The 127458-nt window shown below is 47.4% G+C and overlaps 1 protein-coding gene across 2 annotated transcripts; it reads left to right on the top strand.

The window, feature by feature from the left end:
- The first annotated feature begins 10010 nt into the window (after positions 1–10010).
- SH3PXD2B (SH3 and PX domains 2B) lies at positions 10011–126642 on the top strand. Of its 2 annotated transcripts, XM_074960574.1 has the most exons (14): positions 10011–10367; positions 30499–30579; positions 67271–67346; positions 82256–82332; positions 87470–87561; positions 101488–101513; positions 110870–111004; positions 112682–112786; positions 113627–113710; positions 115289–115406; positions 117348–117574; positions 118361–118410; positions 119073–119198; positions 121473–126642. In XM_074960574.1, the coding sequence occupies exons 1-14, from the start codon at positions 10296–10298 to the stop codon at positions 123003–123005; spliced, it is 2802 nt and encodes a 933-aa protein (XP_074816675.1). In that variant the 5' UTR covers positions 10011–10295; the 3' UTR covers positions 123006–126642. The 2 variants fall into 2 exon arrangements, with proteins under 2 accessions (XP_074816675.1, XP_074816676.1); XM_074960575.1 differs by lacking the exon at positions 113627–113710.
- The last annotated feature ends 816 nt before the right edge of the window (positions 126643–127458 follow it).

Below are 127458 nucleotides of genomic sequence, written 5' to 3'. Positions count from 1 at the left end.
ATCTCTGCAGGGAAGCTAGACCTCTCTTCTAGATCTCAGCTTCAAGCTGTAGCTCTTCTAAAGTGCTTGCTGATGTTATCTAAAGGTAGTTAAAGAGTGACACTGTTTGGCAGAGCAAGGAACTGCACTTTCAATGGGACTTGTATTCTGCCTTGAACTCGTCAGTAATAGTAATAGTGCTGTGACACCTTTAGTTTTGAGGAGCTCAAAATCCTTTACAAACATTTGTGAATTGGCCATGCCAACTTCTGATGCTGCATATGGTTACATATGAGACCCAGAGGTTAAGTGACTAATGTCCAGTTCTGTGTCATGAACCCCTAGACATGGTTTCATCTTTTGCTGGGGTGGACTCTGGCTTTGGGAACATCATAAGATTGTGATACAGTACTTCTTTCTTTACTGTGTTTATTCAAGAGGGCTGTCTGTGGCTTCTACATTACTTACTTCTCTAGTCTGCTCTGTCTAAATGTTTCTGTCTGTAACAGGTCATAGGGCCTGTTTAAACTTCATTTTTTAATAAATGTTGCTATAAATTCAAATTATAAACCAGTTTATATTATCCCCTTGGTGCCTGAAGTCTAGCATCAAGTGGGAGGAGGGGCTCTCGGCTGAGACTGTATAGTTTTATAATGGGAACGTGATGTGCTCCAGGACAATAGAGTAGGTGGTGGAAATAGAAAGCAAAGCGACTTTGAAGAACTGCCTGTGCGTTGATGTCTGCGTAAGAGTTGGATGTAATGGACCCCAGTGGAATAACAAAGAGATCAGACACCTCTGAGTACATGCATTTAATCTCTGCCCAGGAGAGGCCTAAGGATGGAAAGGCAGGATTTACAGCTCTGCTATCTTGGTCTGTAGGATGGGAACTCAGGCAGGGGTTATAGGAAGTGGGGAAGGAGGGGTAGCTCTGCTGCCAGAAACAGCACTGCTGCTTTTCTAATTGGCCTGGGAAGCAACGCTCCTCTCCTCAGTGGGTGCAGTCAGAACCCCCCTTCTTGTTTCAATCTACTCTAGTCACTGGGCTAGAAAGGAACCCCAAAACAAATGTGACTGAGAGCTGATTGGGTGATGGAATGCCAAGATTGAATAAACAGTGTTGCACTCTTGTCGTCTTGGCTTTAGAGACTGGAATCTGCAGCCCTTCAGCCAACATGACCGCTCATGTTGTTTTACACCTGCAACGCCATGCTGAGAAAAATGTAATTGCAAATAGACTCCCTGGCTTCCCACTTCCATACAATATAGCTACTGCCAGCGGGCAAATGCTCCAGTAATGACGTGACAAGCACCAGAGAAGAAGAATCTAGCAAACTATCTTACTTTTAGCTGCACCTCCCCACCAGGGCTGACAGTCTCCTGTACATTGCTCAGAAATCATTTTTCCTAATCGGCTTTCAGATTATGCTAGTGTAGAATGGATGATCCTATAAGATTTTCCTCGCTTAAACGGTACCTCCTGTACAAAAACCTGGGTCAGATTTAAACATCAGGATAAATGTATTTTTATGAAAATGTTGAAAGAGATCTAGTGAATTTTTAAAAATATCCTTACCTACCTCCCTCCAAACACCAAATTAAAAACTAAGCTGTTGCCTGTACAAAAAAATTATACAGAGTAACATCTGTGTCTTCTCTCAAGTTCCTACCAGGCTTGAGGTGTTGTATAGTATTGGCCCTACAGGGACAAGGTGTCTGAATCTTGTACCTACCATTTACACAATTTCTGCTTCTCCTTCAGCCATTCTTCAAGGATATCCTAAGACAAATGGTGCTGTAGACATTTGCTTCTGGAATAACCTGCATCTCCCTTCTGAATACTAGAGGCTAGTGCATTTAAAGGATCCCATTTACAACTACTACATTGTTAACCACTTAAATTCCTTGAAGACCAACTAGTTGGTGTTCAGGTCAAGTCAAATCTGTGGAGTCTACTTGTTTTTCCTTTCCTGTACTTTCCGGTAGTAGCATGAAACATGTCCCTGCCTCTTATTATTTTCCCCTGGGCGTTGCTGTTCAGTGACATGAGACCTTCCCTCCGCTCTCTGCGGGTGGTGGAAGCAGCTCCTTTTTCATGCCAATGACAAACCCCCTGTAGTTGCACCCATAAGAAATCTAGTAGAGCTCATCTGGTAAGTCGGTCCCACGTTCTTTGCAGGGGGCGACTCGCACTTCCTCCATATGCCCATTAGGGGGTACCTGCATTAAAACATTGGGCACGACAGCCCCAGAGTGCAGCTCTAAGGCTCATCTTTGCATGGGAAAATATAAAACTGGAGCTGGCCAATTTAGATGGATGTTTTTCCTGTTTCTTGACCATATTAAGAAAAATCACCCATACCTGCCTCTGCTTGCTTTGAGCCTCTGTGTTGCTTCTCACAGCCCGTAGGGAATTCCTGATGGTTCCCTTCTCCATTACTGGTGTCACACCCTTGGGATTGCCATTGACTTCCCATCTGGTAGAGGACTGAACATCAGAGCCATAGAGCATGCTACTCCAGGGCCGCTCCCCTTGTGACATCATACCTGTGCGAAGTGGGTGCAACCTGGTACCATTCTGACCTGGCACTGTTACACCCACTAGGGCAAAAATGATAACCCAAGAGTCAAAGCAGTAGAAGATCAGTCCTCTTGGCTTTGGACTTGACCCTGCCTGTCCTGGTGACTTAAGTCAGAGTGACAGGTGCTCAGCACTCAGGTCAAACTACTAGGGTGTGGCTGTTGGGCAGGAATCTGTTGGGATCCAGCCGTTAGTATGCTGTAAGCATTGTTCTACCACACGCTTGCTCCAAAACATGACCACTTGAAGTGGCACTGTGGTTGTGTTTGTAGATTTGGCTCTTATCTTTGGTGGGATGTGGGGGAAAGAACTGCCTTGGGATTGCTTTTAGTAAGGGAGAACCGGGGACACTTAAACATGCTTAAAACCTACCTGTAACTCTGCAATCCCTACAACAGTGGATGGATGGAAAAGTACCTGGTGTCCTGCCAGCCAGACCGAACAGTGTTCCACTACAGTTTAGAACTGAATCTGGAGTACTGCCTTCTCCTTCCAGTCCATCATTGATACCTGAAGAATGAGTAGGATGTGATTTTTAACAGTTAGGGCCTACTACAGTAAAGGGCATGACTCATTTGCTATCTTCCTGTTGGATTAAATAGTTTACCAAGAATCTTTCATCTTATTCCAAATTGCTGAACTCTTCTTCACAGGAAGAACGGGTGGAGGTTGGGGAGATCTTGACTTTTCAGACCTAGGGGTCTAGAGGCTTTTTTGTGTGGTGCTCATGTCGGACTTAAGAAACTACAGCCTTACTTTAAACATGAGAGATGTGATCATCTGCTCCTAAATGTTGACTGTGAGACTCTTCCTTATCCAGTGGCAGTCCTGATACTGAGTGCTTCCTATTGATCTCTAGCAGTCTCTTGGCCTCCTGCCAGCTTTCATGTCCCTGAAGTAGCACGCTGGAGTGGGTTTATGATGGCATGCAGAGATATACACAGGAGTTTATTTTAACAAGCCCCTATGTGGATAAACATTTATCTTAATTAATAAAAGAATAAACAGAAATAGCTGCCTGTGTGTGCTTTGGGGAAAGTTCACCAATGGAAGAGCATCACGGGTGGGTGCATGCAGATATTTGTGTGCATATAAGAAAGGGCCGCGGAATACGGTAAGGCAAAAGAACACAGCTCCATGATTCCCTTAGCTGGTACCTTCCAACTGCTATTGCAGCAAGGAGGGGTACTGGGCCAAATAGCTTATTCAAATTTTCTCCTTTGCTTTTAATAGTTCAATATTAGGCATCTTTATGCGGGGAGTGTATGGAATCCAAGAAGGGTGGTGTCTGCCCAGATGTGAAAGAGGCTTTTGTTCCTTCCTCTGAAGGGGGAAGTTGAAAAGAACAGCCACAGTACACTTCCCCCCCCACCCCCAGTCTTTTCCTAAACAAAACTCCTTTTGTGAACTCTGATCCACTTCAAGCTGACAAACGAGGTCTCCCACAGCCAGTGTCGTTGTCATTTAGGCCTTCTCTGCTTTTCCTAATGCTCTGCCTCTCAGATTCCCCTCATACACTGCCTCTCCTCAGCAAGGAGATTGGATGAGATTAATTTAATGGGGGTGGTTTAGTATTGAGTAGGTTAGCCATTAGCGAAGGCTGAGATTCTGCATAGAGTGGGCAGGGGAGTGAATCTGCTCCATAAGCAACTGGTGTTAGGCCACTTGGACACAGAGAGAGAGAGAGAGTGTGTAAACTTCCATAGCCACAAATTCCATGTCATTACAAGAGGGAGAACTCTGATCCAGCTGCCCCCAAAAACCCTCCCTAGCTCTGGGGCTGAAGTGCCATCCTGGAACAGGGATTCATAGCCTCTCACAGCTGCTGCCACTAGAGGGCAACAGGAACACACAGTTGAGCAGGACTGATGCTCCTCTCTGGAATGCTAAACCTCCAAGCTAGACTGGTAGGCCTTTGTGTCCAGAGAAACGAGGTCTGAGGGGCCCTTGGGGAGCATTTTGGTGGTATTGGATATGTGAAGTATTCTGTTTAGACTCCAACTTTATGCAGGGCGGCAGGGGGTTTAAAACTGACCTCCCCCCCCCCCCCTTCATAAGTATGGTTTCATTAACAATAAGTGGTGCAGCAGTTAGAGTTGCAGGAAATAAAATTGTATGACGTGCTGGAAGGTCAGTGTTACATGCTGAGGCTCTACAATTTCTCTGGCTGCCACCTTGGTTTGAGCCTGCAATCCTCAGCCCCCTGGGACCTCATCAGTCTAGAATCCACCTGCCTCTGTTACCTTAGTCTTGGCAACTCTTAGGCATTTCCACTCACCATCTGCCCAATCTCCCAGTACCTGTGCTATCGAGCCACTCATGGGAAAGTCAGCCACACTCGTAGGCCTCCGAGACAGAGAAGCAGCAAAGCTCAACTGCTGCTCACAGATGCTAGGTAGGAACAACTACTAAGGGAAAGGGGCAAGTATTCCCTTTGGATGTCTTTCATCTCTTTCTGCAGTTACCTTCCTCCCCTTGGCTAAGGCACATGCCTGCTGCCTCTCGGGGGCAGAGTGTGGGGAGGCTGAGCCCAGCAGAGGGGTAACGGAGAATTGGTAATCTGTCCGGTCCTTTAAGAAACAGCACTCTCCTCCAGAGCCAGTGTAGCAGAATTAACAGTGTAAAAGGAGCCCTGTTTGAGGAGCTGCCAAGGAGCGAGATGTGGTGTTTGTCAGGAAATTCAATTCATTTGGAAGCTAATGATGTGCCAGGTCTTGGGTAACTTTATAATGTAATTAAGATGCCCTGTGGCTAAGAGTAGATTGGTTACCTCACCTACTGGGGAGCTGCCTCAGACACAGGCTGTGGGTGGCACTGAGAAAATGGTGCAAATTCCTTCCTGGGCCCTGGAGAGTCCTGGGCGGGCAACAGGCCTTTGATGCTCACATAGTGCAGTCAAACGGGTACATTGGGCCACCTCAGAGGTGCATTGCCAGGAACTGGCTGTGGTTGGCTGCGCTCCCATCTCTGAGATGCAGCCAGTTTCATGGACAATGCTGGGGTAATCTCTATGTGCAGGGGGATTTCAAGGATGATGTTTATTTCCATCAGAGAGGGAAAGGCTATTCCAGTTCAGCAAGTACCATGCTGTGCTGCTTTTAGTTTCTTCCGGTTGCACGTTGAAGGAGAGAAAACAGCCCTTTCTGTGAGTGCAGACTTGGTTTCTGAATTCTCATCTTTGTGTGGCTGGAGTAATAAAGCTGGATTTTGGTTTGTTTGGAAGGTAACTGTAGGGTAGAGGATTAGATTACACCCAGGCAATATATTGTAGGGAGCAATACAGTATCTGAAGGATGAGGTGGGTTGGACAATATGGGACCTAGGTGCCTTTCCCCCCTCCCTTCCCCCCCCCATCTATAATGTGTCTGCTTCTCTGGTATGTTTTATTTATTGCTGATGGCCTTTGCAAAGGTGAAAAGGAATAATGCACACAAATCAAAGGTGCAAGCCTCTTAACATGGCCTTCATTCCCCACAGCTGGTATCATTCCTTCAGCGCACACAGCATTTCCTATAACCTGTTCCCAGGGAATTCATTTCTGATGTATATTATTATGGTAATAAAAGTGATAGCAGGGGTTCGGGTGGGAGAAAGGTCAAGCTGGGTCTATGAGGAAAGATGAAAGTGATGCCTCTGGGGACAGTGGAATGGCCACACCAAGCAGAATGGGGCCAGAAAGAGGAGAGCGGTAGAATAAGGAGCACATCGGAGCACTCAGCAGCAAAGCACAAAATGGAGGAAGCCCGAGAACATTGCTATTGTGACAGGCACAAGAAAACACCCCAAAGTCTAATTTATATCTATCTATCTAGCAGTGCTGCTTCCTTTAAAAAAAAAATGCAAAAAGAAAACTGCTCCTGCGGCAGTAGGACTCCTTACCTGTGCAGTCTTTGCAGGTTTGTGGCCGAAGGCTGGAAACTGTCAGAAACAGTGCTTAGACAGGGTCTGCTGATGAAAGCTGAATCAAAGCCAGCCTTTCGACTCACAGCCGTGGCGCCAATTAGGGAGGGCAAAGTTTTTGCACTTGCTTAAAGGTCCATAGGCTGCCGAGCCAGGTGGACTGGGGCGCAATCACTTTTAAGCAGTGGTCCTTTAGTAAAGTATAGCTGCTGCCAGAACGTTGCTTCAGCGGCATGGTTGCAATGCCACTGAAACTTGACCCAGCCATCCTGCCGCACAGCGAGTGCCCAAATGGGGAGTCGCAGAGAACCTGACGCCTGACAGCACTGGCTTTTGCACTGTGTGGGTAAGAGAGAGGGGAGACTCCCTGGCTGAGGGAGCCCTGGGGTCCTGCAGGAGGTGAGATAAGAGGGGACCAGAACAGTTCGGGGGGGGGAGATACTGGAATTTGCCCCTCCCACTCCAAGAAATATCTGAATTGGCACATCTGTCTCCATGCCCACCATTTGGGGTCAGGACCCAAGGTCCTACCTCTTTCACTTGCAAAAATAGCCTTTAAAATTGCCAATTGATCATGGAAATTGAATATTTGTACCACTTTTCCTAAAGCTGATGGCCTCCCCCTCTACCTCCAGCTGTCCAGGGCTGGCCTTAGGAGTCAGTAAAATCTGGGACGAAAGTCCTTTAGTATTCTTGGGGAGGGTGTGACCCTAGATCCATCACTTTGTGGTGATCTTACTGCCTCCACCCACAGCCATTACCTCCCTTCTACTTTTCTCCTGCTTCTGAGAGGGCTGCTTTTCTGTGCAGCCAGCAAGACCTCTGCCCCTGAGGAGGGGAAGCTCGCTAAGGTGGGAGGAACCTCTATTACAGAGGTTCTCCAGCTGTGGTCTGTGGAGCACTTCCTGGGAGCTTGTGAAAAGGTAGTTGGTCGCATGCTACTGGCTCCTTCTCCATCTTTCCAAATACTAATTTGCATGAACAGACAGCTAAAAAATATATTACATACTTTTGTAATGCTGATCTCCTGTAGAAACAGGAGATTGTCCTGTGGGCACCTCTCTGGTAGGATGAGTCATCTTGTAGAAAAGTTTGCAATCCTTGATCCGTTGGATTAAATGTGGCGCGGAAAGCAAGGGCTTCCTCCAGTTCAGATCTGGCTCTGCGCCCCAGTTCGTCTGGGGCCTTTGGCAAGTCACTTAGGACCAGATTTGTAAATGTATTATAAACCCATGGGAAGTTAGGTGCTTAAATACCTTTAAAAACTGACTCCTTGCCTCAGTTTTCAAGAGTCTGTAATTTGGGGTGTATCTAAGCGTGTGGAGTTGTTTTCAAAAGCAACCTGAACCCAATACTCCCCATGCCTGCAACCCATCTCCAACTACCTTCCTGCCCAAAGGGTCAGCACGGTGGCAGACTGTGTGCCTCCTCCTGTCATCCACCCTTGCCTTGTTGTGCTGTGTGTGCTATGGAGTAAGAAGTGCTGCAACTTGTCAACACACGCACTCCAGACAACACTCAGTGTGTACAAGGTGGTGCTGGCTGGCAGGGGTGGGGCATATAACCACCACTGTACCAACCCCCCGGGCAGATGGAGGTAATCAGAGAGGTCCTGAGCTGAGAGGGGCGCGGACAAATCGCTGGGGGAATAGAGCACAGGGTGGGGCAAGCACATGGAGCATGAACGAGGTAGTGTATGGAGGGGGGGGCACAGGGGGAAGGAAGGGACAGCACCACCGTCAGCTCTTGTGATTTTAATGTGAGTCTCATATTTGTCCTTGAAGCCCCAGCTTCCAGGAGATTGTGGGAGAATCTCAGCTTTTGTTGTTAAAGTACATTACTAGTTTTCATGGTTATGAAGAAAGAAAATAGGATCCCCTCTGCCTCCGCCCCCCCCCCGGCTCAAATAGCAACAAGCATGAAAAATACCCCCAGAACACGTGTGTTGTTAAAAATCTGGTGATTTGGTAAGCCAATCCTGTGATTTTTTTTAGGGGCCTGATGAGCAAATTTGGAGGGCAATATGGGTCCAGAGACACAGAGTGGCGTGGGTGGGGTGGAAGAAGACACTGCCCCCTCCCCCCACGCGCGCCTCCAGAGTCATGCACAGAGACACACTATAAATGCAGGGCAGTGTGCAAATAGGGGGCTTTCAGGGCTGGAGGAATGAGCGGTAGAGCCAGCTCCTTATTCTTCCATCCCTGCCCCTCGCTCTCCCTGCCCCCCCCCAAAAAAAAATCAGAACCGGGTTGGGTGGTTGCACTAATGCTTCTGAGCAGATCAAGCCGATGCAACCCCCCCGGCCGGGCAGGTCTAAGCAGTCACGCCTCGCCGCTGCCCTCTCCGGGCCATGCTGGGATCCGCACCTCCCACCCGCGTGCACGGCCGGACCGTGTCACTCAGCAGCGGGGCTGGGGCGTGCGGCGCAGAGACGAGTCGCCGTGGCAGGGAGAGCCGGGCTGTGCGGGCTGAGCACAAAGGCTGCCTTTGGAAGACGCGCAGGGCGCGGAGGCCGCCTTCCTCTCCCCCGGGGAGCGCCGCTTGTCTCCCGAGCAGCCTCCTTTGCACTCCCGAATGGGGAGGGGAAGTTGCCCTTCCCGTGAGGTGAAGGCGTTTTGCTGTTGAACTCTTGGTTGCTTTTAGCTGCTGCCGTACGGCTCCCTTTGTCCCTTCCTAAAAAGAAGCTGGGGCCAAATGAGGAGACCGATGGGGCTAAAATGATGATGGGGTGGGGAATCTACTGTTCAGAGCAAAAGTTGACTATCCCCACCAGAATTCAGTCTCCCAGAGTCCTTTCCCCCATCCTCTGGAGCAGTGGTTTTGGGGGTCCGGGAAAGGTGGGGGTTACCACCGAATAGTGGTTTTCAACCTGTGAGCCGTGGGCCCCTGGGGGGCCCACACAGCCTGTGTCTGAGATTTCCAAAGGGCTTCGCATTTCCATTTGAAAATTTTTAGGGGTCTGCAAATGAAAAAAAGGTTGAAAACCACTGCTCTGGTGCTCCCCAGAATGCCGCCTCGGGGCAATGACGGGGACACCAAAACCAGTCCGAGCTGGAGCAGCAGACAGGGAAAGGCAAAGGCAGCAGCAGGAGACAGTGCCAGAAACTCTGGTGGCCTCAGTAGTTCCTGTAACTGGAAGAAGAACAGGAGGACTTGTCGCACTTTAGAGACTAACCAATTTATTTGAGCATAAGCTTTCCTGAGCTACAGCTCACTTCATCGGATGCTTATGCTCAAATAAATTTGTTAGTCTGTAAGGTGCCACAAGTCCTCCTGTTCTTTTTGGGAATACAGACTAACACGGCTGCTACTCTGAAACCTGTAACTGGAAAGGTGTGGTCCCCCCACCTCACCCCTGCCCTGCCAGCTGCGGAGGCTAGCGCTGCGAGCTGGCACTGTGTGAGCCTTAGTTCTGCTCATAGCCCTTTAAGAGCCCCGGGAGCTGGGCTGGGTCTGAGCACATAACTCACTGCCCGTGCCTGGGCGGGATAGGCTGCTCCGGCAGGGGTGGGCTGGAAGAAGGAGTCCTCCATCTGCAAACTCTGGAGAGAGGGGCCCGGAGGGAGGAAGAGAGGAGAGGTGGCAGAGGCTTTGCTATCGCTATCGCTATCCCAGCTGAGCGTCTCTCTGATCGTGGAGTAGAGCATTTCTTTTTCACCCCTCCTTCCTCTCTATGCTTGCTCCCTAGTCCAAGGCCTGGAAGCTGTATGTGTGGCGGGAGCTGTGCTGCACCAAGCCCCAGTCTCTTGCTCTTCCCTCTCTTTTCTTTGTAGCCCGGAGGATTATTTGTACACTTCCCTTTGCTTTTGGGGGCCGGATTGCAAAGGACAGAGCCATGCCCAGGAGGAGCATCTTGGAGGTGAAGGTGCTGGACGTGCAGAAAAGGCGAACCCCCAACAAACACTATGTGAGTGTCTAACCCTCCCCCCAGTCCCGCCCCCCAGATCTGGGGATGGAGCACCCGGTCCCAAAACCATCCCCAGGTCTTTTGGGAAAGGCGTGGGAGCACTTTAAGGTTTCTGATTTTCTGTAATTATTTCCAAATAGACCAAAACTAGCCCTCCCTGGTGCTGCTGGGCTGGGAGCCTGCCAACCCTTTCCTTGTGGGACTCGGTAAAGTCCTGAAAGAAAATGCTGGTTACAGTGATAGCTTCTCTAGCAAAGGGGATCTTCTTAGGATCCGGGTAGCTTTTTCAAGTTTTACTGTGTGTAATTAACCACCCTCTTCCTCCACGTTAACTTAACAGGGACTTCATTGCAATTGCAATATTCTGTTAATTGCATTTACAATTTCTTAGTATTACTAGTTAGTTACTTAGAAAAGAGTTTATTCTTTAGTAGGGAGCTGCTATCTCCTGGGCTGGTGGAGTGCATGAGGGTCCCCCGCGCTCTCCATTTGTGTTGCCTTAACTAAACAAAGGCAGGGCACTGTGTGTCTTTCACACAGTACTAGTTGTAGGGCCAGTATTCCCTTTGGACCTTCTTTGGTTGGGAGGAGAAGGGTTACATATTGCTCACCACAGGGACCTCCTCTCTGGAGAAGTTTGACTCCTTGGTTCCCGAAGCACTGACCCAGCGTGGGAGGCAGAGATTCTTGGTACAGAATTGTAGTAGTCATTTTTTTAAAAGTTTGTTTTAGATTATAGTTGCTGGAGCAAAGTCCCTGGCTAGCAAGCGGATTTTGTGATCCCTTAAAGGAAAGTGATGGCTGTTCAGACAATTCTGCTATCTCAGCTCTGGCCTAAATTGTCCTGCTTTACACAGGAGGCAGCACTGTACTGCTCTGTGCATATATGAAGCTAACATTAAAAAAGGCATGTTGGATTTCTATAGCCTGAGAAGGGCAAAGGCAGGGAGTCTTTTCGTATTCACACGTCCCATACCCAGTGCGTACATTGCTGGCTGTTTGAATCCTAGTCTTGATGTATCATGACCAGCTCACAGCAACACCGAACTGTCAGGTTCTGCCTGGGAGAGCAAGCCTATTGGGAGCACTTGCAGTCCGACTCCTGCCTTATGTCATTACCATTGAAGCAAGATATGTCTATGAATGGACCTCTTGCTCTCTCCTCTCTGATATTCCACCTACCTAGTGGCAAAGGCCTGTTGTTGCTATTTATTTAGCTCAGCAAATGTGCATAATACTTTACAGACCATGTCAAAATAAGTCCTTTGCCCAAGGAGGTTGTAATCCAGCCCCAGTAGGGTGTCCAGGCCAATGGCTAATAATGCACAGGGGATGCAGTGGCTGAAGAAGCCTGCATGAGAAGGCTAGAAAAAGAGAGAGGCAGGTGGCATGCAGGAAGCTGGTGGCTGTTGCAAGTGTGAGGGGCAGCACACAAGAAAGCGAGGAGAAGAACAAGGAGTGATGAGGACTGTAGGATAACATGGGAGCAGAGGTGCAGACAGAACAGTGGTTTTCTGGCTCCTTGTGGGTTGTGAAATGGAAGTCTGCAGTGCTGGATTTGGCAGGGTGCAGATATGAACTGCTTTTGGGGAGCCATTTTGTTGTACTTATAGAATGTGGGGGTTTGTTCCACTTTTAATAGCCGTGAGTCCTACAGTCTGCATGGCCTGTTTGTTTCTTCCATGCATAATGCCCAGTTGATAATATCAGTCAGGGAGTTGCTCCAGTGCCGATTTTCAGTATATTCCTGCTAAACTGGGAGCTCTTTGGGGACAGGGATCATCTCTGTCTTTGTGTCTTGTACAGTGTTGTACATGTCTGCACTTAACTAATGATTGGGAATAAATTCCCCAGCGTGATATATTATTGGTGTGGAAGAGACTTTTCATCTTCCTCTAATGTATCTGGCCTTAACCACTTCTGGAGCTGAGATGCTGCTGGATTTAGTCCAGTGTAGTGTGGGAAATCTACGCAGTGCACAGTGTATAATAGAACCCCAGGCACGCCCCTAGCAGACAAAGCTATGGTTAATGTTGGGAACTTGCACTCCCGGTGTTTGTGATTTGCAACCCAGTTCCTCTCATAGTGAAAGGATGATAATGCTGGAAAGGTACCTGACAGGTTTGGTGTAATAGAACCCCAGAAAGTGCCATTAGTACATTGTTTTCTAGTGGGTAGATGGACTGGTGCTGGTAACATGGCCTTTAAAATCCACCAGTTGCAGAGTTCTGAGTTGCTGTGCCCCAGCCTATTTTGAAACTGGGACAGACCTGTTTTCTAGATAACAATCAAGGAGCTCAATTAAACCTGTTTGCACTGCCTGTCTCCGCCCACGTGTGTCTGTGAAGTGAAGCTAGAGGGTTCTGTCCTGGATTCACTGTGAGCTGCCCATGTTCTATAAACTACAGATCAAGGGACCTCCCAATACCTTGTGGACACTTTATGAAAAAACCCTGAAATATAACTAACAAAATTTAAAGCTGGCTTCTCCCCTTGGCATAACCGTAACATGGGACAGTCCAGTGACGCACACACTGTTAATTCTGCACCACATAAGGCACCTCCTGTATGGTCTAGGCTATGACGTTAGGAATTTGAGTGACACGCTCCTTCCATTAATGTGCATTTTAATAATGACTGAGCTGTGACACCCCGGAGTTCTTAGAAGAAATGCTACCTTTTAAAAATGGCAGAGTCCAATACGTCTGTTAGTCTATAACAGGGGTCGGCAACCTGTCAGAAGTGGTGTGCCGAGTCTTCATTTATTCACCTTAATTTAAGGTTTTGCGGGCCAGTAATACATTTTAACATTTTTTAGAAGGGGTCTCTCTCTATAAGTCTATATATTATATAACTAAATTGTTGTATGTAAACAAGTGTTTTCAAAATGTTTAAGAAGCTTCATTTAAAATTAAGTTAAAATGCTGATCTTATGCCGCCGGCCCGCTCAGCCCGCTGCCAGCCTGGGGTTCTGTTCACCTAGGCTGGCAGCGGGCTGAGCGGGGTCCCGGCTGCAAGCCCCAGACAGCAAGGAGCCGGCAGCCAGAACCCCAGACCGGCAGCGGGCTGAGCGGAGCTGGTGGCTGGGACCCCAGACCGGCAGTGGGCTGAGTGGCTCAGCCCGCTGCCACTCAGCCCGCTGCTGGTCTGGGGTTCCGTCCGCTGGCTTCTGCAACCAGGGTCCCGGCTGCCGGCCCCGCTCAGCCCACTGCTGGTCTGGGATCCCGGCCCTGCCCACATAGAGTGGGTACCTGCCTTCTCCCTGGTTCTAGCCCATTCTCTTCCTCTCTCTCTGCACTGAGCTGAGGGTGGGAGTGCACTGAGCACAGGGCTGGGGGGTGAAGGAGCAGGTTGGGGTGTAGGGTCTGGCCAGGAGCTAGAATGAGAGAGGGGGCTCAGGGTTGGGGCAGGAGGTTTGGGTGTGGAGTGCTACCTGGGCAGCTCCCATTTGGTGCAAGGGGTGAAGGTGGGAGTGTGTGTGTGTGCAGGAGCTCCCGTTTGGTGCTCAGGGTGGGCGTGGGAATGTGGAGGATGCAAGAGTCAGGGCATGGGGTGTGGGGGGGCTGGGTATGTGTAGGGGGGGTGGAGTCAGGGCTAGGGTCGTGGGGGGGTTCAGGGGTCAGGGCAGAGGGCTGGGTATGTGTGAGGGGGTGCAGGGGTTAGGGCAGGAGGCTGGGGGTTTGGGCTAGGGTCGTGGGGTTGCTCCCAGCCCCCTACCCAGAGCAGCTCATGGCAGGGGGCTGGAGGTGATATGCCCTGGTTCCACTCCCCTTCCCCAAGGCCCCATCCCCACCTCTTCTCCACTTCTCCCCCTCCCTTGCATTGGCCATCAGCTGATCGGTGGCAGGGAGGGAGCGGAGGAGTTGCAGGAACCCAGCCCGCTGGGGGAGGAGGGTGGGCGGGGGGACCTTGCCTGCCCTGCAGCAGCAACTGGCAGAACCAACCTTCTTCACCCTGCACCCGTGGGGGCGCAGAGAAGGGTGGGCCGGGGCGGGCAGGATTTTTAATGGCATGCTGCTGCCTGCTGGGGTCCCGGCTGCCGGGACCCGGCAGGCAGCAGCATGCCATTAAAAATCGGCTCGCATGCCGTCTTTGGCACACGTGCCATAGGTTGCTGACCCCTGGTCTATAAGGTGCCACAGGACTCTTTGCTGCTATTACAGATCCAGACTAACACGGCTACCCCTCTGATACCTTTTTAAAAGGTACCTCTCTGGGTTACTCTTGCCTACAGTTTGCTAGCGAAGCTACCATGTGGCAGTGAGCAAACAGCAAGGGAAAACCAGAAGTCTGGTAACATAGCAATAACTAAGCAGACCCAAGCTTTCTTCCCCTGCCCCCGAGGATGCAGACACAAACCTTGCTTTGCTTTTCCTCCTCCAGCCCCCAAACTCACAACTCTTTCCCCCTCTACTTTGTGTTGACCATGCTTGCTCATCTTACTTAGATGATGCATTATCGTTCCTGGAAAATGTATATGTGAGGCAACTTAGCTTCCTACGGTTTCTGTATTTTGTACTGGGAGACTAGGTAACTATTGAACTGTTCTCAGTTTCTGTAGGTGTGTGGAGGATACCTGCAAGAGTGTCTAATTCCTCATTCTTCTAGGCCTCTTTACCTGGGGTTGGGAATTCTCCAGGTCTTTGAGTCCCTGTTTCTCCTCCAGGCTTCTTGTGTGATTGCCACCAGTCCTTCCAACCAAGGAGTACTGGACAGGGGTCCTTTTGGAACTCATCCATTCTGTTCTTTAATCAGCCAGAGAGGTCATTTTGCTGCCTGCTGTATACCTCCACAAAGAGAAAGTCCCAGGGGATCAGATGGAATCAGGAGCATTGGTAACATTCATTGTCTTCTAGCAGAGAAAAATCTTTCGTGAATTCTTGGGGGTGGGAATGGAGATGGGGACATTTTAGTGGGATTCTGGTTGGCTTTGTGGTATGGACAATTCCCATCACTACTCGACGTGTGCAGTTTGGAGGATAAAACCCTTAATGTGGTGGAACATCCTGCCCTGAAACTTTCTGGCTTGTGAGGAGAATGTGGATGGAAGGTGTGTTCTTTAACTGGTCACTGGTGATTGACTGTGTGCTGCTCATGCACTCATTGCTTCCTGGGAGGTTCCCCTCTTTGAACCCCCCAAGTCTCAACATCCTGTCTTATTCCTCCACAATAGTTCTCCTCGGATGGAGTTAAGAAACAGTGCAAGCCAAGGAGGCTCAAAGCTGGATCAATGCCTAGGAAGTGTCTAGAATCTTCCGGAAAGCAGAGCCTCACAGAGCTGTGTTGGTGCTGGAGTGAATGAGAAGAGTGCTGTCCCTATCTGAAGAGATCAGTAGGAACCAGGCAGATTCACCAAGCCAGTTAATTATATAGAATCATCCCCCCTCCTTTGCTGGAAAAAATAGGTTTTGAACGCAGCTGAGTCATCTTGCTTTTGACTGTATCTGCTGGCAAATGGCAAATCAGAGCCAGCCACAAAGTATACATACTAAACCTTTGCTTCCAGGCATCTCACTTCTGAGCATAAACCTGCTCTTTTCCGTCCCCTAAGGGCAGCCACTTAGCATCATATATGAGTGTGGAGGAACTCTCTTTCCCCCATTCCCAGTCCTGTGACCTGACCTGTAAATGACCCATGACATTTATATCCCCACTTAGATCAAAGACTTTACTTAGCTTGGACAAAGGGTCAATTGTATTACCTGCACCCAGACCACTCTGAGAAACTGGGGATATTAGTTTCCCCCAATAAAGTTGGGTCAAGAGAGGACTCAGCTGGTCTTACTCCCCAGCTTTTGAGGTCTGGAAAGACCTATTTTCTTCAGGTTCCTATGTGGTATCTGAGCACAGTAGAAGGTGCAATGCTGTGCAGCCAGAGACAAAAGCTTCTACGTCCTCAGCTCTGTTTCCCATTTGGCAGAAATACGGTGCCTTCTGTTTTGAAGGTGTCTCCCTTTTTGAAGAGTGAGTCTGTGGTGTCTCATCAGTGGGAGTGAAATAATACCATGCGGCTCTGCTGGCATATGCGCCAACTGTGTGTGTGTGTTACGCATCCCTCTGCCGCTGTCTTAACCATATATGCTAGAGCTGTTCTCTCTTTCCTGGAAATTTTGCAACCCTCCTTCTGCTGTTAGAAGTGACACACACAATAGTTTCCAGGGAGAAGGTCTCAGCGTCCCTTGTGGAGCCTTTATATTTCCATCCACTTCTAATCCCTCCTGACCCCACGTTTCATCTGGCTGCTGCCTTTCTGGCAAGGAGGAACATTCATGAGTCACTTCAGAGGCCATCTCAGGGTTAGAAAGATCATTGTTGAGTGATATCAGGCACTTCTGAACCTCCTTCCCAAGTGGCTGAGGATAGGATAGCTGACATCACACTTTTTAGCCTAACATTTTTGAATAGTTAAGTGTAGGCTTTAACACATGCTAAAATCTGGGAACTTCACTAGCCTGTAACTCTGCCAGTTGAGCATATGTGTGGACATGGCCTTTAATTAGTCTGTTCAGACATGCTAGCTAATGTGTGTGGACATCACACCTTTAAATCCTAGTCTAGACAAGGCCTGAAAGCACCTGGGCACTGCAAATGATTCAGAACGAGCCCAGCTGCACTCAAAAGGGCTCAGTCATGGCTAAAACTGAAGTGGTCCAATCCTGCTTACATTACACATGTGTGAAGTGGTGTGCCCCTTGATGGGCCCACTCGTGAGCAAGCCTAGTAAGATTTGGCCCAAGAGCCAATTGTGGGAGGTGCCTTCCTCTTTCCTGCTCCCCTCGCTGTGGTAAACCCTGGGATCCTGGAAGGCTTTCTCTTCTTCAGTGTTACTGAGCTGGGGATTCCTCACAGCACATAGATCTCCCACTTCTATCAAACTAGCCCTGTTCCCACTAGCAGATAGGCTATGGGGAACGGGAGGAATGTTGGAATCGTAAGGCCCTGTCTATATGCACAACACTACAGCGGCACAGCTGTACCGATACAGTTGTGTTGCTGCAGCATGTCTGGTGAAGACACTCTTTGCTGATGGGAGAACGCTCTTCCATTGGCAAAATGAAGCTGCTGCCGCTCAGAGGTGGTTATGTCGGCAGGAGAAGCTCTTCCGCTGACAGACCGCTGTGCACATGTTGGTGTAACTTACATTGCTCGGGGGAGTGGTTTTTTGACATAAGTTATGCCAACATAGGCTGTAGTGTAGACATAGCCTTACTTCCTGCTCCACGGATGTGAGCCCTGAACTTGCTTTGCCAGCTGCAATACAGTATTGTGATGCTGGCATGGCAACTTCTCTTTGGCCTGGCCCTCACTGGGTGGGGGGGGGGGGGGATCGATCTAAGTTATGCAACTTCAGCTATGTGAATAACGTAGCTGAAGTCGATGTACTTAGACCTACTTACCGCGGTGTCTTCACTGTGGTGAGTCAACTGCTGCTGCTCCCCCGTCGACTCCGCCTGCGCCTCTCGCGGTGGTGGAGTACAGGAGTCCACGGGAGAGCACTTGGGGGTCGATTTATTGCGTCTAGACTAGACACGATAAATCAACCCCCGCTGGATCAATCACTGCCCACCGATTCTGTCGGGTAGTATAGACGTACCCTTAGCCAGACATCCCTATGTGTTGATATATAATCAGACCATTCAGTTTGCTGAGCATTCTTCATAATTTGTCTGGAAATGGAGGGGAAGTAGCAAAAAAATGATCATTTTGCAGAGATTCTTGAGGTTAACTTTTCTCCAGGATGAAGGGGCTGGTCTCACTCCTCAGGCTGGATTGCCTGGACTTTACAGCTCTCTAGCCCAAATTCTAAGTGACACCATTTCATTCATGCAGTGGGACAGTAACCCTGCAGTGACCCTTCCATTCCAACAGTGTTGTAAGAGACTCCAGCTCTGTTTCAGGACTCTGCCATTGTGGGATATTGCCAGTGAGTGTGTCCTAAGGCTATGTTGCAAATCGTAAGAGGCAAAGTCCAAGAGCACAGTTTAAAAATAATCGTTACAAGCAGCAGAATGGCAGATTGTCATTCTGCTCTGCTCTGCCAAGTCTTGGGTTCTGATAAATGAATGGTTTTTTTTTTTTAATCTGTAGTTTGCTAGTTGAAATAGACTAAATTTTCCTTTAAAGGATATTGCCCAGTTTCTTTTTATAGTTCTATTGTTTGCAATACCCTCCTAGAAGCCTAAAAGTAAACTTTCCCTGCCAAATCTAGTTTTCATCTGTTAAGCAAACAGAGAGATTTTCATTTTAAGGCAGCTGCAGTTAACATGTTTTGTGATATTGGTGAATAATTTATGTCATCACCTCATTGCTTCTTTCACTTGTACAATCCCATTCTCCTCAATTCTGTTAGAACTCCTCTCAGGTTATAGTTTTTAAATAGTAAACTGCTGCTGCAGAGCACAAAACAAAACTCTGTGTATTCTACAGAAATGGTGAGGGGGTTTTTTGTTTTCCTTAGATTTCAATGTAGCATAATGATATTTTGGGTTGTGTGTGCATGGGAAGAATCCCACAAAACTAGTGTCCGGATTAGGTGTATTGTTGCAAATTACACATGCACTGTGTATGTGCGCGTGCACACGCACAAGTTACCTTGAGTATTGCTGCAAGCTGGATAAATGCCCATGCAGATGTCTGATTTGCATATATAGTTACCCAGATACTTTTAAAAAGTACTGGATTGGCATGGAAAACACATGCACAAATTTGCCTGAAAGTCTGGCCCTTGATGTTTACAATTCATAGGAGTTTTCCCCATGTTGACCTAAAAATGATTTTTAAGGTAAATTATGTTTGGGTCTAAAGCCCAGACTCTTTAAAGCTTAGAAGGTATCTTTTCTGCAAGGCAGTCATAGAGCTTCTATCATATACAGTGAACCAGCTACTAGTAGCTTCATTTGCCAAATAAAATGTGCATAACACTAATCTGAAACCAGATCTAGAATCACTAAAGAAGAAGTGACTTCCTTGAACCAAGGGACTGCTGATCTAAAGAACCACAATAACTTATCAGTTGCTCAAATGTCCTGAACAGAAGATGCCACCTGCAGAAACTGAAGTGGCAGCCTGGAGACTTTGTGCCCCTTGAGCTTTGAAATAAAGAGTTTGTGGTTCAAACTTAGTCAGTTGGATAGCATCCATAGTCACCATGTATAGTTGGATTATTTTTGAACCATATTGGCTGCGTAGCTTTAAAAGGGCATTGGAAGTCCTAGAATCCTCGAGAGAATGACCACATTTACTTGGGGTATGGCTGGAATGTCCTATGAGGAAAGATTTAAGGAGGTGGGTATGCTTAGTCTGGGGAAATATGTGGTTGAACAATGACTTATTGGTAAGGAATCCATCCAGGGGTCACACAGAAAACTAGGATTTTCATTATAGAATAAAAACCGGGAAAGCAGAGGGTTCGATCCTCCATGTTAGGAAAAACTTCTTCACTCAAGGGGTTACTGCTGGCAGGCAGGCTGATCCTGGTAAAGGGCAAGGGGTGGCTCAAAGGTCCTTTCCATCACAACTTCCTAGAAGGTCCCTTAGCAACTTCCTGTGTTGCCTTCAGCTGTGGTGTCATTGCAAAATGTGACATTTCTTTTCAATTGTCTGTGATGCTGCTCTTTTCCTGTTAGTCATGGTCTCAAGGCAAAACATTTGAAACCATTGGAGCACCGGCTTCCCCCAAAGTTCACAGCGGTTTGGACCCGTCTTTACTCTCTGTCCTAGTCTGTCGTGTGGTGTTAAATAGCTGCTGTGTCCCACTACAAATGATCTCTCCATGTCCTTAGCTGCTTTCCCCCTAGGGACTGAGGCTTAATTAATGTTTGTGAAGCACTTTTGGGTCCTGAAAAACACCATAGAAATGCAAAATGCTACTAGTTTTGTTTCTCTGTCTGTATGTCTTAACACTGACTACCTAAAATACCCTAGCACAACAAAACTGTAAAGGACCAAATTCTGCCTGTGGTTACATAGGGTATGTATACACTGCAATCAGGAGATTTAATTGCAGCACATGTAGGAATACTTGGGCTAGCTTTGATTAAGCTAGCTCGCTAAATATAGCCATGTAACCGCAGCAGCACTGGGCTAGTTCCCCAGGTATCTGTACTCGGGTGGCTAGTTTGTGCTGCTGCTTGAGCTGTCACTGCCACATTGCTATTTTTAGCAAGCCAGCTCAGTCAGAGACCTACCCTTTGGAAGTTAATGGGAAAGCTCTGTGCTTGGGTCTAAAAACAGAAGTAGTCAGTAGTTTTCATGTTAAATTGCAGTTACAAAATTCTTTGAAAGAGATAAGGACATTAGATATTTGAATCAGGGGTCCTGCACAGCCTTTCTTTTGAGAGGGGAGCTCTCTTTCATCCGTTCCATGTAGCACTGGGAAATGGGGAAACAAGAGAACCCATATGTTTGACCTTCCGTGTGACTCGTAGCAAACAAACGAGTGCATGTGTCTTGGGACTGAGGAATCTTTGCCTAAAGGGTGAGGGAAGCCCAGGAAGTGGGGTCTCTGATCACAGTACGGGTGCATATGCTTTTCAGACCAGCTGTTCCTTTTCCTTTCACTCAGATAATGCCTCGCCCCATCTGATTTATAAAGCAGCAAAATGTGGAGATCTGGTACCCCTTGGGAGTTGGAACAGGGGTGAATCCAAGCAATTAAAAGTGTTTGATATATATAGTCCAGCAGACTCCGGGGCAAGTGGGCAATTAGATTGCTTTCCCTTGTTGGCATGCTGGGGTACTACTCTATCCATCCTCATCTCACTGTCTCCTCCTACTTCTTACCGTGCCCATCTTCATCCCATGGTCTCCTGACTTCTCCCTACCCCACTATCCTGCAGCATTAACGCTGCTGTTTCTATCTCTATCTGTCTAAATTAAACATGAACATGGAGGATCAAGATGCCCTGCAGTTGTTGCTGGAAAGTATTCCTCTCTTTCCCCCGCTCCCCACCGGTGCTGTCTTTGCTGCCTGAACCAGAACGTCTGTGCTTCTCGCTTGCTTGGCTCGTGAAACAGGCTGTGCAGGCGCAAGGGAATAACAAAACTTTCAAAGCCAGCCAAGCATGCCAGTAAATGGAGCTGTCAGATTGTCTCCCTTCTCCTGGCCTGACACTGGCCCAGAGAGGCATCTGATGGGCTTCTCAACTGTCCTGCAGCATGAAAGCTAGAGAGATCTCCACTTTCCCCTCCACAGCCCTGCACTCCTGCTGTGGAAAAGGGCTCGGAGACCAGTGGACAGGGGCCAAAAGCAAGCAGCACACAGCCAAGAATTTTCTTTGTTTCCAGTCACCTCCCGTCTCTTTCTTTTCCTCTTATAATTTTCCTGCTCCTTCATCTTTTCTGTTAACCCCTGCTCTGTTTTGGTCAGTTCTCTCAGCTGGTTTGGTTCCCCTGCCCCTTTGGATTATTTCTCCCCACTGCTTTCTAGGAGTGCAGAACAAGTCAACATTCCCAGAGATAAGAGTAGCATTGTCTCCCTGGTGTTTGGGGTGGGGGTGAGGTGGAGGGGCTGATCCCTTTTCCGTCTGCTGGAGAAAGAGATTGTGGAAAAATCTACAGAGAGGTTTATTGTACGTAGTGTCTCTCTGGACATAGGACCACACAGGCTCAAACCCATTTGAAATCACTCTGCAGACAGCTTCTCTCTGATGGAGGTTGTTATATCTGGCTTTGTGTTAGTAGCCGTGCTGAGTGTCTGTGGACTGACACTCTTACCAGTGAAGGGTCAGCAGCACCAAACTTCCTAGGAGCCCAACCCAGGAAATTATATCCCAGGTGTCAACAACATTTTCCTGTTTTGTGATGTAAATGACTACTATGCCTCTTGAGTGGCATGGGATCAATTTGGAGGGACTCTACATTTGGCGGCCAGTACTACAACACTGACAAATCTGCGGCCACCTATGACTTCACAGTGTGCCTCACAGTACAGAGCATGGCCACTCAGAATTTCACAGCAGCTGCAGGGAGAGAACATTCTTCTCCCTGCTTGAAACACACAGGCCCCTACCACTTGAACTCAGGAAGAATCTCCATTAGCAGCATAAGGGCTATGACTCACAGCTGAGCAGCACTGGTTCTGTGCAGTAGAGGGCAAAAGCCTACTTAAACACTGTCCAGTTTGTTCATTACAGCATGGAAGCACTACATTATAAGAGTCTTGACGGGGGAGGAAGGAAATAGTCACAAGAAACCTCTACTAAGGGCTTTTCTTTACTGCAACGGGTAGCTTAAGTTAGTGCACTTAAGTTACTCCACTCCAGCTAGCTACTGTGAGAGCAACCACACTGGAGAAACTACATTGGAGCTACTTGGTGATTGGATTAGCAGCTGATGAGTTGTAACTCAAGCTGCTGCGTCCCTACTGCATTACTTGCTCCAGCTCAGCACCACCCCAGCTTCAAACCCCATGGGCCAGCTAGCTCCAACTAGAGATTGTTTGTGTGTGGATGGGAATCAGGTTAGGGACAAAACTAGAGTTCTACCATCCGCTAACAATGCAGTGAAGATATGCCCTAAACCTCTCTAACAGATGAGGGAGGAAATACAGTGCTTTGCATTTGGATCTGGCTGTAGGAGTTTGGGGGCGTGAGGCGAGATGTGAGATTATTCTGGTACCGTGTGTGGTGCTCAGGGCCAAGTGATCTCTGGTTTCTGGTGCTGATGGGATTACTCTGGGATGCACACATGAGGTAGTGAACACTGTCTCCTATAGATGGAGCTGCAGGTCATTGGTGTAGAGTGCTAGTCACTTGGACACTGGAATATCTCAGTGATGGGCACAGTATAAGAGATGGAGTAGATTGCATATTTCTGCTGGGTCATTCTCAACAAGTGTCTTCTCCATTAGTAACTGCGTGTGGCTCTAATAAAAGGTGAAGTATCTTTGCCTCTCTCTGAAGAAACCGAGGATTGTGCCCAAATGGGAGCATAGATGAGGGACACCTAGTTAACTCGTCGGCATCTTGACATGAGCCAGACGATCACATCCAGCATGCATAGAGCAGATCTTAATCCTGCGTTTCTATATAGGGACATAGTGAAGACTCCATCCAAGTAGGCTGGTCCTGTTCCCCTCTGTAGTATGAGTTTAGGAACATTAGAACTTCCTAAGATGCAGCTACCCCGAGGCTATGTTTTGGCCCACCGTGGCACAGGTGAGTTTTACAAGTTGAGGATGTGGGCTTTATGGAAAGCAGGACTCAACCTGAATCCTGTAGGGAACCATGTCTGTAGCTACCTGACTCTTGGGCACTGTCTAAGAAAGGTACCTCTAAGGGAGAATTCTTGTTACTGGTGCTGTATGTTCTATGTGACTTCTGTCTTTTGGCTCAATGCTTGAGGGATAAAGCCTGATACGTGGTGTATGTGCTTTATATCCCCTTTTCAGGCTTAGGTGAGGACACCAGCAGAGACTCCTAGAGTCAAATGTAATACGTAGTAACCCCAGTGAATGAGTGGTGTGGTGTTTTGAGGAGGGACTTGGGAATCAAGATTCCTTGGCTCTATTTTTCATTCAGTCACTGACTCATTGAATGACCTTAAGCAAGTCACTTAAACTGCCTGCCTCCGTTTATAAATTGGGGAAGGGTGCCTCAGGCAAAATGTGAGACTTAATGTTTGTAAAGTGCTTTGTGGTCTTCAACCACTTCAGGAGTTCAAGGAATATTAATTATCAAATGTGTAGTTTCTGGCGATGCAAAGATCCAGCTCCAGCTGTCTCTAAAATAATAATCCGAGTTTCAGACAATGCTCCCTGGACATTTAATTTCTTTGGGGGTGGGGTGGGGTGGGGTGGGGTGGGAATCTGGGCTGAACATGCCATGAAGAGACAAAATTTGAACTGAATTCCTGATCAAATGCTAAACCCCCCCATTCTCAGAGATGTGCTGGACTTTGGGATTGCTTGGCTGCTTCTGATCTTTTCCTTTGGGATTTTCATAGTTCCATCCATTCTGCTTTTCTGGTGATTCTGTGGCATTTGGAGTCAGCTGATGAAATTCTCAGTTATATATGTGATGCTACTTCTGGTGGGTACCATTGCCAGCAGACCTAGCTAAGGTTTTCCTCATCCTTGCTGTATGCTCCCATTGTGTGTGTGTGTGTGTGTGTGTGGGGGGGGTTATGGATCTCCTTCTGGGCTGGAGGAAGGTATTTGATTCACTGTAACTTGCCAGCATGTTTCCCCTCCAGTTATCAGAGTCATTTCTAACATCATAATTGACTGGCAGCTTTCATTTCTGTTACGGTTGGCCAAATGCCCTTTGCATCTCTCTAGCAACTTGTCATTTTTGGCAGTTCCCTTCTTTATTTTTTTTGGTCCCACTTTCCACTGGCAGGCTCTCATTTTGAGCTCCACCTGGAGGAATACAGAGGGGTGGAAGGGATTGTGTGTGACATGCAGGAGGTCATATGAGAGAGCCTCTATAGGGAACAATCCTGCACTGGTCAATAGGATGCACAAGATGACCTAATAGGTCTTTGTCCATCTCTCGCTTCTTTGATCAGTTGGAGTAGGCTTGATATATGCAGAAATGTCTGTTAGCTGGAAATACTGCCTGCCTCTCACCAGTCTTGTTCACTAACTTTTAAGAAGTTGGTACACCTAACTCTGTGCTCAGTGGGAGGTTTGGGGGAGCCAAGTCACAGGTGTGATTGTCAGAGGGACCAGAATCTCATGTTTCTCTCACTCCATTTTGTGTAAAGGATTATTTAGCGTTCAGCACACAAAGGAATGAGCAAGTGGAAGGTCTGATTAGTTAGGCAAGAGTCTAGCTGAGCTCTGTTCTGTAAGGCTCGCATTGCAACTTCTGAACCCTTCGCAGCCCAGCAAAATCAACATGGAACTGGAGGGAAGACCTACTCCCCGTCTTTGGAATGGGTAGTATATCTGAAAAGACAGTCCATGCTGCCTCTACTTTAGAATGGATCTGAGGCCATGAACTATCTTGAGCCTAGAGGTCTCTTCTCTTTATTCATATATGGTGTGTGAGGTGGGCATGATGCTGTGCACCCACACCATCTGTTCCTCGTCAGGGCAAGGTCCCTGCCAGGAGTTGTGTTTTTACAGATCTCAGGAGCACAGCCTAGAAGTTCCTTTGCTGTCTTATGGGTCTTGGGGTCCAATTAAGCTGTGGTGTCAGAGGGCACAACTCTCAAAGTCCTGCTTGCTTATGCCAACCCTAGATTTTTGTGCCTGAGCATCAGACTTAATTGAAGTTTAACACAGCTGATGTATACAGCAGCCTGGATGGGAGGGTGGCGCTGGCACTTTCTAGAGATACTGGGTTGGGAGTGAGGAAGAATAAGGAATCCTTTTCTAAGAAAGAGGAGCTGTCAGTTCCTAGGTTTCACAGCATCAGCTAGTTTCTCTCTCCTGTGCACACCCTGCTGTTGACCTGGGAAGGCCTGTAAATATTTAGACCACTGGGACTGTTAGTCTTGGCTGCTGGCCATCGCACGTGATGGTGTTGCAGCCCCCTTCTGGCTTCTTCGCTGTTTGCTCTAGTCTCCCCACCCCTCTAGGAAATGAGCAAGTTGGAATTGAGCTTTGACTTTCCCCCCTCCTCTCTGCTGCTTAGCCCAGCTGTGCTTGTCACTCTGGGATGGAGCACTTTGGGTGGGTGCAGAGAAATAGGGGAGAGCTGGTTGCAGTGCCAGTAGGACCGCTCCTTGAGGAGCCTCTGTTCCCATTGGAAAAGGGGTGATGCTAGTTTTGGTATCCTGTTTTCAGAGGATCATAGAAATTGTGTCTGGAGAAGATCTATTAAGTAATTCTGTCCACCTCCGAACACCAACAAGCCAGGACAGGGCTGTTCCACTGAACATTTTCCACTGAGTTGAGTTGTCCGCTTCCCTCTCCTCTGTTCCTCACATGGCGCTGTTCAGACTGGGCTTAGGGTGGCTTCACTGTGGATGAGATTGAATCCACTCAGGCTTCTCCTTACGGGAGCTGGGCCAGTGAATTCTGTGGACCCAGAACTTGCACCCTCTGTCCAGCACCAGCCACCTCCCATTACAAAAAGCTCTTCCAGTTGGATGATGTACACTGGTGGGAGGTGCCACACCAACACCGTTTTGCCCTAAACTGTGGGTTTTCGAGTGAGATATTTTTCAAAGGTATTTTGGCACTTGGTGGGGTTTTTCAGAAGTGCTTAAGCAGGGTAGATTCTGAACTGACATTCATTTCAATTGGAGTTTTGCAAATCCTATTAGGTGCCTAAATACCTTTGAAAGTCTGGTCCTTAGTGGCCCCATTACCATAAGGGACAGCTGGTCTGGTTTTCTTGTCCTCTGGGCCAGCAGGGGTTAGTATATATAGATGCTGAGCATAGCCCACGGGAGGCGTATAAGATGGGTTCTGAGGAGAGTAACATGCATTTGTCAGCAACATGGGACCCCTGGCATGAAGGGGAGAATATTCACAAGGGAAGAGCTCTAAAGCCATCTCCCTGCTGGGAAGCTGATGAAACAGCATTTTCCACAGATATTTAGAATTTACTTTTTCTGCAGATTGTTGGTTGAGCTGGGGGCAGGGGGTGCCATGTAGGACTGTCCTGCTGTTAAATGGAATGTGTAAACCAGTTATACAGGTATTCCAGTAAGACTAGCACCTAAACGAAATGAGTGAAGTGGGGGAGTAGGGAAGAATATTCCTGCCCTCTTGATTGCAAAGCCATCAGCGCCCTCACCCACCCAAACCTCTTGGCTCATCTCCCCTCTGAGTTTTAAATTCACTTGGGCTCTAGTAAATAGCTTTGCACAAGCTGATTAACATCCCAGTGTAATAAACTGTTGACTCCAAAATAAAGGCAGGCTAGGAATAAACAATGGAGGAAAAATTGGCTTTTCTCCCTGCCCCACTGGCAGGCTTTCTCCAGGCAGGCAGCCAGCAGTGATATAACCCTGTGAAATGCTATGGAATGGATGTGAGCTGGGATATTAGCAGAGCCGCCAACCTAAATGATGTCATACTGGCTGCCTTGCAGACCCTGGTGGGAAGCTAAGAGCAGCTTGGAAGTGCTCTGGAGGAGGCTTAACGCTTTACTGGCTAGAAAGATGTATGCTGTGTTCTGATTTTGTTCGAGTTGGCTGGCACTGACCAGTGAAAGGTGCTCTCTAGTGGCTGGTGAGCTGGAACTGAGAGTTGTATGGGGAAAGCACTCTTTTCCTTGGTTGTGGGGAGAGACCTGCACAAAGGATTACCGAGGCTTTGTAAACCTAAGTTGACCAATCTGTATCCATGAAGACTTTTATCGCTGTCACAGATGCTGCATTCTAGGGCCACTCGGCGCTTTGTGGTATCACCAGAAGTGGTGCCCATAACACACTACCCAATTCATTACAGTGTATAAAGTGAGGCGGGAAGGAGAAGTAGGTTAAATTTTGGGATGATCATCTGTGTCTTTTCTTAAAAAATGTGCTGGAGTGAAGTCCCATATCCAGAGAATAGGAAGATGATTCCTCACATGGCATCTCCTTTAATCTTGATTTGAAGACATCACCCTTAAGAATACTCAGCTCTTCTCGATCCCCTTTATGATCTCTTGGCTTTAGCTAGTCTTACATTGACAATCCAGTCTGAGATGCTGGATGAATTTTATTCCTAGATTGGATACCATAGTATCCGGACACCCAAGCATATGTGATGGACAAAATAGTTAGGTGTTTCTCTTTCCCCTGGTCTTAGCTTCAGGTTCTAGTAGTGACACTGGATGCTGGTCAGATTGCATTCTGGAGAAATGGATGGCTCTCTGTGGTGAAAAATTTAAAAATGTAATGGATTATATTTTAATTCAGTTATACTTGAGCCATGTTCTTGCCAAAGCATCATCTAAAGTTTTATCGCTTCTGTTAACCTTGGTCTTCCAAAAGTTGTCCTCATCTTTTGTTGGGTGGGCATTTGAATTTCTGGCAGCATAATGTGAGCATATGTTGAAGTGGGGTGGGGAGGGAAAAGTGAACTTGCTTTTGGCCACAGTATCGCAAACTTTGCAATAGCAAGAGCTACGCTGGCACTTTGTCAGGAGCCCAAGGATCATCTTCAATTTTGTGTGAAATATATAAAGTACTAAATAACAAATCATCACCTAATTCCATTATTTGTCTGCCTTCAGCCACAGCAGATGAATCAAAATTGCTTATTTTTGCATTCATTACCAATTAAAAACCCGTGGTTCATCACCAGCACTTTGAATAACCTACAATTACAGGAATTAATTACAGATTGCTTTATAGAACAGGAAGATAACTGACCTAAAACAAGTTAAAGGTAAACCAACCTCAAGGCATTCAGAGCCATTAGAGGAAATGCAGAGCGATCTCTGAACTTGCTGGGATCATAAGAACTCAACAGGCTACAACTCTGTGCTGTGCCACGTATTCTGTACCACTGCACATTCACAGAATTTATGTCCCCCACAGATTTATTTGCTTCCCTGCAGAGAAATGGCTTTCTGATGGGGAAGCAAAGGGAGGCCACAAGAGTGGTCATGCGACCCTCCCCAGCAGTATGTTTTGGGTGCCCAGGGCAGCCGGCAGAGAGGTAAATCACTGTGGGGCAGGAGGCAAGATTGGGGAAGACCCAGCTGGTGGCTCCTACCCTGCGCTGGGCTCAGCTGCTAGTCCCGGCTGGTCTGGGGAGGACAGGACTTCCTTTTCCCTTGCACGGCATCCAGGGCTGGGTCAGACCCACCCCCAGATTTCTCTCCTGGCTGCAGGAAGCTCTGCAAGCTCTCTTTCCCCCCCACCCCACTTCCTGCACCCATTGCTCCTCAGCTGCAGGGAGAGGGATTCCTGTACAGGGAGCTGCCCAACCCCCATGCAACCAGACCCCCTCATGCCCAGACCCTCCTGCCGAGCCTCACCTCCCACCAATGAGCCCCACTCTCCCTGCACCTGGATCACCCCGATGAACCACCCGCACTTGGATACCCACGCTACTGAGCCCCAACCAAGTACATCTGGAGCCCCCACTGAGGCTGCCACACCCAGTCCCCCCCCCCACATCCAGACTCTCCCTCGCCCCCAATCTCTTCACCAGGAACCTCCTGCAGAGTCCCGTTACTGTTGCACCCAGAACCCCCCAACAAGCCCCTGTGCATCTGTATGCCCCACTGAGCTGCCCACACACAGATTGCCCCACACAGAAACCCTCCACATTAAGCCCCTCCACACTTGGATCCTGCCTTGCTGAGCCTGCCTGCCCACACAGAGGGGCAGGGCCCTGGGGTGTTTCTGGGGCAGGCTGGGTCCTTGCGCTGTGTCAGGGTTGGGTGCAGCCTCACCGCCGAGTCTGTGCCCGGGGCTGGGGGAGCTGCACAGTGATCTCCCACCTCTGTGCAGCCAGTGGCCTATGCTCCCCAGTGCTGTGCTCGAGCCTCCACATTTATTTGATAAATAAAATTTTCAGTATTTTGCAGAATTTTAAAATATTGTGTGCAGAATTTTTATTTTTTTTTTTTTGGGCACAGAATGCCCTCAGGAGTAACCATCTAGTGCACTAAGAATATTTCTTAATATAATTTTGGAGCCCATGGGAGCAAGCTTACAGATCAGGAGACTTGGGCTAGTGAGGCTCGGGCTAGTGCACTAAAAATCGCTGTGTAAACAGCACTTTGAAGCTGTGGCTGGAGCTGGAGCTCAGGCTCCAAAGCCTAGGGAGGTGGGTGTAGACACATCCTTCTGACCATGGTTGGGATGCTTGGGTTGATGGTATAGCTACTAACTGTTGACCTGTCTGGTGGTGGTGTGACTTTGTTTTATTTTGTGTTTGATGTTTATGTGATCTTACAGAACTCTCGAAATCTTTTCAGTGACTAATACCCATGTATGCCGCTAGTAAACCATCTGGGTCACAATTATGAACTGAACATTTTGTTCTGTGTGATGTCTTTTTGGATAAATTATTCATTAAGCTCCATTGCAGGAAAGGACTTGAAGCCCATGCCTAACTTTTGACTTCAGTGGGACTAAAGTGTGTGCTTAAGTCCTTTATTAATAGAGATGCTTTACTGCGTTGGGATCTACCAGTGGGACTCTGGAAGCCGCCCTAACTTCCAATATTGTAGGAATGGTGCAGGTTGTTCTATTGATGTCACTCTTATCTAATCTCCTTCTCTGTCCCCCACAGGTGTATATAATCAAAGTCACCTGGTCCAATGGTTCCACAGAAGTCATTTATCGACGGTACAGCAAGTTCTTTGACCTGCAGGTAAGAATCTTGCCATCCCTTGTGTTTTTTGGTTTTGAGGTTCCCATACAAGGACATATTGCTTATTCTGCATTTTTGTATTCCTTTTTTGCATTATACAAAGATTTGTAATGTTTTAATTTAGGAGTCTGATATGTGTCTTGTGTAAATATTACATTTAAAAAAAAAAAAAACCTTGAAAACCAAGCCATTGGCTAGACTCTCTTGTAGCTGAACTGTGCAGAGTTGCTTATACACAGTTTCATCAGTTCATGAAAGTGGCTAAGAAACAGACAGAGGGTTAGGGAGACACTCCTCCTAATTTTATGACAGGTGCCCTGTAGCTTCTGCATGTACGAATATTGTCTTTCTACTCTTTCCCTCATTAGATGTCTGATGTACAGAGATGATAGCTGTTACCTACCAGAAGTCCATCTAATGTTGTTCAGTTTGGGGATATCATTCTTTCGGTGTCTAAACTGCAGTTTGCGCTCTCTAGCCTCTTGTTGCTATTTGGGGAGAGTTAAGGTCACTTGCTGAAATTTATCAGGAATCCAATCCTAAAGGGAGAACATTCTGAAGACTAAGGTTGCTTCTCAGAGCCTTTTCAGGACTCTGCATTGAGACAGCAATTAGTTCCAGCCCTGTTCAGGGTGAACGTTCACACTGGATGAATGGAATGCTCGTGTCTTTGCCTTCTCTACCGCCTTTACGTCCTTCATTGGCCAACTGTGGATGCTAAACACCATTCTTCATAATCTGTGGCTGTCTTCTTGTGACTTGAACTACGAGGTCCCTGTCCATTTTTTTTTTTTTTTTTTTTTGACTGATGCAATGTCTTCTCATAGAAATAGTTTCCATATCCTAAATGGAGGTTTTTGGGGATGTGACCGAATTAACAGAGATTATAGATCGGCTCCAATGTGTTTGCATTGGAACTGGAAGGTGTGATTTCCAGCTTGGGTAGACATACCTGCACTAGCTCTGATTTAGTGCTTTACAAATAGCAGTGTAGCTTAGGCAGCATGAGCGACAGGGCAACTAACCCGTCCTATTGCCCATGCTGCCACAGCTACACAGCTATTTGTAACACTGAGTACATACCTAGACTTTCAGACAGGATTGTACTCGGGGCAGCTCGTCCGTCTGTCCTGTCGCCCCTGTTGCCACAGCTACACTGCTATTTTTAGCACGCTAGCTCAATCAGCATTGGAAATAGGCTTAGTCTGAACTTGGAGCAAGAAAATGATTCTCAAGTGGCAGGTTTTTTTTGTTATAACTTCTGTTTTGATTTTTATTTTATTTATATATACAGTAGAATAAACCGTGTGAAAATGTTGAGAGCCCCCTTTGGAAGTGGAGGAGGGTTGAGATAAGAACAACAGCCATACTGGGTCAGACAAGTTGTCCAACTGTCCCAGTATCCTGTCTTCTGAAGCAAGGCCGGATTAACCAGTAGGCTAATGAGGCTAGCCTTAGGCCCTCCTATTTTTAGGCCCTACTGGTTGGGCAGGGGGCGCGGCCGGGACCGGATGAGGGGGAGCAAGCTTGCTCATGCAGCCTTGCTGGAGTGCTCCTGCCAGCAGGAAAAGCAAAGCAGCCCCCTGTGGCTTGGAAGGAGCTTAGCCGGCAGCCTGCTGCTACCAGTTCCTCCTGTCTGCATCTCCCCGTGCTGCAGGAACACACTGCAGGGTATCCGGTTAACACTGGTGACCAGACACTAAAAATCAGGTTAACACGGGAGCTGGTGCCAGCCGTGGGTGTCGTATGAGCAGGCATTGTCTCCCTACCCAGGACCCCCCCCAACCCCGATTTTTCTGGAGCTCTGCTTAGCTGTCAGGGAGGGAAGAAGCTCCCTCTGTCCCCGTCCTTGGCTGAGGCTGGCAGGCAGCTCCAGGATGCTGCCTCCTGGGTCCCAGTGCCTGTCAGCTTCTATGCGTGCTGGATCCCATTTCTGGACAACTGGTGAGTGCCTGTGTGTGGGGAGGGCAGGGCAAGGGGGTGGCGGTGGGAAGAGGCAGTATCAGAGTGGTAGGGTGGGAAGCTTGCACAGAAGCTGCGCACATTCTATCCTGCTCCAGCCAGAGCTATTGCCCCTCCCATGTATAAGGAACGAATTCCCACACGTTTGTAGGAAAAACAAAACAAAACATCCCATTCTGGATACCAGTACTCTAACTTTTACAGTAGGGATAGCTCAGTGGTTTGAGCACTGGCCTGCTAAACCCAGGGTTGTGAGTTCAATCCTTGAGGGGGCCATTTAGGGATTTGGGGCAAAAATTGGGGATTGGTCCTGCTTTGAGCAGGGGGTTGGACTAGATGACCTCCTGAGGTCCCTTCCAACCCTGATATTCTATGAAACATATCTATGAAACCTTCCATCGAGGGGCTTCAGATTTATGATGCACTGTGTTCAATACTATATTGAACTGTACTAAAAATCAAAGAAATCCAATTTTTTTCTTTGGTGTATTTTTTCTGTACTGGGATGCACTGGCAACCAAGTTCTTTCCTTATGCTCAGCCTAGTTCCGCAGGCCAACACATGTTTGTGCTTTTAAGGGGTTGCAAAAGCACTGGAGGAAGCTCCACACACAATGTTATAGGTTTCTCCATCCCCTCTCCCTCAAGGATTTTAAATCCACTTCTCAGCAGGCTGTGATAGAAAGACTGAATGAATAGGCTAAATGTACGTTCTGTCCATTTGCTGGTTCTCTAACAGTTCAATCCATCATAAAAGTACCTCACGATTTATTTTGAGTTTTATTCCAAAAACTTAAAGCTAAATAAACCTAGAGTTAGTCCTCATTTTCTGCCCCAGCTCAAACTAACTTCTTTCCCAAGTGGAAAATGTTGGGTGAGCATGGAATGTGAGTGATTCGAGAAGGGAATGAGAACACAGGCCTGTTCCTGCTGATAGTTACACCCGTGTAGCCTTATCGACTTCAGGGGGAACAGATTTTTGCACAAGAATAGATTTTGTTCTTCTGCTTTTTCACACTTGATATAAGCAGAATCTCATTCACTGTCCTCCCCTAAACTCTGAGCACTTAAGGGAAAAAAATAAGCAAGGTCTGCTTGATTTACACATGCAAACGAAACAGGAAGCTCTCCCTTCATTCTACACCAGCCTTAAACACCAGACCTGATGTAACAAGGGTGTCACTACAGCAGCCTTGGTTGGACTGTTCTTTTGAAAGAACCTTAATTGTTCTTTTAAGATGCTGATTTTCAATGAAGTCTTTTTTTTTCACTGGGGGCAGAGAACTCAACAGGGAATAGCTCTGTTTTGTCAAGTCCTAGTCACTCAAAAGCTGAAAGGCTTTAGATTAAGTTTGTTTAATGTTTGTACAGTGATTTTGAAGAGCTAACATATACAGAAGTGCTAAATATTATGACTGGGCAACCGTCTAAAGATCTGTGTCATTTCTAGCTGTTACCTTTTTCTTACAGAAAGCTTAAAACAAACAAATGCAAACTGTAGGGGGCTGGTGCACACAGAACACATGCTTAAAAAACCCCATGTCAGAGCTGCTGATCACACATTCTAGAATAGATAATACTTAGCCCTGCCATGAGTGCAGGGGACCACCCTAGATGACCTCTCAAAGTCCCTTCCAGTCCTATGATTCTATTCTATTATTCTAATTGTGGAAGAGCTTGGTGACAGAATGGCCTGATGTGGTGAATCATTGGTGATTAACTACACAAACTGGGTATCATCCCACAAATAATATTTGGGTTCAATTTGAAAACAGTAATTCATTTTTCTCAGCCAGTGCAAAACTGGGAGGCAGCTTTCAGAGCAAGACAGCCTAAAATACAATGCCACTCAATGTAATTTTCTCACTACTACTTCCTCTACTTCAGTCGATTTTGCACAATAAAAGCTGGCTGCCTCCAAGTCTGCAGTTAGAGTGAGATATGGACTCTACACCACATACCCTAGCTTGGGAAAAACACCTGCAGGGCTTGGCTTTGCACTGTGCCATGTGGAGAGATGAGGGTAGAAGCACGAGGTTGACAGAGGTGAGCAGGATGGGGAATGTTGCCGTGCTCATCCACATACAGATGAGTATTCCACTATCTAGGAGGAAGGAGGCCTAAGAGAAGGACCGCATAGCATCAGTATCTGTTTGAAGAATGGAGTGTCATGAGAGTAGAATAAACTTGTTAATTTTACATAAATAATATGTATGTATTGTGACAGGGTCGGGCCAGATGGCTACAGGAGAATGACAGAAGGCAGATATACTAGCCCCAGGTTAAGTAGGGCCCATTTCCCTGGGTAAGGTAAAGGGGAAGGTTCCAGAACAATCGGGAACTTTCCGGAAACAATTAAGGCAGACAGGCTGATTAGAACACCTGCAGCCAATCAAGAAGCTGCTAGAATCAATTGAGGCAGGCTAATCAGGGTACCTGGGTTTAAAAAGGAGCTCACTTCAGTTTGTGGCGTGTGTTCAAGGAGCTGGGAGCAAGAGGCGCAAGAAGCTGAGAGTGAGAAGGCGTACTACGGGAAGACTGAGAAGTACAAGCATTATCAGACATCAGGAGGAAGGTCCTGTGGTGAGAATAAAGAAGGTGTTGGGAGGAGGCCATGGGGAAGTAGCTCAGGGAGTTGTAGCTGTCACGCAGCTGCTACAGGAGCCACTGTAGACGGCTGCACTCCACAGGGCCCTGGGCTGGAACCCGTAGTAGAGGGCAGGCCAGGGTTCCCCCAATCCCTCCATCCCCCCCTCAACTCCCTACTTGATACTGGAGGAGTTGACCTGGACTGTGGGTTCCACCAGAGGGGAAGGTCTCTGGCCTGTTCCCCGATCCACTAGGTGGATCAGCAGAGATTGCGGGGATTGTTCTTCTTCCTTTTCCCCATGCTGGACAGTGATGAGGTTAACTGAACGGCAGATTTGAGCCACGAAAGTGGCCAAACTGAGGGATGCCGTGGACCTCTGAGGCAAGCAAATCCGCCAATAAGCGCAGGACCCACCAAGGCAGAGGAGGAACTTTGTCACAGTATAGAAATGTTTGATGACTTCATAATTTTTTTTTACAATATGTAATTCATACTTCCCTCCCATTAGCCTTAGGCCCCTCATAACTGTAATCTGGCCCTGTTCCAAAGTGGCCAATGCCAGGTACTTCAGAGGGAATGAACAGAACAGGTAATCATCAAGTGATCCATCCCCTGTCATCCACTCCCAGATTCTGGCAGTCAGAGGCTTGGGAAATCCAGAACATGCAATAACATCCCTGACCATCTTGGCTAACAGCCACTGATGAACTTATCTAATTATTTTCTGAACCCCGTTTATAGTTTTGGCCTTCACAACATCCCATGGCACTGAGTTCCATAGGTTAACTGTGCATTGTGTAAAGAACTACTTCCTTTGTTTTTAAACCTGCTGCCTATTAATTTCTTTGGGTCAAGAAAGTGAAGGAGTAAATAACACTTTCTTATTTGCTTTCTCCACACCAGTCACGATTTTATAGACCTCTAACGTATCCCCTCTTAGTCATTGCTTGTCCAAGCTAAGAAGAACCAGTCTGTTTAATCTCTCCTTGTACAGAAGCTGTTCCATGCCCTTAGTCATTTTTGTTTCCCTTCTCTGTACCTTTTCCAATTATAATATATCTTTTTGAGATGGGGTGCTAGAACTGCATACAGTATTCAAGGTGTGGGCATATCATGGATTTATATAGTGGCATTATGATATTTTCTGATTTATGTTCTATTTTTGTAAAGGTTCCTAACTTCTGTTAGCTTTTTTGATTGCCGTTGCACATTGAGTGGATGTTTTCAGAGAACTATCCACAGAGACTCCCAAGATCTTTCTTGAGTGTAACAGCTAATTTAGATCCCATCATTTTGTATGTATAGCTGGGATTATGTTTCCCAATATTAATTACTTTGCATTTATCAACATTGAATTTCATCTGCCATTGAGTTGCCAAGTCACCCAGGTAGTGAGATACCTTTGTAACTCTTCACCTCTGCTTTGGACTTAACTGTCTTGAGTAATTTTGTATGATCTTCAAATTTTGCCACCTCAATGTTTTACCTTTTTTCCAGATCCTTTATGAATATGTTGAATAGCGCTGGTCCCAGTACAGATCCTTGGGGGACATCGCTATTTACCTCTCTCCATTCTGAAAACTGACCATTTATTCCCAACCTTTGTTTCCTGTCTTTTTAATCAGTTATTGATCCATGTGAGGACCTTACCTCTTATCCCATGACTGCTTACTTTGCTTAAGAGCCTTTAGTGAGGGACCTTGTTAAAGGCTTTCTGGACATCTAAGTGTACTATATCTACTTGATCACCCTTGTCCACATGTTGTTTGACCCTCAAAGAATTCTAATAGATTGGTGAGGCATGATCTCCCTTTACAAAGACCATGTTGACTCTTCCCCAGCAAAACACATTCATCTAGATGTTTAACAATTCTGTTCTTTACTCTAGTTTCAAACAGTTTGCCTGGTACTGAAGTTAGGCTTACGGCCTGTAACTGCTGGGATCGTCTTTTTAAAAAATTGGCATCACATTAGCTATCCTCCAATCATCTGGTGCAGAAGCTGATTTCAATGGGTTACATACCACAGTTAGTAGTTCTGCAATTTCATATTCGAGTTCTTTTAGAACTCTTGGGTGAATCCATCTGGTCCTGGTGGTTTATTACTGTTTAATTTATCAGTTTTGTTCCAAAACCTCCTCTACTGACACCTCAGTCTGTTTTATGTATAACTTTGTTTTAGGACCTATCCTCCACATCCAATCTCTTCCTATGCATCTAAGATTTCAACAGGTGGGTCACTCTGTTAATCTGTAATGCTTCTTGGGTGCTTTTGTTGAAACACCTTCTCAATCAGTCATTCTGGGGATGCTATAGCCTCAAGATGGGTAGATGTCGCAGGACATGTTCCTTTAAATAGTCTATCCTGTGTGGATGGGGACAAGGATTGGGTTCCCTAAAGCTTCCTGAAAAAGTGTTCAGATTCCATCCTTAGGATAGTGTGACACTTCATTCATATTCCTGGATTCCTGAGCCTCCTTCCACCCCAAGTGCTACTGCTGTGATATCCCTAGGATATTCCTGTGCCACACTTACCATACAGCTAGGTTATTGCTGGATTGCTTCCAAGAAAATCTCCTCTCAGCTCAGGCACTAGAGCCAAGGATATTCCTTAATCTACCTCTCCATCTCACACTCCCACCTTTTCTGGTGCCCCCATGGTAAAGCCAATTGTAAATTATTCTTACTCCTGAAGGGCAAGAGCAGCTGAGGAGATCAATATGCTGAGGCTGGGCTTTGTCCCATAATTCCTCCCGCTCTGTGCCCAAGTCTGTAAAATGGATTCTGATGCTTGGAATTTATTATTATTTTGAGGGAGGGTGGGAACCAGGGTGTGTGCATGGATTACATTGTTGCTCCTCTTTGCCTCGTTTTGCTCTGAAGGAGATCAGGTCTGAACTTCTGCTCAAAGAGTTATCAGAAGAGGCTTCACTTTTGTGTTCCTTAGAGCTGGGTTATACATAGACTATGGTTTGAGAACTGTTTGTGCCCAGCACACTGCTGCAGCATCTCTGGTGCTACCAAATTCTTCAAAACTGGCTCTTGATAGTCTGGCCTATTGTGTACAGTAGCCATACAAGCTGTCTGGGAGGCAGTGTGCTCTAGTCCATTCAACACACAGAGTTGGGAGCCAGGAAATCCCGAGTTCTGAAACCAGTTTTGCCACTTAACCTCTCTTTCAGCTGCCTCTTCTGTATAATGTGTCTAATGAAGGTCCCCACCCGATAGACTGTGAAGACAGTAGTGCAAGGGAAACAAGAATTAATTAGCTCACTTGGCCAGCACTGTTGAAGCATAAAGTCCATGCAAGTGGTTAGTTAATGACCAAACACCACATGGTGGTGATGTTTTTGCAATGTGAATGAGTCTACCTCTAATTCCTTGAGTAATTTCTCCTCCAGCATTGATTGCTGTGGGGAAGTGGTATAGGTGGCCTCTCCTTATGGTGGATTAACATTGCCATTGCGCTCCACTCTTGGAGGGTGTTTGGCTGCTGAAGACTTTGCAATTATATCACACTGTGTGTGGGGTGGGGAGCCAGGAGAAAAAGAAGTGGAGGAGGTGGGAAATGGCAGCTAGAATGGAATGGGTTACAGGAAACCTACCAAAGCCCTTAATTCTGGGCAAGCAAGAAAGTGTTTTGGGTTTTGTTTTTCGCCAAGAGGTCTGGCTGAGCTTTGAGTCAAAACACAAACTGAGCCGCTGGAGCCGGCTCTGTGCGGATGAGAAGGGAAGACCTCTAAAGTGATCTGTGCAGCTGTAATGACTGCCATAAGACTCACTGGCTTAGCCCCTCCTCGGCTTGTGCATGGAAGCGGAGCAGAGCTAAGCAGTCCCAGCCCCTGCTGACTTGCTCGAGTGCAGTCTAGGGAAGTTCAGCTGTTCTCATGGATCAGTGCCCTAGAATTAAGGACCTCCACCTAAATCACTAGGGATTATCAACATTAAAAGCCAAATGCATTCATAAACTCGTTACAGTGCATCTGCCTAGTGGGGCCCAGTCTGGAGGGAAATCCAAATGGCTAAGCAAGCTCAGAATGGCTAGCTTGCTTCAACTCTGCTTGAAAGCTCTTCCACTTTTCATGCGGAGGTGCCAAGGTCATTTGCGCATTTAAGGGTAGCATGTTTACCTTTTGTGAGGCTGCTGCTGCTGCTCGGATCAAAGGTTTTGTGTTCTTGAGTCTGACTAAGGTACCTTATTCAGAGCCATTATCCTGCAGATGAACAGCAACTGGCTACATCCATCTGAAAGGGAGTGAGAATTGGGATCTCCAGGCATTGAGGGCAACAGAGATGGCACAAAGATTAAAATCCATGAGAAGGCGAGTGGGAGGAAATGGAAGTAACAATCATTTTAACAATGAGGAGTCCTTGTGGCCCCTTGGAGACTAAAAAATTTATTTGGGCATAAGCTTTCGTGGGCTATAACCCATTTCATCAGATGCATGGAGTGAAAAATACAGTAAGCCGGTATAAATATACAGCACATGCAAAGATGGGAGTTGCCTTACCAAGTGGGAGGTCAGTGCTAACAAGGCCAATTCAATTAGGGTGGATGTGGCCCATTCCCAACAGTTGACAAGAAGGGGTGAGTATCAACAGAGGGAAAATTACTTTTTGTAGTGACCCAGCCACTCCCAGGGAGCAGGACCCAGTTGTCACAACAATGGACTGCTGCAGGGGGACCTTATAGGTCTTGTGCTCAGCTCTCTACTCCCCAGTACCCCCATTTCATGGCATTCCCAGCAGAATTAAACAGACAGGTCCTGCAAATGCACAGCCGCTGGTGTACGCAGGGGTTAAACTGTGGGATGCTTGTTTGCGTAACCAAGGAGATATGAAAGTAAATAAACAGGGAACAGCTGTTAGGCAGGAAACAGTGCGCAGGAGCTCAGTCACTTCCTTCATTTCACCCTCTCGTCTTTCATTGATGCTCGAAGACCCAGCTCCCTGCCAAACCCAAGCAGATGTGGCCATCTCCTCAACCCAGGAGTGGGCATGGGGAGAAGCACAGTGTCTTTAGAGTTCTCACTGGGCAATCTGTCACTGCCACCCACCTTCTTTCCCTTTTTCTTATTTGTAAACTGGATGTGAAGTAATGGTGGTGAAGGCTCATGAGTCTTCCCCTGCATTGGGATCGCAACTAGAGCTGTGTGACCTCTTCCGGCTCGGCCCCCCCAATCCGGGGTGAAGAACAGTGCAGTTACAAAAGTATGGGGTGGGGATAAAAGCTGGCCTTTTGGGAAGGGGGTGGGGAAACTGCCTTCCCCACTCACAAATAACTCCTTTTTACTTCTGCTGAATGAAGTGTGGTTTTCATTCCTTCCCTACTACCGTACACACTTTCTGGTGTTCTTATTTTAAATCCATGGTGTTGTGGAAATTGGCTTTAAAGGAGCTGATTGGAAGACACTCTGTTAACACTGTGAAAGACACTGGTTTACGTTTTCTCAGTGGGCCTAAAGTTTCCTGATCCATCCCATAGTAAGAGCTGTGTACATTGTTTTGTAACTTTTTTCCAAATGTTTGGGCAGAAATTTTGTTTGCTGGTTGTCTAGGACAGTTTGAATTTTTTTGATAAAATTTAAGCAAAATAGTTCAGCCATTTCTGAGAATGAGGCCAGGGAAAAATGTTGTTTTTATCCATACTAAAAAACTGGCAACCTTTTCTTCTGTCTCTTCTCCCCCCCCCCCCCCCCCAATTCTTTGAGCAGCAATTTTAAATTTGGGCAGTGGCCTTGCAGTCAGGGGTGTTCCTTTTGCCATCCCCATGAAAATCCACCCAGATGTTGGCCAAGTGATAAAGTCTTTGAAAAAAACCACAGTTTAGGAAATATATGGACAATTGGAAAGAGTCCAGAGGAGAGCAACAAAAATGATAAAAGGTTGGAAAAAAAAAACCTGACCTAATGAGGAAAGATTAAAAAAACTGGGCATATTTAGTCTTGAGAGAAAAAGTGGGGACCTGATAAGTCTTCAGATATGTTAAGGATTGTTGTAAAGAGGATGGTGATCAATTGTTGTCCTACCATTAGCGAAGATGGAGAAGACGTAATGGGCTTTGTCTGCTACAAGATATTAGGAAAAACTTTCTAACTCTGAGGGTAGTTAAGCACTGGAATAGCCTTCCAAGGGAGGTTGTGGAATGGTCTAGGTTTACTTGGTCTTGCCTTAGCGCAGGGGACTGGACTTGATGACTTCTCAAGATCCCTTTCAGCCCTCCATTTCTTTGATTCCTCAGAGATTGCATCCACGCTGGGCTTGCTCTAGCCCAGGGCCAAACAAGACTTTTTTTTTTCCTGCAGTGGCAACTCTGGGCTACTGCAAGTCCAGGAACCTGAACTGAGAGCCAAGCAGCTGTCTTTCCTGTTCTTTCAATGATGACCCTTCTGATGCCCAGGCAACATGGAGGAAGCTGTCTGATTTGAATACAGAGCAAACAAGGACCAGACTGGGGGATTGGGGCTGGGGGGGGGGGGGAAGGGGGAGGAGAGTCAGCGGTTACAAGGGGAAGGAGTGTGGAAGGAGAATTGGTACTACTGGCTGAGCAAAGGGTGAGGGACTGAGATTGGACCAAGAGCCTGGGGAGGGAAATTTGTTCCTCAAAGCTGATAGGGAATATGGGTGGGGTGTAGCAACTGGAGGCCAGTGTTGCGGGAGAGACAGATCAGATAAGGAGGTTGGGGGGAATGAGAAATGTGAGGAGTGGAGACTGAGACAAGGAGTCAGAGATAGGAAAGAGACAGGACTGGGATGAGGACAGGTTGGAGCCGATGGGACTGAGCACATCCTTTGGAGCATGGCATGGAACCCGAGGTTCCCGAGTCTCACCATTCCTCTGCTGTCTGCAGGTATCTGTGAAACCCACTTGTAAATATGTGTCTCAGAGCCCGCTAGTGCTGATCTACACAGGGCATAGCAATATGCTACTGCTATCAGTTATTCCGTTCGCGCAAGTCCCGAGGTCTTTGTGACGAATGTAAAAGTTCAGAATAAGCTGATATGTGAGTGAGGCCTTTAATGAACATTTTAGTCTGTTCTCTGCTCCCATCCCAACACCACCCACTTCCTCATTCCTATAAACAAATTTCCACTGCAGTTGCTTTAGCAGCATGAATTGTTGAGAAACGCTCAATTTTATTTTCCCACCCATGAGTACAACATATCCTGTTCTCTTCTCCTCCCTTTCAGTAGCATGCACGGTAGCAAGGCAGATGATGCTTTGGAGGAGGATGATTGTGATATATCTTTGGGTTACTGACAACTTCAAGGATTGGTGGTTATGTTTGGGTCTCTCCCTCTCTCGAAAAACACAACAGGATGACATGAAAGCTTCCTAAAGAAGCTGGGGAGGCAGAGGTCTCTTGAACTTCTAGTGATCTTATGTGAATTCCTCATGTAGACTGGTTTTCAAAGCCGAGCGCTGAAGTGTTGTGAGTAGGGACGCTTTCCTGAATCAGGGCCCGGATGCCCAGGAGTAATTAGATGGGAATCCGCTCTGAAACTAGAAGGTTCCTGTCACAGGGTAGCTGGATGCTTTCAGGAGAAATGGTGCCTCAGTCCCTGTGTGCCAGCCCGCACGCTGTCTGCTAGGTCCCAGGACAAGTCCTTGCTGGTTATATGGGTAGACCACTCAGTGTAGGGGGTTTTGTTGTTGTGTGTGTTGGTGTTTTGTTTTTTTTTTTTTTTTTTTTTTTTTTTCAGCTTTTCTTATCCGCTTTCTTATCCGCTTCTTCATTAGACACGTAGACCAGTGATCCACGTCTATCATGTATCTATCTAATTAAAACTTAGAATTCCCCCCAGTCTCAAATCTGCCTGTTTTGGCCAGAGGAATGGTTTTGTTAGAATAGGATTGAGGTTCCTATTGTAGCACTTGATGCACCCGATGTGAGCTATTGGGGGCAGAGGGACTCTGTTCCCAGGAAATACAGGCAACAACACAGATGCTTGTAATGGTGCCCGTGGTATTTGGGACACTAATCAAGGTTGGCAGACATGGTGGAAACTTTAACAGGCATGAAGAATGATAACCAGATACCTAAATGGTTGTCTTTTGTATACCAAGGCAGAAGGGTTTATATCTAAATGTGCCCAGGAGGTGTTCCTCCAGCACTGCGTTCTGGAGAAGCTCCAGCCCCCTGCCCCCCCCTTTTTTTTCTTTCCAGTTATCACAACATTTTCATTAAATGTTGAATTACGGAGGACCCAAGGAAAACTTAAAAGATCCTTTTTAAAGAACCCTATTGAAACTGCTGCCTCATAAATCCTGTAGGAGGCAAGTTCACTGGTTTGAAATAGGTATTGGTTTGCGTCTTGTTTCCAAGAAAACCAAGCAACTTTCCCCCTTTTATTATGGATTCATGAGCACAGCCAGGGGTCATAGAGCTTTCATTGTTTTAGTGTAGTTCTATTCCATATAGGGCCTCCCTTCCACCATGAATAGGTGAAATAGCGGGTCAATGTCCTGGCATCCTAGCAGTAAAGCAGCAGAATTTTTTCCGGCATGCAGTTAAACCCCAGGGGCAGGTTATCCCATAACTTCCTGCTGCAGGGCTCTTGATACTTCAGAGGAAGCAACTCGTACTTCTCACTGCCAGAGACAGAGTACAGCACAAGATAGACCTTGGGTCTGATCCAATACATTGGCTCGTATGTATTAAGATCCAGTTCGGAGGGCAAGGGAAGGAAAAGAGTTGAAGTCCAGATTGCGTGCTTGTTGTACAATTAAGTTTGGGGGGGGGGCAAGGGTGGATAAAATTAGAGGATTTAGGCAAATTTTTTAAAAAAAAATCTTTTTGGCTCCAATACTCACTCCCCTTTGTCTGCTTCAAGTGTTTTTCGTGGTTCACCATGTGTCCGTACACTTCAATCTTTTTTTAAGCTCCTAACTGGAAACTTGCAAAGCTGACCCACCTGGAGCTATTTCAGCTTGGAGCAAGTATTGCAGCATGCAGGCCAACAGATTCATATTTAAAAAAGAGGTGGTTGAAGTGATGCCTACGCTTATGAAAGAGTTGGCCAATGGCAGTGGGCCTGCACAAGTCCTCTGTATGGAAAGGCCAGATCAGCCCTCCCAAGAGGACTCTTCAGCTGCATGTAAACATATCAAGGAAAAAAAAATATTACATGTCTGAATGTTCATCTGCAGCATTTCAATGAAAGGCTACATTAAAAGTGGCCCAGAGACGCTCACTGGCACGGGAGGAGAGTTCTCCTTGTCATCCCATCACATTTGTTGGATTCTTGAAACAGTAAAATGACTCCTATTCTGGTGCCAGAAGTTCAAGGCACTAACTGGAGGGAATGATACAGTGGGCAGTGCCCTTCCCCTCCCAGTTCTCCTGTGGCTGTGCTACTTCTCCCTCTCCATTCAATAATACTCCCGGCACCGTTTGTCTGGGAATCTCATAGTACTTTACAAAGGTGGAGTAAATATTATCCCCATTTTCCAGCTGTAGAAACTGAGGAGCATGGGTGTGAAGGGTTGTGTCCAAAGTCGAACAAGTCTCAATCAATCAGAAAAAGAACCCAATTCTTCTCACTCTTGATTTCCTGCTCTAACCACTAGAGCATGCCACCACCACAACTGTTAGAACAGGTGGGGCATGGTGGTGGCAGTTTATCCTGGGCTTTGGCTGAGCATTCTTAGATGCTTTGCATCAGTAGGTCTATCTTGGGGGTGGGAGGGAGGGAAATACATGTCTTCTCACATCTTGAAACTGCTAATAGACTCTTTCAGTAGCATAGTTTGGAAGGAGGAAAATAATTTTATTTCACCAGTTCATTCCCCTCTTCCCCCCCCCCCCCCCCACCGGGTTTATTGACAGTCTGCAATTTAGTTGAATTCGAGTCAGAGTATTGCCATTTGTGCAGTGTATGGCTTAACCCCACCACAAGAATAAATCAGCAGGATATATATCCTGTGAGGTGGCATAGAAGCCAACCAATGATACGACCTGAAGCAAGAGAATCCCAATTACATCATACAGTAAAATCCTGTTACCAAAATACAAGTGAGTCAGCCCCCTTCCTCTTCCTCCTTCTGTGTCTGTGGGTCTCTTGCAAATTCGCAGGCTCAAGCCTTTATATCCAGCAACATAAAATGGTGAACTTCCCAAATGTAAATAGAACATGATGCATTAAATAAGGTCCATATCTGTCTCTGTAAAAGAAACCATTCCTATATTTTTTTTTTGAACTGCAGATCAAAGATCCTTATCAGTTTTATTTTTTTTCTTTCTACTCTATCCCTCCACAAAATGCTCCTAGTCCACTGTATTTCAGTCTAGTTAAAAGCTGGCTGTCTATTTTTTCTCTCCAAATGTCTCCATTTATAGCTTTCCAGCACTGGCAGCTCAGAGAGAGAGCGCATTCTATCAATGTGTTAGCGCCAAGGCAGGTCAGCTGAGTTATAATTGGCTCTGTCTGGCATTCTGACTAGCTGCTGCATTCTCTACCTGCAGCCAAGTGGTGCTCTGAGCGGTGTGAGAATAATGCCTACCTCTGGGAAATATCAGAGAGATTCCTTCTGGAAATAAAGAAGCCCCAGTGAGCGGTATGTGTAGGGGGCAAATAGAGCAACGCTAGAGGGAAATGGCTTTGGGGAAAGCAATGTTTGATCCATGCAGCTGAATGATCACAAACAGCCATTCACACAACCTTCAATTTCTGCCTCTCTCAATTGATCACCAGCTCCTCCTTAGACACACCTGGGAGCTGTACATGTGTGCGCAATCTAATATCTGAGTGAGTGGCTCTGGCATCCTTTGTGGGCTCTGTCTTGCCTCAGTGTGGCCAATGCTATGCTCCCTCTCCCTTTAATATGTGTTACTGGGAGCTGGTACTTTAACTATAATGTGGAGCAAGGCTGGTTTCTGGGACCACATTCCATTCATTCGACAGTCTGAGTCTCCTTTCAACCTCCTCTGTGAAAATCTGGTAGATCAGCAGCAGGAGCTGGTGGTGGGGGTGTCACTATGTTTTGTTTTCTAGCCCTGTGGGTAACATGGTACAAGTTTCAGAGTATCAGCCGTGTTAGTCTGTATTCGCAAAAAGAAAAGGAGTACTTGTGGCACCTTAGAGACTAACCAGTTTATTTGAGCATAAGCTTTCGTGAGCTACAGCTCACTTCATCGCAGTGAGCTGTAGCTTACAAAAGCTTGGTTAGTCTCTAAGGTGCCACAAGTACTCCTTTTCACAGTACAAGTTAAACGTCATTCAGTGGATGTGAAGCTGAGAGGAGCCTGTGTTGGTGAAATGTACATAGGGAGGAGGCTGGAAGATGGGGTAGCTTACAACAATAATTTTGACTCTCCTCTGAGACGGAACCAAGCTCTTTTGCTGGGGATTGGTGTATTTTTTTTCATGTGTCTCATAGCAGCAATTTAGAGGATGAGCTAATGTCCTTCCAGCCCACAGCCACTTTAGTAAAGAAGCTCTAGACGTTCAGCCATGCCATTAGTAGGTGAGTCCGAACAGGATAATCTGGAGTGCACAAACTTGTTTAGTGACCCCTCTCACCTGCTTCATGCTTACGTGGCTCAGATCTTGAGGTTCTGAGCCAATGCCCTGGTCCACTTGACTGACAGGAGCTAGTCACTAGCTGCTGGCAGGGATTTTTATGGGACTTGTGCGGATCTTAGCTGACCAATGACTCTGGTACCAGTTTATGCTGTGGCACAAGCCCTTGCTCTAAAAGGTCTTTAGCTTGGTCAAGAAACATGACCCAGTACAGCAGGCTTACTACCTGGTTTGTATTCAATCAGCTGCAAAAGAGTTAGTGCTCAGTTTTAACAAAATAAATAGGCCCCTATTGAATCATTAGCATAATATTTATATAGCACCATGTCTTAGATACGTCTGAGGCTACTATTACCATAATGTCCGAGCACTTCACAATCTTTAATGCACAACACCCCTGTGAATAGCGGAGTGCTATTATCCCTGTTTTACAGATGGGGAACTGAGGCAAAGAGGCTAAGTGACTTGCTTAAGGTCACACAGGAAGGCTCCTAGAGCAAGGAACTGAACTGGTCTCCCAAGTCCTATAGCTAGTGACTTAACCACTGAACCTGAACCATCCTTCCTGCCATTTTGCGTGGCACCATACTGGCAGGAATAGAGAAGGTCTGATACCCAGATAATATGTTTGTGGGAGCATTACAAATTCCTTAGAATGTCCTGTCCCAAGGAGCCATCTACAGTTAGACCACATGACAAAACAAATTGATGAGATGTATAGTTAATAATTCTAGTCTCATATGTAGCAGGAATGCCCAGTCATTCAGAGCTACTGTCTTAAAGTTAAGGAATTTGTAACAAAATGTAAGTTACGGGGACTACGGGACAAATGCAGGTGAACATAACTGCTACATGTTGATTGGAAGAAAGAGGAAAAAAAACCTCTCATGATTTGGTAGCATCAGTTCTTTTGGAAGCAGTAGTAATGGTAGGAGGAGAAAACTGTCTCACCAGATTATAAACTCTGCATTTGCCAGCTGTCATTTCAAAGAATATTGAACAACGTACAGTAACTCCTCACTTAACGTCATCCCAGTTAACGTTGTTACGTCACTCATCTATTAGATAACATACACCTTTAAAGTTGCGCAGTGTTTGCTTATAACGTTGTTTGGCCCGGTGGCCATGCGGATCAGCAACTCCCTCCTCTCGCCTGCAGCAATCAGGAGACTCTGGGGGGTAAATGGGGGAGCGAGGACGTGGCATGCAGCCTCCCCTTCCCTCCCCCTCCCACCCCCCAAAGCCTCCTCAATGCCCAGAAACGGCTGATTGCTGCAGGCAGGAGGCGTGGAGAGGGAGGGGGATGCTGCACACCTCCTGCCCGCAGCAATCATCTGTTTTGCGGTGTTCAGGAAACTGGGTGGCAGGGAGGAGGAGTGCAGCATGCTCGGGGGGTGGGGCAGAGCAGGGGCAAGAAGGAGTGGGGGTGGAGCCTTGGGGGAATGGGTGGAGTGGGGGCAGGCCTGGAGCAGAGCCAGGGGTTGAGCACCCCCGGCACTTTGGAAAGAACTGCAAGAGGTGCAGCCGGACGATCCACCCTCTGACTCCATCACCTCAACCAACCTTCACAATCATCATTGCTGAGTACAGTATTAAATTGTTTTGTTTAAAACTTATACTGTATATGTATATAATGTCTTTTGTCTGGCGAAAAAAAATTCCCCGGAACCTAACCCCTTTATTTACATTAATACTTATGGGGAAATTGGATTTCCTTAACATCATTTCACTTAATGTTGCGTTTTTCAAGAACATAACTACAGCATTAAGTGAGGAGTTATTGTAAGCAAAATGTGAAGACAGAGATTCCATGGCTCTGGATCACTGTACTAACAATGGATGAGTAGAAGATGTGTATGGAAAAAGACAAAGGAGAGAGTTCATGGCAGGACAATCTCTAACCTGAAGACTCAAATATTTGAAACTCGTATTCATGCTAGGTTTTTTTCCCTCCTAGTAAAAAGATTTCTAGAACCTAATGTGATCGACTGAGATGATGTTAAATGAGGTCTGGAGGGAAGGATTTCTGTAACGTTTAGCTGGTAAATTAAAAGATACATTTCTCTACCCCCCCCCCCCCCCAAAAAAAAAAAAAAAAAGCTTGATGCTACATCAAATCAATGGGTGTCACGAGTGGGAGCAGGAGCAATTTTCTGCTAGATGTTTATTCTCACTCTGATGTATGTAATATTCTTGTTAGGCTAAAGTTTCTCCTCCTTAGCTCAAAAGTGAAAGCCTTTATAAGGAGTCTGTAAAATTAGCAGAGCATTTTTAAAATTTAGTGAGGTGAACATAAAAAATATATACATAGGTCACTTTGGAAGGGAGAGTTTAAAAAATAAAAGGAGGGGTAATATGGCTGGGGGGAAGGGCTGGGTCCTTGCCACGCCCCCCCCCCCCTTTTTTTTTTTTTTTTAAATGTTCAGACATGCCCCAGACTCATCTGTTACTGACACCAAGTGCCTTTGTGCTGCTGGAATGAAAATAGGAATACAAAGTTCTTTCAGACAGCTTGATTCCTCCACTTGTTAGCCGAAGTAGCATGTATGGACGTTTCTGGCATTCATAGACATGTGAACTGACCACTAGTAATCAGGACCCCCCAGAAAACAGAAGACTAGAAGGGATAGGTGGATAAACTTCCATTATGATGCAGTGGACACTGAAGCACATGGGGCCAGCTTGTGCCCCACAGTTAAATCTTTATAGTGCACATACGCAGTTGGGTCAGGTTTCTCTGTCCACTGATTCAGGTAGCCTTCCTGCTCTGCAACACTTTCCTTTTGGGTCTGGCAACTGTGTGAAGAGGCCCACTCACATCCTTGCAGTGCATGCCAGGGTGAGGTGCTAAAATTGTGGGGTGGGGGGGAGTACATATCCACTTCTCAGTAGTCCTGAATTCTGACTCATCTCTCCTTTTCCCTGCCACTCCTTGGATGGTGCCAGGTCACCTAAGGCCTAAGATGACACTATAATCTACCACTTCCAGTGCCAGTTATTAATAATATGTCTCTTAGAGCCTTTCATGAGAGGATCTCGCTCCTGTAAAAACACTACTGAAGCCTCACTGCCCCCTAGTGCAGTAGGTTAGTATTATTCATCTTCCTCCATTCAGATGATGAGGAAAGAAGTGAAATGACTTCCGGCTGGTCACCCAATGGATCTGGTGAAGAATGAAAAACATAACTTCAGTCTCCCAATTCTCTGCGCTGCCCAGGAGACCGTGCTCCTTATTAGCTTCCTTTTGTATTCAACCTGAGATGCACCTGGCTGCTTGTTCCTATCTATAGGATCCAGCATAGATACTTTTTAAAATATGGTTTTTAAGGTCCATGGACGTAATTCTGCCTTGGGGTGGGGCGGCAGCAATCTGGAAGGCCTGCCTTTCTCAGGCTCTGGGCCAGCAGAAGCCAGCTGCGTTGAGCCTGTGTGGTTGCTCTGTCTCCTAGATTAAGGGGAGAGCTTGTTGGGAAGACGGGGGTGTTGGATCTGCCCCTTCCTCAGTGATTCATGCATTCCAGCAGGCTAGCAATAGGCAGAGTGAAGGGGGAGACTAACTACACATAAAGGAGAGGGGAAAATGTGAGGAGGTGCCAAAGAACTGGCACCAGTCTTTTCTCTCTCTGGTCCCATATCCATTCCTTGTTCTCCTGCCAGCTGAGGCCAGATTTGCAACTTCTGTGCTGCTGGAGTGCTAATTTCGTTTGTCAAAGAACCCATTTTGCTGTACTTCCCATAGCTAGTTGGCCAGTGGCTTTACCATGAGAGCATCCACAAATCTAAGAGTAGTAGCATCCTAGTGCACCCTGTGTACTCTGGAAACTAGGACTGCAGCTCAGCTGCTAGAACTGCAAGTGGGAATGTGGGCTTCCATAGCTTAGATGCTCTCTCTGGGGGGAGCCAAGGTTTGGACCTGTCATAATTCCCATTCCTTGAACCAAGGAGCTGCAGATAACCACTGGCTCACTGGTACCATATCTTGTAGTTCAATTCAAAGTGGCACCTCATGGGAGTTGTAATCTGGGTGCTTTGTTCCCCTTCTCCTCTAAAGGGTGGGCTCCATCATCAGACCCATCTTCCATGATGCAGCACTTTCTCCGATCTTGATGAGGGGATCCTAGGCATGCTTTCCCTTGGTGCATCATGGTATATGTAGTCTGTCAGGGAGCCCAGCCCATATAGGAGAATGGTGGGAGCATAAGGCACCTGGACTACAACTTCCATGAGGCACCATGGTACCATTTTGAATTTAAAACAGGTTGGGTTTTGGCTAAAATTTTCTGTGGGATGGAGGGGGGAAAGCTATTTTTGACCAGCTCTAGCTGTGGTGCATTTACTTACAGATGCTGAACATATTGCTATTAAATTCTGGATCTGCCTAAATCTCTTAAGAATCCCTTTCATAGGATTTACATAGCGGCTGATTACAGGCTATGCCCATGCAATCTGGGGTAAACTTTACATAAGGCTAGCCTATACTGTAGTTGTAGTGTGTCTGGTGAAGATGCTCTATGCCAATGGGAAAGAGCTCTCCCGTTGGCTTAAGAAACCCACCTCTGTAAGAGGCCGTAGCTTTTCCCGCTGACATAGTGCTGTCCACACCAGCACTTAGGTTGGTGTAACTTACATCACTCAGGGGGGTGGCTTATTTACACCCCTGAGCGACATAAGTTACACTGACGTAGTGTAGTGTAGACAAGCCCATAGCGTGAAAACCATCAGCAGTTTTACAGTACTGACTAAGTTGTTGGGAAAGAGAAGAATCCTACCACACTGAATGAAATCCCAGAGCACTAACATTTTAAATGACACAAGTACGCAGCCTGCCCTCATGCAGCATATAAGGTCGCCTCCTGTGTTCGACCGCATGCATGGCACAAAGAGAGTGAGTTTGTAAAGCTGCCTGCTGGGAGCTGGCCAGGAAACAGTTTTCCCATCCTGCGAAAATTTTCAAGATGTTGGAAAAAAATGTTTCTGTCCCCATTTGGGACAAAGTCGAAATCTCCAATTTTTGCAAACCATAGATCTGGGGGGGAAAAAATGCCGTGTGGGTCAATCAAAACATTTCATTTCAGTTTCAACCTCTTTTTTTCCTCATCAAAATGGCTTTTCATTTTGAAATTTAAGCTAATTATAGTGAACTGGAATTATTCATTTAGAAAATGTGAAGACTTTCTGACTTTTACACTTTTATTGCTTTTGACACATTTTTCACATGAAAAGCTTTTGAAAAACAGACTTTTGTCTGTGAACTGTTTTGAAGAATCAACATTTTCTGATGAAAATATTTTTGTTAGAAAATTCCTGACCAACTCTAGTGCTTGCTTCCATTGCAGCCTTGAAGAAAAGCCACCATTATGGAGTAGTCATTGTCTACCTGCCAACAGGTGGTTTCTCTAGGCCCTCTGATTCTTTCTTTTGTTTTTGTTACTGATCAGTGAACTCCAGTTGCAGTGAGTGGGATCTGCATGTGCTATAGCTTCTGTGAAAGATTCAGCAGCAAACGCAGAAAGCTCATTTCTGCCACTTTTCTTATAGTTGTATGAGCTTTATTGGGAAACAATAAATTCTTAAATTGGGAAACACACCAGAAATCGTGGAAGCTCTGTTTAGAGCAAATGCTTTTTATTTATTTGTTTCTATCTTGGTCAGTTTGGTTTTTGTCTTGCTCAGATTTTGATCTTCACCCTAGAGGTGGCTGCGTTTTAGAGATGGGTGAAGAGATCTTTATATAAAATGTGTGGCTTTTTTTAATAAAGCTTTTGGATTATTCCAGCTGAAAAGCGATTCTGTAAAATGTAACAATTCTCTTAATCTCATCCTGTATTTTATTTAATACGCTAGAATACAAGCTACTCTCCCTTCAGTCACCTTCCACTAGGATGAGCTGTTGGGGATTGGAAGGTGTTCTAGGGAAAGGAACCCATGTAATCTGCTCCTCTGGGAGCAGCCAGAGGCTTTCCAGGTTTGTCTTTAATACTTGCATGGTTAAATTATTCTCAGCGAGGACATTAACATCTCTCAAGGTTTTAAGAAGGTGCTATCCAGGCTGGCACTGTTTGATTCAGTTCCACTTAAATTCATGACACAGAGCTCTTTGAGTCAAGTTGCTTTTCTGTCAGGCCTAAAAAAACCCAGATGTAATCAAAGGAATGTAGTTTGTATTGGGTCTTTTTGTTTTGTTGAATCTCTGCTGCCTTTTTGAGTAGGGGGCTGCATTCTCAGTATTTAAACTCTCTGAAGTCCTCAGGGTTGCTGCATCTTCACACCCTAAGGCCCCCCTGGCTACTGTCCAGAGTCATCTTTGTATTTTCTAGCCCCTATGTGGTTCAAGGAATCGGTACCTGGGGCTGGAGCTCCCTTATCTTGCTTTTCCTCTGAGTCCCTGTGACTTTTGCCTGTATCCAGCCCTGTGGTCAGTCTGACCCCCTGGCATCCCAGGTCTGCTCAGAACTAACACTGTATTATCTGTTATGTGCAGTAAATCTTTTCAAACAACTTTTTTTAGGCCAGTCTCTTTCATCAGCTATCACTTAGTGGCAGTGCACTGGCTTTGCAATAAGCTGAATTTCCTGCCCATCTTTTCGTTTGTCAGAGACCATCAGATGTAGAAATCAAAACTGCGGAGGCCCCAGAATTGCTTTTTTTTTTTTTTTTTTTTTAATTTTAAGGATGTTTGGGTGGTGGCAGGGCTGGACTATGGAGCTCTCTTTGTGGTGTGAGCAAAGCAGACAGCTCTTTGGAAGATCAGTCCTATGTATCCACTGTCTGCAGACAGACTTCCTTCTGTGGCTCTTTTTTGGGTTTGCTTAGCGCAGTGTTTTTTTTATCCCACTCCCTCTGTAAACACTAGAATACAAGTGCAGCCTGTGGCAATCCTGACCACCCATCCAGGCTCTCCTGATGAGAGATGGAGACTGTCTCTTGTTGCTAAGGCCAGGAATTAGAGGGGGTCGGGATTAGTCAGTCAATCACGTCCTCAGTGGGATTGTTAAGTCGTCATATGGCTGGGAAAAAACACACGGAATTAAAAATCATAACTGGGATTCCTGCATGTGAAACTCTCGAATGTCTCCGTATTGAGCAAGAGATTTAGGAAAAAATTGCAGCTGGAGCAGCCCAAGGTGTTTACATCTGTTGCATGGACTTACACAGGAACTTGCCTGGTTTGTGTTGCGATTTAAGGAATTCCTGCTGTTAGGCTGCTGCTGTTAGGATCTTGTTTTATCAGCAGTCTTTCTGTAAGAGCCAGAGATCTGCGCTGTCAAATATCAGAGAGCAGCTGAACACAGAGTCTAAGGTTAAGGGGCTAGTCACAAATACAGAGCGTCTCTCTCACCTGAAGAGGATGCCTCTTACGGTCCTACTAGATAAACCTCCTATGCACTTGGGAAAGTTAAGATGAATCATTTAAACATGTGAGGTCAGTGCATATCAATTAAACCCCTGTGTTGATGCTTTCATTCAGGAGAAAAGTGGTCTTAGCTCACTATGACTGTGTGTATGTGTAAACAGTCTCACTATTCACTTTGACCTGAGATCTGATCGAAGGGTGACCTCCTGTTTCAAATACAGGATCAGAAGTAAGGACTCATGAGTAGGGCTCCATTTATGTCACGGAGGTCAGGGAAGTCACAGAACAGAATCCCTGACTTCCAGAGACCTCAATGACATTTTCTGCTTCAGTCCCTGGGGCACGGGAATGGAGCTGGCAGCCAGCAGGGCTCCGGCAGGGTTTCAGACGGGCGACAGCCTCCTCAGGGTCCCCCTGCAAGGTTCCAGTGACAGGTGACAGCTTCTTCAGGGTTCCAGCAACAGGTGACAGCATCGCGTGGGGGTCCCCACAGCTCCCAGCCACCATGGTGGCAGAAGGAACCATGGAGCTGCAGCAGCAAAAGTCACAGACAGGTCACGGCTTCCGAGAATTTTTGTTTATTGCCCGTGACCTATCCAAGACTTTTACTAAAAATAACCATGACAAAATCTTAGCCTTACTCATGGGTTCTGTTTCCAATTTTGTCCCAGATTCCCTGAGACCTTGTGCCCTAAGTCATAGCCCTGCTTGGTGCCTCAGTTTCCCTGCATGTAAAAGAGGAAGAATACTTAGCGCCAGTCAGATAATTTCAATAATGGAAACTCTGTTTCATGATTTCCTTCCCCTAAATCAGAGGTTCTCAAACTGTGGTCCATGGACCACCAGTGGTCCGCGAGCTCCATTCATATGGTCCGTGGATAGTTCCCTCTAAGGTGCGCGCCTGGGTGGCCGCACACAAGAGAATGAAGGGCCACCCACCTAATTAGTGGAGCTGCGCAGGCATGGCTCCACTAATTAGGTGTCTGGACCCTGGAGAAGACGGACATGTAAGGTGAGGTGGTGGCCTTGGGGGGCAGTGGGGTGAGAAGAGGTGGTGGGGGGAATTTGGGACGTGCAGGGCTATGGCGGCCAGGGAAAGAGGCGACTTTCCCCAGCTCCAAGGCTGCGGCTGCCGGGGAGACGTGGCCCTCCTTCCCAGCCTCAGCTCTGTGGGTGCTGTGGCGGGGAGATACCTCCCTCCTTCCCAGCCCCAACTTGAGGGCTGCTGCGGCACGGGAGAGAGGGCACATCCATCGCATTAGAAAGGTAAGACTAGTGATATTTAAAATATGAGTTGTGTGCTTTTATTTGTAGAACAAAAACTGTTAATTATTATTAAGGGTTTTTTTTTATATCACGCTTTTATCCAAAGTGCTTTACAGTAGTTAGCTAACGGTACAAACAATGTTTGGAAAGATCATTAAGTGGTCCGCTGAGACCCTCAGCAATTTTCAAGTGGTCTGCGGGAAAAAAAGTTTGAAAACCACTGCCCTAAATTATTTTGAGGGAAGAGCTTCTATTTCTTTTGTGCCTTTAAAAAATGCTTTGAGATCCTTGTGTTATTGCCACTAATATACTGCTGCTGTCATGGACAATTAAAGTAAGTTGAGCTTCTGCTCATGAGTCTTTGGGTCAAGTCCCTGGCAGGGCCAGACTCTTAATTTATTTTTCTACATTGAGAGATGCAGTTCTTTCCGATTTGGGTAGCACTGAGACTGTCTTGCTCAAGGAAATACTTGGTGACAGAATGGTGTTGGGGAAAGGAAGCAAACCAGACTGGAAGTATCGAATGAGTTACCCCAGTACCTTGCTGCTCTGCTCCCAAGCACCTCTTCCAGCGATAGTCATTTCCCATAGCTTAGATGCTGTGATGAATTATGCATGGCTTATTGATTGGTTATTCTGTGTGCAATGTTTTTAATGCCTGTAATGAGCATGTGTGTATAGCCCTCTGGTATTCACTACCCATTTGTACAGTCTGGGACCTGCACGCAGTGCTCAGTTTCATCTGGAAGCTGCAGCACAATTACCAGAAGTTAAATGGAGGATGCATTAATAACTTACTGTAAAGAGAATTATGGCTTCCAGGACTTATGCTCCAGCATCCCCCAAAACCAAACATAAAAGCTATCAATTCAAATTACCCAAGAAACTTTAAAATAAAAAAAAAGGGGGGGGGGGAGAGAGAGAGAGGGAGAGAAAGAGGCAGAGAAGCCAGCAGCTCTGAAAGGAGGCTGTATTAATGGCCTTCCTGCTGCGTGATTGGCTGGGAACAGACGGAGTACTTATTTCTCAGAATCATGAATACTCTAGGATTCTCGAAGTGCTGAAGTTGCTCTCTTCACATATATAAACAGGACATGCCGCACAAAGGGAGCGGTAACATGCAATGTTTTAGGACTAGGTACTTGTGCCTAAATTCTCAAAAGAGACTAGTGATTCTGGGTGCCCAACATGATACCTTGGGGGGGGGGTGATTTTTCAGAAAGTGCTGAGCACCTACCCTCTGAAAATTGGGTCTTCCTAAGATGTCCCATGTTGGGCACCCAAAATTGTTAGTTGCTTTTGAAAATGTAGACCTCTAGCTTTTAAAAAAAAATCTTTAAAATGTGTTCTGTTGATGTATTTGCTTTGTGATCATCTATCGCTGCTGGCAGCTTCTCGCCATCCTGTCTCCTCGCCTGATCTGGAGGATAAGAGTTCTTCCATTTCTGCTTCTGTGACCTTTCAGTCTTTGGCCTCTTTGCTGCAGTTGTTAAATGAGGGATTGCATTGATGGCCTTTCTGATTAGGAAATCCCATTAGAAACCAGACTGAGGCTCAAACAGCTGTCGGCTGGTCCTAACCTGTCTTCACTGCTAGTCACCCTAAAGGTGAGAGAAAGCCTGACCATTGGTAACTTGTCATTACTTTAGGTTTCAGGCCTGGGTGCCAAATGAGGAGCTTCCTGGCCAGCCTTTTGTGGCTGAGACATTTGGTGGCGGTCACCCTCTTATGTTTTGAAGCCTTTGTCTGTTTGTGGGTAGCCCAGGTGAATGCTGACGGCAGTGCGGGAGGCTGTCATCTCTTGGTTGTTGAGGTTGAATGGCTTTGGCAGACGTTTTTGAGGTTTCTACTAAAGGAATTTGCATGTGTGTTAGCTGTAGGAGTCTCTGATGCTATAAAATAGAAGCTCTTGTCTGGCTGCTGTTGGAGACCCTGTGTGGTGTCCAATTCTCAGACTTGGAATGGAAGGGGGAGGCTTGTATGACTTCACCTCTCCCTCCCCCCGCTCCCCATTGAGTTCTGCCAGTGGGGTATGAAATCACCACTTCCAGGCCTGGAGAATGTGCATCTGTGCATTTTTTGCAGCTCTCTACAGGAGTGCTTGGGCTCAGCTTGTGCACGCACATGCCACAGGAATGGGAGGCCTGACTCCTAGAAAGTACAGGTATCCTTCTGGGAAGCACTGCAAAATTTGAGTCACGTGGAAAGAACTGAACAAAACACAAGCATCCGAAAGAATAACCCTGTGAAATAAAGGGACAAGGAGAAGGCGCAGGGATTGCAAGATTATATTATTAACCACTTTTCATGTATATTGTAGTAGTGATTGAGACCAACTCTACCCTGAGGAGCGCATAATGCAAGTTGCCCTTTCACCTAGTGAGAGGGCAAAGACACGAGGGCAGAACCTCTTCCACACCACAGCCCCTTTACATTGCTCTGGGCATGAGGCGGCCATATACCTGTCCTCAGCCAAGGATCCCCCCAGCATTGGGGAATCTCCCTGGCGTATGCAGGGTTGGCAGATTCAGCCTGGGAAGAGACTGTAGGAGGAAAAGTCATGGGAGGATGCGTAGAGTGCAGATCCATGCCGCAAGGGCTGCAAATGCAGCCTCCCAATTGCTTTTCTGGGGCTTGAAGACTGTGGCAACCTCCGGCTAGTGGATTTTATTTATATGGGGACTTAAGGGGTTGGGAAAGTGTCTGTCTGTCAAGGTTGCGCAGACCTGGATGTTAACATTTTTGCCTTGATGTTTTGCCCGTGTATTTCCAGAGATTGCCACCTAAAGGCAACACAGGCCCTTGCGCTAGGCCACTTCTGCTGAAGGGCACGAACACTTTCCTTACAACTGGGCTGACTATTTAGAACAGCTACTACTTCCTTAGCTATACGGTTTCCTACTACTTCATAGGAAATTCCTTCTACAGCGGAGGCTGCTGCTAGAGTTTGTCGCCTTCTTTTCTAACATCATTTGCCTCCTATTTGTCTATTGCTGAGCAATGCTTAAAGTTTCCCGTCAGTTTTCACAATCCTGCCTAAATGGGGTTGGAGAGAAATGTACCGCTTTAATAACTGATAAATTGCGCTCTTTGGATACACCTCTGATCAGAGCCTTGCATAAATGTCAGCCTCTGATTGTTTGTTTTAAATGAGCATTGTGTTTGTACAATGGGGTCCTTGTGGCAAGTACTGAAATAATAATAATTTGGATGTGATATTGCTCATCACCTGCAAAATGGCCAAAACTGTCTTGTCTTCCTGTTTGCAGAGCTGCTGTGCTTTCACTGTGTATTTCTTCATAAGCAGTCATGATGAACAGAGGGTGCCTGTGAAGGGTAGGAGAAAAGACTAAATATCTATAGAATCTGAGCCATTGCCAAATGTCATTCACTCCCATGGAGTGTCTGCTTGACAGATGCTTGCGAGGTTGCTGGCCCTGGAATGAGGAGTCTCTTGACCTGCAGGCATGCATTTACAGAGTGTTTGTTCCTGAAGGCCACGCAGTTGTTTTTCAGCACATCCATCCTGGGCGCTCAAGTACCAAACATGATAAGCATAATGTCACAATGATAGACCTGTAAGATCAGCATCCTCTTCCCACTTCATTTTGGTACTGCTGGGACATCTTACAATGATTCACAGTGGAACCAGTTGGCATGCTGGAAAATATTTTCCTCCCATAAGAAGTGCTCTGGATTCACAACACTGTGATATATGGGTTGTCAGGCAGGAACTTCCCAAATTGAGATGTTTTTCTTTTTGTTTTTAAGTCCCCTTATTTGGCCCTAATTACAACTCAACGTTATCTTGTTTTCATGACATGCCTCTAGGGGACTTCCCTGGAAAGGAGAAGTGAAGGATGAAATGCGTGACTATTCTGTCTGGACGCATCCAAGATGCAACAATAGAAGTCTGGAACAGAACCTAAGGGAGAGATGTTAAACTGAGATCCCTTCCCCGCATCCCTAGGGAGCTGCCCAGGTGGAAGAGCCCGGGGCACTGTGGAGGAAGCAGGAAGAACATCAGTGCCTTAGCCAGTATTCTCCATAAGAGGGGGCTCTGAAGATTGAGGAAAATGTGAACTATTACTGAGCAGAGAGTGCCTGCTTCAATGGCCCATGCACCCCTGTCTTGGCCAGTATTCTTGGAGTACGCAAGAGAACCTGATTCCATTCTGCAGTCCCCCGCTTCTGCATTGGAGATGGGTCTGAGCTATGGATTTCAGAATTCGGTTTGGCTTAGGTTCATCTTTCGTCTTCACCGCTCCTCGCTTCCCCTTTTTGCGGGGGGGTGTTGGGGGGTGACTGTTACACAAAGGGCTTCCTGTGACGCTACTGCAGCTTACTGAACCCAACACTGCAGCCTTTTGTTGAGCTTTTTATTGGTGTCAAAATTTGACCGCGCCAAGTGGTGTGTCTGTGGCACAGGCATGTATTGCGTCAGCTGCTGCACAGGGCACTGCTTGGGCCTCCATTGTGTTAGACCAGCCGGGGAGGAACGTAGCTTGCTCTCAACTTGACTCCTCTGGCCTGAGTTAATTTGCTGATGGAAACGTCTCTTTTACCCCCACCCATCCCCTCTTGTGGGATATGACCTCCAGTATACACATACCTGACGTTCTTGTTTCTTTAATGAAACACTTCTCTTGCCCTGGACCATGGCTCCCAGACTGGCTCTGATATCTTGTCTTGGTTCTGTGTACCAGTGTGCATGCACATGTGTGATGGCACGCTCCCTACTTCATCCCACTCCAGGAGTGGGAGGCTTCCCTTTCACAGCCCTGAGGATCTCCTTGCCATCAACCTCCTCTTCTGCTTGTGGGAAGATTCTCACTGTTGAGCAACATGAGGCATTCCCTTACCCTGCAGGCTTGTTTCTGCCACAGTCCCAGTTTGGGGAGTCAAGACCAGGACAGCTGTTTGATCTGGGTCACCTGCAAGACCACATGAAGCATTCCTGGGCATTTCTGGCCTGGCACACGTGAGAGACTGGTACCAGTAATGGTCTGTCTTGTGGCCAAGAATAACATTACCAGGCACTGCTGACTAGTGATGTGAACAAGAGACCCTGTTTGGTTACCGAGCTTGGGTCTCCTGAAAGGCAGTGCTGAGTGCACCTTCCTATGCCAGTTCCTGTGTATGTCGTGAAGATACTCCTCCTCCAATCTCCTATAAAAATGGCTTGTCTTAGCATTATGAAGAATTGGTCCATGTGACTGTTAGCTTTGAGGCAGGGCCTTGCAGGGTGATCGGAGCCTAAGTTTTCGGGTACCATTACACTGCAGCAACAGGGTGTGATTACAGCTCATGTGGACGTACCTGAGCTAGACTTTAATCTAGCTAGCTCAGTTACCGGAGCAGTGACTCTGTACAAGCCAGCGTGGGACCCTGGATAATTATCCAGGCTTCTAGTCCATTCTGAAGCACCCGCGGCTGCAACTTCACTGCTCCGGTGTCCAAGCTAGCTAGACTAAAGTTTGCTCACCTGTGTCAACAAAAGTTGCAATTGTACTGCCTGACTGCAGTGTAGACATGCCCCATTGGTGAGTTTCACTTCACATTGTGAGGCTTTGTTCTTCACACTGAGTGTTTGCTTCTGTTGGTGGAGGGAGTGTGGGGAGAGAAGGAAGGAACAGGACGAATGGGTGGTTGTGCTTTTAGACCAGGTGAGGGGTTATAGCCACTTCCCCACTCCCCTAAAATAAGGTCAGAATAACAAGTACTACAATTTAGTTACAACTATTACAATTTCATACAAGAATGTAAAAGGTTGGTGCCATGTTAGAAGTCCTGCATAAAACATTATCTAAACAATACATGTATATGCTCTAAATGACATCCACTCTTAATATTTTTTTAAAGACATGTTTGCAAACACTTCAATAGTGTGGTATATTGTGATTTTAGTATCTCTTTCCCTTATTCTTTCTTCCTTTACTGGCTGAGTTCACTGCTGAGAGGGAGGGTATCTTGGCCTCTCTTCCCTATCCCAGGGTCTGGGTGGCTGCCTGCCTGCCTTCAGAAGGGTCTCTCTGTATGTACGTCTGCTTCTAGTCTGGTCTATACTCCCTTTCCCCATGATCTTGGATGGCTGGGCACTTTACTGCTCTGGGAATGTGATGTTACTGCTTTCTTTGCATAACTTGGATGGAAACCCTGAGTGCTGAAATCATTTGCAGGAGTCTTTCCATGCTGAATTTCTTCAATCCAAAATTTCTTTCCTCCTAAGGAAAATCTGCTGAGGCCTTGGTGGAGTGTATTCTGTGGTCAAACCTGTCCAGAACCTACCCAGTTCACAGGTCTGAGAAGGTAGAGAAGTCCCTCTTCTAATATGGTCCCCCCTCTGCCCCCCCTCACCCCGTAGGCTTTGGGGCGGAGAGCAGTCTGCATCCTCCCCCAACTCCTTCCCCAGGTCCAAGCATTGCTATCTCTGCAAAATTCTTGCTTTTAATCTGGGCACTGGACAAGGGTAACTTAACCCAAGATCCTTGGATGGCAGCTTGGGGCTTCTCTGTTGGTCTGTAGACCAGCATCATAATGCAGTCTAGCCAATATTTGGGTCAGATAAAATTTAGGGGTGTGTGTTGGGGAGGCGGAGGCTTTAAAACATGCTCTCCTTGAAACCAGCCAACCAGATTCCTCCTGGAGTCTAATGGCAGCTGCCAGCTATGCTTTTTATTTCTCTTCCACCCTTGTTAAATTCTTTCTTCTCCTGGCTGCGGGGCTAGAAGACCTTGTGTCGTAAAGGATGATCTGTCAGCCCGTGACTGAAAGACTCTGGATCTCTCCAAACATGCGCCCTCATATCTGCTAATACAAACCACCTGCCGCGGTTAGAGCCGGCTCTGGGGTTGTTTTCCTTGGAATGGGTTTTTAGCTTTTCTTCAGCCACAGGCTTATGTCTTGTAAACTGCTGAATGGGCCTCGGCTGCCTTCTTGAGAACTGTGTGATGTGGCAGCTGGGCTGGAAGTGACTCCGTGTGACCCTCCCTTCTGACTTACACCCCCACCCACACTTTCTTCCCTTCTTCTGTGTTTTCCAGGCCTCACCCCTCCTTTCTAGGGACTCTGGGCTTTTCCATGTCTGTGCTTGGGAGTTGTTAGGGTTCATTAATCCAGGAGGTGTGCAACACTGACCAGAGCCAGGAGTAATGCAGGCAGGCAACATACAGGCTTCTCTTCCACACCCCAGCTCTGGAGTAGTGGGAGATGCTGTAGGCCAGTCCTGGGACACCCCTGTCCTTTCCTCGTCCATATAGCTCAGTGGTTCTCAAACTTTTGTATTGGTGATCCCTTTCAAACAGCAAGCCTATGAGAGCGACCCCCCCCACCCTTATAAATTAAAAGCACATTTTAAAATATTTAACCCTATAAATGCTGGAGACTAAATGGGGTTTGGGGAGGAGGCTGACAGCTCGCGACCCCCTGAGAGGTCACCACCCCCAAGTTTGAAAACCCCTGATATAGCTCTTCCAGCACTCCTGTGTGCTGCCCATTAGCCCTGGCTATTCCTTGCTTTTCTGAGCAGAGGCTTATAGAGGGCACCTTGGTTGGCCTGGGCAGATCTCCTCTAGGGACTTGGAGGTGACTGCCAAAATCTGTGAGCTGATGATCTCCTAATCCCCCTACTTGGGCACGTCAGGAAATCTGCCATGAAATATGGGACAAATCTGCAATACTGGCAGCTTTTGTTTGACACCCTAGTCTGGAATAGCAGGGGGTGTTGCAAGACAGGGCTGAGGTGTCGCAGCTGATCTGCTGTATGGGATCTTAAGATTGGAAGAACAAAGGGCACTGCAGCACGGCTAGAGGGTCTGCCTGCAGTATGCCTGGCTCTGGTGCTGCTAATATCTCTCTTTTTCAGGAGCACTCTGCTCGCTCTCAAAAATGCAAGATGAAAAGGCCTTGAGAGAGTTGAGTATTATATTATTTAACTGTAATTAGATGTGCTGTATCAGTGGCTTGATTTGTGTCACTTACCTCTGTCACTCATAAACTTAATAGCCCTTCCAAACAGGAAGAATAAGGTTAGAGTCATTCAGTTTCTTTCTGGGTAAATGGAGACACAATGAGGCTGTAATGTGGGCTAATGGAGACGCTATATAATCCTTTATTTTCATGGGCAGAAGGAACAACAGGAGGGTGTTACATGCTCTCTAACTTTGATGGAATGGCAAATCACTGTGACAGCCCTGTGGTCACTCTGCATTGAGGAAATGAATCCACACGCAGCCTTGCTCATTATGTGGCTTCCGCTGGTAACGTCAGAGCAATCTTTGGTTATTGCTGGGTTGCTAACTCATAAAGTCCAAACCTGGAAAGAGGCTTTAAGCATTTCCCTTTCCTGATTAGTCTGTTGGTGTGTTTGGCATCCTCATTTTAAAGGGAGCACTTGAATACTTTTGTTTTATGTTTTTTTAATTGTTTTGGTTTTGATTTTTCCTTTTTCTGCTAGGCTTTTTGTCGTTTCTCATACATGGATTGTAGTGTGCATATGTGTATATTTCTCCTCATAGAGCTTGAAATAAATCCTGCTTCTTTTTGTTTGTGTTCTTGTTTTGTTCACTAGTGTCCTCGGGTAATGGTAGCACAGACTTATGCTACATCTACACTACAGCACTTACGGTGTCACAGCTGCACCGATGTAGTGCTTGTGGTGGACATGAGCCAAGCGGATGGGAGAGTGAGAGCTCTCCTGTCGGCTTAACTCCTGCCTCCGCCAGAGACTGTAGAGACATAGTGCTGTCTACACCAGTGCGTCGGTGGGTATAACTTATGTCGCTCATGGCTGTGGATTATTCACACCCTTGAGCGATGTAAATTATACCAAAGTAATCTGTAGTGTAGACAAGGACTTAGGGAAATGCTTGTGAAATGCTGCTGTTGCTTGTAAAACCAGCAGAGGAACATGGCATTATTTTTGTGTAGGACCTACAGAAAATCACAGGTTTAGTATTATTTCACAGTGACTAATGTGCTGTATGTAGTTATAAAAACAAACCTATAACTCTATCTTAGGTACTTACATGGCTCCCATTACTGGACAGTCTGAGCCCCTCACAATCTTTAATCTGTCAGAGTATCCCTGCAGAATAGGGAAATATTCTCCCCATTTTACAGATGGGGACACCAGAGCAAAGAGACTGTGACTTGCGTAAGGTTACACAGGAAGCCTGTGGTGTAGCAGGGAATTCAACCTGGCTCTGCCAAGCCCCAGGCCACTGGACCATCCTTCCTTTCTGTTCTTCTCTGTGTGTGTGTTACTACGGATACATCCTTATTTGGAATCCATGAGAGCAACACTTTGATTGTTCTATTGTATTCATCATGGGCCATCAGAGTTTAATTGGTACATAAAACTTAATATTTCATCTTATACTTTAACCTTTGTCTGTGCCAGTTTACAATGCTTTAATGAAAGATGGATCTTGAAAATAAATGGACTTCAGATTTTTCCATTTGATGAAAAATAACGCCTATGCCCTGTTGCGCTCTACAGCAGGGGTTCTCAACTTTTTTCTTTCTGAGGCCCACTCCAACGTGCTATAAAAACTCCCCAGCCCACTTGTGCCACAACAACTGGTTTTCTGCACATAAAAGCCAGGGCCGGCATTAGGGGGTAGCAAGTGGAGCAGTTGCCTGGGGCCCCATGCCACAGGGGTCCCTGCGAAGCTACATTGCTCAGGCTTCAGCTTCAGCCCCGGGTGGCGGGGTTCACAGCCCCGGGATTCAGCTTCATGCAAACGAGCTCTGGCTTTCTGCCCCGGGCCCCAGCAAATCTAACGTTGGCGCTGGTTGGCGGACCCTCTGAAACCTGCTCCCAGCCCCCAGGGTTGCTCTAGAGCAGGGGTGGGCAAACGTTTTGTCCCAAGGGCCACATCTGGGTATGGAAATTGTATGGCGGGCCATGAATTCTCAGAAAATTGGGGGTTGGAGTGCAGGAGGGGGTGAGGGTCCGATGGGGGGTGCGGGCACTGGGGTGGGGCTGGGGTTGAGGGTTGGGGGTGCAGGAGAGTGCTCCGGGCTGGGACCGAGGGGTTCAGAGGGCGGGAGAGGGATCAGGGCTGGGGCAGGGGTTGTGGCGCGGGAGGGGGTCATGGGTGCAGGATCTGGGTGGCACTTACCTCAAGCAGCTCCTGGAAGCAGTGGCATGTCCCCTCTCCAACTGGCGGGGGTGGCGCTTGGGGCAGGAGCAACATGCAGAGCCCCCTGGCTGCCCCTACGCACGCTGCTTCCAGGAGCCACGGCACATGCGGAGCAGGGCAAGCTCGCGACCCTGCTCCCTGACGAAAGCTCAAGGGCCAGCTTAAAACATCTGAAGGGCCGGATGTGCCCCCTGGGCCGTAGTTTGCCCACCCCTGCTCTAGAGGATTGCTGTTGTCTGTGGGGTTTGCCTATGGAACTGGCCCATTGGTTGTTGCAATGGAGTTTACTTTTGTACTTTTCTACATGGATACCAAGAGTTGCCCATTTGAGAGTCCAGATGTGGGACTGCATTTTGGGACACTGCTGTGCTTCGATCACTGGAGAATGGTGCAAATGAGGGAAGAGTAGTGAAGGCATTTCTGGAAGCATGGCTTTGTGGTTAAAGCACAGGGCTGGGACTCAGAGGTGGTAGAGGAGAGTTTAATTATCCCCCATTTATGTGCATGGGGGAAACAGAACCACAGGGAAGGTAAGTGACATGCCAAAGGCCATAATGACTCAGCGTCAGAGCCAGGATTAGAACTCTGGGCCTTCTGACTTCCAAGCCTGTGCTCATTCCCTCGGGCCATGCTGACTTGCTTAATAGTGCATACGTGTTCTTTAGCTTCAGTACAGTGGAAGTTGGTTGTAGGATTTCTTTACTGTAGAGTGGAATGGTAGCTGCCAGCTGCATTTATAGCCAAAATCCCTTACATTAATAGAACAGTCAAGGGAATTAGATCTGTCCCTATTTTCTGTCCTCCATTGCACATATGTATGCACATGTGTGCGCATGCACACACAAAGCTGCTGATTTTTGCAGTGTTGAGAACTAAAGTGTTCCCCATCCAGAGGTCTCGGAGATCCGCACCTAAAAAAAAATGCTAGTGAAGCCCTTTGTGCACACTCTCCCTTTGGTCTCCCTTTGGTGTGCTGAAGAAGGGCCCAGCTCAAATTGTCTAATTGGACAAAATGACCTAAATAAAAGATAGAAGAGAGTCCTGTTCTTACTCCTTAGCTTCCTCAGGTTATGACAGTCATGGAGGCTGTGATGCACTTGGAACCCCTTCCTGCAAGATGACTGGAGCAGCCACGAGAAACTGAGTACCCTCCACTCCCATTGACATCCCTGGAACGTCCTCCTCGGTTGCAGACACATTCCTAATGGAGTAGAGAGGTCATGATACAAGAGCCTTACAATAAGGAGGGGAATCTTAACCCTTCTGGTCTTTCCCGCCTTGCTGTCCCAGCCAGTACTTGCAAATTGTACGAACTGCAGGAATGGACCAAGTCCTTTTTTAGATAAATCTACCAGAGGTTTTCAATGTAGTCGGTAGTCATGAGGGTGGTAGTTGTTAGTAGTTTTAAGCCCAGTTTGTAAGTTACTCTGAGATCCTTCAGGGTGGAGGCTGGTTGTTTAAAGAAAAAAAAAATAGCAGGTTGACTTCCCAGTTCACACTCAGTGAAATGCAAACTCTGAATAAGCGCACACATGTTGAAACGTCAGTTGGACCTGCAACATAAAGGAAAACTAGAAAATTGTGAGAGGGCCCATCTGAGCCCTGGTGTTGCTGGAGCCCCTTGGAATGTAGAACCACTTTTCTCTTATTGCTGTGGAGACATGGTTTCAGCCCTACCCTCAGAACCTAACTCGATTTAATGCGGTTATGTGCAGACAGCCAAGACTCACCTGTGTGGACTCGGAGAATTGGCTTCATTTCAGTCTCTGCTCCTGCTGAGTAGTTGTTCTGTGATTCTTTAACATTTTGTTTTTAAATCCCATCTTGTGTCCCCCCCCCCTTTTTTTTTTTAGATGCAGATGTTGGACAAGTTCCCAATGGAAGGAGGGCAGAAGGACCCCAAACAAAGGATCATCCCCTTTCTGCCAGGTGGGTAGGATGGACTCCATTGAAGGCAAACTCTGGTTTTGACATAATACACTCAAGTGGGGCCAGATTAAGAAAAGGTCTTGTTACCAGCTCCCAATGCGCACACAAGTATGACTTAAAGGTTGGAGTCATGAACAACATGTGAATTTGAAACTTCAGATGCCTGCATCCTCTCCATTGAAATGAACATGGGAATATTTTTAGTACTATGCAAAGTAAGTATTAAACTCCTCAGTTCCCAGGGCTGCATCCACAATCGCCTTCGAACTCGGACTCTCTGCAATATTTAGGCATTGATTGCTGCCCATCCTGAATAGCAAATACATAGCCACTGCCCCCAGAAGACAGCCATGTTTTAGGTAAGCAATCCTATCTTCACAAGCTCTGTAGATATCTCCTGGGTGGGTTTCAGTATCGACACCCCCAACAGAGCCAGGTCTAGCTGTGGCTCCCCAGGAACTGTTCTGTGCAGTTTGCAGTTGAGTGTAACTCTAGTTAAAGTGCAGAGAGACCTTAAAAGCAATCCACAGAAATGCAATACTGAAACAGGCTGACAGCTGTAACTTTCTCCTGCAATGTTAAGGGGCAGTTTTCCAAATTGGGATGTCTATGGTGCAGCAGCTGCCCCACAAATCCAACAAGCAACTGTGCAAATGGGTGCTCATGTGTCCAAAGTAACCTGTATAATTACCCATTTTGGACCTAGGGGGTGCATGTGGTCGGTTTGTGTATGACACATTACTGCTGCTTTTGAAAATGTAGCCCTAAAATTGCCAGGGAGAGGAGCCCCTGAGGGTCTTTCACACACCCATAGCCAATAGATTTGACCACATACACTTTTTCCCCAGGAGCTAGTGAAAATGGATGATACTTTAAACACTTCCAGAGAATGCAGCAAGTATATTTAGTGGAAACCATTATGATATCTTACAGAAATGCAGACGTTTAAGGTATTTAACTGCGGTCACAGGTGTGACTGCAGCATGGGCTCATGTTCCTGTGCTAACTTTAATCTAGATAGCGTGGCTAAAAATACCAGGGAAGATGCAGTGACACAGGCTTCAGTGTGGCCTGTTCCAGCCCACTGGAGACCCTGGGTATGTATAACCCATTCCGTGGTCCATGCTGCCATGTCTTCACTGTTATTTTTATCCCTGCTAGCTAGATTAAAGCAATCACAATCGTACCTCCTATTGCAGTGTAGACATGGGGTTCCTTTCCTTCGAGCAGCATGAAGATTCTGTTTTATTCCTCTTCATGAGCCAGGGCGTATTTGTTGTTAAGAAACGGTGTCTGGGTTACCCAAGGAGGCATTTCTGGTTCTGGCTTCTTCCCTGATTGTAGCATCAGCAAAACCAGAGCAAGTCTGACATTAATCTAGAGGAAAAGGCACTGCTGTGCAACTTTTTCCTGCCAGTGGGGGAAGCCAAATTGGCAGAGGGCATGACTTGGAAAAATAGGGAGTACAGTTTGACCGCTCTCCGTTTGTGAAGAATCCCTACTCATTCCCATCAAAATGTTGCTATTTTTGGAAGGCAGGGATTGGGCTCCAGAGTGGCTGCCCCGAGCGCATTGTGTTTCACAGCCTCACTTGTTGATTTCATTGCTGCTCATTCAAACTGAAAAAGTTCCTCTCTATTAAATTACTCTCCATTGGGATTTCAACTGTGGAAAAGGGTTGGAGCTGTCAAGAGGTAGAGCCTGGGCCTTGAGCCACACTGACATCCCTCCGTGGGCTGTGTGCGCACTTATTTCAACTTTATAGAATAGCAGTAACCGGTGTCCGGCCCACTGCTCTGGGCCGCCATGCAATAGACTAAAAGAATCCGTCTTCAGATACAGCCTAACAGCCTGCCTTATGTTGCCCACCAAGAAAATTCATCCTTGTCCCAGAACCCCCAATTATCCGTGTAAATCCTTCAGTCCTCAAAGCTGTGGAAGACAGAAGGGCCTTGCAGAGTGCTCAGAAGTTTTCCAAAGTCAAGAGCAAGTGGGGGAAGCAAATGCCAGAGCTGAAGGCCTGAGATGCAACTTACCAATTCAGATTCTGAACCCCTTCAGAGTCCAGGAGCACGTGATGTCAAGATAACAGTATGAGGTCCATCTCTATTGCAAATTGGCTTAGTAGTGGTGGTGGTGTTTGGACAAAGGCCTACATAGTTCCAGAGGGTCATGAGGATGATGTTTGTTTTTGGGAGGAGGTATTATAATGCCAGTTGAGCTATGTATTATGGTCATGAGTGCTTTAGCAATGCCTAGAATATGCATATTTTTAGGTGCTTCACCCCTCTCCCTCCCAAGCCACCTAGGACAGAGTTGCCTGGTGACAAAAGGTGCTAATGTGGGAGCAGGGGAGAAAACAGGTTGTACTCTGGAGACAGGCCCCATCTCCTGACTTGGGGTGAAATTGTCTCTGCCTTGAACTGCACATCTTACTCCTGTGTTCATGTCCTCCCCAGCCTTCTCTGCAGGTTGCAGTCACTCTCAGTCAATACTCCTCCCAGAGGCTTACCTTGACACTTGCAGCTGTTGCATGCCCATCACAGAAGTAGAGTGATAGGGATGGTGGATAATGAATATTGTTGGATTTCACCTTTCCTGCTTTCACATGCTGGCACAGAATAATGGGTAGCTATGGTGTGAACATCTTACAGGGGGGTATTCTCCCTGTTGGCTCCTGCACAATGTTCACTAGGTACATCACACTCACATCTATCTAACCACACAGAGCTGCTTAATGCTCTCACTTGAGGGTAGCTGCTGTTAAGCAGTGTGCAGTCTGTAGCTTCTGCAGTGCTTCCTTTGGCATGTGTAGCAAGGAGACAGTAGCTGTCTATTGAGTTGGCTTATGGAGTTAGTGACGTGGCCTTATGTACCTGGTGAGGTGGCTTACTGGCAGAGTCTGCCTCCTGAGAGAGGTGTTGATTTGGCTTAGAAAAGTCTCTTAGTAGCTGGTAGAATTGTCAGGTACAGGAATAGTGCTGTATTTCTTCTGGTTCAGGTCTCCTCTTTCCCAGCTTGAGATGGCAGCATGTTGTTTTATGTATTGTAAACCTCGAGATTTTGCGCTGTTTCCATCAAGATGCATAATCAGAGTGGGTCGAGTGCGAGACAAAGCAGGGTCTGTTTCTCTGCATCTCATGCATCCAATTTATGGTGAAACTTAGGCTTGCTGGGTTTTTGACTTGGTTCAGGCCTGAGAAACGGGTGACATGTACAGCTTACTTTTCTTCCCTCCCCCATTTGAGAAGCATTTTAGCATCTGAGTTTCATTACCAGTGGTGATTTGGTTCCAATGGTCTGATTGAAATATGCTGCTTTCTGGGAAGCTGCCTATGGTAATGTTAGAGGTGTGGCCTCTGAAGTCCTGAAAAATGTCTCCTGCTATCCTATACATTCCACTGCCTGTAGCATTCTTAGCAAACCTGTAATTGTCTCGAACTCCGTGTCACCCGCAGGAACTGAGGAGATTCCCATCCTTCAGTGTCTGTCAGAATGTTTTCCTGGAGGGGGAAGTGGTCCCATCATTAATACTTATTTTACAGCGTCCAACCCAGAGGAATTTTGTTGTTCTTCTGCTTTTGCTTTTGTTTGGTTATCGTAGCTTTATTTTCGTTGTGGGATTTGACTCATTCTTTTGAAGTCGCTAGAGGAGACTTTGGGTCTTCAGACTTAAAGTAGGTTTTAGCTCTTCCCAGAGGATAACCTTGCAAGGGATGTAATTCCTGCCTTCTCTTCTCCCTACCCCCCGCCCCACTCTAAAACAGATGGAACAGTAATAAAGTTGAGTTCTTGAGAGAAACAGATGGGAAGAACAAGGGTAGACTGTGGGCTCTCTGGAGGAGGGATTCTCTCTGGCTATATATGTGGATTGCACTTGCCTGAAGCATGTCTTGGGTGCTACTGTGATACCACTAACAGGATAAGAATATGTCCTCCAAGGCCACTGAGTCTGACAGCATTCAGGCACTATGCTGAAAATTCCATTTGCTGCCATGCAGCAGAATTGGGAGGTGGACTCCTACTGCTTGTGTGCTGGCTTTGGGTCAGTGGCAGGTCCTTCATGTGATCATTGTTTTGAGGGATGCTGCCCTCATGACCCCATGACACACCTCTGGCTAGTCCTAGCTCACAGGACACAGTTAATGTTAATATGGACTCTTATGGAGGGAGGAATGACGTAGCATTGACTAATGCATATGAAAAGTTATGGGAGGATTGTGCAAAGCTCTGAAAAGGTATCAGTCTCTGGCTTGGAGACAAAGTCCCCAGTGAACAGTTGCTGCTTGCTGAGTATCAATTCTGTGCTGCGCAATATACACGCGAAGGCCCAGTCCCTGCCTGGAGAAGTTCACACGCTAAGGGTTACACGTTTGCTGGCTGAAGGATGATGAGATGGGGACCCCAGGAAAGAATTAACTAAGAAAACAAATGAGCTCAGTTGGGCTAGTTGTGTAGAGGATGTGCCAGATCTTTCAGGAAACGGCTTTTATAAGGCAATTGGAGCCTTCCAAGCTCTGCACAACCCAAGTGGCCCAGAGCCTATTCCAGCCGTTCTGCTTTTCTGGAAGCATGAGTCTCTGCAAGGAGGGGTTGTGTGAGGCTCAGCTACTTTTGGTTGTGAAATTGCTTTTTAGGAAGCTTAAGCAAGAGACGGCAGCAAACTCCAAAGGAAGAAAAGGATTTAATAGGATACATTTTTAGAAAGCAGAATGTTGTCTCCTTTCTACCTTCCACCCCATCCCTCTCTGATCCAGCATCAGAACAATACTTGCACTTTGGGAACTTATTATCTGCAAATACTAACAGCTCTCCACAAGGGACCTGGAAGTTAGATAGATGAATATGATCATTCCCTGTTTCCAGACAATGTTAAGTGACTTCCCCAGACCCCACAGGGTACTCTGGAGCTGGCAATAGAATGGAGTTTCTGGGTCCTAATCCTGTGATCAGTCCACTGGTCACAGCTGTCTCAGGCATCTCAGACCCAGCCTAGTAACTAAGAGGAAATGATCACATAAGTGTTTTGCTGCCTTAGTGCAGATGGTGAGCAATTCAGTGAAGAGGAGATCATGGGTGGGACTGTTGGTGAAGTCTTGAGCAGATCTCTTCTCCATGCAGTTCCACTTCTGAGCTTTCAACACCAGTTGCTGAGTTTGGTGGGTTGCCAGGAACCCTGCTGACTTCATTAGGTAGAAGACTGCTATTCCCTCCTATCCTGTGTTTGCTCTCACCCTCCATCTCTGCAGCGGTCTCCTGCTGGGCTCCTTCCTCGCAGTCCAGATGCGTGAAAGGAAGTCCCATCATTGCTGTTCCATGGATCTGCCAGTGGTGGAGGCAGTACACCAGCATGAAGCCCTCTTCACTGCCCAGGAAGCAGAGATACTGGGGTTTGTCTCCTGGAATGCATAGAAATGAAATACATTCCCCACTGAGCCACCCTAAATAATGCATTTTATTGTCTCACCATCCTGATATCAGCCTGTTTTGGGGGGAAATCCTTTCCCCCCAGTCCCACAGATGGTCACCGTGTCAGCTGGCATCTGGAAAGCTCCCCTCCTCTTACCCTCCCTTTCTGGAGGCCTTGCACCTCCAATACCATCCTTCCGGCTGTGGAATATGGCACAGGGAAGTCTTTCCCTTTGTGTCTCAGAATAGCTGCTGCTTTCTCCACCTTTTACAAGGGTGAAGCACATGAGTGGGACTAGGCCTAGGATTGAACTCCCTCCACTATGACGCTGTAACCAGTAGCATGCTAGGAATTGTAGCTGGCCCTATTCTGAGCTTCCTTGAGATCCTTTAGAGTGCTCCTATGTATCAGGTCACGGAACACATCCCTATAAACCTCCATGTTTATGGCCTGCCCAGGAACAGCTATAAATGCAGGAAGCCCCCACGCAAAGTTTTCCCTTCCTTTTACTGCAGGGCCAGGGCATCCACTCGCTTCAGAAATTTGCCAGCCTGCTGCTAAGTCCAAGGCTCCTATGGAGGTTGTGGGAAGTGTTATCTTCCCCCATGTGCCTGCCCATTCCAGCAGTGGAACTAAGAACTGGCTTCTCCTTCTGGGACCGACTGTGCGTGGTTTTTAAAGTGAATTGGAGCCCATGGCAGAGGAAATCTGGATGTGATTTGAAAGGTGTGGAGAAGCGAATTCTTTCCAAGTCAGAGGGAGTCCTTCAGGGTAAAACGAAAGTCAGACGTTTTTCCACTCTCAAAATATCTGGCTTCTTTAATGGCTCTGATAAACTTTGTGATACATTTATGGGTCTCTGCCCCTCCTGCTCCCTCAGGATCGAGTAACAACCTTCAGCTCAATGGGCGCCACAACCATGTTGCTGACTGAAATGCCTCTGCAACTTTCTTTTCCCTCCACTCCCTCTTCCCCAGTATGGCTCTGACATTGGCTTGAGAATTCCAGTGGGATGGAACAGAGTACACTGTCCCCTTCGCTCACCTGGCCTTTTCTAGAGGCTAATTTCTCTCTTGTGGGCTGCCCTCAGGGTGTCTCCTGCACAGCTGAGGGTAATTGTCTGTCAGCCCTTCTCCCACCCTCTCCCCTGATATTTCCCAATCCCTGGGCGGGGTAGGTGAGACTTGAAGAGGTAGCATGTTTGCCATAGCGGGGCTGCACTGGGTCACTTTACTGCCCCCCACTCTAGGCCTGCTACAGCACGACCTGTGCTATAAATCAGTCAATCAAATAAGAGTTGAGAATAGCAGCCATGTTAGTCTGTATTCGCAAAAAGAAAAGGAGTACTTGTGGCACCTTAGAGACTAACCAATTTATTTGAGCATAAGCTTTCGTGAGCTACAGCTCACTTCATCGGATGCATAAAGTTGAAAATACCTCAAATAAGAGTGAGGGGGCTTTGATGGGCTATGTAGGGCATTTCCTTCAATGGTTTGCCACAGCAAGGCCCCTAGCCATTGGGTTGTCAAGCAGGGAGAAGGGCTCCAATAGAGTTTTTAAAGGCAAAGCGTGTCTCTGGTCTCCCTGGGTCCTCAACTGCCAGGGATGAAGCTTCTCTGGCTCTATTTCTGCTGGTCACTGGGCTCACTGGTGGTGCCCACTCTGCCAGCTCCCCTTGTGGTCGCAACTGTTGGAGCTGTAGTATAGACAGGGCTCAAGCCCTACAGTGGTGGTGAAAGATGTGCCCCATTTTTGTGTCTGCTTCTTGCCTAGTCAGACCTTTGTGTGCTGGGCGTGCCCCATTGCTGAGCAGTCAGTTGCAAGTGCAGGAAGGCTGCTTTCTCCCTGCCTGGATATGCCTTCTTTTGTTCTAGTGCAATCTCTTTGTCCTGCAGGCTTGTGCATATGTGTCTCTGTGCTTGGGCATTAGGCCAAGCAGCTAATGTTAAATAATGACTCAGCAACTCGATCAGTTAACGGCATTTGAAAACTGCTGCATAATTACTACCAGAAGAGCTGCTTGTCTGCTGCCCCGCCTTCAGCACTGAGGAAGTGGCGATGGGTTTTCCCAGAATGTTGTAGTTGGGGAGGCAGGGAAGAGGGGATGACTGCAGTGTTCTGAACATGTCCTCTAAAGGCAGATTTTGATCCTTCTGTGTAAATACAGCTCTGCCAATGTATCTTGATCATGACCTGCGGTGACCGCAGCTAACCCATTTAGATGCATCCAGCTCTACCTGTGTCATCTCTCCCGCCTCTTCCCTTCCCATCCTCAGTGCCCTCTCTCAGGATTTTGCCAGTGCTCCGGCCTGCCAGCACCACCTGGGGATGTAAAGCAGGCCCGTGATTAATGATCTGAGAGAGAGGATGGTCAGCATGCAAGGGAGGGAGGAGCCTCTGCTCTGCTCTCCAGTGCCACCTATTTGCTGAAGAGGCCACATGTGTATGTGTGTTCATGGGGATTTGCAGCAATGTGGTGGCCAGCAGATAAACCAAAGCCCCCATGATGGTGATTTGTCAACCTTGATTCTCAGTGCAGCCCAGGACCCAGAATTCCTGATTGGTATCTGAAGGCCCTGGCCTTAGTGTGTGCATGACCACTGGGGATTGAGGTGGATGGTACAGGTGTGAGGTTTGAGATGTCTGGTTCTGGATGAGATGGGAGGGAGGGAGCCATTCAGCTGAGTGAAGCAATTGGGGTGTAGGAGAGTTCTCTTGGAGTTGAAGGAGCATCTCCTGTTGAAAGGACTTTGTAAGCTGTGTCCAATTGAAGGTGTTTCCAGTGGCTGGGAAGGTCTCAAGACTACGGCTGGCTTTGAGGTAGGATTCAGAGAGGTGCTCTCCTGTGATTTTACAGTCTTCCCTCATCGCTGTGGGGCAAACAGCCATAAAGTCTCCCTCCTTTTATTTTCAGTGGCTCATTGCAGTTAAGGAAAGGAAATGGAAGGAAGCTTCAGAGCTATTTAGATTGTATCAAATAGCCCCAGAGAGGGAGCGGGGGAGAGCATGAAGTAGCTGCGTGGCCAGAGCTGTGATTCCATTCCAATGCGGAGACCTGCGGAAGAGCTCTGTGTAAGCTCAAAAGCTTCTCTCTCACCAGCAGAAGTTGGTCCAATAAAAGACATTCCCTCCCCACCTCGCGTCTCTGAGATCGACCACTGTCTGCCCTGACTCTGCTGAGCTGAAGAGACAGGCTACTTCATGCTGGCTTAGGGCACGTCTTCACCGGCAATGTTAAAACACTGCCGCGGCAGCGCTTTAACGTGGCTTGTGTAGTCGCAGCAGAGCACTGGGAGAGAGTTCTCCCAGCGCTCTAAAAAACCCACCTCCACGAGGGGTGTAGCTCCCAGCACTGGGAGTGCTGCTCCCAGTGCTGGTGCACTGTCTATACTGGTACGTTACAGCGCTGAAACTTGCAGCGCCCAGGGGGGTGTTTTTCTCCCCCCTGAGCAAGAAAGTTGCAGCGCTGTAAAGTGCCAGTGTAGACAAGTTCTTAGAAGCTCTACGGATGTGGCCAAATGGTGGACATTGTGGTGGGGTTTGTGCATAGCAGAGCCACCCCATCCTCAGGCCTCCATTTAAGAACTTGCTGTTTGCCCAACCATTTTGACCGACCATCCTTAGCTCCATGGGGTGTAAGTTCATGGTACCCACTAGGAGTAATGCAAACCAAAGAAGCTGCTTTGCAAACAAACCCCTCAAAAACGCTTGACTCAGTACAGAAAATCATCAGAAGTCTGTTCTGTTCCTTTTCTTCAGGTAGCTAAAAGCCTCATTTGTTTTGGCAGAAACCCTTTTATCTCTGAGTAGTCTGGATAACTTGGCAGCAGTAGGAGATGGAATGGCAGCTCTTGGCAGTTGGGTGCTGTATAATGCATTAAAGTTACAATGCTTAGCCTTGATTTGAAAAGGCTGGCGGGGGGGGAGGGAGGAAGAGGAGGGGAGAGAACAGTGGGATGAAGATTTGCATAGACTGCCCTTCAAACACCTTTGGAGTCCATCCTAAATGGTGTGCAGATGTTGATTTCCCCATTTCTCTGTCTGCTCTTTTCCTGTCGTGGTGGGTGTGGGGAGAGGTGTGCTATGAATTGCTATTGCAACCCCCCCATGGTTACTTATACTTCCTGCTTGGAGATGTCTGGAAAGGTCTGTAGAGGAGCTAAGTATTTATTATATTGTTTTGGGGTTGATGTTTGAAAAAATTTGGTTTGTTTAGTCTGGAGAAGAGAAGACTAAAGGAGGGACATAAGTCTTCAAGTGCATAAAAGGTTGTTATAAGAGGAGGGTGATAAATTGTTCTCCTTAACCACTGAGGATAGAGCAAGAAGTAATGGGCTTAAATTGCAGCAAAGGAGATTTAGGTTAGACATTAGGAAGAACTTCCTAACTGTAAGGACAATTAAACACTGGAACAAATTGCTTGGGGAGGTTATGGAATTTGTGCCGATGGAGATTAGACATGTTAGACAAACATCTGTCAGGGATGGTCTATATAATTCTTTCTCCTGCCTCAGTACAGGGGACAGGACCTATTAAAGTCTCTTCCAGTCCTACATTTCTCTGATTCTAGAGGCATCTCTACACAGAGACATTGAGATTAAATGGTAATTAAAGATAGTCTTGTCCAAAAGTGCTTATAAACGAGAGAGCTATTTTTTTTCCATAACCAAATTAAATTTTGTTGAGTTTGGGAGATTAGGAGGAGTTGTCCTTGCTCTTGTCTGGCCTAATAGTGTTTCACATTGGAGATGGTGCTCCTTCCTTTCTCTCCAACGTTCATGCTTCTCCAACATCCTGCTGGAGAGCCACCTTGTTGCCAACTTTGAAATTGTTTGTACTGGGGAGACATCATCCCTTCCCTTTTCCCCTCCTTCACTGGTGTCCTATAGTGCAAACTTGTTACTTCCTGTTACTCTACCCGCTATTACCTTACTGATTGGAGCTAGTATACATCCTCCAATGGCTGACCCTGTAATCATGCCCTTTTCTGCAATGTACCTGTGTCTGTGTCTACCCTTTTGATTCTACTTATTGCTCTTCTGGCCCTATTCCAACAAGCCAGTGCATTCATCAAAGCTAATTTCCCTTTAGCCTTTGCCCATCTCACTGTTTCTCTCCAGCTGCATTTCTTTTAGCTTCTGTAAACCCTGTGCCCTAATCTCACGCTCCTGTGCCTACTGCAGCCCTGCTGCTCCCTTGGGCACGAAGGAATTTGGTGCAAGGGGGAGAAGAAATAAACCACCCAGCAGATCTGTAGGATAGGGAAGTGAGCCAAGTACCATATTAAGGGCTCTTAAAAACCCTGAGGCAGCCAGATAACTTCAAAGTAGGGATGGGATGGAACCTGATGTGAAGTATTGTGATTGATTTATTCATACTATGGATTTCTCTAGCATCTGAGGATCTCAAACCACTTAATTAAGTCTCACAGGGCAGCATTGTTATCCCCATTTTACAGATGTAGATAAGGGATGTGTGTCCAAGGGCCCAGTGCAAAATCCTGAACCCAGGTCTTCAAGCTCCCATCCCACTGATTCAGCCATAAGTCCACCATTTCTCTACAGGCCAGTGGTGTAGTGGGGCCAGATTATGATGGAACAGCACTTTTGTCACATGGAGGATGCCATTTTAGAACAAAATGGTGTTCTCCGCACAGTGAGTCCTCCAGTAGATGACCATTCAGGTCTACGTCAGGGTTTTATAGATGTTCTTGGCAGCATGGAGAGATTCTGCTTTTTCCTAATTTAGGCATTTTGATGTAAATCAACTTTTTATTAAAAAATAAATTTTCTGTTTAGGAAGCATCAGAACTGGGAGAAATGCAATGTGAGAAGGGAAGGGAATTTGTTGAAGGTTTGTGTATTCAGCCACTGAAATAATTTTTAGATCACCATTTATTTGTTTGTTTTAACATTTAAATGTTCCTCTCATAGGTTGGTTTGTTTTAGACATTTATAATGTGCCCATCAGCAACTACATCTCGGCACACTGACAAGTTACAAATGAAATTCCAATTTCTAATGATGGTCAACAAAACCTTTTTGACCCATTAATCTTTGTGAAATCATCATTAGAATAAGAATACAGGCAGAAAATCTACTTACCCATTTTTTTACCTTGATGGCTGATGTGAAAGAAAAACTATTGATAATTTACTTGCCTGCTGGGGAAAAAAATAGTAGCCACCCACAGCAAGGAGATTAACTAGAGGCTGGTAATTCCTGCCCCTCCCCTCCCTGGTATCTTAGCAATAAATACTTTCCAAGCTACTGATCTGCAAGAACTAAAGACCAGACTGGAGAAGGAAGCATTTGAGCAATGTCCTGGCCCTTGTGAGGGAATAGTGTAGGTTGGAGCCAACCTGGTGCAGCTAAGAGCTATGCAAGCCTTTATAGCACTGTTTGGTTTGGTTCTCTAGTCTTGTTTGGGAATAATATCTGAGCCACAAATGCTCATGTGAAAATGTGCATGCATGATGGGGTTGTGCTATTACTCCCATGGAGCATGTGATGGTAGCCCCTTGGAGGAGAGAGTATTTCAGGTTGCTCAACCATGATCATTCTGATCAGTGAAAGAGTAGCACTGGTAACCATCCAGTCGATCTCCGCCAGTATGGTGGTGGTGTTGGGGCTGGGGGAATGAAAAGAATGGGTAACTCCAAGGTGTGTGTGTGTAGGTGATGAAGAGATGAGTGGAGGTAGGTATTCTAGTGTTGGGGGTAAATCTCCTTCTGGGGCTTGAGAGTGGATTCAAATGGCAGCTCATATCACAGGTGTTCATGATGCTGAAACTTCAGTCCCAGCTGGATGCTGAGGTACAATTCTTTAAAAAAAATAATTCTACCGCTGATTCATTGCTTAGGGGGTAAGGGAGGGAGACCAGGACTGAGGTGCATCTGCAGAGCTGTTGGTGGGAGATAGCTTGCACTGCACCCACCAACAGTGCAAGTCCTTCACTTTTTCTCAAGCACTAAAACTCCCCCTAACTCAGGGGGTAGAGTTGGCTTTTTCTTGATGATTATCTCACCATCAAACCTGAAAACTTCAATTCAAATCCTGAAAGCTCCTGGAAGGCTGGAAGTTCTGAGACATGTGTTATTGGTCCCAGCTATTGGGCAATAGCTGCAGTGGTTTCAATTACAATATGAAAGCTAACAGCTGGGATTTAAAGGAGTTTGATAGTGCAGTCTTGGGTTGTGACACTTCGAATTGGGATTTGCGTCTGTTCTAGCTCAATGTGGGGGGCAGGTTTCTCCCTCCTAAGTAAACGCATATCTCTTTCATGATCTCTCTGCTAGTGGCCTGTGTCTCTTTAAACACTGGAGAAGTTGTGCTCAGCAAAGACAGATTGAAGCTTTTAGGACTAATTAGACTTCAAAGAAAAACTGCCTGACCCACAAGTGAGAGGGGAGGAAATGGAGTAGCTGAAGGATTCCTTTAAAGGAGAATAAAAATAAACCCCAGACAGGAAAGAAAGCCCGATAGGGTCTGAATCTGATCTGCAATCCCACAAGCCTCGCTCTGGGGACCTTCTCCATTCAGGAGCTACAAAGAGAGAGACCCTCTGTCCAAGGCTTTGTCTACACTACACATTCTGACCTCCAGTTAAGATCTAGGGTAAAATGCAAACGTTAGAATCTGGGAACAAATGCTTGGGGAATATCCATTCTTGCCTTTACAAAGGGGTTAACCGTGGCCTGACCTACACTTAAGATGAAGGTCAACATAGTTACAGCTCTCAGAGGTGTGAAAAATCCATGCTGCTAAGTGCCATAGGGTTGCCAACCTAACCCTCTGTGTCAGTGCAGCTAGGTCAATGGGAGAATGCTTCTGTCGATCTAGCTAGTGTTGCTCAGGGAAGTGGTGTTCGTACACCCTTGGGAAAACCCCCTTCTGTCAGTGTAGGCTGTATCTACACTACAGGTTTATGCTGCCACAGTTACGGCAACCTAGCTATACCAATATAGTCTCCGTGCTGTAGACGTACCCTTTGTTCAACAGTCAAGTTACATCTACATTACAAAGCCTATACCACCATAGCTGTAGCCCCTAGTGTAGAAGCAGCGTATGCTGACAGGAGGAGGTTTTCTGTCGGTGTAGGAATACCACCTCCCCGAACAATGTTAGCTACTTCAACAGAAGTGCTCTTCCATCAGCCTAGCTGCATCTACGCTGGGGTTTTTGCTGACATAATTCTGTGTTGTTGTTTTTTTTCACACCCCTGCCTGACATAGCGATGCCAATGTAACTGTTCATTGTAGGCCACAGATTGTTTTTTCCCACTTCCCACAAATTAAAATCCACTCTACTCCCTCTACTCCCCTTCTTTTTGCAAGCACACACCCTCTTTTGGGGTCTGAGGCCAGGTTATTGGCAGGAACTGGTTATTAACAACTCAAGCAAACTAATATCTGTCCTTGCTTCTTCCTACTCTCCTGCTCACCCCCATCTCCTCCTCCCCATTCCAGTTCCTGGTCTCTTATGTGCTTGCAAAGCTCCATGCGCCCCTTAAGCTCACAGGCCAGTATTTGCAAATTGCATAATAGCAAATTGTTGATTCTGGTGCCTTGATTCAAAATATAGCTGACTTTCCCCAGCATTTTCAGGAACTGGGAATTGAGCCCTCGGTCTTTTGTCGTCAACTTCTTTGCTACAGGTTACAAAAAGGGTGAAACAGAGCGATTAGGGGGAGGGGGAGACCAGCTGGAAGACCCCTGCGCAGGGTCATGTTTTGAGGCTACTACATCCATTGCAGTCTGTTGGGAGAGGACCACCCTCTGGGAGTGCAGAAACAGACAGAAACCCATGACCACATGTATGCTGATCTTGTTTGGCAGCTGAACTGTAAAGATGAGACTTGGGAGACAGAACTCAGCATGTTAATCTCCAAAACCACAGTGGCTGTTTGTACCTTTTGATTTAGCAATGGTTAGATGCCTGGGAGGGGTAGCACTTCTCGTGTGCTCTGAAGTGATACAAGCCATTCTGCTACCTCCTGGACACGCACAGCAACACCCTGGATAAGTGAAGAGACATGAGGACACATCTGGTTGGGGAATTTGATTGGATTTTTCTTATGTTGGGTAGGAGTATGGAAAAACGCACCCCTAAGCACCATAGCTGTGCCGACCTATCCCACAGTGTAGATGCATCTATATCAATGCAAGAATGCTTCCGTCGCCCTCATTACCATCGCTCAAGTAGGTCATGCAGGCTACATCTATACTCTGGGCTTATGTCGGCATAGCTGTGGTGATCTATTTATGCCCATGTAGTTTCCACAGTGTAGACATGCCCTTAGTAATTTCAAATGTCCATCTCTCCAAAAGTATGCTTGGTGGGTTGAGGGGAGGTTCTTCTGTGTGGGCAAGGGGGTTCTTGGCAAGGCCAGTCTTTGCTTACATTGAGGATAGATTCTGATCAGTTGATTTGAGGGAAATGATGTCTGATGGAACAGCCTTGATGACTTGCATTGCTCTTGTTCCTCTTTCTCACTGCAGGGAAGATCCTCTTCCGCAGAAGCCACATCCGGGATGTTGCCGTCAAGCGTCTGATCCCTATTGATGAATACTGCAAGGTAAAGGGAGTTTTCTATCTTAAACTGAAGACTTCTAGCCTGTGATATAGGCATGATTTGAGCTGGTCCTTCTCTGTTGGCGATACTGGTCCCATTTCTGGGAGGGGGCAGCACATGGTGTTGCACTTAATTGTGCACTTCCACCAGCAGTAGCTTGTGCTAACGTACCACCTCCTGCCATGAAATTAGCTGGTGGCCTTGGGTCTGGTGCAGTGCATCCATTCCATGCAGGTGTAAAAACATCCCATGGGAACCATCTCAGACAGAGGGGTCAGTGCTGTGGTTTTGGAGGCCTACAGATTGCAGCGTGGTAGTGACCTAGTTGCTCACCATGCACTCTCCACTCTAGTTCTCCTTAATTTTATTATTTTTTTTTTTTAAATCCCTTCTCAGGCTGCAAACGAGAAGCAAATGGTCTGGTAGGGGCTCTGCTGGCTAATGGTTAAATTCACTAGCTAGCCTATCCTGTTGGTTTCAAATGTTATTACTATTGAGCAGAGTCCAGTCCTTATCCTTAGAAGATGGGTCTCCGTCACAGAACTGGCACTGTCTGTAGCTTCGGGGATAACAGAGGGTTCTGTGCCGTGGACTGAGATATGTTGGCAGAGCTGCGTGGGGTGCCAGGCACCGGAGCATCTTACTCTTAGGGCACCATGGAACTTTATACAATAATGTTAAAACTCATCTGTGCATGAGGTGAAGCTTTTTCAGGCATCAGCTGAAGACCGTGGAACGAATCCCCAGAGGAACTAAGGACCTTCCGCTCTAAGTGCAAGATGTATTTCTTTGAACATGCCTTCTCTAACATAATCGTGTGTGTGTGTGTGTGTGTGTTAAATAAAAGTTCCAGAACAAAACACTCAACTGCATACACCTCTCCCACGGCGAGAAGATGAGAGAACAAACCCAACACAGGTGCTAGTAGCTTTGTTTAATGCCCTCCTGCTCCGCACTCCGGTACTATGGGGTTGAGCGCAGCATAAGAACCAGAATAGAATAGAATTGCAGGGGATGATACAGGTCAAGACTCAGGTGCATTGACCAAAGCTCTGAGGGAGGGACCCTGGGACTGGAATTGCAAGGGGTGCTGAAAGTCAAGACCAAGACGCCTCAGCAAACATGTCTGGAGGCCTAGCACTGGGCTAACGTGCTGTAGCTCAGAACTGCTGAGGTGCATTAGCTGTGTTACTGCAGGGTAACAGGCAGGATTGGAACAGCAGAGGTGAAGCACGGGTAGTCTTGAGGCATATTGCCAAAGCTGGGGAGGTCGGGGGAAGCTTACACGGCAACTGGCTGGCTCTTGCTGGTGTGATCAGTCCCCTGTTTTCAGGACACTAAAATGTGCCAGCTATATAGACACACGCTTGCCCATAAATTTAATTTTAGGGAGGAAAAAAGTCCCTAAGTGATAAGAGGCTGCAGCTGTCTGTTCGGAACGATGCAGTTAATGGCATAAAATATATTAATCCATTTGACTTAATAAATGGGACATAATGGCTGATGTTATATGACCCACTTAGACAACAGCTTTCTCCTCCTCCAGTTAATGCATTGCCAGGTAATAAAGTGTGCACTAAGCCTGGCCTTCCAGTTCCTGCTACTTAACTGTGAAGCTCCTAGAGGGGTGAGGGGCTAAGCTATCATAGAAGTGTGCATGGCAGAGTCGGCCCATGCTATTACCATGGGCGTCTCAACCACAGTCCCTGCTGTCCCTGGCATTTCTGTTATTTTGGGCTGACTTCACATGCACCACCAGAGTGGGAGTATAATATACACTCTCAGCAAAAAAAAAAAAAAATCCCTGAGTTTGCTGTGGTTAGGGTGGTGTTTAGTGAGTACTGAGCATTACGGGAACACAGCTTAACCAGATCCCCCACAAAATACTAGATAATATCTTGTCCTTTGTTTTGTCTCTCCTGGGAGAGACGTGAGGCGGCACCGTTCCCTGAGAAAGCTCTGCAAATCCTCCTCTCTTGGCTGCAAAGAAGGCCGGTGAAATCCTGGACTGAAAACATGCAAAGGCATCGCCCCACCAAGCAGGAAAAGAATAGTCCCTCTTTATAAAGCCACGGTCCAGCTGCACCCAGAATTACTCTCTTGCTAGCAGAAAGAGCTTGACAGATTGGAGGGAGGTCAAAGAAGAGTAGCAAAAATGATCAGGGAGCTGGTGAGAATGATTCCTAAAGTCAGATTTAAAAGAGCTAAATACAGTGTATTCTCATCCCGTTTCCCCCGTGTCCTACACTAAACCCTTTCCTCTGTGTTGGTGATAATATTAGTAAGTTTGAGAGAGAAAATGTTGGCTGAATATCTGGTAAAAGAGTTGTGACTGGGAGATCCTCTCCTAAGCCCACTCGCTTGGGAGTCTTAAAATGAAACTGGACAGAGCTCTAGAAAATGCCCTGCAGACTGCAGTCATGCATCACCCTGTAAAATGGCTCATCCATCTGAATAGGTCATTTCCTATCTGTCTTCTATGAATAACCTTTCCCTGACGGTCTCCTCACCCCAACCACCATGCTCCAAGCCAGACAAAATTGGATGGGTTTCTCTTTGGAGCCTGTTCTTCAAATTGCCCTTAAGAATGAGTTGTGTGGCTGAATGTATCGCCTTGATAGTGCTCCCAGCCTGGTGGAGGGCAATGAATCCTCTCAGTCTCCTACATGGCAGGGCTGTGCACTAATCATAAGGCAGATGGCCCTTGATTTCCATCCTACTAGGACAAGCTATGTTTTTCTGCCATCATTTGCAATGCTGTAAGGGTGGAACCTTCTCTGGACTGGGGCTGGTCATTTTACCAGGGTCTGAGTGATTCTGCATAGAGCACAGGGAATGGAGTCCTGTGAGCAGCACCTCAGTGGAAATGTTGCCAGCAGGAAACCTGAACAGTTGCCTGCACCCACAATCTCCGGAGTGGACACTTGTTTCTATATCCCATTTCTTATGCTGGCTGGCATGCTGTCTCAATTCCTTGTCAGGCAGTATCACCCCCACTGCTTGGTGGCTCTGCCTGTCCTGGCTGTGGTGGTGATCAGTGTCTGTGCAATGGCAGGCCTAGAGTTGCCAACCCTCCCAGTTTGGCCGGAAGTCTCCCGGAATCGGGCTCAAGCTCTCATAGGCTACTGAAGCCAATCCGGGAGATTTTAGGCTCCTAAAAGTCCGGTTGCGCAGTGGGGCTAAGGCAGGATCCCTATCTACCCTGGCTCCATGCCGCTCTCTGAAGTAGCCGGAATGTCCGGCAGTGGCTCCTAGGAGGAGGTGTGGCCAGGGGGTGTCTGCGTGCTGCCCCCGCTCCGAGTGCTGACTCTGCAGCTCCTATTGGCCAGGAACGGGGAACTGTGCCCAATAGGAACTGCGGGAGTGGTGCTTGCAAGCTGGGGCAGCATGCATAACTGCCTGGCTGCCCGTGAGACTGGGGGCCACTGCCAGACATGCCGCTGCTTCCGGGAGCCGCCTGAGGTAAGCACTGCCTGGCTCCGGAGCTTGCACCCCGAATCCCCTCTTGCATCCCAACCCCATGCCCCAGCCCCCTCCCACACCCAAACTCCCTCCCGGAGCCCACACACCAAACCCCTCCCGCACCCCAACCCGCTGCCCCAGGCTCAGCCCAAAGCCCTCTCCCACACTCCGAACTCCTCAGCCGCATCCTGTCCTGCACCCCAAACCCCTGCCCCAGCCTGGTGAAAGTGAGTGAGGGTGGGGGAGAGCAAGTGATGAGGGAGTGGGGCTGGAGGGAGTAGGGGTGGGGCAGGGGTGTGGCCTTGGGCAGAGGGTGGGCAAGAGTATTTGGGTTTGTGCAATTAGACAGTTGGCAACCCTAGGCAGACCTGTTTCGGGAAAGGCTATGGGGGCAGAGCAGACAGGTCAATAAAGACTCAGGTCTGCCTCTGGGAGCAGCCTGGGGTGCTGCACGCAGGGCTGTGTTCCTGGTGCAGGGGCGAGCTGAGGTTCTTATGGTTTTGTTCGTATCCCTGTCTCAGGGCCCTTGGTGTGATGGGTGTGGCTGAGGGAGGATTGTGGGTATGAAGCTGAGGATTGTCTGTCAGTCATATATCAGGGTGGGCCCTGCTTCCAAACCTTCTTTCTGTGATATCATGTCACTCTTCAGTTCCCCCCCCACCTTCCCAACAATGAGCACTGTGCAGCTACGCGTGTCCTCTTTGCCTAGGTATGTATTACAGAGCCCTAGCCAAGTCTGCCTCCCCTCCAGCCTCAACTGGGCTGAGACAGTAAGGGAAATGATGTGTGTGGTCCAAAGGAAATGGTGCTATTCTAGGCACCATCCCCTCCACCTTCTGCAGAGACCATGACATTATTGCTCGCTCTCATTCTCTCACACTTGGCAAGTCCCACTTCTAAAATGTGTGTTGCTGCAGCCGGCTTCCTGGGAGGGAGGGGGAAAGATGCAGTGCCGCTCGTTAACTCCAGCCACCACAGTTGTCGTCTGATGATAACACTAACAAAAGCTCTCCAGCCCCTGCTCGAGGTGTTTGTGGGCTCCCCTTCTGCCACTCAGACAACCTCTTCTTGAGTAGCTGTTGCTCAGCAGAGGGTTTCTGAGAGACAGAGGACTCTGCAGATCGCTAAAGTGCTGATGGGCCCTATGATTCCAGGGCCCTGAACCTAACCAGAAGCATCAAAGCCAGGCCCTGTTGCCTTGAAAGACATGAACTGCTTGTACCTTTCAGTGGGGCTGGGGCTCTCTGCACACAGGACAGTGATGAGCTTTGGGGAGTCTCAGCCAGGCCTTAGCTTGAAAGATGGCTATTTTGATGAGGAGGTAACTGTTACAGGGACTCTAAGGATACCCTGGCTGGTGGGGGCGAACGGTTATAATGGCAAAGGTAGCCTGGATTGCAGGTCAACATCTGCTTACTCCCCTTTGCACCCTGTCATCTTACCCAGAGATGCAGCAGCTGAAACCAGAGGCTGTAAGTGACTTACTCCATTCTGGTGCATTGTGACATTCAATATAGTGCTCACCACAGTTCTGTGGATCACGGTGCCTGTTTCTTCTAGCAGCCTTTCCTGTATTTGCCCGGCTGTTCACACACTGAAGGTCGCTCCTCCCAAATCCTTTCAGATGCTTGGACTAGTCTCTAGCTTCGTGTTCTCAATCTCTTTGTTTCATTCACAGGCTCTGATCCAGCTGCCACCCTACATCTCTCAGTGTGAAGAGGTTCTTCAGTTCTTCGAGACGAGACCCGAAGACCTGAATCCCCCCAAAGAGTAAGTTGGTTACAGCAAGCTAGTGGGGCTGCTCTGCAGAATTGCTGTGGTGGTGGTCGCATCCCCTGCCACAGATAAAACCCCCTTGATCACTGTGACGTTCAGAAGAGGCTCTGAGATCCATGAACAAATCCCCAACCTGCCTGTGAATGTAATGTTGAAGAAAGGTGCTGGTTTGAGATCCCTGGAGAGTGAAGTTCTTTGTTTAGTCTCAGAACTGGGACCATGCAAGCTTTCTTCACACACTGCTCCCTACCAGTGTGCCTCAGCCCTCCCCTGGAATGTCCACTGCTAGTGATGAGGTGGAAGCGTTTTCTCCAGGAGCTGCTGAATCCTTGGCCTCAGAGCTGAATTTGCCAGCCCAGAGGCCACTTCATGCTAATAGTGGTGCTGGGTTTTCTGATCATCACTTGGGAAACTCAAACTCTTTTCCTGTAGGAAGTGCCAAGCAGGCATCAGACAGGAGCAACTTCCAGTTATTAATGATCTCTGCCTAGAGCGAAAGACTCCCTTTGCCAGTCCCCTGAGCCATCCACAGCAATGCCTGACTCTTGCTTTCCACTGGAAACAAGGAACATGTGCTGGGATTCTTGCGTGTCTTACGCAACCCTGTGTAGTTACTAGTCTTGTGACTATGAGCTACTTGTTCCAGCCCCTATTAATCACCCGGAGCATAAATACGAACACCAGCCTCCCTCTCTTGTCCTGTTGCTGTCTCTCCTTAGATTGTGTTTGTAGCTCTACTTAAGGTTGAGCAATGGAGGAGGATTGACTGATTGTGCAAGAAAAGGCAGTAAAATAATTTGACATTGTTTTGCATTGCATGGCGGGTTGGGGGATTAAAAGGATTTTGTTTTTCTCTGTGAAGGAACATTGAGTTTTTCATATCTCCTGTTAAGTGCTGTGCTTGTTTCTTTCGTAACTTCCCCCAATCTTTAGCTTATTTATTTCTTTTTCTCCTTGGCCTCCTGTTTTTATTTTCTTTTCCTGTCATCATTCCTTCCCCAGCCAGCAGACACTTGATTAGATTGGTCTGAGGGCCCCAGAGTCCATTAACTAATAGCTTGCTGTCAGCTGGCATTCCCATCCAGCCTGCCCAAGCTATTGTTCACCAGTTAACCTTTCACCCCTTCGGTCATCCATCAGCTAATGGAGCAGCATGGGAGTGAGTGACAGACCTTAGAAGACTGATTTGCATGAGCAGTATCTCATGAACATCTAGGAGTCTGCTGGGGCAAGGGGCTTGGGATTCCTAATGTTCCTGGTGTTGGGAGGACGGGATGGTCTATGTGATTGTTCCAATATTGACACGTTCTAATATGGACAGTTTATAAATAAAGTCAGGACTCTCTGGATGACGTTTGATTGTCAAATCCACGGAGTGAACCTGTTGATGAAACATGCACACAGATGGTGCCTTAGGGTGTGTATGAGGATTGTCATCCCCCTTTCTTCTTTTATCACCTCATTATCCACCTAGCCTGATCTGTGGGGTATGAACGTGGCGTAGGGTCTGGAGGCTGTCACAAAAACCAGGGGCTAATTCAAATATAGAGAACCCCAGGACACACATCTTAAAAAAAGGCTGCAACAGTGTGGAGTGGCAGCTCCTTAAAAGGAGCTTTGTCTCCCACGTTAGCACCCCAGCTGACTCTGCTCTGGAGGTATTGCTCCTGCAGGCCTGGCATGTAAAGATCTCTCCCCTGCTCCAAACTTTCTTCTTCTCTGCACCTGATGTGTGCTCATTTGAGGGAGCTAAACAAGAAGGAAAACAAAGGGACTGACTGAAATGTAAACCAAAGCTGCATGCTTTGGCGTTGGGGCCGGGCTAAGACTGTACCTTTTGGAGTGTCCCTTGCAGCGCCCTGGTTTGTGTGCATCTCCCAGCACCTATACACAGCCCCACTCACATGTGGCACATGCCGCATGTGTTTGCTTGCATTTGTAAAGGTTTGGCTGTTGCAGCAAGTGCCAGATTAACTGCTCTTGGTGTCGTGCCGTTTGGAAGTGAGGTTGCAGTCGTGCTTTATTTTGAGCTGTTGTAGAATTAGCCGATGCAGCATGGTCGCCTCTCCCCATGTGTTGTCCTTTCATGGGGAGGAGAAGAGGCCTTTTTCAATACTAAGAATGGCTTAACAGACCTCTCCTGGCCCGTTCGCTTCCAGCCGTGAGCTACTGTGGTGTCTCAAGGACATCTCTGTTGTGTTTCATATCCCAGCCTGAATGCTCCAGGGGCATTTATTACCTACAATTCAAAATGTTAATGAATAAAAGTCCTTGAGGCTCTCCTCTGGTGAGATTGGTGGGAGCCATTTTGCCAGCCCCACGTGGACCGGCTGCCAGGTTGCCAATAGCGATATAAAATCAGTGACAGACGGCTGGGGTGGATCCAATATAGTGGTGTGCCTGGGGTTTGGCCGGATGTCATTGTTCATAAAAGAGATAAATACTTTCTATGGGAAGTTGAAAGGAAGCCAGGCCATGAAAGGAATAAGAAGACGGCTTTTTATGCAGTGGCGGTTGGAAGGCGAAAAATGGATAGGTCAGCACACTCTATGCCAAGCAAAGCAGTCATTCTAGTGGCACCACTGGCCCCCTGATTTCCTACCCCCTCCCCTCTGCAGCCTCTGGCTGAGGGAAAGTCCCCTTCTGCTCTCATTAATGGGTCGGTGCCTGTTCCTGCTCCCATGGCAAAACTCACATTTACTTCAATAGGAGCGTGGTCTGGTGGGAGGAGAAGCTCTGGAGTCTTTGGGGCTGCATGTGGCATCTACCTTCCTGGTTCTCTGGGCAGGGATAGAGATCCACCTACTTCATGCCACCCACAGACCTGGAGCCAAATTTTAGTGCGGGTGTCAGCAGGTATATTTCCATGAAGCTGGATCTCCTCATGGTAGTGGTGAATTTAGTCACTGCAGAGGGTAGCATTTTGGGATGGAAGGAGTTTTCGTGACTATCCCTCCATCTATCCGTTCGTAGCCTCCTGTAGTTCATGCTCCTCTCGTTGCTGCCTTTGGTGAGTGTGTTCTCCATATTCAGGAGTTGCTTCTGAATCCCCATAGACCTCTTCTACACGAGATATTTATTCCATACAATTTCCCACGATTGCTACCAGGGATGAAGCTCCAGCAGTGGCAACTGTGATGGGAACACTAATGTTGACAGGCCTCTGGTGGCTGCCAGCCACTAACCACTGTTTATTCTAAACCTTCCTTAATCTGTGGCTCAGACCCTGGGGCCTGCTCTGCACACATGATCCCATCGCTGGCAGGAGCAAAAGTGGAAAATTGCGTGAGTGGGGAAAAGAGGCTAGTGTAGAAACGGCCATAGTACCCATCCCTCTCTCTTCCCCTGCTCCATTTCTTCCAGTTGGACACTGGGACAAAGCCTGAAGTGGAGCCTTGGTTGAGCCTGGTGCATCTCTAATAGTTTGGAGGAGGTGAAGCGATTGAGTTTTTACCCGTATGTGCTAGCTACCCCCTTTCATACCGTGGAGGGACCATTCCTAATGGTGAGAAGGGAGTTGAGTCCCTATTGCCCATCCACTACTTGGAGCCTCTGGACTGAGACCCACCCTACTTATTTCACATATGATTCTGCCCAGTGAAATGAGTGAAGGGATGGTGGCTGTAGCTCTGGGTCCCAAGGGATTGTTTGGGGCTGGGAGGAGGAGCCAGTCAGGACAGAAGGAACTCATGCGCCATGACAAAATAAATGCTTTGCAGGCCTAGCAGCACATGGATTGTGGAGAAGTGGGTTTTTCTCTTAATTGTTAGGATGAAAATCCTGTTGAAACTGCAGCCCTCGAAAGAGGCAAGTCACTGGATTCTTGTACCCGGCGCATGTCGTGAGAACTGCGATGGGCCTCTGGGCTGGGTAGGTGGGGGATTAGTCTTTCCTCATTTGAAAGAGCTTTCTGGTGGCATAAGAGAGTTCCCATAGTGAGGCTGGGAAAGTCCTGGGCAGGAAGCCATTGCTGAGTTAAGGCATTCAGCTGCTAACGATCCTTGCCAGCTGAACCTCAAGGCTCCAACATGCAAGAGCGTGGTTAACTCTACAGTGAAGAAATACCTGAAGTGATTGTTAAAATAATCCCCTGCTCTGTACAAAGGGGAAGCATCGGGGGGAAAGTTTAGTCACCCTGCTAGCTTTCCATTCATTCTCTCAAGAACCTTCATGTCTCCTGGCCAAATCTAATAGACAAGCAAGGGGGCATCCGCAGTCAGGGTCCGTTCTCTTGGGAGTTCCGATATCCCAGTAATATTCATGAGGGAAGACTTTCACTCTTAAAGAGACACTATCAATCTTCATAGACATGAAGTGGTCCATTTCCTCTACCCCTTCTCTCTAACGTTATCTTTGGGAGGTAAAGAGGATTTTCCCCCTTTCACCATGTCTGCCTGTCTCTCTTCAACATATTTGCAGTGTTCCTGTAGCCATGCTGGTGCCAGGCTCTGAGAGAGACAAGGTAGGTGAGGTGATCTCTTTTATTGGACCAACTTCTGTTGGTGGTAAAGGGACAAACTTTTGAGCTTCACACAGCTCTTCTTCAGGACTAGGAGAAGTTACTAGAGTGTCTAAGCTAAATACAAGTTGAGACAGACAATCTGGTTGACTTCCCCAGACCTGCAGACCTCTGTTAAGCTTGAAAGCTTGTTCCTCTTCCACCAACTGAAGTTGATCCAATAAAATATATCTTACCTACCTTATCTTCAGCATGACTTCTGAAGTGGAGGGTTAAAAGGCTGGTTTGTGCTCCCCATGCAATAATGGTGTGTTAATAAAAAACACAGCTCTTAAAACAGAACCTGCAGTGGTCAAGACAGGTCATTCTTTAAATAGTCTTTAATAACTTAGTCCCTTTAAGAAGTGAGATAAGGGCTGACGTGGAGTTTGTCTTGCTAAAAATGTTGAAGTATTATCTGCATCTAATCTGCAGCCAGAGCTCCTCCCTCTTTTGTGTAGGGTCTTTGAGGAGGAGAGGCGCGCTGGACCTGCAAGTAGAACCTGGACCTTTTGATAATGTGATCAAATCTATGGTTGTTCTGTTTCTGGAATGAATGTCCAGAATTCCAGACACCAGTTACCAGAGCCCTGAACCAAGAGCGTGGCTGGCAAGATGAGTTCTGCTTTCCGTTCCTTGCCTAAATTATTTGTCTTTCCCAGCCTGCGCCATGTGTTTGTATGTACCACCCAGACTTGTATACGTGGTGTCAGAGAACCACAGTCCTTTTAGCCTACAGGGCTGTGACTGGGTGGGCATGTGATGGCAAGCAGAGAAACCTCAAATCTAATGAACCTACTTTACATGCATTCTTCCCCTGCTGCTGAGCAAACAACATCTTTCAGGAAAAGCACTGTGCAAATTGTTTTGGCCACAGGCTGTTGGCCATTCTGATCTTCAAAGTCATTTGCCCATATCAACTATTGATCCCCTCTGTGCATGAATATTAGCCCCTGGATGCAGAGATTCCTTGGGAGTAGTTTTGACAACTTGTGTTAGCGTTTAGAACTTCTGAAGATTTTCCACTAGTTACAGGTTTGTTAGCTTCACCAGGTCATCAAGTTGTAGGCAAATGATAACTAATACAAAACCTCCTTTAGAATTTCCAGTTCCCATTGTTTGCCTGGGGTTCTTCTGTGCCTGTTGCATCGAGGGTCTGAGAAACTTGAAAGCCACTAAGGATAGCTGCCTTTCAAGTGCCTCCTACCCTGATTTGCCACCAAAGGCAGCAGAAACTTAAATGGAAATCAAATTTCAACTCCTACTTACATTAAAAATCCTACATTGCAAATGCTGAGCATTTGACTAAGGTTTGTGTGCACCTGATATGTAGGGCTGCCTTCCCTCCAGTCCTCTCCCGGCATTACTAGGAACATCATCTTTAATAAGGTTATCCTGCCTCCTGCAAGTTGTGTTAGCTCTGAATCTCTAAATTCCTGTTAGACCCTTGTAAATTATCATCAGTGTATTGCGGCAATGCCCCAGACACCATTGTGTTGATGAGGGGGTGTGCATCACAGCCTGTATACACACTGCCACTTATGTCGGTATGAGTTATGTCACTTGGGCATGTGAATAAGCCACTCGCTGAGCGACATAAGTTACATTGACCTAAGCGCCGATGTAGACAGCGCTATGTCCGTGGGAGAGCTTCTCCTGCTGACATAGCTACCGCCACTCACGGGGACTGGAGTCATTCAGTCGACGGGAGAGCTCTCTCCCATCGGCTTAGAGCATCTGCACTTGCAGTCCTACAGTGGCATAGCTGCAAGCTCTGTTGTGTAGCCATAGCCCTGGTGGTCATTCTACTGGCAGTGGGGCTGTTGAGGGCATTTAAAGCCTGGGACAAATATTTTAACTTCTTTCTTCCCTTCCTAAATGCAGGCACCCCTCAAGCTCAGGCCCCAGGTAAATGTCCCCTGCTCTCCCCTACAACTCACTCTATGGCTGATAGTTTCCATTTGAATGGAGTGTTGTAGAAGAACAGCTGATCTCTGAGAATGTGGTCGGGCTCATTGCTGGTGTGGTGTATGGGGTACGGAGGGAGACAAGCTAAAGGAGAGAGACTGATCAACTGTAGCACCCGTGGCTTCTTCCCATCCTGAATATAGGGAGGCCCGTATTGAGAGAGCATGGAGATGGCCAAGCTGAAGCTTCTGAGAGGCAGATAGCAGACAGAATCCCTTTGGGCTGCTGCTCTGGAAGAAGCAAAGTGCTGTAATTGGTGGGTGTTGCCTGCAGCAGCCCAGGACGGAAGGCGCATGGTAATGAGCAGTGGCCTGACCAGACGATGAAAGCCTATTCTACTAACGAGGTTATGCCTGGTGGCGACTTCAGCAGCCCTTCATTATTTTATTAATCCAGAAGCTCTGGCGCTGCATGCTCTGATGGAAGCTGGAATGATAACCACAGTAAGTGATTGCTTCCTGCAGCCAGCCTGACAGGGAGTACAGGCACTAAGTAGTGCCAATAAATCAGAGGTGGGAGAGCCAGCAGGAGAATGGGGCCACAATAAGAGTCAGGGCTGATGTGAGCTGAATGTACAAAGTTTATTTTATATGTTGCGCTCGAAAGGTCCCGGTTCAGGCTGCTGGGCTGGAAGCAGTCAGGAGATAAAGCTAGAATGTTTGAGCTCACGCCAAAGCAGCAGAAGGGAACTCTACACAGATACAACATTCCACACATAGAACAGGGAACAGAACCTTTTCCTCCTCCCCGTTTAATCCCAGCGGCAAACATGTAGCTAGTTTCTACTGGCAACATGTTCCTGCTCTTTCTTGCCTCTTAATAGCTTTGCATGTGTTCGTCCACCTTCATGGAAAAGCTAGCGGCTGTACTGCACCCCTCAGACAGAAGGCCTGCCTATCTGCCCTGCCCTGGCGTTGGCGGGCAAGTTGGGTGTAGTGTCTCAGGCCAGATCCCAGTAGGTACAGGAGTGGGAAGGGAGTGATCCTTGGATCTTTGTGGAGGATGCTGGGGTCCCTCCTGAAAGATGGGGTGCAGAGTGTTGTGGAGGAGATCATCTTGGTGCCCTTGTATCCTTATCAATATGGTAGAGTTCATTATACTGGTAACTAATACTGGTTTTGCTAAGGGCTCTCATTGGCCAGTTGGATCTATTCAGAGGCATCTGAGACATCTCCTAATATCTGGAAGTCGTAGCTAGAGAAATGAATGGACTCTGCTGCAAACAGACAGTAGTTCTGGGTGTAAGTGGGTGTACTGCACGAGCAAGGACTGGAACAATCAACTCCAAAACCACAGTCACCACCACTTCAATGAAAGGCAATCTCCTCGAGATGGCCGTCATGGCAGTAGGGGCAAGTCCTTTATGGGACAGACAACATCCTTCACTCCTACCCCTAAAGACAGAATACTGCAGTGGGATCTCATCACTGAAACTAAAGAACTGGAAATAACTATAGGGCGGTCCCTTTTCTAACAGGGCAGCCTCTTGGAGCTGGAATCGAGTTTGGTTTAGACCAAATCTGTAGTGGGAGCAGAACTATGATAGCTACGTCTCTGGTTAACAATGGGGGTAGCTTGCAGGGTTGTAGCACAGATTTTTTTACCCAGTGTCGACATGGATTCTGTTCTTTCCTCTGACGAACATGCTGTAACCACCAGCTTCCTTAGGCTAGAGCACCAGCATGTCCAAGAGCCCAGTTGCACTGGTTGGGTAAATGTTGTGAGAACCCTGTTAGGCCCAGCCATGCTTGGACAGGATAAGAAGTGAACCACTTCCTCGCCCACTTACACTTGTATTGCAAAATGATTCCATTTAAAAAGTTCCAATTTTTCTGTAGGAACTGTTTTTCCTAGTGGAATGAATGATGCTTCAAAATGCTCCCCCCCTCGCCCCCCCCCCCAAAAAAAATCGGGGATAGGTATGAGAATTGGTAATTTTAAAAAAAAAGTTCTCTACTAGCAACACATCAGTTCCCGGGTGGGTGTTCTGGTTCACAGCATATTCTAGATGCGAGAAGCAAAGTGGACGGAACAGAGAACACCCAATCCCAAGTAATGCATCCCTGTTGACTTAAAACAGTAAGTGAAGAGAGCTACTCGTTGTCCTGAGGATGTTCCCCACCATATTCCTGATCAGGACCTCGGAGCAATCAAAGAAACTAGAAAATCCATCTTGTGAGAGGACTTTGGGAGTTTAGTCAGTGCTGGCTGGATGCCCATGCAGTGCAGACATTATTAGTAAAGCCCATAGTCACGCACCTCACTATTGTAGCTCAGTGCATCAATTTAAGGAGCTCCTGGGAACCTGTGTGACAGCCCTGATTGCTGGGTCGAGTCAGCCCTGCTGTATGATCATTGTACCAATGTGGCTAAATGAGTTTCCCATTTCCCCTTTCACTGATTAAAAGAATCTCTGGCTTTCTAGGAGGCCTGTCTGTGTGCTCCTGCTGTCTGGCTTTCCCCAGTCAGTGGGGGAAGGGGAGATACTGCAGGCTGCTGGGAGCTTATTGCTGTTTCCTGTCTTGTCTGAGCTCTTGTTCTCTCTGAGGTGATGGGCTGGGATCTGCTCGGGTTCAAACCAGCTGGTCTTTGTGTTCCTGCCAAAGACATCCCAGCAGCAAAGTGAAATTGCAGCCCTTCCCTCCCCCATTTTGCCCCCCTGGCCCTCCCAAGCCCTCCTCATCCAGACAGAACAGCCGGTGGAATGAGATGGAGGAGGATGAGTTAGGGTAACACTTTTAGCAGATGATGATGGAAAAGGTAGCAACTCTCCCCTTCCAGCACTGTCCGGTCAGAGGAAATGCACATCACCCTCCTCCAGAAACTCATTGAGATCCATTCATAGCAGTGCAATGCTGGCCTCGCCTCCCACCCTTCTCCCCGCAGCTCCATCCCCAGCAAACCGAGCTGCTCCCAGAGCAGGCAGGTAGCAGCTGGTGGTAGGCAGGCTGCTGGAGTGAACCTGGCTTTGCCTTCCAGCAGTGACCCAGTCTGCAAAGCCTAGAAGCCTGGGGGTAACTCGGCTCCTCAGCACAGATGACAGCTAAGAAGCTGGAGGTGGGCAGGGAGCAGTGGCATATCCAGGCAGGTGTTAAGAAGGAGAGGGAATGAAATTTGAAAATAATTGTTGATGAAATGTCGGTTTTGTGTTGCCCGGTCTGGGTCTGTAATCCCTGGGACCCGGTGTCCCACCCCCAGAGGGTGAGGGTAACATTTTGTCAGGGGAAAGGCAACCTCTTCAGTCTCTGCCTAGGGCCAAAAGGAGGGTTAATCCAGGATGGTCTGAGCATGGGGAGTGGGAGAGGTGACTGGGCAACAAGGCAAGTGGTTGTGGGAACAGTGAGAAGGGGAGGGGGACTCACCTTGGGCACTGGCCTGAGGAAATATGGCCCTGTCGTTCGCTCCCCACCCAGCATGTGCCTGGAACAGAGAAAGTGGTTCTGGAGTGGTGAGGAGGGTGGGAACATCAGCCACAGAGTAAAGAAACAGGGCAAACCATGCCCTGTGGGGTGGAAGCAAAGCTCCTCCTTTCTCTTTGCATTGTGACTTTAGACCATGTGAGCACCTGAGGAGACCAGATATCCCAGCTGTCCTGTGATTCTTGTGCCACCCTCTTTATTTGGGAGGGGAAGGTACGCACACAGCCACTGAGAAGATGAAACCGGGAGGTGTATCAGGGCCTGGCCTAGAAGGGGTTAAAACGTAGAAGTTCCCATCTGGTGCTTTGTGGTTTGGCTGAGGGCAGTTTCCGCAGCCCCCCTCTCCTCGTGATTACCTGCTTCCCTTTAGAGCTGGGACAGGCTAGGCCAAGTGGAGGGCAGGGTCAGGGAGAGTTCCTTTGCGGGTACCTCTGGAGCTGTGACGTGGGCTCTGTGTTCACTCAGCAGATTGGAAACACATGTTGACAGGATGAAAGGCTGGTCTCTGAAGGCAGCAGACTGAGTCCCTGAATCAACCCAGCGCTCCAGGGAATAAAATTTTACATTTGCAGTAATGAAGTTCTTAAAATGCTGATAAGTTTGATAGAAAACTCAGCAGAGCTCTGTCCTGGCTCCCTTTCTTACTGATCCTGGAACTGCTTTGTCATTTGGCCTTAGACCAAGTGGGGAGGGGAGCTTGTTTTGCTCATGGACTTCACAAGCAAAGGAAGTGGCAGTTTGGCCACCCTATGCTTCTGGGGCCTCAGCCTCTCATGCAGTCTCAGCAACTCTTGGGCCTGCTGAATCTCACCTTCCAGCAGTGGTCAGGAAACGGCGAGCCTGGGGAAGGTCCCCTGTATTGCAAGGTTGGCCCTGTGGATGTTGTCATCCTTGGAAGCAAGTGTGTGCGTGTGCATGCGTGTGTGTCTTACTCCTGCTTTAGGGTAGGAGGAGTGATGCATCATATGCACTCCCTCATCCAGACAGGCTAGGATTCGCTTGTGGATTGGGAAGAGGGGTGGCCAAATGGTAGGTGGATTATTATTAATTCATATTCCAGTCGTGTCTAGAGGCCCCAGTGGGGGATCAGGGTTCCATTGTGCTTAGTGATGTAAAACAGTCGCTGTCCCCACAGACCTGTAATTACCACAAGTGTCAGGCACAGGGTTGCCCTCTTGGGAATATGGCCAGACAACTAGCAGTTGATGAACATGCTGGCAAATTTGCTTACAGCTAAAGCTGGCCAGGTGTCCCAGGTTGTTGGGAACATACTGGTTTTTGGGGCCTGCCCTGGCATCCTGGCTGTTTTTTAAATGCTGAAATGCCGTAGACCGTATTGTATTCACAGGGGAGTTGTTTACGGGCCCCACGGATGAGTTAGCTGGACTCCCAAGTTCCTTAGTAAAGTGAAACTGGTGGAAGTAAAACTAGAAGGCCAGGGGATGTGTGGTTACCCTCTCCCCTTCCTTCCCCCACATGCTGCCAATACCTTTCCCAACTCCAGGACAAGCCCTCCTGCTACCTTATTTCCACCCCCTACCCACCAAACCCTCTTGCACCCCTTGTGAAATGCTCTCCTGCTCTGACTATCTGCTCCCAAAACCCTGATGTACATCCCCTCCTTCCCATAGTAGTATCTAACAAGATGTTTGGGTTTGGCGTTCAAGAATCTGATCTCCCCCAATACAGTGGTCAGTCTCTGTCTCTCGTCCCTGAGGGAATCTCAACACTCTGAGAAATTGCAATGCTCCCTTTCCAGGAGCGTAGAGTAAATGTAATGCTTCCCTCTCCAGAAGTGTTCAATAAATATTTCTGTTCTGTATTTGGGAAAAAGCAGATGATGTAGTTTCGTTATATGATGATAAAACTCTTTCCATTACACTGGTATCTCAGGAAGATGTTAAACAGCAGCTACTAGAGTTAGAGATTTTTAAATCAGCAGGTCCAGATAACTTGCATCCAAGAGCTCAAAGCTGGCAGAGAAACTTGAATGCATCCGATGAAGTGAGCTGTAGCTCACGAAAGCTTATGCTCAAATAAATTTGTTAGTCTCTGAGGTGCCACAAGTCCTCCTTTTCTTTTTTCCATTAATGTTGATTTTCAATAAGTCGTGGAACACTGGGGTAGTTCCAAAAGACTGGAAGAAAGCTAGTGTTGTGCCAATATTTAGTGGGGGTGACCTGCATAATTATAGATAGGCCTGTTGTCCTGACATCGATTCCAGGCAAGATAATGGAGCGGCCGATACAGGACCTGATTAATAAAGAATTAAAAGAGGGTAATATGATTAATGCCAATCAATATAGGTTTATGGAATATAGATTCTATCAAACTAACTTGATTTTTTTAAATGAGATTACAATTTTGTTTGATAACGGTAACAGTGTTGATTTAAAATATTTAGAGTTCTGTAAGGTGTTTCATTTGGTTCCGCATAACATTTTGATTTAAAAAACTAGAATGAGATAAAATTAATATGGCACATATTAAGTGGATTAAAAAGGTCTCAAAATATAATTGTAAATGCGGAACAATCATCGAGCCGATGTGTTTCTAGTGGGGTCCTGTCTGGAACTGTTCTTGGCCCTACACTATTTAACATTTTTATCAGTGACCTGGAAGAAAACATAAAATCATCACTGATAAAGTTGACAGAGTTTGCAGATGATGCACAAATTGGGGCAATGGTAAACAATGAAGAGGACAGGTCACTGATTCAGAATGATCTGGACCGTTTGGTTAACTGGGCACAAGCAAGCAATAAGTATTTTAATATGGCTAAATGTAAACGTATACATCTAGGATCAAGGAATGTAGGCCATAATTACAGGATGGGGGGCTTTGTTTGGGAAGCAATGATTCTGAAAAAGGTTTGGGGGCTCATGCTGGATAATCAACTGAACCTCTGCTCCCAATGCAATATTGTGGCCAAAAGGGCTAATGCCTTTCTTGGATACGTAAATGGGAGAATCTCATGTAGGAGTGGAGAGGTTATTTTACCCCTGCGTTTGGATCCATGTGACCGCTGCTGGAATACTGTGCCTACTTCCCCCCCCCCCATTCAAGTACGATGTTTATAAATTGGAGACAGTTCGGATAAGAGCCACATGAATGATTAAAGGATTAGAAAACCTGCCTTATGGTGATAGGCTCAAGGAGCTCAATCTATTTAGTTTAAGAAAGAGATTGTTAAGGGCGATTGGATTATGATCTATAAGTACCTACACTGGGAACAAATATTTAATAATGGGTTCTTCAGTCTAGCAGAGAAAGGTATAACATGATCCAATGGCTGGAAGTTGAAGTTAGTCAAATTCAGACTAGAAATAAGGTGTACCTTTTTAATAGTGAGAATAATTAACTATTAGAATAACTTGCCAAGGGTTGTGGTGGATTCTATGTCACTGGCAATTTTTAAATCATGTTTGGATGTTTTTGTAAAAGATCTGCTCTAGGAGTTATTTGGGGGAAGTTCTATGGCCTGTGTTACACAGGAGGTCAGACTATGATTACAATGGTTCTTTCTGCCCTGAGAATCTGAGAGTCTCCAGATGTCTTCACAGTAGTGTTTCATGTTCAGCAGGAGCCTATGTTTGTGTTAAAACACATTGGATTACTGCTAGCGTACAAGCTGGGCCCCCTCTGCTGGAAATGTCTTGGTCAAACGAACACTAGTTCCTGTCCTGTTTCTCCAAGCCACCATGTCAGAACTTTGGCTCCCAGGCCAGGCAGCTAGGGAGGGCAAGTGGGGAACCTTTCAAGAACTGAACTTCACTGTGTAAAAAGGCTCCTGTAAAGGAATGCACATCAGTGGGAGAAACAGCTGTTTGAAAGGCTGATCATGCTGGGCGTCCTCCATCGGAAAAGCAGCTGGTCACATGGTGAGTCAGTGGCAAAGCAAGGGATAGAACCCGGGGTCCTGTCTCAAGGCCTCTGCTCTAACCACTAAACCACACTGATATGTGCTATCTCAAAGTTAGATGGCTCACTGTATCCCCTTTCTTTACTGATCTTCCCCTTTTCTCTTCTTTTCAGGGAACCCAATGGAAAGAAGAAGTCTGGTAAGGACAATTTTTCTTCTTTAATTTCAGCATCTCCTTCCTTTTGTCTTGCTGCCATTGTAACCTGTCCACGCAGTACAAGTTTTGGAGGGTGGGGGGAAGAGTCCATAACACCAGCTTGTACACATCCATTGATCAGCTGCAGCACCAATAAGTGGTGGGAGAGAGGTTGGCGGTCATCATCTTAGAAGCTCCATATGGAGTCACAGAAGTGGAGCAAGCCTCTCTGCTTGGATCTTTCCCTTCCACTGCTCCCTAACTTGGTTACTGCTTCACCCCAGATGCTGGTGGGCAAGATTGGGCAAGGGATGAGTGTGAACAGGAGGCTGATTTCCTGGCAGCCCATCCATGTGTTTCACTGCAAACCATTGTGAGCTCCAATTCTAGGCTCTTCTCTGCCTCCTGTATGGTGTCTCTGCAGGTATATAGGGGCCTCCAAATATAATGGACTTCCCCTGCCCTTCTAGAGTGTACTACATATAAGGGGCAGAGGGAATCCTCTGGTGGCATGGGGACAGTGGAACAACCCTCTTCCATTACCCCTTGCAGACCTCAGCATAGGGATGTGCTGGGGCAGTTAGGAGGGCAGACGGAACATAGCTGGAGTGTATTGCTCTCCACTTCTTCAGGGCTACAGGATTGTTTGTTGTTGATCTAACATTTCCACCATCACCTTCACCTCCATGTTTATTTCCCCTTCCCTCATGCTTTCTTTCTCCACCATTTTGTTCCTTCATTAGGGTTTATCCAGAGAACGGCTTCTTTCCTTCAGAGAGGTAGTAACAGCCACTCCCCGCTTGGGCTTTGCTCTTGCTTTGCCTTTCTGCTGGGCGACACCGGCTGTTTCTGTGTGGGGAAATCAGGGGCCCCTTGCAAGAAGCTATCTCACACCCCACAGCTCTGTTTTGTTGCTGGTTGACTTGAGGGATTGATGAGGGGTTGGGAAAAGAACATCCACTGGGTTTTGTGACTGTCCACTCGGGATGAAAAGGCCCATACAAGAGTCTTCTGTTGAGCCCTGACTACTAGATCTGAGTAGCTCAGTACAGTCTGTGCAGATTGGAGGGACTATCCTAAAGGTCTTCAGGCAGAGGGCAGAAGCTTTGTTTTGGGCTGGAAATGTGGAGCTGCAGGTGTCAGTCAATCCCTGCTCCTGGAGAATTGGCCTGGGCATGTGATATATTGGATGTGTTGACAGAGCTGTGTACACACACCCAAAGTCTTAGCTCCATCTTCTGTGTTCTCTTTGGCTCTGAAGGGCATCCCTCCAACACAAGACTTCACGGTGTCTTTCTCATCAGGTACCTACCATTGATTCTGGGCTTTGGTGCTGACATCTATCATTCCTTTATCCTTCTTTTCTGTCTCTTGGTACATCTATAGCTTGTGCCTTTTTGGAAAGTTCCCACCATCAGTTGATCTGAACAAAGCTTCTGGAGGACTATTAAGAACTTTCCAGTCAAATATTGCCCTACCACGTGATGGCAGAGAGAACAATGTCCCCCTGAGAAGACAGGGTTTTCTTTGTTCTTGGGGCACATCGTGCCCTTGGTGTTATCTGGTGTATTGCCTAGAGGATTTTAGCTATATAGCAGAGCACTGTTGGATGGTGGTTCCTCTTTTCTCTGGCTCTCACTGCCACTAGGTGCAGCTCTCTAAACCAGACCCTATGGCATGGCTTATACAACTCTCAGGTGCCAACTGCGGGAGCCTTCCACTGCTCTTTAGTGTCAGGCCGTGGCTGAGTCTCCTGTGGCAAAACAATGGGACAAGAGCAAAGTCTGCACGGAGATTAGATGCGGAAAGCATAAGGTTGTGGTGTAAGCTTAGGTGGTCCTTTGAGTGGTAGGTGAGAAAGCACAGAACGTGCCCCAGTAGTGTTGGGGACAAGTGTAGGCTGAAACTGTGGTTTCTCTTTTTCTTTTGCTAAAGCTGGTGAGCCTCTCAGTCTCATGAAATCCTTTTGTAGGACTGAGTGAGAGCAGCTGGCAGCTAAATGCGGGAGGGGAGGGTATTTGTATGCAGTGTGGAATCAATATATTGTTATTTCACCTCAACCCACCTGGACGGGACAGAGGGAACCTTACGGTCTTGGGTAGCTTTGATCGAGAGAGTGTGCTAAAAATAGCAGCGTAGCCATGGTGGCAATGGGCTAGCTGCCAAGTACAGTCCGGTCCAGAGGACTCAGGTGGCTAGCCTGAGCCACCACCCACACAGCCATGTCTACGCTGCTAATTTTAGCACACTTGCTCACTCAAAGCTAGTGTGTGTGCATCGACCCAAGCTGGAAATTACATCTCCAGTTGTTTTGTAGACATGCCCTTAGTCCCACGGACCCAGTGAGCGTCGAGGACGATATCTGGAGTTGGGGCTGGGGGTGCAGGGAGTGTTTCTGTGGTTGAATATTCCCTGAGGGCAGAGTCACAGCAGCCACCTTAGAGTCCATGTCTGTCCGAGCTGCCAAAGGCTTTTCAGTTAGCTGCATTAGCAGATTTGCTCCACCTGCTGCTGCAAACCCACCAGCAGGCCAGGTTTATAGGCAATGCCATTATGGTGAAAGGATTAGAGAGGCAGTGGTCTTACAGTCATCATTAACCTCTTGAATGATACTTGCTGTGCACCTGGATGGGAAGCTACTGGTTGTTTGCTGTGGCACCTGCTGGATCACAGCCAAACTCTGCTGCAGCAGGAGAACTCTGACTGCACCCATGCGGACAGAATTCCACCCTCATTCTGAAGGCCTGAGGGCTCTTAGGTAATGTACTGTAACAAGCAGGGGAAAGATGCTTGCGTAAATGTAACTTTAAGGCCTGGGGATGCCTCATGCCAAGATTCTTTTCAGAGACGATAGTTGATACCTTACATCTTCTAGCAGGGGATGGGCCCTTCCCTTTTCTCTCTTTTAAGGGATCATTATTTTAAAGATCTTTGCTCCTCAGGTCCATTAGCTCTTGCTGCTTATCCCTTTCCTATGCTGATCCTGACTCCACACACAGCAAGAAACAAAAGTGTTGCTTTAATGCACATTGTCCCTAAGGAACTAACAACAAGCTGCTGGTAACAAATTCTCAGGGATAGAATTGTTTTCCAATTGCGTATTTCTCTGAGGATAGTCAAGAGGTGTCAGCTGCCCTTTAAGGTAACATTAAGAAGAATAATCACTCCAGGGCCAGTGGCAGGAACAATCCATGTTTATAAACTGGATTTTCGTGGATATAAACAAATGTGCTGTTAAATGGCCATGGGTAATGTGCTAAATCCCCTTAACCCTATCTGGTGAAGAATGAAAGGAGTGAGTTGCTCAATTCCCATGAAAAGTCAATGAGAGTTGGGCACTGTACATTATAGCCCCTTTGAAAATCTGTTCGATGGCCTGTGTGCTTCTGGAGGTCAGGCTAGATGCTGGGGGGCACAGGAGGACTCCAAAGTCTGATTTTGTCCCTAATTTGTTTGTGTTTAAACTGTTTTACAAACCCTCCCACCCTTCCCCCCACACACACTATTTTCTTAAAGCTTCCAATAGAAAATATTTAAGTAAATACACATTCACCTCTAAGGTGTGTATAACACACACACTGCGGCAGTGGGCTAGTGCTTGAGAATCCAAAAGTGAAAATGACATTTTTTTTATATATATATATATATATATAATACACACACGCGCGCGCATGCACAAACACGGTGGAACTCATCTACCAGATTCTCAAAGGGCTAGTAACATAGATAAGGACATTTGGATGTTGGTTTTATTTTTAAATTATTCTTAACCTGGTCATGTCTCTTTAATTGTACTACGTGTTGTTGTATTACAATACTGCCTAGAGATCCCAACCAAGATCAGGACATCATTGTGCTAGGTGCTGTACAAACAGAGGAAGAGACAGTCCCTGCCTGAAGAGCTTCCATCTCAATAGGCAAGACAGACAAAGGACGGCAGAAGGGAAGAACAAGCCAAGCCCTGGCGTGTTCATAGTGGAGACCTTTCAAATCTATTGATAAATGGCAATTCCATATGATTTTTTTTTTAATCATTTGCAGCCCTGAGGAACTCGTTGGACAAATAAGAGGGGCAGCAAGGAGGGGCTTGCACTTCAGCATGTTCTCTGCACAAGAGCAGAAACAAATCATCACTGCAATAACCATGACATTCATAGACTCATAGATATTTAAAGTAAGGAGGGACCTCTGTGACCATCTAGTCTAACCTGCATAACACAGGCCAGAAAACCAGTGGAACAGGTGAAATAACAGTTGCACAAAGTCAAGCCAAAGGTTTTTTGCAGGGGAACAGGCGAAAGTGTTTAGCAAAAATGCCTATTTTCCCTTTTTTGTTTCCTGTTTCCGTTTGGAGATGGAAGTGTCAAAACACCATGAGATAGGTTCTGTTCTCTGTTATGACATCTCAGGGCCAAAATGGGAATGGGTTGGAAATCTCTCTAGCACAGTGGTTTTCAAACTGTGGGTTGCGACCCAGTACTGGGTCGTGGAACGTAAGGCACTGGGTTGCCGCAGCTGTGGTCAGCATCGCCGACCAGGCTGTTAAAAGTCCTGTCGGCGGTGCTGCCCGGCTAAGGCAGGCTAGTCCCTACCTGTTCTGACACCGCGCTGCGCCCCGGAAGTGGCCAACAGCAGGTCTGGCTCCTAAGTGGGAGGACCATGGTGCTCTGCACGCCACTCCGAGCCCTGGCTCCACACTCCAGCCAGTGGGAGCTGGGGGGTGGGGTGGGGGGAGGGGCAGTGCCTGCGGGCGAGAGCTGCGTGGAGCCGCTTGCGCACCTCTGCCTAGGAGCTGGACCTGCTGCTGGCTGCTTCTGGGGCGCAGCGTGGTCCGCAGTGCCAGGACAGGCAGGAAGCCTGCCTCTGCACCCTGGCTGCGCAGCTGACCGGGAGCCATCTGAGGTAACCCCGCGCCCAATACCCTGCCCCAGCCCTGAGCCTGCCCCCAAACCCAGAGCCCATTCCTACACACCAAATCCCTCATCCCTGGCCCCACCCCAGAGTGTACACCCCGAGCTCAGAGCCCTCACTCTCTGCCCCAGCCGTGAGCCCCTCCCACATCCCAAACCCCTCATCCCCAGATCCACTGGGTCGTGGGCATCAACAATTTTCTTCAACCGAGTCACCAAAAAAAAGTTTGAAAACCACTGCTCTAGCAAGCCTTCTTCTCATGAAACTTCCAGCCGGTGTTGGCAGGCTTCAATGCTTTGGGTAAGTGTCCAAACGTCCAACTGAACTGAACCGCCACTGCTTTTGAGGTTGATTTGTCACTCTTACGGTAAATGGTGCTGTGTCTGGTTATTGGTGGCCTGTCACTGGAGTGAACCTACCCATTTAGCAGTGCCTAGGCTGTGAGCACCACAATCCTGATCCAAAGACTTCACTGAGCTCTAGATCAGGGCCTGTTGACCCAGTGAGCACCCCCTTAATGGACCACATGCTTGTGGCAGTAGGTGCATTGGAGGCTGTTCATGCAGCACTTGGAAGGTCTCTTCATTCCTTGTTACAATTATTTGGCCCACAGTTCTTCTTCATAGAACTTACCTTAAACTTTCTCCCCAGGCACACACCTCTGGGTACTGCTCCCCCATCTTAAACCATAGATCTACTGCATGGTTATTTCTGAGACCCAACCTTAGCCATTTTATTGTTAACTCAACATTGTATTTTTGTGGTTGTGGATAATTACCCCAAGAGAAGGAGCTTCTGGAATTAACTCCTACCTCTTCCGCCAGTAGCTGTTTACTGCTTTCTGTTGCTGGTTTAATAGGTGTGGTGCAGGTGCCAGAATTGCCTGTTGAAGCTGCAAATAGCCCCAGAACAACGGATGTAATTATGTCTGGGGAAGCAGTGTTCTTCCCTCTCCTGTGTGTCTGTCCTCATTGGCTGAGTAAGTCCTCTGTTCGGTTTAAAGCAGAAACCCTTCAAAGGAGCAGTCAGAGCAGGAGAGGACATGGGTCCAGAACTCAAAGCACACTCAGTTTACTTTGGAGGGTTATTTTTAACTCACTCTGGCAACTGCCTCCCGTTTTTGACATGGAGGAAGCTCTAATTAACAGTAACTGAACCTCTGCACTGCGCTGCTCACCTGGAACACTGCAGATAGTCATTATAGTATGACACATGGAAAATTGCCCTTTGTGCCTTCGAATAGGACCATCCTAAAAAATACATCTTCCATTTAAACTTCTGTTATAGCAGTGGCTTCCCAGAGCAGGCTTTACATGTTAAGAACCTGGCACTGAGGAGTTGCTTGCCTAGTGATCATAGCCTCCCAAAAATTTGGAATAGACTAGACTATCTCCACCTTCGCCCTCCAGCTTTGGCTATCGCAGGATTGTTCCCTACAGTATGTTCTCCCTGGAGGGTATTCTCCAGGCTGTTTATTGTGTTCAGTTTTAAACTTCTCAAGTGGTGGGTCTCCCGTCACTTCCCTTGGGAGGTAATTCCAGACTAACTGGTCTTAGGAGTAGGATCCTTTTCCTGATATGCAGCCTGAATATTTTTGTGGCATTTCATCCCAATACTCTTAATCATGACCTTCACTTCTTACAGAATTCCTTTTTTTCTTGGGGATACACACCCTGCTGAGATTTGCAGATGGTCATCCTATCTCCTTGTAATGTCATAGCCATTCTACTGAGGCAATGGGCGGCTAGGATTTATGCCTCTGGAGGGGTCTTTCATCTGAAACTTGAGGACAATAGCTGGAACATATGCAAAGCCCCTCAGCAAGCTCAATCTAAATTCTGTGACAAGACCCCTGCTTTTAGCAACCTCCAGCTATAATAGCAACACTCCAGCTATAGTAAACAACACTTAGGTGGCACAGTTCCATTTCCAGAGCAGTTGGAAAATATTAGTTAATCCCCACCACATCCCAGAGAGATAGGAAGTATTATCTTACAGGTGGGGAAGCTGAGACACAGAGAGGTTAAATGATTTGCCTGAGGCTGCAAAATGAGTCTCTGGCAGAACCAGGAGTAGCATTTGGGAGCTCCTCGCTTGACTCCTTTTTTTCAGTTCTCTCGACCACAGTGTCTCACTCGTTAGAACTGTCTCCACTCAGATAACACATAGGCAAACAGCTGTGCCATTTATGTGGGTGGGTGGAATTTTATGATATATAAGGACAAACTGAGTTAGTAGAATTCCATTTCCAAAATGCAGCTGGTTTGCACCATACCCACGTTCCACAGAAGGAGTTGCACTGGTAATAAATACCAAGCAATGGCAGTGGATCTGTATCCAGAGCATTTTAATAAATGAAAAGTGTTTAAAAAATCAATATAGCCTTGCACGCTCTTGCCAATTCTAGTTACATTTTTTCCCCCACATGATGCATTCCAGCCTCCATCTGCTGGACAGACTCATTTCAGAGTAGCAGCCGTGTTAGTCTGTATTCGCAAAAAGAAAAGGAGTACTAGTGGCACCTTAGAAACTAACCAATTTATTTGAGCATAAGCTCAATGCATCTTAGTCTATACTGCCCCCTACAGGCTGAGAATATTCTGAGCAAGACCAAAACTTTTCTGCCTTTGTCTTTCTGCAGGGAGTGGACATGGCGGATTTTGGTTTTAGTTCTTTTGGTTGTAACTTGTATTAATATTCCATTCTATAGCTGGCAGGACTCTTCTTACCATAGTGAGCATTGTGCTCTCTCTTTATCCTGTCTGTACTTGTCCCATGTCCAGCAGAGCAGGAAGATGCTTTGGAACATGAGCAAGCAGGCACGTGTTAAACTGCAAGGCCAGCTGAATTCTTGGGGTTTTTAAAAATCCCTGTTTGCTTAAGCTCCATCCTCCAGAAGTGCAAGCTCAGAGCTCCTGTAGTGCCAGATGTAGTTACCACAGAAAATAACTCCACATATTTTACTTTGGCCAAAGGCCATGAGGGACAGCAGCAGAGACCCTGCCACAGGCTGCAAGTTATACTGGCTAACAATGTTCAGGGCATTAGTAGGGCATAGTGCAAACTCTCCTGCAGGCCTTACGCTCTCTACACATACTGGTCACATTTGGCTGCGTTTTCCCTGTCCTGCATGGAGAGTTGAAAGGCACTAAGCCTCAGGTTGATTTTCATTTGAACCACTGAAGTGCATGGTGTTTTACAAACATACAAGGCAACAGAGTCCCTCCCTGCCCATGAAGTTTCTGATGTAAAGGACCGATCCTGTAAGCCTTCGATGAGTGAGTCCTTTGGCAGCTATGTGCATAGATCAGGCCCTAAATGAGAACGCTACTAACGCATGACATCACAAGGGGGGGGGGCAATGGGAAAGGAGTTGGGTGGGAATGGGCAGAGTGAGACATAGAGGAGGGGGAATACTTTCCCCCTTTCTTTTTCTCTGTCAGTGAGTTGCTTTCCTTGCATTGTCTTTGGTTATTTATGTGTATTTTAAATAAGAATATACTGCAGGCAGAGGGCAGGACTTGGCAGTGGGGGCTAGTGGTGAAAAGCAAACCAGGAGACTGAATCTGAGGAGGGATTTTAATGGGGAGAGACAAGAGACAGTCTCTGAAATATATAGGGTTAGGCAATAAGGCAAAGGAAGGGGAGGGGTCTGTTTTGTCCTGTGAATGCTTGTGAAGCTGCTATGTCCAAACCCCTAGGTCAAGACTTTTAAAAGTGAGTTGTGACTTTGGGTAACCAACCCTGAGGCACTTCAGAGGGGCCTGATTTTCAGAGGGCAGATGCTCAGCACTTTCTGAAAATTCAGCCTTTTGAGGGATGTTTCAACTTGGCCCCCCAGAACCACTAGTCACTTTTGAAAATCTTGGCCTGTAAGTGTGCAGAAATAGACGGGAGCCCCTGATCAGAACAGCCTCTCTTGGGGTATTTTGGCATTTCTGCCTGGAACCAGGATGGGCAGCAGCAGTGAGAAAATAACCAGATTTTTAAGTTACTTTGTTCTCTTAAGCTTTGCCCAACTTCCAAAAAGTTTGGGTTGAGGTTCAGGGTGATTCTCAGTTCTTTGGAACCAGTTCTCCTGTCCATCACAAATACATGCACTAGTTAAAGCCTCCCTTGGTTTTTCCTGCAATTACGTCAATACCAGAGGAGACCAGGCAGCTGTTTGCATCTATGGTGGTGGGAATGCTTGTGCACCTCTGGAGTGCAGGCAGGAGGTGGGGAGCAGGTTAAGAGGCCTCACCTGGCTGCACTGATCTCACCTGGCCACTCATTTTCTCCTCTTCTTCGCTCTGTTTGATTCACCTTCCTCACGCTGGGGTCCAAATGATGCCCTGCTCCTGTAGCTTCTTGCAGGCCAGCAGTAGCCATGGAGCAGGTTGGTGATATGTGTTGTCATGAGCCATGGTGACTGGGTGCACAGATTGTGTTTTGTTCCCCACATGTAGGCAGTGACTTGGCATCGGTAGATCCCATGGTCCTGGAGCAGTATGTGGTGGTGGCAGATTACCAGAAGCAGGAGAGCTCTGAGATCAGCTTGTGCGTGGGTCAGGTGGTGGATATCATTGAGAAGAATGAATCAGGTAAGGAGAGCCCAAGTGTCTGTGGACCCAGACACGTGGCCTTAAACAAATGGTTTTGAATCCACCTCATCCCTCACAGAGCAGGGTCCCCAGCACAGTGGGTGATAGTCCTAGAGTGTCGTCATGGAAATAAAAATAACTTGAGCCAACTGGCCTCTGGACACCTCCAAGGGGTCTCCTAAGGCTGTCCTCTCAGCTTGCCCACGTCAGCAGTGACTGCTAGTGTTGCCATCTGAAGGCTGTTGGGGGCCTGTGTGAAATGGCTGTTCTTTGTGGACATGGTCAAGATATAGGCCCCTAAATTATGGGCCAGATTATCCACAGTGCTGAGCACCCAGCAGATTCAGTTGACCTCTGTTGGACTTGTGGGTGCTCAGCACATCTGAGATTTGAGCCACTTATTTAGGAGCCTAACTAGATTTAAGAGCCTAATTTTAGGCTCCTGTTTCCAAATATCTTGGCCCATGTGTCCACATGACAAAAATCACCCCCAGAGTCGGCTCCCTTGTTGGTGACCTCTGCTGAAAAGGACAGGGGTGGAATGGAGAATGAAACGCTAGTGCAGCAAGGCACTTCAGCGCAGGGGGAGCCCCTCTGAAGTTAACAGAACAACCCACATGCTTCAAGTGAAGCACATCCTTAATTACTTGGAAGGGACTATGTGAGTGCTTTAGGCCTAGTTTTGGGAATTTGTTCGAAAAGAGAATTAGCTTACAGATGTCATAGAAATTACTTCATGGATTTAACAAAGAAATCAGAAAATAGCTTTTGCTTTGAATTTTAACATGGAAACACAAACACAAGAAGATTAATTGTATTAGTTCCTAATTTTTGAGAACCAGAAAGAGGACATTGCAGTAAAAGTTAAACTAATTATCAGAGTCAAATATATATGTATGTATCACACACACACACACACACACACACACACACACACGATTTCAGCCCTACTTTTCTGTTAGCAGATTGTACATGAGCAACTGCTGATTTTTCCCTTCAAATTTTCCTGTGAAATGTTTGGTCTTTAGATTATTCCCTCAACAAATGGCTTGTGTGTTTGATAATGGAGCGGGGTTGATTCATTTTGATTGGACACGGTCATGGTCTAGTTTGTGACTTCTGGATAGTTAGGTTTCCAGTGAGAATGCTCATGTTTGAGTTCTGAATTTGCTTTCCACAGATAGTCTTTAAAATTGGGTGTTTTCATGAATGCACAAGTGGTGGGAGCCAGTGGATTATTTTTTTTATTTTATTTGCAGCCAGGTTCATTCATCTCTGCTAGTTAGACTGGGCTTGGATATTAAGCTGAAGGAAGTTCAGAAAGAAAACAAACAGTATAAAGAGGAAAAGTAAATTAGATGTTAAAATCCATTCCATTTTAAGAATCTTTGCTGCTGTTAGTGACTGGGAGTGACTGTGGTCTTTTAAAGCCTGACCACTTTCCCTTCAAACTGTAAATTCCTGTAAGGTGGTAAGTGCTGCTCATGCAGCCATTTGCCCTGTTGCTGTGGATTCACCCAGGTGTAGACCCACCTTCCAGCTTGTTGCATACAGACCAGGCAAGGAGCATGGTTGAGCGGACTCCTGACTGGTTGGAGAGAATAGTTGTCAGCTGGTGGTTGTGGGAGCATGTTCAAAAGGATGCCCCCAGCTAAAGGGTCTGCTGCTTGTTTTCAGGCTGGTGGTTTGTGAGCACATCTGATGAGCAAGGCTGGGTCCCAGCTACATGCCTGGAAGCTCAGGATGGTGTCCAGGATGAATTCTCAATGCAGCCCGAAGAAGGTAAGAAGCCAGTTTGAGAAGAGCTGATCCACCACTCTATCCAAGTATGCATGGGACTTCCTGGGCTGCTTAGACCTTTTCCATTTAGCACGATGGAGCCCAGGGCAACAAACCTACAAGTGACCTTGGGTCGGGGCATTTAACAAGGCATGGCCTTAATCTCCCTATCTTCCCACCAGGAGTCAAGATGAGAACTGCAGCCAGCTGTTCTGGTGCCACTGGCAGAGAAGTTGGATGCTGATGGGTTTGAATGAGTGGCCTGCCCTTCCCCCTCTGCCGCAAAAGGGGCTGTGTGTATCACCTCCCCAAAACACCCAGTCCTGCAACCTTGGGGAGCCACAAGCCCTAATCTGGATCCCTGTATCTGTGTAGTTGTTCACTTGCTATTAGTAAGAACAGCAGGTCCAGGGTGGGGGCGGGGGCCTTGCCTCTCCTATTTCACGTGAGCTGTGGCCTTCCCCTTATTAGAGAGGTGGGTGCGTGGGGCAGGCAGGAGAAAGGAGAATACAGTGGCACGTGCTGTCGGAATAACAAGAGTACAAGCTTTATTTAAGGTAACTCAGACGTGCCCCATGCTCCCATACAACACATCCTGACCTCTCTAGGAGCTTGAGCTCCAAGAAGTCTGGGCTTAATTTAGGTCCATAGTTAGGTTTACCCCACAGCCTGGGGAGGGGGTCGCGTGGGGAGGACCAGTGACCTGAAACCCAGATGAATACAATCTGACAGCTCCATGGTGTCATCCCTGCCTTCTTCCTACGGGCGAGACTACAAGGTCTGTTGCTGCCTCCTTACGTCCTCTTTTGTCCCTCTCCTGCTTCCCTGACGTGCTCCTCCCAGTCCCTTGGAGATACTGGTCTCTGCCCAGGCATGTTGGCCGCCGTCGGACCCTTGGGGACTTGTACACCAGTGGATGGGGTCAAGGTGGATGCTATAGAGACTTTTTCCGCTGCCTTTGTTCTGTGCTTGGAGCCTTGCCTGTGTCTGTCTGCATGCGCTGCAGCCTGTGGTATTTGTATGCCTGGCATGTGGTGAACTCTGCTGGTGCCAGCCCCTCTGCATTCCACTGGTGCCTGTGTGCATTGCTGCCTCCTGCTGGCGGTATTGTCAAACCTGCTCACATCAATAATCAGTCCCTCTGCTGGCTACTCTTTTAGCTCACTGGGTAAAGGCCTATCTATTCTGGGCCTGAAGGCTGGAGTTTCTGCTCCCTGATACCATATGTGTGCAGAGCTTGTACACTGGGCTGTGAACCTGGATCTTAGCACTTCAGCGGGGGGTTAGGAGGTGAGGGCTTAGCTCAGAGCTCCTGGATTGACAGGACATTTCTTAGCTTTGACTCAGCATGCAAAGCGGGTGGAGAGTCATGTGGAAAATGAGCTTCCAGCTCTCCAGTGGGCAGTTCTGTTCCAGGGGTGCAGAGGCGGGAAAACTGTAGGGTGGAGAAACATGACGCTGCAGCATCTCTGAGTTTTGAGTTTTTCCCCAGGTGGTCTGCATCTTATTCCATAACCGGCTAAGTGCAAGCCCTGCATGGGTTTGCCCCTCAAAAGCAGGGACAGGGTGAGGGAGATAAGAAAATAAGGAACAGCTGGTTGATCTAACAGCATCTTGTTTGCAAAGTGAGCGTTGCTAACAGGTTGTTTTGTCCTTGCATCTCCTTCCCCGTTAGAAATAAGACCTTCATATCCCTGCCCACAGTCACTCAGTCCAGGAGATAGGGCACCAGACTAGGAATCTGTTCCCAGCTCTGCATCTCACTCATTGTGTGACCTTGGCAAAGTCACTTCCCCACTCTGTGCTCGAGTTCCTCCTCTGTAAAAGGGTGTGTTAGTACAGACCTACCTTTGGAGAGGGATTTGAGATCTCTGCATGAGAAGTTATTTCTATATGTGCTTTTTAATTATTGTTCCATGGTGCCCCCTTTCTGAACTATGGCTAACACAGCATCATGGCGCACCAGGGTGGCCCAGTGACTGGGTGGGTAGAGAGGTGGGAAAATTTAGATTAAAGCAATGGACACCCTGAAGCACAATCTCCAGGTTAGCTGTGAGCTAAAGGAGTGGCAAAAGAGCTGGGTTTCTGAAAGGGGCCATGTCCAATTCTGCTGGTCTAGAAGAAATAGTGGTTGTAATATAGGGATTCAAGGCAGCAAGGGGTGGGGTGAATCCTTGAGGCTTTAAAAATAACAGAGGGGACAACCCTGAACGAAAATGGGAACTGTTCAGAGTGTTAAGCCAACCTTGCCTGGGCCAGGTCTGTCCTCCCATGTGGAATGCAGACTGAGACTCTATGGCCCTGCCCAGTGTGTTGGTGAACTGGTGTGCGCTTGTACTTTTCAAAGCAAATCCATCGGCATTTGGAAATGTATTTTACTGACAAGTCTGTTCCAAATGAGCGTGCGTGCGTGTGTAGGCGTGCACTCTTAGTGTGGCTCCTATTCTAATGAAATTTGGTTTTCCTAAAATAAGCCATTTATGACACTGTGTTTGTACTTAACAGAGGAGAAGTACACAGTCATTTACCCATATACCGCTAGAGATGAGGATGAAATGAACCTAGACAAAGGGGCTGTGGTAGAAGTGATCCAGAAAAACCTTGAGGGCTGGTGGAAAATCAGGTACCTTCCTCCCTCTTGCTATTCTCACAGGGTGAGGTGGTGTTTATACAAAGGTGGGGGGGGGGCCCTTGAGTGTGTGGGAGGAATAATCTGAACGATCTTTTTAAGGTGTGTGTCTGAGGGGGGCTTCCCCCCAAATCCTAGGGGGTGGTATCCTCTAGCTCAATGTATTAGGGAAACAGCACGGGCTAGCAGATGGAGAGCAAGACTGGGAGTTGGTGCCTCTGGGTTCTCTTCCCAGCCCTGCCACTGACTCACTGTGTGGTCTGGGGTTCTGGTTATCCAAGCTGTAAAATGGGTGCCAAGATCATGATCCTTGCCCATCTTTCATCCCTAGATCTCAGAGCACTTCAGAAAAGTGTCAGGTAAATGCACAGTATTATTACCGCTGCTAAAATGCCAAAGGCACTAACAGTAGAGCAAGCAGGAAGAGATGCCAATGTGGCAGCCTTGTTCTGCCTGGTTTTTCTGGAAAGGGAAAAGGGGGGTGGTTAAGGGCACGTCTACACTGTAGAAGCTATTGTGTGTGTCAGAGGACCTTGATATGTGATGATCTCTGACACAGCTCTGTCTTCTCGCCTGACTTTCTCTGTCTAATGTATCTGTCCAAGTCTTATATGACCCCAATCAACGTCGTTTGCTGTTGCAGTGCAGATAGGACTGAACCCTGGTCTCACTTCATTCCCAAACCACTACAGCCCTGCTAAGGTCATGCCCTAGCACAGCTCAGGCACATGGTTAAAACGCAGATCAGTCCCATCTTGATGCAAGGGTGAGCTGTGTTTTAATTGTGTTGGGGGAAGCAATGACACCACGGTGATACCTCAACAGCATAGGGGAGACCTATAGCAGCCCCTTAATCTTACTGCATGCATCATTGTCATGGAAATGCCAGTGTGCTGGTGACTGTACATATGTCCTGTATGAGGGCCACCTATGCAGGCTAGATCCTCTGACTGTATTATGGGGCTTTTCTTGAAACGTTGTCATCCAGGCCAGACCTGCTGTCCTCAGCCTGTTTCACAGGCCAAAAATCTCTGAGCATCCAGGGCTAAGGCTCATTTAGTCTCAGAGGCTGGGCGGGTGTTTGCAGGCTAGCAACGGGCACGTGCAGAGTTGGGTGGGAGACGCCTTGGTTTTCTTAACCTTGCACTGAACCTGTGGAGTTGGCAGCAGCCAGGCCGAAAGAATGCACGTTGATTTCTTAAACTGGGAAAAGCTGCTGTGAAAAGCCCAAGACAATTACAAGCTCAGCATCTGGTGCCATCTGAGCCCTATGACTTCACCCCCAGCCAGCGGGGAGAGGTCTCCTGAGCTTGGCGTGAGATCCTCGGGTATGGCTTTTTCAATCAGAGCGAGGGGGTTGGGTTCTCCACCAGACTTTGTGTGAATTTAGTGCAGGGAAAGGAGCCAGACAGCCCTGCACACTGAATGCCTGTGTTTTAAATCAAAGAGCAGGTACCTAATGGGCAGCAGCGGCTGTTCAGGTTCCCCCGACGCTGCCCTGCCACTTTGCCTCACTCCGGATCTGAGCAATTCCTGAAGGGGAGAGAGGAGAGGCGATTTCATTGCCCACTTAGTCCCAGATCCCTATGCTGAGTCTGCCTGCAAAGGGGAGCCAGTCAGGGGTGGAGCTTTCTGTGATGTGGACACCGGACCCTGGAAACATGGACTGAAACCAAACCAGCTCGTTTCACACAGAGGCCTGTGTGGACAGGTCTTGCTCAGCACCTACGGGATCTGCCAGCTAGCATTGTATGTGACTCAACACTGATCCCCGGGCCCAGCCACTCCCTCGCCCAAATGTAGTTGGGCATATGTGTGGGTTGGCTCACTGGAGCAGGCAGAGCTCTGAGGTGTAGGGAGGTGCTGAAGTAAGAGAGGTTGGTGCTGGCACGAGCCCCAGCTGATGAGGCTGAAGGAAGGATCCTGTTGTTACAGGTATCAGGGTCAAGAGGGCTGGGCCCCGGCATCCTATCTGAAGAAAGGAACTGGAGAGATGTTTACACAGAAATTGGGATCTGGCTCATCCACCCACTCATGTGCCCTGGATCTGGATGGCGTTCCCCGGCAGCAGAACTCGACGGGCCGAGAGAAGGACGGGCCCAACAACCAAAGAGAGGGGAGGTTTGATGGCCGACCATTACCACAGGCTGACATTCGACGCAGTAAGTGGGCAGTGGGGAGATTCTAAAGGTTGGGTGTTTGGTGCAGCTCCTCCAGCGTGGCTGTGTTGCTGAACAGTGCAGCCGGACGCAGGGGAGGAAGCCAGCTGCCCTTCCAAGGGCTCCTGGGCACTGGGTGGTTTTTCACTATGTCTGGACATGACTGTGTTAAGAACGAGGCTCTTAGTGGAGATCAGGGAGACTGGCCTGGGAGCCAGTGAGGATCGTTTTGTGTAGTTACCTGAGATCTTTAGATCTCTCTAATGGGGCAGAAGCCAACATGGGTTCTGCTCCCCCTCCACCAAGTCTTCCCTTTCTCCTTCTCATGAATGAGGCACATCTCATCCCCCCTTGGTAGCTGTGAGTGGGTGGGTGCTTCTGGATCGTCCCTGCAAGGTTAATCACTGGAACCGGGTTTGAATGCAGGTTTCTACATCGGTAAGACAAGTGCACTAATATGCCACCCAGTTTCCCCCTCCCATGCATGCCCACTTGTGCACTGTGGCTTTTGCTTCTGGCTGGGCTCCCCTGGCATCTCTGCAAAGGGCTGGGTGTGCTAGAAAGGCTCTAGGTCCCTGTAGTTCCTGAACAGATAAGGCTCTGTCTGACTCAGTTTGCTTTAGGAGAAATGAGGAGCAGGGGGGCAGCCTAGCTGCACTCTGTGGGGAGGGAAGGGCATAAGGTTTGGATGTGGGGTTTGTTGCTGCTCTCCTCTGAAATGTGTCCTTTTGGGAACGTGTTGACACTGCGCCTCGAACCTCAATGGAATCTGGAATTGTTTCTCCACAGAGTCGCCAAAGATGAGGCAGAGGCCCCCTCCTCGCCGAGATCTCACTATAGTAAGTGTCCTCCTGGACCCAGATGTCCCACTGGCCATCACTGCCACCTCCCCAGGGGAAAAGTCCCTCTGCCAGAGACATTTGTATCTCCCTTGGCTCTGGATCCAGGAGAATGAAGCTTCTGGGGCAGAAGAGATGGGAGAATGCTCTCAGAAGGGAGCTCTGGTTCCTTCATGTTCCCTGCTTGGAATCTCTCCATGTGCAATGGCTCTGTTGCGTGCAGATGGATCTAATGCAGGGGCTGGGCCTTCCTGCAGCCATAAACTTCATCTGGTTGTATTTATTCTCTAAGCAAAACTTAGTTGCTTTGTTTTTTAAGTCAAGAGGATGGTTGGATTGAATAAAATGTTCATCCCGCGGGTTACAGACTTGCCACAGTTAGATTGCAAACTCGCCCCCTTTCCCTGGGGCTGGCAAGCCTACAGGACTAGTAACTGGGTCGGATGTGCCATTGAAAGCAAACTGGACGATTTTGTGTCCAGCCTGAAGACAGGGTAAGTAGCTATGTCTATGAGGGTGCTCTGTGTGCCAAGTGGGTTACCCAGTGATGCTGTCTGGCAGCGTGCTTCTCTCTGGCTAGTTAGCCACTGAGAGCCATCCATGCAAGTGTTCGAATGCATCTTCCGAGAGATGAGCTGAATGAATGTTTTTTATTGCAATAGCCACGTGGTTTGAACCTGCCTAAACCTCCCATCCCTCCCCAAGTGGAAGAAGAATATTACACCATTGCTGACTTCCAGACCACCATCCCCGACGGCATCAGCTTCCAGGCAGGAATGAAAGTGGAGGTGAGACTACATGCCATCTTCCCTCCCTCCCTCTCACTTCTCCGAGTCACCCATTCAGTTAACTGGAAGTGAGTCTGGGATCACCCTCTCATCGACCCCCATTGAGGTTTTTCATGGGTGAGGTTCAAAAAAGAACTAGAAAAGTTCATGGAGGATAGGTCCATCGATAGCTATTAGCCAGAAAGGGCAGGGATGGTGTCCCTAGCCTCTGTTTGTTAGAAACTGGGAATGGGCGACAGGGGATGGATCACTTGATGGTGACCTGTTCTGTCCATTCCCTCTGGAGCACCTGGCATTGGCCACTGTCGGAAGACAGGATACTGCGCGAGATGGACCTTTGGTCTGACCCAGTATGGCCGTTCTTATGCTTTAATGGTCTATTCCAGGCCTGGCGGGCTGTATGTCGCATCACTCCCAAATCCCGTTAGCCCTGGGGTGAGTTTCCAGATGTGGAGTCCATTGCCAGTCATAGAGGCACTATTAGCTGCCCCGGGGAGAGGCTGAATCCTGGTGGTAGCCCCATCTGTGTGCTTGGAGGGTTGATTCCATGCCAGGCAAAATGAACCTCCAGTACATGGGAGGGATCCTCCACATGCTCATAGCATTTTGGAGCCTCTGACCCTCAAATGCCCTATTGGACTCAGGTGTGCAGCCCAGTGCCAGGGTGCTTGTGCGCCTGCACCAGTGACAACTGGAAGCCTCTTGACTAATAGCGATAGGTTCCTCCTCCTTCCAGAGATGGGGCTTTCATTCACCTAGTCACAGGTCTGGTGTACACTTAAAAGTTTTGCCAGCATATCTGTGTCTGTTAGGAGTGTGAAAAAATCACATGCCCTCCCGCTGGCGTAGCTGTGCTGGTAGAAGCCCTAGCATAGACGCTGTTATACTGGCAAAAGAATCCTGGTATAGGCTATTCCGGCAAAAGGACTCTCTTGCCAGAATAAAAGCTGCGTCTCCACTTGGACAGTTTGCTGGTATAGCTACGCTGGCAAACCCTTTCTAGTGTAGATCCAGGACAAACTAACTTACCATGCCTTCAGTGGCTGGGGGTTTCAGTGAGCTGCGTGTGGTAACTGTCTTGGCTGGATGGCTCAGCAGTGTCACCCAGTGGCCAGTTGCATTATGTGTGTTGATTTTTTTTTTTTTTCCCCTCTGAAGTCTTGAAAAATCTCAGACTGTCCTTGTCTCCTGTTCAGGGTCAGAGAGAGCTGAAGTGTGACTCTGAACCCAGCAGAACCTCCCTCATGTGCTGGTGTGCCTGAGATGTTTTTTCTTTTGAAAAATACTGTGAATTTGGTAAAAACAACGAGGAGTCCTTGTGGCACCTTAGAGACTAACAAATTTATTTGGGCATAAGCTTTCGTGGGCTAGAACCCACATCATCAGATGCTAATGAAAATGGAGAATGTAGAGAAGCCAGTATCTCCAAATGGGCATGTGGGTTTAAAAACGTGGGCCAAAATCAGCTAGGGCCAGGCAGAGTACAGGCACTGAGACAGCTTCCCCCCCATGCACATATACCAGTACGCCTCTGTCTTGACCTGCAGCCCTTCTGCTATTCCCGCCCCACTGCTCTGCCAATCCTCCTCTCTCCTGGCCTGAAGCATCCTCTGTAGTGAGAGGGACCCAGGACTGAAATAACAAACAGCTCTGCCAGTGCATCCCAGTTCTGACCCAGGGCAACCTTTGCAATTCTATCCTCACCTCTTCTAATGAAACTCCCCCTGCAGGCACCCTGCTCTTGCAGTGCTAGTCATGTCCAACGTGCAGAGTCTTCTGATGTGGCAATAGTAAAAACTTGGTTTAAACCCATCAAACTCACTTCCCCTGTGATTATATCAAGTTTTGATACTGGGCTTGTGGAGGTGACAACAGTGTTGTCTAGTACCTGGAGCACTGGACTGGGACTTGGGGAAACCTGAGATCTGTTCCTGGCTCTGCCACTGTCCTGCTGGATGAGCTTGGGCCAAGTCACTTCACCTTTCTGTGCCTCTTTTTTCCCCACCTGTAAAATGATGATAATTCTCTCTCTTATAAAATGCTTTGAGATCTCTGGATGAAAAGCGATATAGACGAGAGGTGATATTATTATCTTTATTATTTTTATTATTTGTTGGCCCATTGCACCTTATTTGCTCATGGTCCAACTTTTCAGAGGTGTGAGCCCGCATTTCTAGGCCGCACTTTTTTTGCCCTTTGGTTCATAGGCAGCTGTTGTGCAGAGAGGCCTGGTTATGTATTTCTAAGATGTGATGGTCATGTTTCTTTTTCTAGGTGATCGAGAAGAACCTGAGTGGCTGGTGGTACATTCAGATTGAGGAGAAGGAAGGCTGGGCCCCAGCTACCTTTATTGATAAATACAAGAAAACTAGCAACGCTTCTAGACCTAACTTTCTAGCACCGTTGCCTAATGAGATGGCCCAGCTCCAGCTTGGCGAGGCAACTGCAGAGAGCAACACCAACGAAGAAGCCATCGGGCCATCCAGGCCTCTGCCTGAAGCTCCACCTAATGGTATAGACTGTGGAATAAAATGGGCCAAAGACTGGAAGGGGAAGGAGGCTCTCAAGAGTGCCCCCTTGGAGAGCAGCGATGTAGCCGCTGGCTATGAGGAGATCTCTGATCCGGATACAGAGGAGAAGCCCAGCCTCCCACCCAGGAAGGAGTCGATCATTAAATCCGAAGGTGAGTTAACGGAGAGGCAGAGGCCTCCACCCAAGCCCCCAGGCATGATTTTGCCAATGATCCCTCCAAAGCAGACAGTCGCCCCGAGGGACAGCAGGAAGCCAGAGCTGAAAACGGAAAAGGGCAAACTGTTCCAGCTGAAAAACGAAATGGGCCTGGAGTGCGGGCACAAGGTGTCAGCCAAAGAAGTGAAGAAGCCGAACCTCCGACCCACTGTCAAGCCAGCCAAGCCAAAAGCTGAGCCCCCAGAAGACAAGTCTGAGCCAATGACCCAGAATCCCTTCTTGAAATCAAAACCTCAGGTCAGGCCGAAACCAACTGCAGCCCCCAGGACAGACCCACCTCAGGCAGATGATAAACTGGACATTGGCAATCTGAGAAGCAAGCTCAGACCTGCAAAGTCCCAAGAGAAACCCTCTGAGCAGGACCCCATGCCTACTGAAAATTTCTTCAATAACAGTGCGCTCCCAGCAGAGCTTTCTGGCAAGCCTCAGGAGCGACCGAGCGTGGAGAACAGACCCCCAACCAAACAGGACAGCCAGATCCCAAAGGAGGCTCCACCCAGAGCTCCCTTCAGCCTGCCAAAGATGGCTGACAGTGAGCCCAAGAACAGCTCCCCGACTCCCAGAGAACCACCGCTTCAGCGGCCAGTGGTGCCACCCAGGAGACCTCCTCCTCCAAAGAAAGTGGTATCCTCCTCCTCTGGCCCCACTTCAGACCTGAAAGCCCCACAGAGGGAAGTGCCTGAAATCAGAGCTGCCTCGGTGCCTGGCCGGCCCATGCTGGTTCCACCAAAGGCCAAACCATTTCTGCCTGCTGTGTGCCAAGATGAAGCCAAAGGGAAAAGCAGCTTAGGCCCAAAGCTAACGCCCAAGCAGGTGGAGAGAGCAGAAGCCAGGGAGAGGACAGCTGCCCCCTTCACCAATCCAGACATCTCCAAAGAAGCCCTCTATGTGGCTGTGGCAGATTTTGAAGGAGATGAAGAGACCAGCAGCTTTAAAGAAGGGACCTTATTTGAAGTTCGTGAGAAGAACAGCAGCGGCTGGTGGTTTTGCAAGGTCCTAACTGGGGGACCTTGTTGGGAGGGCTGGATTCCCTCCAATTATCTAAGGAAGAAGCCATAGTCTGCCCTCAGTTTACACAGTTGAAGGTTCCTGTTCTTTCACCTGAGTATTTAATTAGCTTATTAATTTATAGTTTTCCATAATGCTGGCTTAAAAATATGTGGGATACTGTACATTCCAATTTGTGCCATTCCTGAGGCAGAATTCAAGAAGCAGCTTGACATAACGCAGCTAGGCCTTCATTCCTGCTCTGTCTGCTCCCCCCTTCATAGGAAATACTTTCCTCTGTCCATCTATGGCAGCCCAGCCCCTGTAGATGGACATGTGAAGTTGTTTCTCAACAAACTTCTTAGTGTATGTTGGCAAAGGCAGTTCCCTCCCCACCATAGGAAAATTGTTGGTGCCCACTAGGCTTTTTGACGAAACTACAGGGAAACGAGAGGAAATTCAGCCACGATCCAGGTAAAGAAATGAAGCCAGCCCCACTCACCAAATGGAAACTGGAATAACAAAAGGAGTTGCTTTTCCCGGTGGCTCAGGGTCACTGTTAAATGTCTGATACTGTATTGCCAAGTCCAGCCATACACCGGAACCACAGGAAACTATGGGGACAAGGAGAAACAGTACTTCAAAATCAGGTCCATATAGCTGTGTGTGCATTGACATGCTCACTCATGGCCATGTGTCGCAGTCTAGTTAAGTTTGTGCCTTGCTTGCTTGTACCATCAAACACAGTCCTTTTACCGCTTGTTGTTTCCTCTACAATGATGGCTGTTAATTTAAATATAATTTAGGGTTTTTTAAAAGATACACTAATGGAATGGAGGGTCCTCTGTGCTCTGCCAGGGCCCTGCTCGGACTTGTGCCTGATGGTGATTCAGGCAAGCTATGTCACATTTCATTTCAGTGGCTGGAGAGAACTATGCAGCATGTTTCACTGCAGGCTTGGCAAAGAGAACTCGAATGATCCTGGGAGAGAAGGGTGCACCCCTCTTCCCAGCACAGACTGAAACTCTGCATTTCATACTGGACTGCCCAGGGAAATGGTTCCCTTGACCCGTGTTCCCATGGTGCCCCAGGGCTGGCAGGCAGCAGCTAGAAGGTGGCTGTACTGTAATGGGCGCTGGTATCATCTAGTACAATCCAGAGTGTCGGCTTGGTCCCTGGAGATGAAAAAGGATGGGGAGCATGTGTGACTTTTCTGGTACTCAGGTGTTTCTGTTTCTCTTAGGCTTGGCTCTCCCTTGTTTTGGTCTCCTTTGGGGTGGGAGAATATAGTGCCTTTTGTTGATACCTTGCTTCCCATTTAAAGAGATCTCATCCCCTAACCAAGCTGGGCTTGTTAAACTCTCTCTGAAATGGCTTATCTGCCTGTTTCTTCATCTATCTTTCAAGCTGTTCTGGAGATACTTTCACTGTGTCCCCCATGTCTGTGCATATGTCAGTGTGCTTGGAGGTTTCACTTAAAATAAAGTCTGTTTCAGCATGTTCACCCTCCTGCCTGCTTGGCCTAACCCCACGTGCTTGCAGTGCTGCTGATTCCAGGAAGAAAGTAGGTTTCATCTGATTGGCTGTCACTCCCTCACATCCCTTTCTTTCCTTTTGTACTCAGCTGGCTGTGGATTCAGTGCAGTGCCTTCTCTATCCTAGAAGAGTTTTAAGCCCCACTCTTGAGGATTACCACTTGCCATGTCAGAACTCCTTCCCACCTGCCACATGCTAACTGTAGCAGTAAGCACTGCAGAGGTGACTCCCAGATACAGTTTCCATTGTGTGGAACCTGTGTAGAATTCCATCTAAAGCAAAGTCCAACAGAATCAGATACTGACAACCTTATTGATGCAGCATGACAAGTCACATCAGGGTATTTTGTCCCCATGCACACAGTCCCATCCCCTGGACAACTATTCGATTAACTCCATTCCTATTCATCAAGTCTTTATCACAAAGGTATACATAGGATTATTAATCTTAGTTTATAGAGCACAAACTTAATGAGAACTGTACTGTACCTGTCTGTTTCTCTCTTTCTCCCTCCATCCCCCCTTCTCTTTTTTCCCTTTATCTAGAGCTTTATAAGATTGCAGATTGTGGGTCATGTGGTAACTAATAATCTCATTGTTTTGGGTGACCCTTGGTACATACTTTATAGTAGGATCCACCAATGCAAGGTGACTCATGTAGTATTTGTGATGTGGTTATATGCTCCCAGCAGAATCAGGTAGCAATTTAACCCTACAACGTTGCTGCATTGCATCCCTTTGCTTAGTTAAAACTCCTCCTTTGTGTAAATATGGACGTGGCTGATTATGGGTTAAGAGTGGGCTGGGCAGCAGTAAAACTTTGTTCATGTCTTCTTTGAGTTGTGAAGGTACTAGACAGAATTGTGTCCCTTCTCTTTCACTCGTCTTGGGCTGCTTCTATGCTATCAGTTCGCACACACATACTCATGCTAGCTTGATGAGAGCGAGCACAAGTGCAGACAGCCGTGTGGCCGTGGTATCACGAGCAGTGGCATGGCTTAGCCAGGCTGAATATGTACCTACAGGGTGCAGGTGGGTTTGTACTTGAACCAGCAAATATAGAAACTGTGCTTGCTTTCCCTGTGGTATTTCATGTCTCTCTGTCACTCTTAGATTGATCTTTGTTCCACTTCAGTGAGACAATGTCATTTCTGTTGCTTTCGTGCCAAATTAGGGCTATTTTTCCCCACACTAAATGCTGAGACTGTGAGTGTTAATGAATGTTTCATTCTAATACATTGAGCCAACTACAGGGATTATTACAGGATTGATCTGTAGTTACTGCACAGGCCTCACGTAGCTATGGGTTAGTTACCGTCACCCGCTGTATAAGTGGTGGGAACACTTGAAAGGACCAGAAGCCCTGTAAACTAGCTGGCTTAGAGAACACAAATAATCATCTTATGCCCCTGCCTCTTCCTAGTCTTTCCCACCGCCCTGCCCTTGCCATATATGAAATCAGAAAGGATCTCAGGCTGGCAAAGAGGATCCCAGTGTGGAAGAGGCTGAAAACTTTACTACATGACACCCTCCTTTTTATCTGGGATCTACAACAAAACTCCTCAGACGCAGATAATATGGTTCAGTGCTCAGAGCAGGGGGGACAACCTTCTGATTCTCTCCCTGTCTCTGCTACTGAAGCTCTGTCACCACAGGCAGGGCATGTCACCTCTGTGCCTTGTTTACCTGTCTGTAAAATGGGGATAATTCTACTGACCTACCTTGCTGGGGGATTGGGAGTTTCAGTTAGCTAATGCTTGCAAAGCACTTTGAGAACCTAAGCCAGAAGGCACTAGAGAAGGGCAGAGTTTCATTTTAAATACGATTCCCTGGTACCTTAGCATTAAACTCCCCCATTGTTACAAAGTACCTGCCTTCCATGGAAACCCCTCACCGTGCAGCTCAGCAATTAGCGTTTGCTGTGTGGGTGAACAGTACCATATTTTTTGTATAACGAACCTGGCTTTTCGGCTCTTCAGCTCAGTGTATCGCAGGTAGGCTGGAGGCCTCAACTGCAAACTGTGGAAGACTGTTTGTTTGTCTCCTTATACTATGTAAACACGTATAAATCTCTACATTACTGTGGGTGGGCAGGGGTGCCTGAGGAAGGTAAATATGGCCTATGTAAATGCCATACCTATACTTTCACCATTAGGGTTGTTTGGTATGGAGGGAGGGGGGATTGTTTTGCTTTGTTTTTTAAATAAAAAAAAATTGCTTGACTGGTTTCAAGCAGAATTGTGACCATGTCTGTGGTTGGTGTGTGTTTGTGCTGCTAAGGAGCTGGCTGACATGGCAGCTGAGTCTCTGTGGTGCTGGGCTACAGGGCTGCAATGCAGTGTTATTTTGGAAAGTATGTTGCATCCACGTTAGAGCATGACAGAAAATCCACATGGTACCAGGCCCTTCTGTTTGCTGCCTGTTCTCATTGGGGAGCTAAAGGGATTGCTCTCCTCCATCAAGGTTTTTACACAGTGTCAGCACAGCTTCTTCATTTATCACTTTCTTTGCCCCTCTGTGTGTCTCACAAAGCTGGTGAGCCACATTTCAGTCCGTACTTCTTAGCTGGGAACAGAGGAGCTGCTCTTCAAAGACCTCCTGGGAAGATCTTTTTATGATGACTGTCAAGCCCATCCAAAGAGCCACTGATCATCTCTGCTGAACAGACTGTAAGAATGGCCATACTGGGTCAGACCAATGGTCCATCTACCCAGTATGCTGTCTTCCAGCAGTGGCCAATGCCAGATGTTTCAGAGGGAATGAACAGAACAAGGCAATTATTGCGTGATCCATCCCCTGTTGTACAGTCCCAGTTTCTGGCAGTCAGAGGTTTAGGGACACCTGGAGCATGGGGCAGCATCCCTGGCCATCTGCTAATAGCCAGTGGTGGATCTATCCTCCATGATAAGTCCAGCAGTCAACATCCTGGGACAGAGAATGAGAGTGGAATGGAGTTTAGATGCAAAGTGAAACTTTTTAAATTAGTTGGT

The sequence above is a fragment of the Natator depressus genome, chromosome 8 (genome assembly GCF_965152275.1).
Source record: "Natator depressus isolate rNatDep1 chromosome 8, rNatDep2.hap1, whole genome shotgun sequence".
Lineage (NCBI taxonomy): Eukaryota > Metazoa > Chordata > Testudines > Cheloniidae > Natator > Natator depressus.
Note: the sequence above shows the minus strand (reverse complement) of the source record. Positions and strands in the feature narration are given on the sequence as shown.

Excerpts from the sequence above, each read along its gene's own strand:
- SH3PXD2B (XM_074960574.1), top strand. The coding sequence starts at position 10,296 with ATGCCCAGGAGGAGCATCTTGGAGGTGAAGGTGCTGGACGTGCAGAAA. Across the intron at positions 101,514-110,869 it reads CAATGGAAAGAAGAAGTCTG|GCAGTGACTTGGCATCGGTA; the intron begins GTAAGGACAATT and ends CCCCACATGTAG. Across the intron at positions 112,787-113,626 it reads CTCAATGCAGCCCGAAGAAG|TCCCTTGGAGATACTGGTCT; the intron begins GTAAGAAGCCAG and ends TGCTCCTCCCAG.